The sequence below is a fragment of the Haliotis cracherodii genome, unplaced genomic scaffold, assembly GCF_022045235.1.
Source record: "Haliotis cracherodii isolate W230 unplaced genomic scaffold, xgHalCrac1.p SCAF_1, whole genome shotgun sequence".
Taxonomy (NCBI): Eukaryota; Metazoa; Mollusca; class Gastropoda; order Lepetellida; family Haliotidae; genus Haliotis; species Haliotis cracherodii.
Genome location: NW_027266264.1, coordinates 66,407,489 through 66,551,667, shown reverse-complemented (window position 1 = coordinate 66,551,667; position 144,179 = coordinate 66,407,489). Strand labels below are relative to the sequence as shown.

General features: G+C 41.2%; 5 protein-coding genes and 1 pseudogene across 16 annotated transcripts; 4 read left to right on the top strand and 2 right to left on the bottom strand.

Annotated features, from left to right (window-relative positions):
- Nucleotides 1-10,504: 10,504 nt before the first annotated feature.
- On the top strand, nucleotides 10,505-13,981 carry LOC139467453 (uncharacterized; annotated as a pseudogene).
- Nucleotides 13,982-23,225: 9,244 nt separating this feature from the next.
- On the top strand, nucleotides 23,226-53,845 carry LOC139467463 (purine nucleoside phosphorylase LACC1-like). Of its 3 annotated transcripts, none has more exons than XM_071249017.1 (2): nucleotides 23,226-23,329; nucleotides 52,329-53,845. In XM_071249017.1, exons 1-2 carry the CDS (start codon nucleotides 23,316-23,318, stop codon nucleotides 53,572-53,574), a joined length of 1,260 nt encoding a protein of 419 aa, XP_071105118.1. In that variant the 5' UTR covers nucleotides 23,226-23,315; the 3' UTR covers nucleotides 53,575-53,845. The 3 variants fall into 3 exon arrangements, with proteins under 3 accessions (XP_071105118.1, XP_071105124.1, XP_071105111.1); XM_071249023.1 differs by lacking the exon at nucleotides 23,226-23,329 and adding an exon at nucleotides 29,674-29,792; XM_071249010.1 differs by lacking the exon at nucleotides 23,226-23,329 and adding an exon at nucleotides 45,965-46,043.
- On the bottom strand, nucleotides 37,078-46,257 carry LOC139467484 (purine nucleoside phosphorylase LACC1-like). Of its 2 annotated transcripts, none has more exons than XM_071249031.1 (2): nucleotides 46,061-46,257; nucleotides 37,078-38,387 (listed from the first exon to the last, which is right to left on the bottom strand). In XM_071249031.1, the coding sequence occupies exons 1-2, from the start codon at nucleotides 46,069-46,071 to the stop codon at nucleotides 37,145-37,147; spliced, it is 1,254 nt and encodes a 417-aa protein (XP_071105132.1). In that variant the 5' UTR covers nucleotides 46,072-46,257; the 3' UTR covers nucleotides 37,078-37,144. The 2 variants fall into 2 exon arrangements, with proteins under 2 accessions (XP_071105132.1, XP_071105135.1); XM_071249034.1 differs by lacking the exon at nucleotides 46,061-46,257 and adding an exon at nucleotides 42,321-42,400.
- Nucleotides 53,846-72,592: 18,747 nt separating the features above from the next.
- On the top strand, nucleotides 72,593-94,820 carry LOC139459708 (ras-like protein family member 12). The gene is made up of 5 exons (XM_071241386.1): nucleotides 72,593-73,852; nucleotides 79,492-79,548; nucleotides 83,664-83,737; nucleotides 87,789-87,976; nucleotides 88,918-94,820. The coding sequence occupies exons 1-5, from the start codon at nucleotides 73,762-73,764 to the stop codon at nucleotides 89,219-89,221; spliced, it is 714 nt and encodes a 237-aa protein (XP_071097487.1). The 5' UTR covers nucleotides 72,593-73,761; the 3' UTR covers nucleotides 89,222-94,820.
- A 5,535-nt stretch (nucleotides 94,821-100,355) lies between these two features.
- Nucleotides 100,356-127,643, top strand: LOC139459179 (zinc finger RNA-binding protein-like). Of its 9 annotated transcripts, none has more exons than XM_071241262.1 (24): nucleotides 100,356-100,454; nucleotides 103,588-103,795; nucleotides 104,401-104,488; nucleotides 105,669-105,815; nucleotides 106,089-106,142; nucleotides 107,252-107,436; nucleotides 109,694-109,867; nucleotides 111,601-111,817; nucleotides 112,280-112,384; nucleotides 112,546-112,605; nucleotides 113,097-113,236; nucleotides 113,640-113,785; nucleotides 113,913-114,042; nucleotides 114,672-114,749; nucleotides 115,766-115,839; nucleotides 116,411-116,497; nucleotides 117,188-117,371; nucleotides 118,183-118,327; nucleotides 119,254-119,345; nucleotides 121,481-121,576; nucleotides 123,344-123,455; nucleotides 124,650-124,747; nucleotides 125,192-125,336; nucleotides 126,222-127,643. In XM_071241262.1, the coding sequence occupies exons 2-24, from the start codon at nucleotides 103,592-103,594 to the stop codon at nucleotides 126,284-126,286; spliced, it is 2,826 nt and encodes a 941-aa protein (XP_071097363.1). In that variant the 5' UTR covers nucleotides 100,356-100,454; nucleotides 103,588-103,591; the 3' UTR covers nucleotides 126,287-127,643. The 9 variants fall into 9 exon arrangements, with proteins under 9 accessions (XP_071097363.1, XP_071097279.1, XP_071097197.1 ...); XM_071241178.1 differs by having other exon boundaries at nucleotides 105,630-105,815; nucleotides 107,276-107,436; XM_071241096.1 differs by having other exon boundaries at nucleotides 105,630-105,815; nucleotides 115,772-115,839; nucleotides 116,423-116,497.
- A 4,335-nt stretch (nucleotides 127,644-131,978) lies between these two features.
- LOC139456841 (melanocortin receptor 5-like) lies at nucleotides 131,979-143,134 on the bottom strand. Its single transcript, XM_071238393.1, has 4 exons — nucleotides 142,984-143,134; nucleotides 142,103-142,293; nucleotides 139,187-139,955; nucleotides 131,979-132,190 (listed from the first exon to the last, which is right to left on the bottom strand). The coding sequence occupies exons 1-4, from the start codon at nucleotides 143,132-143,134 to the stop codon at nucleotides 131,979-131,981; spliced, it is 1,323 nt and encodes a 440-aa protein (XP_071094494.1).
- Between the last annotated feature and the right edge of the window lie 1,045 nt (nucleotides 143,135-144,179).

The following is a 144,179-nucleotide window of genomic DNA, read 5'->3' as shown; positions in this document are numbered from 1 at the left end:
TAGACTTGGGTAAGTGGTATTTTTCACCTCATGTGAACTTAAGTAATATGAGAGCGCAAGTTGTTGTGTGTATTGACAGTTGTCTGACTTAAGATGTTACACTGTCACTATCTCCTCTGAAACCACAAAGCCAATGATGCATTGCTTTCTTTGAAATTAGAAAAGAATTCTGATTTGAATAAACATGGCCAGAATAGTAAATGAACTTTGACATGCAGTAATGCTGATAACATACCATACTTTGGTATATTTAAACCTTTTTACCCTACTATGACCACTGACATTATGTAGCTTACAGTGCAGCCATATTGAACATTTCTTGCTCATCGGTTAGTCATCACTGCAAATGTCGTTATTGTAAAAGTTTGTTGATATGGCTTTAAAAAAATACATAAGAATTGGTACTCTGGCAATGACTTTTGAAAATATAGTGCGGCGGTTTTTTTTGTTGGTTTTTTTTGCTTGTTCAAAAGTAGTATGTAACCAAATAAACAGTTGTGTACCATCAACTTGGAAAGAGCCTCCTTGCATAAACAGGAGATGTGCTATATTGAATCTCATTGTTTTTAGTGACTCTGAATGAGTGAGTTGGGTTTAACTTCGCTATTAACAGTATTCCAGTTATATCACGGCGTGTCAGCTTGATGTGGGAGGAAAGTATGAAGTGATGTAGGTCTTAGACGTTTACCACTTTGGTGAAACCCACGAGCACGGGTATGGTGCTGACAAACCTAGAAATATAATCGGGGCGAACTGGGATTCGAACCCAAAACCATAGGTTTCGGGCGTCCCCAAGGGACGCAACTCTGCACAGGGAATTGCGCACCTCAGATGACTGGGCCACCTGTGCCCCCTGCACTGTTATTAAGTATTTGGAATATTTTATTTTTATGAAAATTGAAATAAAAACGAAACATGCTCATGCGGGCAGTGCCTGAAAACCATGATTTCGATTTTCTTTTAGCCTATGAGAGAAGATTTTCTTACTCTGACCTTTGACTATCCATAGAGATAAAATTTGCCCACACCTTTCTGTCTTCTCTTCTGACCTTTGACATTCAAATAGGCTATGGCTGCTATCATTGACAGGCGAATGACTTTCTTATCGCATAATGTCAATATGCAAGTTTGTTTGTTGTGTAGCAACTCATCTTGTAATATTGTGTACACTTTGTAAAAAGCTGATGTATAATAATTTTATGATTCAAATATTCCAGACAAATGCAGGTGAGCTACAGGGCCTAATGGTTCTAACTTGTCTATTCCAGGCATGGTTACATAGAGATAAAACTTGCCCACACCTTTCGGCCTTCTCTTTTGTTCATTCCTTTTGTGAGCCTCTTTTGAAGAATTCAATTTTTTTGATATCTGGTTCAATAATTTCTTCAGACGATTCATCTTTTTCCTGAAATAGAATCACAAAGTCATTCCTAGCAAAAAACCTGTATACAAAATGGTAAATGGAGTTGTCATAGCAGAAACATATGAGTTATGACTACTTCAGATGTTAAAAAATCCTATTGCCCGATGCCCTGTACAAGTGAATTTTGAATTCAGGCAAACTAAATAAGTGGATAATATGTGAATGTATGATGTAATAGAGGTAATGTATTCGATTTTGGGTATTGTTAAAGGTATCCTAAGGGGTAGCAGAATTTCAAACATTTTGGGGTATTGCTGTAAGTTATAACTATTTAGGCTAGTAGAAGTTCTTGGTTATTTAGCATCCAAGCAATTATTAAAGCTATAAAGTGCAGTGTTAGAAATTGGCACTAGTCCTATAGACTATAGTCCTTGCCAAACTGCCCAATAGTTAAGGTATCATTAGGACTAGTAGAAATTGGCCCTTTTGAAGGGTTTTGCTATATGTTATCATTATAAGGACAAGTAGATGAAAACTACTAGTTTCTACCGCTGAAAGTGGCTTGATTTTTTGGTTGGTTTATATCAATAGCCAATAAATTGCCATGGAATAACTTGCAATGTACTTATGAGTTGTTAAACCTGCTTTTGCTGTTAACTCACATGTAATGATGTAGATCACTACTCACTAATAGTTATTCCATAATCTGGAATGAAAATTGGCAATATCCCACAAGCTGGAGTCAGTTTGACTGATGCATCCTGACATCTAATAGAATTTGAACATTTTGAGAAGAGTCCCCATATGTTATCACTAATCAGGCAAGCAAATGGGGTTTCAGAGAATGTTGCATCCCTGCAAAAGTGCACAAAGATATTTTATACCTACTCAGTTTCTCACATGGCGTATGTGTCTACACCAAGACTTGAAATGGGTACTAGGTCATGCAAATTAGGATCTCTTAAATTTACGATCAATTAAAACAATTAAACTGAAATTATAATAAGCATTAAGTGACTGCATTATTAAAACCATAAATTAAAATGATAGGAAACGGAAACAAATGTTCATAAAGTTAAACTTATTTCAAACTATCCATACAAGAAAATGCAAGAAACGCCATTTGAGAGTTATCCCTCCTAGCCACATGGTCTCTCATGACCTCACAGATGAAGCCCTAACCATCAAAGTGAACAAAATATTACAAATTGTACAGTAGTGAACAAATTAACGGCAATAACACCTTGCTCATCTATGTGTGTGCTAAATTGTTCATCATTGACGGTATAGTTCATCATGTCATGATCTGAGAATGATATCGCAAGGAAAGTCGGTCCCCTTATGCAACAACAAGCAATATCGATTGTTTCCATATTTTCCATCTAACTAAGCACATCTATAATCTGTTATATACGTATAGTACGGTAAATAAGAGACCTAGGCCTGTTAGGACTTGTCTAACCGAAATCAGGATGACGGAATCAAATGAATTCTTACATTTCTTCTTCAACTTCTTCAGCATCATCTTCTCGGGTCAATGTAAATGAAACGCATGAAAGAAGAAGTATGCACAGAAGTGTTATCAGTTTCCACATTGAGAACGTTGTTTACTTATGACATGCTGGATAATGGTTTAAGTTTCTTTCATCGTGTTTATCGAATGTTGTCTTTCGCTTCAGTTGTGTTCGACGTCATCAGTTTGGGCGTGACGTCATTATCGTTGCACGTTCTATATACCGCGAAAGAATTACCCAAGAATGTATATTGGTCTCCAAGAGGCGACTATGCGTGTCGTAAGAGGAGACTAACGGGATCTGGTAGTATATGACATATACAATATCTTGCACCAATATTTTATTGCCCGTTTAAAAGTATTTAGATTAGGTGCAGTAAGTATCTTCCATATATTCGCCTCGCCTAGCAGAAGGAACGTGACAGTTAAATGGAGCATGGTTTTCATTGGTTCATATATGTGTTAATATATGTGTGACCTTCATTGGAGTTCACGTGCATATGTAATAAGCTAAATATATGTCTGTGGTTTTCATTGGTTAATGTGAGTGGACCTATCATCAGAGCTCGCTTGCGTTTGTAATCAGCCGAATAGTACGCTACATAATCTCACATATGAGAGCTGAATATGTTGAATTAAGTTTTTGTTCTATACTTTAGGTGTTTATTCCAAGTTACCACCTTGTTATTGTAACCAGATATCAACACCATTATTGGATTCTAAAGTAATGAATTTATTAAAACAATTAGCCTATAGCCTTCACCTTAATCGAACACGGCGGGATAACTGGTTGCAGTTATCGTTCGCGTAGTATCGCTGAAAGCACATGCGTCTCTCTGGCTCAGCTGCAAATCAAATTTCTAGCGTAGCCCCAAGACACTTTGCCTTCTAAAGAGTTGGATTCGTTTTGTTGGATGTTGTTGTATGCTGTTCTTGTTTGTTACTGTAACTTATTTTGCATACTATTATTCTTTTCAGCAACTGTTTTCTGCGTTTTCTCTCTCGTTTCAGGTCAGGACACGTTACATCTACAACGCAGTAATGGCGGTAAGAATTGTACCAGTATTAACTAATATGCAGTGTTAAAGTACAGTTATATGGTTTACTGATATCCTATTCGCATTTCCTCGCAAAGGTTTATGCATTTAACTATGTTCAGACTCATAAGTAATATTATTTCATGTACATTGCGTTACTAGGCAGTCGCGCGTGACAGGTGGCGCCCAAAATTCATGGCGGCTACAAAACTTGTACTATTATTAAAGAACTACATATTTCAGATGTTATTCCAATTTATATGAGGTGTGGGTTCTGATGGAAACACAATTTGCAAACATTTGGTGCGTTTTTTTTTGTCATATCAGGCAAAACTGGGGTTTATCATGAATGTCAAATGTATCATTTTGTTTCATGTCATTAAAATAGGTCATTAGGCCTGTCGATATAGGCTAAAGGCCTCCATTACCCTAAGCTTGTCATACCAAGCGACTTAGTGAACCCGGAAATCCGTAAGGGTGTCATGATACACCTACTTCATGATACAATACTTATTGCCATGTTTGATTCACTATATGATACAAATCGCATTATATAATTTGTGTGAATTCTTCATGTTCCATACCAACCAACAGACAACAAAATGTCGTTGATGTCAAATGGTTTATGTTTGTATGATTGGTTAATTTATTCCTACAGTATCATAGTATAACTGACATTAAATGAAAATATAGGTTGGTGTATCATATTGGTCATATTGTCCTGTAGCAATTTGAAATACATCGGTGAAATGTGACAGCCATAGTGGTCATGGTTAGTTATTTGGTTTATTAGGTATCATCAATACCCCAAGGCATGGGTCTAGTATTGTCAGTCACTGTATTGTCTTGTCCAGACCTAGCTGCAGTAAACGTATCTGTGCTGCTAGTATCTGGTTACTGCAGCTAGTCGAGACCACATTATCTACAGTCCACTGTGCGAATGATAATTATCAAGGCTATTAGTCCTTGTTTTTGGTACCACTTGGAGGGGCAAAGTGTCACATATACCAAACATTACACATTAATGTGTTTAACATGATTTTATGTGATAGCAAAGTTAATTTCACAGCTTGTAACATTTATAGCCACTTTTAGTTAGTGCCCTGCTGCAGCCAGCTAATTACATATTGTGGAACAAATTGCAGGCTAGTAGTAGCCACATGCTATTTTTAGCACAGTCAAGGTGGCAGCAGCATGGGACCAGGTCTCAGCACTGGTTGACAGAGGTCTACTATTTCTTGTCATGCACTGCTACATATGAAATTTCATCAATGAACCAAGGTCTATACAATGTAAGTTACTGTTGCTGTCCAATTATCATGCGTTATTTTTTATTTGAATATTGTTACACTGTAAGAGAAGGTAAAGTATTGTTCAGAAATTGGTCATGTCTAAATATAGTCCAATTAACTTTTCTTTTAATCTGCTCAAAAATGAAATCTAACATACAAATGATCCTCAAAGTTGGGAGTTAGCAGTTAAAAAACATTTACTAGTTATCCAATGTGCAATGCTTCTTGTTGTTTTAATGTATCTATGCAAAGATTTGGCAATTAGATCTGTTGTGACACTGTAAACAAACAACAGAAGATAGTATTTTCTTAAGACTATATTATTATGGCATGAGTACTCTGTTGAATATTACTGTTTTAAAAAAAGAATGTATGTCTATAATGTAATAATATGTGCTGTTCTATTAAGACCAATTAGAGAAACATTTGTTGCAAGTAAGTTGATATTTGTGATCATATTGTTTGGGGAATGGGGGAGTCATTGCATACATGTGGCAGTTGCCCTTGTGACTCATGGGTTGGGGGGTTGGAGAAATTGAGCGTTCATGCTCCCTCAACCGGGCACGTGGAAGCTATGCCCAATTTTTTAATTTTCTTTATTTCTGATGGGTTTATTGTGTAAACAATCTCTAAGGAATCTTTATAGGGAAAATGTCAGTGTAGTCCTCTCAGAGATTTGCTGGTCAGATTATATAATATGCAATAGATGATTATTTATTACGATATATGTTTTGCTGGGCTAGTCTTAAGTTGTATCTTTGAAATAAATTTACTTTTATGTTAACAGGTTTGCACTGGACTTATAAATACCTTTTGGTTGCAGCACCTATCTATGAAGGCAGTGGACCATGGCAGAGAAATCTGATGAAGATGTTTCCATCTTGTCCAAACAGAAGAGCTACAATGAATCCTGCATCATTTGTGAAGAGTCTTCTTCAAATTTAACCTCACTGTCTTCTGTTTCTTTGTGGAAAACACTATTCAGAGCAGCAAAACTTCGAGACTATGCTAATATTTTAAGAATAGCGGAAATAACAGAAGAAGATTAATTTCCATCACTGCTGTACCACCGAAATTGTCGGAGCAGATTTACAAATGAAAGAGATCTGAAACAGTTCCTGTCACCTGAAGCAACAACAAAGTCTATTCTCATGAGAGAGAAACTGAACAGGTCAGGCCATTCTTCAACAACTGTGCATGAGGCAAAATGTGTATTTTGCAGCAAGACCAAGTATAAAAAAGGCACCAACTCTAGGGAGCAGTTAGTAATATCGTCACAACTTAGAACTGATGAAACTCTCAGGAGAATAGCAACACTGAAGTTAGATTCTAAAATCCTTGCAGTTACTAGCAGAGATATTGTTGCAGCTGAGGTACACTACCACAGAAGTTGCTATAGAGATTACACAAGGGATGAAGAGAGGTATCACCATTCAACTCTTGAAGAAGATCAAATTTATGAACATGCTGTATCAATTGCCTTTGAAGAAGTTTGTGAGTACATTAGAACCACAATATTTTCAAACCCATCTGTGCTCAAGATGACAGACCTTGCTAGTAAGTTGAGAAGTCTGCTTGAAAATGCTGGATGCAAGGAAATCAAGGCATCAACAATGAAGCACCTGCATCGTAAACTTAGTTCTGAATTTGGTGACAGCCTTCACATATTTACTGACAACAAAGGCAAGCTTCTTCTTTTACCAAACACCCTATCTATTGAAACCATTGCCAGAGAAAATCAAAAGATGCAAGAAGAGTTGAATATTTGGAGGACAAAGAGTGACACAGAGAAAGTTGTACAGGAAGCTGCAATTCTACTGTGCAAGTGTATAAAGAATATGAAAGACGAATTGCCATGGCCACCACAACCATCAGATTTGAAAAATCCATCCAAGTTTGTTCCTCTTCTTGTAAAAGAGTTTCTGGAAATTCTTCTCACTGGAGATGTGAAACCAGTATTCATGTCGGAGAAAACAAAAATTCTTTCAGACTCCTTTGGTCAAGACCTTGTTTATGCAGTGACTGGTGGTAAAACAATTACACCCAAGCAAATTTTGCTTCTGTTTGCTGTCAAGACTCTCACTGGCAATGTTGAAATTATTCAAATTTTGAACCATTTTGGTCATGCTGTTTCATGCCCAAAATTTGAAGAAATTGAGACTGCAATATGCCTCCAAAAGCTAGCATGGGCTGAAGAAGATGCTGTACCACTACCACAAAACATTCACCCTCATGTTGTTACTTCACATCATATTTATTGGAATATGATGAATAAAACATTCTTCGATTTAGAAGATCGTCAACTTTCGCCAAGTTATATTTATAAAGGCAACATAACTTTGTTGATATCAAAATAGCAATAAGTCATGCGGAGGTCGGGCGAAACGCGCCATGTTTGATTTAAGGACGTCTGCTAGCATCATGACACGGGTTGTTTATTTTTGTATATCGTAAATATTCAACCAAAACGCTTGAAATTAGAATTAGTAAATATTTATAAGTCATTAATTGTTTCCTGCAAATTTTATAACATGACACATCAGATTAACCCAAATATTCGTATTTCTGCAACCGACATGATGACCTCGAAAATTAAGATATTTTTCTGTTTAACGTTTAGATAATAAATTCACTGAAATGGTTCATAGTTTACCATCACGCTGATATATGCCGATTATAAAACCCGAATTTTTACTCAATTAAAATTAATCTATCTGAGATATGATTATTGAAATCAATTTGCACAAATGTTATGATATTAAAAGGTTCCTAGCATGAAATGCAAACCACCTTCAATAACGAAATTCAGGTAAGTTCAAGAAAATTTACAAATTTTTTTTGTGAAAACACCAGGATATATTTATATAGAATTGTGTAGTTTTCTATCGGGAATAAATGTGCAAAATATTTCTTCAATTGGCCCTTGTTTAATGAGTCACCGACTGTTTGAAATCACCCACCCTCTTTAGAGCGCCTTATGCTAAAATTAATCCAGCAGGCAGGGGTAAGAAGTGTGAAAATAATTCAGCAGGCTAAAGGTTAACAAGATGGACATAGAGTCTTCCCGAATCTCAACCACTCAGCATAAGAGGGATTGCATGTTATCTCATGTTGACCTTGACCTTGGACACACTAGTGCATGTAGGTACCATGAATTCAAGTGTGACTTAGTTGTGTTTCAATGAAATTGTGGATGGAGAATCAGTAGACAAAACCTTAATGACAATCAAGATTGCTAACAGATTCTATTTTCTATTATTGGGATTTTGATACCTTGTGGTGGACAAAATCATGCCCAACTTACGAAAAAGGTCTAAAATAATTACATGTTATCATTTCACTACCCAGATGAGCATACATATGGCTATATGATATTAAAGTATCATAAGACATACACATTTATGCTTTAAATGGGTAAAAGGGACAGAAAATCTTTCATTTCCAATGTTTAATATTTGTTACTATTTTTAGACACCCTCAAATGTCAAAGGTCATTTCTATAAATAAGCTGCCGTAAAAACCTTGCTATCATATAATATGACTAATGTATACTAGGCTATACAAAAATGCATATGTCCCTTTGCCCCCCCCCTCCCCCCCACCAAGTGATACCAATTTGCCAAATTATTGTTCTGGGACCAAGAACTATATAGGGACTGGCATAGTTCTTGCTCTCTGGTACATAACGCTAAGTTAGAATCTACTCAAGATCTACATGTAGTTGCACCTGTTGTGAATATGCAACAGAAAATTCACAACAGATATTTAACTCAACTAGTCACTTCTAAAGCTTTCACAAATGAGACCATCCAAATGCTAGAGCAAGATAATTGTGTTTAGATTTCCACAAACCTATCTTCCTGTGCCGTACCTTATTAATTTTCTAAATTTGTTTCAGAGTGGCATTGTCTCTGTTAGCGGACATCCTACGTGTTGACACGGCCAGAGCTTGGTGGACCAAGTACTCTTTCAACTGTTTTGATTGGACCATCTCGAGGTAAAATAACGTTTTTCTTTGTTTATTTGCATCTAACGTAAAAAATTTGGCACAATTATTTCTATATTTTTAACCTGTATTACATTAAAAAAAAAATCCCAAAGTACCTGTAAACAAAAAAAACCCATTCAGATTAACATGTCATTAAGTTATAGTGGCCTTAGACTGCTGTTGTATCTTTTAAATTGTAATGACAACTCAAACTGCTATGGTTGACTAAAAAAATAGTCTTGGTTCTCAGTCACAACCGCATCATGATAAAGTCTGCAGAACATTTCAGGATTTTTTTTTCCATTAAAAAAACATCAGTTAATATTCCGTGTCTGGAACACAAACCTCAGCAGTGAAATATTGCAATACTAGGATAAACCTGATAAAATAGAGTGCAGAGTTACTTCTCTTTACATCATGTTACATGAGCACTGATCTATTGCACATCTCCTGTTTGGATCATGGTGGCAGATTCTGAGGAGTTTGTGTGCTTGTTTTGCCATTTGCAAACTTGGCCAATGCAAATGTGAAATTTGCAGGAAAATCACTGGAGATAATGATTTGATATTTATATATTTACTGTATGCTAGGCATTGTTTTAGATGAGATTAATATTACTGTATGTAATTGTCTCTTAAAAAAATAAGCCTGACATAGCAATCAGCTGTACATCCCACATTTTCTTCCTTATCTATCGGTTATTCACTTTAAAAAATACCCAAAATCATAACTGAGAAGAATTTGTAATACTGTGATAGAAATACATTGTGTCTCTAACTCCTCAGGTTCATTTTAAGGGGTCAGTAGAGTTATTGTAAATAATGGTGAGTTTAGTGCGATCTGCTGATCAGTTCACACCATCTTTCCTAGGCAAGGGAGTTTACTTAAAAAATTACTTTAAAAGTCCAGCTTCCACCCTTGCCAAACTAGGCTGGAAATTCTAAGTTATGTTTTGGCTGGACTACGAGTCTATGCATAGTCCAATCAAAATTGCATTACAAAATCGACATGTGGTTCGTAAACTGCTGTTAAGATTGCTGTTTGGGAGGGACATAGAAGGGACATAACTCTTAAAAGCAAATTCCAGCCTAGTTTGGCAAGGATGGAAACTGGGCTTTTATAGTCCGTTAACTAAAAAAGATGAGTTCAATCACGATTTTGCCGAAATTAATATAAACAATATTTAATGATATCTTCGATTAAGTTAATATAATAGATAACAAACAAACTACTGTCACAAGCCTAATTATAAACATAATGCTGAGTGTTGCGTTGAGACAAAAACATGACATGATTCAATTCTATATACATATGATTATTTTTCAATCTGCAGATCCTGTATTGGAGACTCTAAATAAATGTAACAGAGCCATACTTTTCTCTGCTATGATGGATTCAGACCTTGTTAACAGCGGCATTTTCTCCAAAACTCGTAGACAACTCCCCGAAATGGAAAGAAAAGTCTTAGACCTAGCTGCGGCCACAGATATTGTGCAAGGCATTTTCTACTCCATTGCCTTTACACAGGGAAGTCAGATGTTTGTGTCCTATTTTGAAAGTGGATGCTTCTCTGGAATCATGCCATTCATTTCCAATGTTCTTTAGGAATCGGATTCGGAGGCACTCAACTTTTACCATATAGGTGATGTTGTTAAGTATTAGTAATGTCTGTCCTTTAATACAGTTATCATAGTATGGATTCATACCAATTTCATGAAGTCAGAAAATTATTATTATCTATCTGTATAGCATTTAGCAGTCTGCAACTTTAGCCACTAGTTGGAAGCCCAAGGCTAGTAAAATTCTGTTTGGTCTATTAAACGCAGTTAAGAATAGTCCATATAACAACACTACATTCTACTGAAAATGATCCTAAGAGCCGAGTTCAGACTAGTACCAGTAGTAGTCTTAGCAGTTTTTGGAGACTGATTATGTGTTACTTTACTAGCCTATATAGCATGAGTGGTGCAGCCCTGAATATGAAACATTTATGAATTATGCACTTTATATCTTTTTTGTCCTAAGAATACTCACCCACAAAGACTTGAACAAGAAAGTTCTACAGCAGAAAAGGCAGCACTCTCTCAAAGCAAAAGCCATGTGAAACAGAATGGACATACTGATGGTAATGTATACAGATAAATATATTGTGCTGTAAAAAGTAGCTCAAAATGGGCCATTGTTTGACAGTTTCCTACATGCCATGGTTGGTTATCAACAATCTGAAATTTCAGTTCAAGCATTTTAAATGGCATGTTGACAATCTTTGATATATTGGAAGCATTTTATTGAGCATTGTAATTTGGTACAAATTCTCAATTTGAATTTAATTCTGGTTCCTTTGTCAGCCAGTTTTCCATGTATGAATCAATTTGTATTTTATTGGACATATATGTGCAGTAATGATATAAGTTGTGTGGAAATCTCTGTTACCTTTGTTGCATTTTCTTGTTCACCGAGGAAAACCTTTTTGATCAGTTTATTTTGAGACTACGAGCCCAAACTTGGTTCTTAGCATCATATTCAGTATATTTTAGTGTTATCATATGGCATTACTAGACAAAAAGAGACTTTTACTAGACTCAGGCTGCCCACTAGTGGCTTAATTCTCAGATTGATTGTTCCTAAAATTAACCATATGGCTGCCACTAATCTTAAAGTCCACAGATAATTGAAAATCCTAAAACACAACCTGTTTTTTTTATATCCAAAAGTAGTTAATTGCAACCATTGTCTTTTCGTTTGTTAAATGCTGCATTCACCAATATTACAACTACCAGTTTATAATGGCAGCTGTAAATAATAAACAAAATTGAAATCCTCAGTGGCTGACAAATCTGAAATATATCTACTAGCCACAGGACAAGGCATGTCTACATTCACTTGTGCTGATATTATGTTTATATTTGTCCACAAAAATTCTGAAAACCTTCATTGAAGGAAATAATTGATTTTTCCTCAGTAAATGCATCTGCCACTGAATAAGTACTTGGAGCATATTTGGTTGTCCAAGTATTGAATTCTACATACCACTGCTCGAGTCCTGTAGTCCTTTGCAGTACTGCCCATTAGTTAAGGTATTATACGTACAAGTAGAAATTTACCCTTTTTAAGGGTTCTGCTGTATGTTATCATTATAAGGACAAGTGTACTAAAACTGTTAGTTTCTATTGCTGGTATGGCACTCCAATGTGTCAAGCCCTGAGTAATCTGTGGAGTAGCTGTATTGAACTCAAAGTATGTTGACATTCATCATGTTCATCTCTTATTATGCACATACCACTACCTTAACAGCAGTTGTTATGATTGTATAGCAATAACATTATTGTAATGTTTGATTAGGTTTGTTCAAGGCATCATCATACATCATCAGGTTTTTTCATTGTTTGTAATTTTCATGGGTTTCTTTCAGCCTTGTGTTTCTTTAAGTATAAACATAATAAAGTATAGTTGGCCATGAATATAAGAAGAACAAATTAGACTTTTTAAAAACTTTTGTAGTTAATCAGAGCAATGTTGTTTTGTTTTTCAGGACCCAAGAGACAATGCTACAGCCAGTATTTCAACAGCAGATGGAGTATATGCAAAGTAGTGTTTGATATGTTGTCCATTCTTGCACAGTCTGAAGACCTATCCAACAAGCTTCAGGTATCATCTGTGATTTTCCACTGTGTCAAGAAGAATGCAGATGAAAATCACATATGTGACAGGTATTCTTTATATACAAGTTCCATAGTTACAGTATAAATGTTTTTTTCTTGGCAGTGCCATTATCACTCTCATTTCACAAATGCTAAACTTTGAAAGGCCATCATTGTGCATCCTCCTCCTGTTATGAATGTAACCAAATAGTCAATAAACAAAAGTCAGTGTTTGTTTTTAGCTCACCTGACTGATATTATCAAGTTTCATTTACCACAAAGTTTGCTTATTTACAAACCGTCCCAATCTTGCTCACTCACTACTCCCTTCTTGGGTGAAACTGCACATTGGTGCATCGATGCATCGTGATTTTTTTGTATCAATACAAGACGATATCGACACTTGATAAAATTAATTACTTACTGCTCGTTTGATGACACCCAGCATTTTTGTCAGTCAAATATCGCGAAATGTGTTGTAATTAGGGTTTCAAGTTCACTAATTAAAATAACCGCTGCAAAACATGTCTACAGCTATCTTTACCTTTTTATAGTCTAGAAGTTTCCACATGATTTGACGTAAATATGCACATTGCAATACGTATTGTATCTTGATCTTGCTGTTGTGTTTCACTGTACTCCCTTCACCTATGATAGTAACACTTTTATTTGACTATTTTAACAGGCCTCTACACATATTTGGGCTTCATGACACTGATACACTTTTGCAAGTTCTAAAGGATCACAGAATCCATGGAAACCACGTTGTAGATGACCCTGTGGACTTCAGCAGCTTGAAAAAAAAAATAAAACCCAAAAGTGTTGAAGAAGAGTTCCACATTTTGTCATCAGTATCAAACTATCACTGGGACAATGACCAAAAAGCGAGCTACATGCAGTACTTTTCTACATACAATGAAGACACAAGGAAGTACACTACCTCTTTAAGAAATAAAATCATATTTCACTTCTGAACTGGATGTCAAGCAAAGTATAGACAAAGTGTGAAGATGCTTTCTGCTCAATATGCTCAGGGAACAGTGAAGACTCCACTCACTCATCACAGACTACATCCATGCAGCCTCCACAGAAACGAAGATGAATTGCAAACCATGTGACACCAGACAACTTTGCCCTTTCTCTCAACCTACACGAAGACATAGTCACTTCTAATGATGAATGCATTTCTGGTGACTATTCCTGGAACCACACAAAAAATGACAGCTTCATAACAATTGTAGGTTATTAAAGAAAAGTAAAAATAAAACATCACTGGATTAAAGGATTACATTAAGGTTAAAGTTCATAAATGCGCAAGTTATTGAAATACACAAAACAGAACCTCGTGCAACATTGTCACCATATATTGAATTACATGAGCAGTCTGTGCCTAAAAATGATGGGTCAACTAGTCCGAACAGGATTTTAGTGTTGTCATATTGACTATTATTAATTGGACTTACTACATCGAGCACAATGTTACTGGATTTGCGTTTCGAACTTGGGGGCTTTTCAGGAGGAATTGCTCAAGCAAAACATGTTACAGTGGTGCCTCGTTTATACGGACACAGTTACGAAACAGTTATTTTGTCATTGTCATATATTTATCAAACTCTTACATACTACGAAGACATTGCTCTAACAAATGTTCCTTAGTAAACACAAGAGTATCGTGACAATCACATTTGTTTCATTATTGACAGGTTGTAACATGCTTTGCCAAAACGTGTCCTTTAAAGATCTGAGCGAAGTGTACACGAGTTTCTTCTTAACTTATCTGCTCAGCGGACTCTTTGTTTCCTTTCCTCATTGGCGTAGCGGGGGCACGGATGGCCCAGTCGTCTTAGGCGCCGCCGCGATTCGCTGTGCAGAGTTGCGTCCCTTGGGCACGCCAGAAACCTATGATTGTTTGTTCGAATCCCGGTTCGCCCCGATTATATTTCTCGGTTTGTCAGCACCATACTCGTGCTCGTGGGTTTCACCGAAGTGGTAAACGTCTGAGACCTGCATCACTTCGGGCTTTCCTCCCACATTAAGCTGACACGCCGCGATATAACTTGAATACTGTTAAAAGCGGCGTTAAACCCAACTCACTCTCTCTCATTGGCGTAGCCGTCTGCTGTGTTCAATAATTTCTTTGGTACTTATATAATCTGCAATCATCCTGTAATAGAAACAACGTGTTTCTCTGAAATATTTCACATAAAAAAAAAGCAAAAAAACGTTACCATTCCTTTCTTTGATTCGTGGATATCACATTGTGCCCATGTCGGTAATGTGCATAAAACTTCTCCCAGGACAGAACACGCGCGCTCTACTACAGATCACAGTCGTTCAGCAATAGAACATATGCTGTCCGAAATAGAACATTCGTATTCTGTGGCAGAACGTGCAGACGCGTCCAGTGTTCAATATCAGAACACACAGATTTAGAATGCTCTGTCCATTAAATAGAAGCCCGTCCTTTATTAGCCGCCGAGTGACTAACAACGTGATATGTTGGTGATTAATAATGACCGTTTCCTGCCCTTTGTGTGACTGTAGAATATAGGATTTGGTAAGGTAGTGAGATGCCACTGTGCCAGCATTAAACAAAGCACGCGCCGACCTCTAACAGACGCCCGTTCAACGGATTGCGCGAAATTAATAACAACCAGAGCGTCTAATAGAGGAAATACGGTATTTACAGACCGCCGTCATGCTGGAATATTGCTGAGTGCGGCGTTAAACAACAAAGAAAATAAACAAAATATTTAACCAACATAATATATCAACATAATTACAACATCATACACTCACGTGCTCTGCTGTAAACCCTTATCTCGTTTCATACGGAAGTTATTTATGCGTGTTTGATGTAACTTTGCTTTGGTAATTGCTTTCGTCAAGATAAAAAATTGTGTCTATCTTGCTTTCGTCATTAATGTAATGATTTGTCCCGTGATGTATTATGTACTTATCACCCCATGCAGATTTCCAAGGGTCTCACCCTGATCCTGGCTTTATCCAGTGAGGCCGCTGCACACACTCGTCTTTCAGGCAAAGTCGGTGCTAACTTCCCGCAGAATATTCTCGCTCTGTTGCCAAGGTCATTCGTAATAGATCGTATTCCAAGAGAAAATGTTAGTTTGTGCGGGAACTGGAAAATGGTATGCTACAAATCAGCATCAAGGCTATTAATTGTGCAGTATAAACAATCGATGAAGCATCATCTCCGTGTATTGACTATCTTTCAGGCAAGGAGCATTTGTTTGAGTTTAGTTTTGTTTGTTTTTCAATGACGCACCCCGCAATTTTCCAGCTATTTGGCGGCGGTATGATAGATAGATTGTCTTTATTTCCTCCAGTATTGAAGATACATAAATAAAGATTATATAAGATACATTGTAGATACAGGAATATAGATTAAAACTAAACAAAGTAGTTACATGTCAAACCGAAGGGGTATGAACTAGTGTTGCCACTTGTTAACATAATGAGAGACTAGTAAAATAGATTCGCTCCATATCTAAAGCTCAAGGTCTTTCATGCAATCAGGCAGTCCGGCTAAGAGGAAAGACAGTATACCATCATCATCATTCGACCAAAGGTCATCAAAGGAATTCGCATCTGTGATATCAAAGATATTTTCGAACATTTCATTTCTTTCTTTCATACTAAAAGTACATGACAAAATGTGTTTGACTATGTCATGGGCAACAGTTCCGCAATGACACCCCTATGCAAGGATACTTCCAGACGGGGTGTCTCTAGATTATATACTTATAATATCCAATGCGGTTTTAAACATGCCTGCCACAGCAACCATATCCAGAATATCCTCATTTCTGTATGTATGCTCTTGTGGTATGCGGGGTAGGATATAATAAGTTTGGGGCGTATTTTGACTTTTGTAAAACCTTTTCACAACCCTTTTAGTCAACTTTCACTGCATTTTTTGACATCTCAAGGAATGGGTTCGGCAACGAAACTGAAATATGTGTTTTGATCTCGCAATGGTTTCTCTAAATATGCTCACAGAATTTGGATCCGACCTTAAACATGGCCACCATGACAACCTCATTGAAAATGCCAGTGTTTCCCATTGATCAGTCATTTGTGCAATGCAACGAAACATGCTCAGTATCAATTATGATTAAATTTCATTTAATCATGAGTGGGTGAGTGAGTTGGGTTTAACGCCGCTTTGAACAGTATTCCAGTTATATCACGGCGTGTCAGCTTAATGTGGAAGGAAAGCCCGAAGTGATGCAGGTCTCAGACGTTTACCACTTCGGTAAAACCGACGAGCACGGGTATGGTGCTGACAAACCTAGAAACATAATCGGGGCGATCCGAGATTCGAACCCACAATCATAGGTTTCTGGCGTGCCCAAGGGACGCAACTCACAACAGCGAATCGCGGCGTCTTAGACGACTGGGCCACCCGTGCCACCATTTAATTATGACATTTGATGGACAGTAAATATTTGGCATAGTATAATACTATTTTCGATTTGCGTATCCTGACCCCGACGTAATCTTTGACCACAGTTTACCTCAGTGGATCTCGATTAGCATATCCTCTGAAACCTCTGGACTTACTAAGTTGAAATTTAACCTATGACCTTTGGACTTTTACTTAGTTATTCATTTATGTTAATTGAATGCGGTGTTGATATCAGTTTACAGTTCTGTGAAAACCTGTTTTCCTTTTTTTTTTTGCATATATATGTACTCGTTTACCCTGTCAAATTTAAAGTGGCAGTACCATGAAAAATAGTTATGGAATTGTTAAATAATTATGTAGCCAGATTTACAATACGATAAAAAGTGCGAAAACGTAAAGTTGGCGCTGTTTCGCTAAAGTAAAAGGACGTATTGTGGTCTGTATTTGTCATAACCCAAACCAATCTTAAAGCGCTGACGAGAAGGCGTGGCGTGGCTAAAAGTCAAGTCTCCATTTGGGGAAAAACAACCAGTCATTGAGAACCACATCATCAACAGACTGTCAATGTAAAGCCTTGATTCCAATATCAGGAATGTTCACAGCATGTCAATATCGAGTGTGGCCTCCGGGAGCTCTAATCACGGCCTGACAACGCCAAATGAAGCTTTGAACGAGGTTCCATCCGCCATTTCATCCATAGTTCTCGGTGCTTCAGGACGATCTGAAATTCGTTTCTGCCGGATATCCCAGGCATGCTCGATGGGATTCATGTCTGGTGGATAGTCTGGCCAGTCTAGACTCTCAGTACTTTCTGAAGGTGCTCATTTGGTCACGATGAGGTCATGCATTATCGTCCATTAACAGGAAGTCCTGGCCTTTGGCAGACACACCTCCAAATCTATCGTGGTGTACAACACAACAGTTAGCATTGTTTGAACGCCAGACACATCTCCTCCCATCATGAAAGTCGAGACAAAAGAGACTCGTCCGTGAAAAGTATAGGTCGTAACTCCTTCATTCCCATATTGACAAGTTGTCTACCAAATTCAAGACGGCGATGTCGATGTCGTATGGTCAATAGAGGACACACAGCAAATCTACGGGCGCTTAAACGAGATGTATGAAGTCTTTCCTAATTGTCTGAGAAGAAATGCGCAACCCAGTAATGTTACTGAATTAATGTTGGTTGGTTGGTTTGTTGTTTAAGCCGCACTCAGCAATATTACAGTTATATGACGGCGGTCTGTAAATAATCGAGTCTGGACCAGACAATCCAGCGATGATAACATGAGCATCGATCCACGCAATTGGTATAGATGACATGCATCAACCAAGTCAGCGAGCCTGACCACCCGATCCCGTTAATTGCCATTTACGACAAGCATAGTCGCCTTTTACGGCAAGTATTGGTTGCTGAAGACCTATTCTACCCCGGAATCTTCACGGTTTTACTGAATTAATTATTCAGGGCCCAGTTCCACAAAGCGATCTTAGCATTAAGTCGATCGTAACTCCCTTTCTTTAACACTGACTTATGACAGTCATAGCGCTAAGATCGCTTTGTGGAACGGGGCCCAGGCATTTTGCAGAAGAAAGACGATTTCGCTCAGAAGAAGGGTAATTTGTCGATCCTCTTGGGGCGTAGTTGTTTTTGGTCGTCCTGTTTCAGGTTTTTTCTTCACTGGCCCGGCTGACAGATACCTCTCCCACATTCACACTGTATGGTTGACGTTACATTGACGTCCAACTTCACGTTTTCCCAGACCAGCTTCCAATAAACCTATGGCCATACAAGCTTCTTCATACACGCAAGAGGAGACAAACTGTGCGTTTTTAGATCACAGCACAAAAGCTGTACACCATGAGTTTCATGCTTGGCATGCTCTGTCACACCATGCACGTGCACCATGTGGCGTAACATGCGCGTGTTGAAGGGCCAAAACTATGGATACGTGTTTGAGCTATCATCATGTAACTTTTTATTTATGCCTTTACTTAGTTGTCCTTAACTTTTGTTGTTGAGTATATAATACTGGTATGGAATCCTTGTACATGTATGTTACGAGTATGGCTATCGAGGGGTGTCAAGTGTTACCTTGATTTAACGTGAATTTAACGTTAGTATATAATTTTAACATCTTAAGATATTTTCCTTTTCAGTTTTCGGGGCGCGGGTTCCACACACCCCCACCCGGTGTTATAAAGAGTTGGTTGGTTTTGATGGTTTCTTGTTTTACGCCGCACTCAGCAATATTCCAGCTATACGACGGCGATCTTTAAATAATCGAGTCTGGACCAGATAATCCAGTGATTGACATCATGAGCATCGATCCAAGCAATTAGGATACGATGACATGCATCAACCAAGTCAGCGACCCTGACCACCCGATCCCGTTAGTCGCCTCCTACCACAAGCATAGTCGCCTTTTACTACAAGCATTGGTTGCTGAAGACCCCTTCTAGCCCGGATCTTCACGGGTTATAAAGAGAGATCTTTGTAGCCAATTAGTGCTAAATAACCAGAACGGTGTTTTTCTCACCTATACAGTCACTCATTTCACAACAACGTGTAACTGCAGGAAATAATTGCATAATGTATGTCAGTAGCCAGTCCAGGCGTCATAAAACACTCAGCCATGTGTTTAGTGTAACGTAACATGTTAGCAAGTGACCTGGATTCACAGAGTGTATGACATTTCGCTTCATCTTTGTAGTGCTATTCAAGACTACATGGGCGGTCGGGTAGCCTAGTGGTTAAGGCGTTCGCTCGTCACGCCGAAGACCCGGGGTCGATTTCCGACATTGGTACAATGCTGCTGGAATACTGCTAAAAGCGGCGTAAAACCATACTCACTCACTCAAGACTAAAACGGGATATTGTGATTTGGAGAAAATAAACTAAACCAACTACCCAATCTGTGTTCTGCAACCACTTGTGATCCATGCTTCCAAGATGGGGGTCATCCTGGTTATTTTCGTCAGTATTGTCGGTCACAGGTAGGGATTCACTTCTTCCGAAATCACCAATTCATCTTCAGAGAAACATGATTACTCGAAAACTATTGCCACTCTCATTGTCGGACATGTCGGCAAGTTGTGATCAGCATACCACAAAAAAAAAGAACGAAAAAAGTACGATCCGTTCTTCATTATTGTATACACAGATCAGCAAATATATAAAACACAGAAAAGTCTCACAACAATAAAATAATTTATGAAAGTACCGAAACGAGAACAATACACACAACTGAAGTAATAGTATGTTCCACACATTGTTTCCTCACCGAATAGTTTACTGAATTTGTGATGTGAATGACCCTTGTCACATTTCCTTAGTTGAAATATTGAGGAGCATACTTCAAGCATGTAATCCCATTTATATGAAGGAAAGTACGGTGTACAAATTATGTGGATAGGAGAATGTCTGAGAGTTAAAAAGGGTGAAGAAAAGGTTTGCAGACGACCGTGAATGGAGACTGACCTATCAGAGTGCGAGCGGAGGGGTGGGGTTGTGCTATCGGCCAGCCTTTGAAATTGATAGACGGGCCAAAAGTGCAAATAAACCTTACATACGCGCCGCTTTCAATTTTTTAATACATTATTTGCATTGACGATGTTACGATCTATCCAAATCTGCAAAGTTGTATATACCCATGAGATGTGCACTTCCAGATATTCCAGAAAAAACAGGTGAGCTACAGATCATTGTGGCTGTATCATTTGTTTAGGTGGTTTGCTGAAAGACCATTCTACAATTTCATTTAGACCATTGTGACAATGTATCGAGCTGCTTGTGTGATGTCCTGTTATGCTTCCGCCTGATTATATACACGAGTTGACGAATTTACATAACGGACACAGCACCACCATATTGTCCTCGCTTACTGAAAGGTAGCACGTATCCTACGACGGTGAGGTACAGACATGAAGACGTTTAACCACAAACAGTGCTGATACGGTGAAAGGCATGTAGTTCCAGGTGTGGCGTAAATGGCCTGTGTAATCTGAGTTAAGATGTGTAAAAGCAAGGTGTTCGTATTTCTTGTACGGTTGGTTGGTTTGTTGTTTAACGCCGCACTCAGCAATATTCCAGGTATATGACGGTGGGCTGTACAAAAATCGAGTCTCAACCAGTTCAGCGAGCCTGACCACCCGATCCCGTCCACCTTGGGGAATTAAGGAATTCAGAGTGCGTGAGTGATTTGGTCTTTTTACGCCGCTTTTATCAGTTTTCCCATTGACATCACGGCGTATCAGCTTAATGTGTGTGTGTGTGTGTCGGTGAAAGAGAGAGAGAGAGGTAATGCAAGTCTCAGACGTTTGTCCCTTTGGTGAAACCCACGAGCACGGTATGGTGCCTACAAACCTAGAAACGTAATCAGAATTCCAACCGACTATCATAGGTATCTGGCGTGTTCAGCGACCTGCAACGTCTTACAAGACTGAAGAAATTCAGACCAATAGTCAACACGATATTAGGGAGGGCAGCTGTTGCTTGGTTTGTGGAGGTGTACTGTGTCGGTCATTTGGTGACATTTCTGACATCCCACTTTATTGATAAAGTCGATATCGGCCCAGAGTTACACATATTTTCTTTCAGCGAAATATTTGCTATTGACAAGTAGATATTTTTATCATGTCGGACACTCTTAATGTCAACCGACAAAACACAGACAGCGTGAAGAATAAGGGATTCGAACTCTTGACTCGCAGATCCTGGCATTTAGGTTGCGAAACTCACACCCTTGAGCCATTCGCGCCCCTCGATTCGACAAACTATTTTTAAAAAGTCACACACAATAGAAACTGCGCAATATAAAGACCCTTATAACCCATATGTCTTCATTTACATACACAGAAGCCCTGCGAAAGGTTGTTTGTGATAAAGAAAATGTATAACCTACTCTCCAAGACTGGTACGAACACCTCGGGTGTGCCAGAAACCTTTGAACGTTTGTTCGAATCCAGGTTCGCCCTGATTATGTTTCTAGGTTTATCAGCACTATAGCCGTGATCATGTATTTCAACATCTAAGACCTGTGTCGCCTTGGGCTTTCCTCCCACATCGTCAGTCCGGAGAGCCGCCTCATACCTACAGACGTTAAAAGATGGTACTTGTTGTTACCCTGACTGGCGCTCGGCGTTAAGGGGCTAAACAAGGGCTGGTCGGCTCGGAGTCAGTATACTGTGTCTGAGTGGGGTATTCATGTTAAACTGCGGCATGGTATCTCAGTGGGCTAGCACTATAAAACTGGCATTAGTCCGGACTAGTACAAGCACACACACACACACACACACACACACACACACCATGCAGGTCGCTATATACGTGCAATAATCTTGAACGCGACGTTAAACCCCATTTCACCTCACCTCCACCCATATCAAGTTGACACGCCCTGATATGAGTATTACTGAAATACTGCCCAAAGTGACGTGAAACCAAACTCTCTCACTCACACGGGTCTAACAAAATCAATTCACTTGGGGCAAGTTTTTCATAACTTCGAGTGGGTTTTTCCATTCTCTTTCCACCGTCATTTTGCACTGACGTCAAGTTCACCCCGCATTTTCTTAGATATATCATATACACCCACCCCAGTTACATTGCATATCTAAACAATCCTATATTACACCCAAAGAAATAGACAAACGAGTGGACGGATACTAAAAGAAGCTTATATCTTTCTCCCACAAGCGTTATTGACCCATTGATATTTCCTATCTTGCCCACATTGACGTCAGATCCAGCCAGGAAATCTCCCACTAAATCCATACCTTTCACCCCTATCCTCAAATGAACCCATCGAGTAACATTTAGAAGTAGCGACTGACTTTCACATTGTCCTGTTTGCAATGCAGTCAGACGGGGGTGCTAGTTAGGGTGCGATATGAGAACATGTTTTACGCCAGTATTACCGTTAGTGTGATATCCTTGCGTTCAACCCTGGCCTATATCTCCACGGATTGGAGCGAGCGGCGTACATTATAGACACGCTATACATTCCCATGTAGCCCAGTCGCTTCCAGAGCACCACCAAGGCTTTTCACAATGCCGCCTATCAGGTAGGCCGATAAATCGTTATGACTGAGTTATTATCGTTGAACATTATCACCGACTCTTAATAAAGCATGTAAATGGTGATTAATTATTAAAGTGTTTCGAAATTAATATTTCATATAATCTGTAAGGCAAGGAATTAATATCTAAATAACAGGAACTAAACAGGGGGGTTATAATGATAGGTCATCTAGATCTCAATGCATTTAAGATCTACACTCATGATTTATGTATTGACTAACATCGTTATACAATATGTGTATATGTTATATCAGCATTTATATCCCTGTTGTATGTTGAGATATAACAGTGTGACGTAAGTATGCGCATGCTGTCGTAAATTCAGACATCTTGATTAACCGAAATATCATTCATAATCTGTTGTCATGGTTACCTGGGTTAGTACACCCCTAATGAACAGTATCACGTGTCCTGATGCCATGTGTTCCCAGTGAATTAATATGTGTGCCTATATCTACCAGTGATAATGCTATAATCATGTGTGATGTACATGCGAACGTTTATGTGAGCTAAGAGTAATTTGATGTAGAACTTGGAGGACATATGTTTTTCGGTAGCTCAGCCTCGTTCCTCTGTGGATACGTAGTTGTTCCATATGTCTGACACAGGAAGTGTTCTATTATTACGTTGATCCGATGCTATTCATCTCGTTGCGTTAATAACAAATCAATGGTATTTTACCTACCACTTATGTATTGTCTGTTGAATGAGTGAGTGAGTTTGATGGTCGTTTGTTGCTTCTAACAGTGTAAGTATTTCACTCGAACCACTGCTTAAGTAGGAGAAAAGCCCATAGTGATTAAGGTCGTTAGATTATATGACATGTTAGTGAAACAAAAGATGACGATGGTGCTTGCAGACCATGGAGGGACCACACTCTGGGCGAAAGTGCGGTTCGAACCTATAATCCTTGCACGGCTAAGGGGCTCAACTCTGTTTCTGTTCGCCATACAAGATTAATTTGCCATACACCAAGTGTTTGTTTGCTTCTTTGTTATTTTAAGTCGTAGTCCCAATATTCCAGCTAAATATTCGTGTATGGATCTGTCTAGTCTCTCTTCCAGGCCCAAGAGAATAAAATTGAAAGAGGAGTCCAACTCAAGTCTAGATTGATTTGGCAAGTCTAGATTGCCTCAGCTCCTGAAAATAAGGATCGTCCTGGGCTCAATTTGGATTTTTATCTTCTTTTTCTTATACATATATATATTTAAACACGATCTTCATTTTAGTCCGTTCTCACAAGCATATGGTGACAGGCATGATCAACCTAAGACCTTTTGAATGAATCACGTCATTTAACACACAACGTTCTCGTTAAACTGAAACTCCATTATTACCTGAGAATATAAGGATTAGAACTGGTCTTCTGCAACCCATGCTTGTCGTAAGAGACCACTAACGGGATCGGGTGGTCAGGATTGCTGACTTGGTTGATGCTTGTCATGGTATCCCAATTGCGTAGATGGATGTTAATCACTGGATTGTCTGGTCCAGACTCGATTATTTACAGACCGCCGTCATATAGCTGTACTATTGCTGAAGGCGTCGTTAAACAACACACAAAACATTATCATGCTATATCGTTCAGCGGTGGTAACCTTATGTACATCATGATAATGTAATGTAAAACATTATACACCGGTACGCGGGTAGATACAATGGATAAAGCGCATATCTGGTTCCCTCGACGTGACATTGCTGGAATATTACTAAAAGCGGCGTAAACCCATACTCACTCACACACTGATATATTTAAGAAAACGCAACCTTAAGGCTAAAAACTTGTCTTATACTTACATGGCGGCACTTGCGATGTAAGACGCGCGGTATTCCACGGAGTTGCTAGTAACGGGGAGTAGACATTGTACATTATTATTAGGGCTTATACAGGCAGGTGGTATTGTCTTACAATGGGCCGCAGTCGACACAGTACTAGAGTCTGTAATTGAGAACTGTGGCGCTCTGTGCTATACTTAGGCCGTCCATCCGACAGCGATCAGATAATGAAATCACACGACGGCAATATATAAACAAGTCCTCAGCGTCTAAACAATCAGCCCCCGGCTGGGCCACATGACTTGTTTGTCTTCTGTATGGGTCAATAAATAAGATGGTTGATATGGTCAGAAAACCTCCCTTTTTTATCACGATTTGTGACAGGTAGGTACTAATTGACTTCTGTCAAGGATTCTTTCCGGGGCGTTCCTTGGCGATTCCGTCCCTTGGGCGAGTCAGGATTCAGTGATAATTGTCTAGAATTTCAAAGTATCCCTTGTTTCTCAGCACCATCGCTGCATCGCGTCTGGTTTTCCTCTGACATTAAGTGTGGTCAGAGACCATGTATGGTCTCTGGTGTGGTGAAATGGGGTTTAACGTGACGGTCGCATTCATGGTTATAGCGACGTGCGTGCACGTGTGTGTGTATTTCTGCTTGTACTTATTCGGACTAATGTCGTCGGTTTTATAGTGCTTGTCCACTGAGATGCCATGGCGCAGTTTAACATGGATACCCACTCATACACAGTACACCGACTCCGAGCCGACTAGTCCTTTTCTTATCCCCCTAATGCCGAGGGCCAGACAGGGCCAGGCAGGGTAACAACAAGTACAATCTTTTAGAGTCTTTCGGTATGATGCGGCTGAGAAAAAAACCACTGGCCTTCGAATTCATCTCGTTATTCACTCTCACAATAAGTTGACACAACGTGATATTATAGAAATACTACCGAGAAGGCTCTGTCCATTTAGAATATGCATTCAAAGTGTTAAATACAAACACTACATATTTTAATAGACGTTTCAGCTCGTTTAGTTTGTTTGTTGAAAATAGTTTTTGTAAATGAGAACACGTTTGACCAAGTTAAATATCTGCTAGGTATAAGTGCAAGTCTTTTGTTGTCAAAAGCTTGACATCGAAATATATAAAGGAATTCATCTGCTATTGCTGGGGAGTTACAGAGTGAACATAGACGTTGTTCTCTGGGTACATTATTCCAGCGGCCAGCCTCGACTGGTAAATTGTGGTTATTAGTGCAATTTAGGTAGATTGGGTAGTTTTCAGATAATGGCATTTATTTAAGATGTTTATGAACTCGACAATATTGAACTTCTCCAGGATTGTAGGAAATAATCGGTTATTAGTGCGAAATTTTAAGAGCGGGTAACAAACAGATTTAGGTAGATAGGGGTAGTTTTCAGATAATGGCATTTATTTAAGATGTTTATGAACTCGACAATATTGAACTTCTCCAGGATTGTAGGAAATGATCGGTTATTAGTGCGAAATTTTAAGAGCGGGTAATAAACAGATTTAGGTAGATAGGGGTAGTTTTCAGATAATGGCATTTATTTAAGATGTTTATGAACTCGACAATATTGAACTTCTCCAGGATTGTAGGAAATGATCGGTTATTAGTGCGAAATTATAAGAGCGGGTAATAAACAGATTTAGGTAGATAGGGGTAGTTTTCAGATAATGGCATTTATTTAAGATATTTATGAACTCGACAATATTGAACTTCTCCAGGATTGTAGAAAATGATCGGTCAATATTCTTTCCACAGACAAGACTAGCCACTTAATGTTGAAATTACATGCATGTTATATACTTGGGTCGATATATTAGAGTCTAAAACTTATTTTTTTGAGATCGTATAAGATGGGTATGCCAAAAACCTATAATTCACTTAGCTACTCTAATATTAATATTAGAAATTGAAACGCCATTAGCCGATAATACGTTGATTGCGCATTGTTATCTAACTCTATGGGTTTTTTTAAAGAACGTGGACATCATGAACATAGTTGTCACGTGTGCCGTCTCAGCTGACCAATGAAACATAACACCTAAAGTCCTAAACCACCTAAACCGGAAAATACACACAGTAATCATTATTTCTGCACATAAAACAATGTCTATCAGAACGGAAAATACGATTTAAATGGTAAATCATCATGTTTAATGATAATTTATTTGAATTTCACATTAACAGCTTTGGTCAAGTTTGTTATCACCTGTTAGTTTACAAGAATTCTCTGAAAAGATACTATGTTGTTGTTTGTAGTTACGGTGTTGCCGATAGCTTCAACCTTTCAAGTCGTACATGCATAAATCAACCACAAAACACATGTTCAGTTTGGCTGCATGCATATACGGCTTCTCATTCTTCGAACCTCCCATAGGTGTCGCTTCGCGCAGCGCAACGAGTATAGCGTCGAACACAAGTCGAATCAGTCAATAATAAGTCGATTTTGAATCCTCGAAGAAAATAAGCATCCATATTTCAAGGTTTTCAAACTTGGAGTGTCGTTTCGCTTTTAACTCAACTCATCCACTCCCTAACTCACTCACTCGAAGTTATCAATCAAACCTCGTAATCTTTCTTAGAACAAAACCCTTCCAATCTGTACACTTCTCAGTATATGAATCTTGTATGTCTACCCCCTAAGACCATGGACCAGGTAATGTGCTTGCACTGCGTGTCAATAAACAGATAAACAAATGTCAAGAAGCTAGAATAAACAAGCCCGGGGAAACATGACTGATACCCTCATGCGGTGATGTTTGTTTTGCGTGTTGTTTAACGCCGCACTCAGCAATATTCCAGCCATATGACGGCGGTCTGTAAAAAAATCGAGTCTGGGCCAGACAATCCAGTGAGTAAGATCATGACCATCGATCCACGCAACTGGGATACAAAGACATGAATCAACCAAGTCAGCGAGCCTGACCACCCGATCCCGTTAGTCGCCTATTACGACAAGCATAGTTGCCTTTTACGACAAGCAGTGATGTACATCCTTGTACATCCTATATACAGGTAAGATGCTGGTCTCCCGGTCGTGTTCCGTTATAAAAGCAGAGTAAATGATTTTTATATGTTTGTATAACACGATACTCGATATTATTTGAGACCTGGCACCTATTGATCCACAGTGCACCCCTTTCTGCTTTAGCTGCATCTGAATAGACAATTACACACACTAAGTTCCATAATAACATATTGAATACAAGATAAAAGTACTTGTTCGCTTAACATAACTATCAGTGATATTATGCAGAAGGAAGGAGGAAGGAAATTATCTAATAATCTATCTAATAATTATGAATGAACAGCAATCAAATGAGGAAAACAAACTTGGTAAATCGTGATATTAAAAACACGTTCGTATAACTTGGATAATATGAGTGGTCTCTGATTTATCATTAAGAGAAATGAGCATTTCGTTGGAGTCGATAGATAATGGGATGAGCTTTCAGTGGTAACCACGTGTGTCTGTGTTGGTGGGTACGTGGGTGTAACACTATCTGAGGTCGCCTGCTATCGAAAAAGTGTTGGTTGAGTTCTCCTGTGGCGTCAGGTGTTTACCAGTAGTGGCTATCGCAAGAGACAATGGCCACAAAAATGTGCAGCCAGGCCCTTTCTGTATAAGGAACAGCCCGACCCCGCCCAATACCGATATGCCGTTGGTTGCTGTACTTGTATCATATAAGAGGGGAGGTGTGTGGGGGGCGGGGGTGGGGGTGCATTGTTTCGCTGTGATGTCCAGATCAAGACGATGTCTCTCAATAGTACTGTACCCCCTCTGTATACCCCATTCCCAAGACCAGGACCCCTCACTTGGTAAATCCTGACCCCTAGGAAACCTATTTCACTACCCTACCCTCTCACGACCAGTGAAGATCCGGGGTAGAGTAGATCTCCAGCAACCCATGCTTGCCGTAAAAGGCGACAATGCTTCCCGTAAGGGATCGGGTGGTCAGGCTCGCTGACTTGGTTGATTCATGTCATCGTATCCCAATTACGTGGATCGAGGCTCATTACATCAATCATTGGATTGTCTGGTCCAGACTCGATTATTGACAGGCCGCCATCATATAGATGGCATGTTTCTGAGGGCGGCGTTAAACAAAAAAACAAACAAACAAACAAACAATACTTAGAAATTTGGTAAACACCGAACCCACAGAAGCCTATCTCCCTGTACTATACCCTACCGCTTCGCTTGCTATATGCCCCGACCCCTGGGACATTTATCCTCCTATGTATCCCCCTAACCTGGAACATCCTGACCCCTGGGGCGCTTATCCATTTAGCCCACTCCCGCACCTAGTACATGCCCACCCTCTACTTTCATCCCTTAATACATCGTAACATGTAATCAAGCTCCTAGTACCTGCTATCACTCCAACCACGACTGCCCTGCTCCCCGTGAGTGGTAATCGCGATCCCGCGTAGCAGGGGGTGACCACTATCTGAGCGGGGATGCCCGGCATCTGAGACGCTGTCGGTGCTATCAGTCGCCCTCATCCCCTCGACAAGTCAGCATCCATCTGCCATCCTCTGCCACAGGAACGCGGGAACAAAAAGCGCGTGCGCGTCTACATCAAACGCTTCCCCACGACACAGGATTACCGTTGTGGACGTTGTAGACAACAAGAATGAGGTGAGCGAACGTGCCGCCAGTGTGAACCATATCCATCCTATACACCTACCCCCAGGTTACTGTCTCCTTACCCCCCTTCCAGCTGTGTCGCTACCAGCTCGACCATCTCTCGCGCTGTCATGTTTCTTACGCATATCCTAACCTTGAACTCTTCCTGGTCCGAACCCCTAACATCCAAATGGTCCCCTAAACCAACAGCGTGTATACATATTTGATATACCCAAGTCGTTAGAACTATTTCAGCGTACTTTACAAGTCATCACAATTTATTGTCGATGGTTATGTAACCCGACACCATGTCGTATAGTGTCTAAGCAATCGCATCACTCAAAGTGCTATAACTGATGCTATTTTTAGAACTGCTTGTCAGCAACTGTATGCATTTGATACATGTATGTGGTATAATTACCGCTATGACACACGCGGAGGTGATTATCTGTGTACTTGTACAAGTAGAAACGGCAAATGAATGAATATTGTTTAACGCCACAGTCAGTGATAATACAAGTATATCAGAAGGTGAGGTGAAGCGAAATGGGGTTTAACGTCGCGTCCAAGATTATTGCACTTATACAGCAACATGTGTGTGTGTGTGTGTGTGTGTGTGTGTGTGTGTGTGTGTGTGATACCATGCCGCAGTTTAACATGAATACCCCACTCTCCGCGTGGACGCTCTACCACTAGACCACGGAGGCAGTATAGTGTATCAGAAGTGTTAGCGAAGGTCCATGTTATCGGGTAGCACCCACTCATTACGTCATATGTGCTGCTCAGCCGACCGTGGTCTCTTGCGGCAGTTGTATACATGATTTCAGTGCTTGATATACAAGTACATGATTCAATGCTTGATAAAGTAGTACATGATTCAGTGCTTGATTTACTAGAATATGATTCAGTGCTTGATTTACTAGTACACGATTCAGTGCTTGATTTACTAGGATATCATTCAGTGCTTGATTTACTAGTACTTGATTCAGTGCTTGGTATACTAGTACATGATTCAGTGCTTGATTTACTAGTACATGAATCAGTGCTCGATATACTAGGGCATGATTAAGTGCTTGATTTACTAGTACATGATTCTGTGCTTGATGTGCTAGTACATGATACAGTGCTTGATATACTACTACATGATTAAGTGCTCGATCAACAAGTACATGATTCAGAGTTTGATATACTAGGACATGATTCAGTGCTTGATTTACTAGTGTATGATTCAGTGCTTGATATACCAGTACATGATTCAGTGCTTAATATACCAGTACATGATTCAGTGATTGATATACCAGTACATGATTCAGTGCTTGATTTACTAGTACTTGATTCAGTGCTTGATTTACTAGGATATCATTCAGTGCTTGATTTACTAGTACATGATTCAGTGCTTGATATATCAGTACATGATTCAGTGCTTGATTTACTAGGACATCATTCAGTGCTTGATATACTAGTACTTGATTCAGTGCTTGATTTACTAGCATATGATTCAGTGCTTGATTTACTAGTACACGATTCAGTGCTTGATTTACTAGGATATCATTCAGTGCTTGATTTACTAGTACTTGATTCAGTGCTTGGTATACTAGTACATGATTCAGTGCTTGATTTACTAGGACATCATTCAGTGCTTACTATACAGGTACATGATTCAGTACTTGATTTACTAGTACATGATTCGGTAGTAGTGCTGATTCGGTGCTCGATATAATAGTGAGTGAGTGCGTGAGTATGGTGGTACACCGGTTTGAGCAATATTCCAGTACGAGTCAGTGCTTGATATACCAGTAGGTGATTCAGTGCTTGATATACCAGTAGGTGATTCAGTGCTTGATATACCAGTAGGTGATTCAGTGCTTGATTTACTAGTACATAATTCAGTAATTGGTACACTAGTTCATGATTCAAAACCCTTTCCATAAGTATAAGAAATCAGAAGAGTCGATTGTACGATTTCGACTTTATCATCAGCATGTGTTGTATCATTATCAATAGTGATGATACCAGGTGTTCGCCGAAAGTTGAGCATACCCTGGCCACCGGTGGCACCCGTCTCAAACACATGCAAAGGCAAGTCAAGTGTTCACTTGAAAAAACAACATCCCAAAACAACGGGAACATATGCTAGAAGACAAACTCGGGACTGATGCGTCAAATTTGGAAATGTATTCCACATGTCTGTCACAAATGGTTTTGAAAGTTTTACTGGGGCCTTGAACGGTGTAAACCCACCAAAGGCTGGAGCTGCAGGAGAGAGTGTTGACTATTGGAAAGTTAAAGTCATTTAGTCTTGTGTAGAGTTTTTCGTCACTTTGAATCTTTATGCACTGATCTAAATATAAAACAGATGAGGCGGTTTCACTTATATCTAGCTCAGTCGGGCAAGACAGCGGAAGGGATTTGACTTTTATTGAACGGTATCGATCATCGATATACCTGAAGCTTAAGTTAAACTTCTTGGTCGCATTCCCTTGTTTTGATTTTGCCAATCCGAGCAGAAATTCTAAAGTTCAATCACATGCTACTGTTTCCCTGATCGATTTCCTGACTAACATGACACACATTAATCTCGCTCTGACTATAAGGCTCCATTTGCAACAGGTGTTTTGTTACCGTCGTCGTTTTGAGGACCGCATCTAAATCCGTCATGCAATTTATATATTGACACATAGGTAACAATGATATCGAGAACAACAAGAACAGCATTTATGAGGTAAAACTATATTTATTACGAAAAACATAGCCTAAACGCTGAGAGTTCTAAATTCAAAGTGAACACAGACACTGTAATTGTATGCAACACGGCGCGACCGTTCCTGTCAAAAACAGCTCAAGGCATTGTGTTGATACGTGCGTAAAGTGTTGAATGTCGTCATCACAATCAGCAATCTTTCAACTGTACCAGTCTCTCCCTGAGTCCTGAACTCACAAAACATAAAGAAGGATAAAAAAATGGACCCATTCGACACCTTAGCTACGTTCCGGAAGTGACGTCACCAGCTCAGTGTCAGCTACGTCTTGGCACAAGATATCTCTCGCTCATCAAAGTAATTTAATTGGACAGGTATTTTTTTTAGCGTTGTGCCATTTCAATCGGACTAAAGCGAATGGGTTCAGGGTATTTATCATAACAGAATGATAACATAATACACTGTATACTTTATGATATGGTTCAAGCTATGACCTCTAAGAAAACAAAATTTGCTTGACATAATATCTTTATATCATCTATTTTCTGTTTGAGACATTGTAACTTTAAGGAGAACAATTTCGAAGACTAAAATAACATTATTATTTCTCATAGCAAATTCTGTATCACATAAGATTTTAGATTTTATTGTTTCATCTTCTATGTGTTTTTCGACGGACTTAAAGATAATTTATTTATTTCCGCCTAAAAAGAAATATATAAAAAAGGTGAAATGTTTTCTACAGTAAAAAAAACTTGTTATGGCACGGGCATCTACTGCTCTTACGTATGCCAGTCACGTTGCGGAAGTGAAGGCGATATCAGATAAGGACTTTTGTCGCTTGTTATTGTCAGGAGCATGGTAATCACCGCAATTGCTATATAAATGTAGCCATTGAGTTAGAACTGGGAAACACCCAAATACAAGCTCAAGTGTATTTACAAGGTTAACGCTGCATAGTGATACGAAAACTGTATGCATAATGATCTGTATAGGGGTCTGTGGCACGTGGCACTTTAGCGGACAACTGAAATCCATCAGTATTATCATATATAGTTATACACGATCATAAAAGCAGTATTCGTATATAACTTCCTGGGTTAAATCACTAAATATTGGCAAATATCTCATTCGCCGTTGGATATTGAAAGCAGATCACATGTCTATGTTGTTAGGAACGTTCGTTAAAAAGCGCTATAGAACGGCAAGTATTAAGGATGTAAGGATATTAAGTTTAGTATAATGATTATAACATTTCAATATAAATGACATCCTAGTCAACACATCCTTGGGGGTGGGGTGGGGTGGGGTGGGTCGGGGTGGGTCGGGGTGGGTCGGGGTGGCCCAGTCAAAGTCGTCTAAGGCGCCGCGATTCGCTGTGCAGAGTTTTGCGTCCCTTGGGCACGCCAGAAACCTATGATTGTGGGTTCGAGTCCCGGTTCGCCCCGATTATGTTTCTAGGTTTGTCATCACCATACCCGTGCTCGTGGGTTTCACCGAAGTGGTAAACGTCTGAGACCTGCATCACTTCGAGCTTTCCTCCCATATTAAGCTGACACGCCGTGATATATCTGTAATACTGTTAAAAGCGGCGTTAAACCCAACTCACTCATTCACTCACTATACTTCTGATATTTCTATTTACACGTTAAGTTGTTTGCTTGAACGTCCAATGTTCAGTATTTGTTTAGCAGTTACAGCTTTGGAATTGAACCCAACACGTTTCATGTTGATCCAGTCAACGTTCAACATAAACCAGTATTTTAACATGGCAGAGGCTGACGAACTCATAACTTGGTGGAAAAGAACTGACTTTATAATGACACCTGAGTACAGATATTCCCGTTCCCAGCGATACATCAAACTGATTACATATAATTTGTATCTTAACGAGCAGAGTGACTTCATATCTCTGTATCACTGCCAAGATGGTGTAGCAGTACCGTCTTTCCTCTAATAAAAGCCCAGGCCATTATGACCTTCGTATATTTTTAAACCCAGCCCATATTAGAGCCCTGTTCGTTAGAGGTCCGTCCCTTATTCAACGTACTTACGCTTATTTCATAACCTTACCCTATACCAACCCTTAATGCGACCGTATCTGAATAGAGAACATACGTAAATAGTGGAAATGGGTAATTTCGCTTACATATGTTGATGGCGGAGAAAACAGTTTGGGAATATACAAATTCAAGAGCAAAGGAGACCTTTGTAGGCTAGATATCATCAAGTGTAAAGCTTCTGTGTATACAAACATGCATGCACCAACACAACGTTTTAATACTACAAAGACTGGAACTGTTATTAAATGTACAAGTCACTGATTATTTGTCAATAAAATCTGACTACTATATGTCACCAGACACCTGCTGATGAATGCTGTTATTGGAATCAATCACAACTCTGACGCTTATTTCACTTGACGTAGTAGCACCATAGACCCCGTGTTATAACCAAAGCACGCATGACACACTCGACGTATTAATTTCATAGACCCCATGTTATAATCAAAGCACGCATGACACACTCGACGTATTGATTTCATAGACCCCCATGCTATAACCAAAGCACGCATGACACACTCAACGGATTAATTTCATAGACCCCATGTTATAACCAAAGCACGAATGACAAAATCGACGTATTAATTTCAAAGACCCCATGTTATAACCAAAGCACGCATGACACACTCGGCGTATTAATTTCATAGACCCCATAATTTAACCAAAGCGCGCATGACACACTCGACGTATTAGTTTCATAGACCCCATGCTATAACCAAAGCACGCATGACACACTCGACGTATTAATTTCATAGACCCCATAATTTAACCAAAGCACGCATGACACACTCGACGTATTAATTTCATAGACCCCATGCTATAACCAAAGCACGCATGACACACTCGACGTATTAATTTCATAGACCCCATAATTTAACCAAAGCACGCATGACACACTCGACGTATAAATTTCATAGACCCCATGTTATGACCATCGGATACTCGACGTACACGTAACATAGTTCCCCATGATATAACCACGCACGGCACACATGGCAGAGACACGTTTCATCATTCAACTCCACAGTTGTATTAATATGTAATCATAAACCCCTTTGCCTTTTGCAAAAGTAAGCATTAACCTACGTCTGTATGTTTTAGGTGGCAACTGCAGCTTACTAGGGTAATGCTGTTCAAAATATGTCAGAACATATCATGGTTTACCTGAGGAATACTGTAGCCCGAATTAAGGTGTTTAATTTGAATGACACCGCCACTTAATCATCACGAGATACGACGCACCATTCGCGAGGGGGGGATAACTCCCGATAAAATATATGAACTTGAGATAGGATTCGGAGTGACAAGCCCAGGATAGCACTATAACGTCAAATGAAACAAGCCGAGACGAGCGTAATCAACTAGGATAAAATCACAAGGATAATGTTAAAATTTGATCATAAATGAGGTAAAGTAGAAGAACAAACATGAATTATCAAAGCACTGAGAGTAATCACACTAAGTCACAACCACCACAGTTAATCAGCAGTAGACAACAAACCGTTGACCTAATGTAGGTCATGTATCTCTGCAGGGACCTGTCCGTTGAATACAATGCTATATGTTCCTGCACAAACCGACAGACCAACGTAATATAATACATCATCAGTTACACAATGAGAAGGGTCCCTGCAGAGACAATAGATTTAACACTGGCACAGAGATATGCAGTGCCATACATAAAGCCTACCAGACTTAGGGAACCATATGCTGGGATGCATGGGGGGTGGGGGTGTGAACGAAAATATATTATGTCTACACTAAATATATCGTAACCCCATTGATCACCTGTTATATCATATCTTGGTGTGGAGACCCATAGAACAACGTCTATCTGCAGGCGCATAGGTGTATCATACCCTGGTTCCGGCGAAAACCGTGAGCCAATGTACACAGGCACACTTAATGTATTACATCCTGCAGAGACCCGTAGACCAAACGTAGTGTTATACGTTCCAGCAGAGACCCGTAGACCAAACGTAGTGTTATACGTTCCAGCAGAGACCCGTAGACCAAACGGAATGCTATACGTTCCTGCATAAACACATAGATCAAACGGAATGTCATAGGTCCTGCAGAGACCCATAGACCAAACGGAATGCTATACGTTCTTGCAGAAACACATAGATCAAACGGAATGTCATAGGTCCTGCAGAGACCCATAGATCAAACGGAATGCTAAACGTTCTTGCAGAAAGACATAGATCAAACGGAATGTCATAGGTCCTGCAGAGACCCATAGATCAAACGGAATGCTAAACGTTCTTGCAGAAACACATAGATCAAACGGAATGCTATATGTTCCTGCAGAAACACATAGATGAAACGGAATGTCATAGGTCCTGCAGAAACACATAGACCAAACGGAATGCTATACGTTCCTGCAGAAACACATAGATCAAACGGAATGCTATATGTTCCTGCAGAGACCCATAGACCTAACGGAATGCTATACGTTCCTGCAGAAACACATAGACCAAACGGAATGTCATATGTTCCTGCAGAGACCCATAGACCAAACGGAATGCTATACGTTCCTGCAGAGACCTATAGACCAAACGGAATGTCATATCTTGCAGAGGACGCAACAATGGCTATCACTTTATCTAATGTTCACAAAGCCAACTTGGTTCCCAAACGGGAAATTGTCTCTCTGGTAAGAAAAGAACCTGTCGGGGTCGCAGGCTGTGCAGGTGGCTCGGGTCGTGTCTATATTGTTTGGTTTGATGCCAATCCTTTCCAAGAGGAGTGTGTTGGTAGTCACGAGACCTGCGTGTACCCGAGTACCTTCACCATTCACCCTGAAATCCACAGTGGTTTGGTCAATAGCCAGGAACTCTTCTACTGCAGGATCCATGCTGTCAAACGAGAAGCAGTCCGCGCATAACGTCGGTCCCATGGTAACCAAAATATCCTCCACATTACTTCCGAACTCTTCTACAAGAGCGTTCACTGTCTGAACGACCACCCGTTTCAGTGTACCCATATACCCAGCGTGTGCTGCGCCGCACACGCGTTTGACTGGATCCACAAAGAGAAGAGGGGTGCAGTCAGCTCCTGCCGCGGCCACCGTCAAACCAGGCTTGTCGGTGACAATGGCGTCGTACTTCTCTGGCTCTTCCTTCCCAACCACCCACACCTTGTTCCCGTGGTCAGTCCGCGTAATGAGGAACTGTTCCGGATCGAACAGGGCAGTTTTGGCCAAGCGTCGTAGATTCTCCGTCACGGTCAGACGTGAATCGCGTTTGCGCGTCGTGTACAGCAAGTTCAGGGACGCCAGGCTCGGTATGCTGGTGATCCCGCCAGAGCGTGTGGAATAACCATGGTTAAATTTGGGACTTGGTATGAGAGTTGTTCTCAATACATTTATCTCTCCTATTGACGGCAGGGTTATGAGCATGTTCCGGAGGTCAGGTAACGCCGACTTCGAGTCCACCAAGGCCGTGACGTCACACGGCGTTGTTTCAATCCGCCATGTGTGAACTGGCGTGAACATGGCTCCGCACACGGTCTTCCAATACTCTTCACAGGGTTCGCAACACAAGACGCACACGTTAACTACATCTGCATTGTCCAGGTTTCTCTTGGCGTCGTAGAAGCAGTTGACGCGACCTTCACCTACAACATTGGACGTTGTCATGTTGGCGCCGGTCAGGCCGTTTCCTGGCACGACCGGCGTCTCCGTCGACGTCAGAAAGTATACGTATACGTGACTACTCACATTCTCAATTACGCGTAGGTGCTTCGCCATTTTGCTGATGACGTCAACATTGTCTTCAACGCCATGAATGTCGACCAGGACAGCTGAAGGTGCTGCGACCTCCATGTCGATTACGGGGACCTGTCTGAAAGGAGAAACGAAATATATATGAGGACTGAACATACAAGCACATAAAAACACTTGATACTGAGTAGATACCCAAACATTAATTCGTCGCATCTCAACAGGCCGTGGTTTCGCTCCGCGCGATATATAGAGGAAATATAAGAGGCGACATCGTTGAGAGAATGCATCGGTTCACTTAAAAAAATAATAATATAACCATGCTTTGCGTGAAATATTGTTACTATAACAATTAAGATAATATTTTATTCGTATGTTCGTCTAGATTTTTCAGCCTGAATGAGCAGAGAGGTAAAGTATTGGTTGGATGACCTGATTCAAACTGGCTTGGGATGCCAATTGACCCGATCCTAGTCCCCCTTTAAAGATGACGCGAAACAATGTAACATTCATGTTTACTCATCCATCATGGATGCTGGTTGTGAGGACGATGGTGATGCTCGCTGTTGTTGCGTCCTACTAGTATCAGAAAGATTCTGATCCGTTAAGTTGGAAGGTTTTATGAACCCGACGTATCCATCCATCAATCCATATATATATATATATATATATATATATATATATATATATATATATATATATATATATATATATATATATATATATATACATATATATATATATATCTGACACGTCCAAATCCAACTACACACGTAGGTGTATACATTTATGTTCCGCCTTTTTTTCCGACTGACCGTTGGCCCTCTGAACAGAATATACTCGGTCTAAGTGCAATGGTGGGAGCTCCAACATGAACAGGATGACACGTACGCCATGTCTGTTAGGGTGACTTCGTTGCATCTGAACTATTACAATATTTGAAAAGCAATACTCTGAACTTCATACAGGAAACAACGTACATTTGGATTATCTTGTTAAAAGACATTTCTGCCAACGAAAGGGCTGAAGTAATTTATTTCCCCATGTGAAACTGTACGAGATGAAATCAATAATGCTGACAATTACATGTTGAGTGAAAAAACAGGGCTATGTTCCACTGGAGACATAACTAAATAACGTTAGAACATCTGTAGTATGTTTTTCGTCTCCATGCATATCTTCATGTGAAGCCGCCGGGAAAAAAATACGCATTAAAATTAAAACGCCTTTGGTTCAGAATACATATTTTAACTTGTCCATTGTTTAAGATATATGCAACAATTATTCAAATTGAGATCATCAATGTGTTTACCGCTTGGCCGTTGAGTGTTTTAAAAGCGGAAAGAGCGGAGATTTCAAAAAAGGAAAGGAGACCTCGCTAGTTCGGGCCTCGTTAATTGTAATTGCAACTTTCCGGATAGTTACCTTTGGGGGCGTCTTAGAATACCTTAAACGAGATAGTACAACGTACCTATGAATTGTTAATCTGGAAATTTGTTAACCAGGACTATTTCATTTGGAGCGATTACTTCCGGATTGACGGGGTTTGGTAGTACAAGCCTAGAACCCCAGTATAATACACGTGGTCGGGCTAGTTACCGTGACCCAGTGTGGGTAACAAAGTAGTGTTTGTCTGCATATCACTGGATGAGTAACGCCACCGCGTAAAATGCATGTTGTTGTCAGTCCTGTCGTGAGCAAGTTTTTAATTCTGAACAGGAAGATATGGAAACTAGGGTGAGAAAACACCAATGTACTGTGCGCGTCAAGCAATTTTCGTCGTGAACGGAAAGCGACGAAATAAAGGTCGGCAACGAGAGGAGACATTTGGTGAGAGGTAGTATTACTGACCGAAGGAGAGAATGCATGTCTGTGCGTGAGGAAGCATAATACACGGGTTGATATATTGGGGCTGTTAACGTGTTACAAATCGAAGTATACATTAAAAAACAACAAATTGTTTACTAAAGTTTCAATGTGATACTTCTCCATGTTATTGTGAAAAGGATGTTAAACATTAGGTATTTATGTAAACTACTTGCCGAAAAGGGGTTCAGAACCAAAAGCCATCCAAGAAGGTTTGAGTACAACACTAGGGCATGATTCCCCTTCCTGTGTCACCGTAAAAGGATGTTTAAGCGAGACCCTTGAAGATGACCCCCGTCCTGGAAGGGCTGTCCAGAGAATGCACGATATTGTGACAGCCGACCAGCGAATGACGGAGCGTCATATTGCTAGTTCAGTAGACATGTCACAGGAGAGAGTACCTTCCATTATGGCAGAAACATTGTCACTGACGAAAGTATCCGCTCGTTGGGTTCTATAGCTTCTGACATCGTATAAAAAACGCACAAGGCACAATATGTCTCGTGATAATCTTGCTCTGTTTGAAGCTGATCCAGAAAGGTTCTTGAAACGATTTGTGAATATGGATGAAATCTGGATTCCCCACTTCCAACCTGAGTCCAACAACAATTTGCAAGAACTTGATCACTGCATGTTCCTCAAGTAAATTTGTCCATTTTTCAAAGGACACATAACCCTTTATATCTTACTATGTTTCTGTGGATACGAATCTATAACTTCACGCGGGGCACGACGCTCTCCTAACTATACGAGAGTCTCTGTGGGCTACAAGCCACTCAACCGGAGCGTGTCAATACGTCCACATACTGTCACACATACATTCCCCGAATCAGAGCTTGTCAATGTTTCAATTATCATCGGGGGCACGGGTGGCCCAGTCGTCTAAGGCGCCGCGATTCGCTGTTCAGAATTGCGTCCCTTGGCACGCCAGAAATCCCGGTTCATCCCGATTATTTTTCTAGGTTTGTCAGCACCATACCCGTGCTCGTGGGTTTCACTGAAGTGGTAAACGTCTAAGACCTGCATCACTTCGAGCGTTCCTCCCTCACTCACTCATTCAATTATCATCAATGATGTGTGTGTATAGTCGAGACATAACTTTGTCGTCTCAATAACAGCACAACCAGTAACACAATGTATGATATAATGTCATTCCCATGTCGCCAGCTGTTTCTTATTTCCTTTACTTCTTTACCGAAAGAATGTTAACAATTCGCTATTATTCATAAAATGACTCAAATGGTCACGAAGTGGATTTTAAGTAGGACATAATTCAATTTAATGATCCAGTCTGGTTTCACAAATGAGTCATGCTGTTACGAAAATTAATGTCTATGTGGATGGATTGAATTGTATTACGTACGACGGTCGTAGTAGATCCTTGGGACCTTAGAAGAGCAATGGGACCTTCGATTTCCCCGATAATATACTTATATCCTACTTCTGCGGGCTTCTCTTCCTCTCTCTCTCTCTCTCTCACACACACACACACACACTCTCTCTTTCACACACACACACACACACTCTCTCTCACACACACACACACACACACTCTCTCTCTCTCTTTCACACACACACATACACACACTCTCTCTCTCTCACACACACACACTCTCTCTCTCTCACACACACACACACTCTCTCTCTCTCACACACACACACACACACTCTCTCTCTCTCACACACACACACACACACACTCTCTCTCTCTCACACACACACTCTCTCTCTCTCTCACACACACACACACATTCTCTCTCTCACACACACACACTCTCTCTCTCTCTCTCTCTCTCTCTCTCTCACACACACACACACACAGAGTGACATTAGCTTATATATCGCTGAGTTTGCTCCCAATTTCAAAACCAAACCCACAAATACTGCAGCTATTATCACTGTCGATTTCTATGGAAGCGTATTAGTCCCATAGTCTAAAACAGTATCTTCTTATTTCATCCACGTAGATACTACGTTGTGGCAGTAATACACTGCCATAGATTTCTGATCAAGTACATTTATTCAAAATCGTACTAATATTGACACTCTGCTGGTTTCGAAGTGCACCCCGATGTGAGATTTAAAGAAAATATATTACGATATTTGACAACAAATCTAATCACTTATCGCGGTTCATGATTTGGACGTGTTTATGATCTGATTACAATATATTTAGTAAAATGCCTACCTATCACAACTGCCAACGACGATATGAAGACAGCCCTGTCCTTTAGCCTGTGCTGGTCGGGGTAAACTGACGTACTCCAATGGGGGCGTTACCCGAGTCTTTATCATACCAGCTGTTTGTGGTGACCCGGAAGTGATCAATGGCCACGTGTGATACAGGTCAAGGCCCAGCACTAGGTGCAGGTGCAAACAAACCCTCAGCAGTATGTGGGTTTGTTTGCACCTGCGATACCTTTACAATTACAGGGTGGTGATTCGTGATTAAAGAAGAAATAGTCCCCAATCCTCTTTCGGCGAGACAATAACTGAATAGTAGAACCCTATTTAATTCGCTTTTCAGGTGTAATCAGGAAGTAGTAACTGTCTCCATACGACATATTACGAGTGCGTCCCGACCGCCTTATTGTTGTACACCCTGGACTTTAACGAATGCCAGGTGAAAGGTAACCCCGTTTTAGAGTAAGTTATTAAATTATTTTCCAGCTTGAAGTAATCAGGTGCATAAAACACATAACGTCATGCAAATCCCATTGTTGTAGTGTTAGAAACATGATGGATCATGTAAGGTTTTACAATATCTCAATAACAATGTATTATTAGATAGCTTCCTCAGTATCCTTGGTATGATTGCAGAAATTAGCGTTGATGAACGCGTGCCTTGGCTATATCATTTTTAGGCATTGTTGATGGGTGAGGTGAGGTGAGGGTGAGTGAGTGAGTTGGGGTTAACGCCGCTTTGAGCAGTATCCCAGTAATATCACGGCGTTTCAGCTTAAAGCTCGAGTAATGCGGGTCTCACGTGTTTGCCACTTCGGTGAAATCCACAAGCACGGGTATGGTGCTGACAAACCTAGAACCATAATCGGGGAGAACCGGGATTCGAACCCACAATCATAGGTTTCAAGCGTACCCAAGGGACGCAACTCTACTCAGCGAATTGCGGCGCCTTACACGACTGGGCCAGAGACAGGATATCTGAAATAATACATGCGCCAATAGTGACGTAATGAGTAATGGTGTCTCTATTATTGTAAACCAGTGTTACATTCTTGTGTCTCTCATATATTAAGAAACTCGTGCACAACCCAGTCCGCGTTCATATGCTGTAGACTTCACTGGCTGAAAACAAAACAGTCTTCATGATTTCGCTCACATATTCCTGTCATTCCATGCTATGAATCACTTCCGGGTCCCCTCAAGCGGCTGGTACAATGACGCATTCTCGTTACTTTATTCGCCTCAAGTAAGGTTATCATTTCATTTCAACACAGCTTCAACAAAACAGAAAACTTCCTGATTTCAACATCAAATCTGTTTAGAGGTAGCGGCTCGCAGGTGCACGTATCTAATCAGTAGTAAAATGCGCAGGAACAGCGAAGAGGGCTTTCCTACGGCGCACATGAAGCAGTTGTTTGTTTAGGAGTGACACCTTTCGTCTGAAACGTCTTAATGTCTCATTTTCCAGGAAACACAACTTTACACTTATATATGACCTTTGTTCACCTCTGTAAATGATGATGTACAAAGAAGATCAGTGAACATGACAAACGTACAACATCTGCAAACATGACACTTATTAACGAATATAATTAAATAAGTATTTTTAACGATGCTTATATTGCGAAGGCTAATAATAAATGTTATAGAGAATATGAATATGTCATGCGGATATTTGAATGTGTATTTCAACGTAAATAGTCATAGACCTCGTTTTGTATTTGATTATCTAAAGTCATAGGACGAATGTGGGTGACATTATACTTGTTCGGCAAAGGGAATGACGCATGCGGGTATGGCAAACACGTGACACGGCTGTAGACAGGGCCTCGTGATCAGTACGTGACGGTGTAAAGGAACGAATTATAGCGTGACAAGAGTGTTGACCGTCCTAACGTCTCTGCAAACAGCCAATTCAGAATTGGTCTTTCGCAACACTTGGCGGTTATAGGGACACTTCTTACATGAAAACGAGTTGTGGGTTTAAGCCCTACAGAAAAGTTAGTCAGTAACATATTAAAGTGTGAAGCAAGCCCTTAGCTACGCGGGTCTTAGAGGGTTGAGGTTTCGCTGAAGCCAACGATAGGGTATGGTGTTGGTGGAATCTTGGATTCGAACTCACGAGATGCGGAACTTTGAGCTGACGGACATAATTCTAAACAAGCGAGTTGCGTCGTCTTTGGAAGCGGGTTACTAGTACTACTACTACTACTACTACTACTACTACTACTACTACTACTACGGATGATGACGGCGACGACGACGATGATGATAGTTAGTGAGTGAGTGGGGTTTTACGCAGCTTTTAGCAATACTCCAGCAATATCACGGCGGGGGACACCAAAAATGGGCTTCACACATTGTACCCATGTCGGGTATCGAACCCGGGTTTTCGGCGTGACGAGCGAACGCTTTAACCACTAGGCTACCCGACCGCCCCGACGATGATGATAACATCAATAATGAAGACGATAACTGTGATGATGATGATGATGATGATGATGATAACGCCACTGTATGTGCCTAGAAAAGGGGCTACAGTAGTATGAACTGTATCAACGGAGACGAGCAATGAACAAGTAGTCCTTCCTGTTGCTACAGTAGCAAGGAGCACAGGACGAGGAGATGTCACCATCCGGACGCTGATTATTTATGGGGGGCATTCGTTTACTACCAGGTCCTCGACCCGAACATAAGCGACCCCCCATGTAATAATCATTTCATGGAGAGGGTTGTGGGGTTGGGTTTGAGGACTGGGAATTTTGTTACAAAAAGGTTATGTTTTATTTTCATTGAAAAGGAGACGAATAATTTCATTTATTTTCAAAACACATTTTGTTCAGGACTTCCTGCACGTGAAGCGAACAATGTATTTATTACGGTAAAACCTGATAACAATGTCGATTTGTCCCGGGGCTGAATATTGATTACCTGCAACGTGTCACGTACCCGACAATCGCAGTGAATCGCATACACCCTCCCTTGAAGAATACGAGATTACCTTTTGAAATGGAGATATATGTCTCTCTTGCAATTGTCAACTAATTTGTCCAACCTTTTGGTGCACATGACTCACCGTCTCAAAGTTTTAGGCTATTTTTACACGAAGAAGACAACCGGTTTTCAAGTTAATCTTGACAGTAATAAAAATGGGACCGACAGCAGGGAATAAAATGTGAGGGACATGTCAATGGTATCACTTTCGTGATCTAAAAATACCACAATTTAACACTATTCCCTGCGCTTCTTGCAATATGTGTGATATTTTATAATGTCTACACAGATACAAAGTTACGATATCAATTGAATAACATGTATTGGGGAACCAGTTTGCATCAGTTTAATTTAAATATGAGGGTTGTATGATTATCTAATTGAGTGATAAGTATTACAGTTCCAAAGTCTGAATTTAAGAAATATGTTATTACTAAGTCACATTAAGTTTATAAGAATATAAATTTAGAAGAACAAATACAAACCTAATCCCTAAAACACCCCACATTTACACCTACGTTTAAACTATTTGAACCCAAGTCATCCCCGATACAGCCGAAAGGGGCGAAGGGTTTAAACCCATGCAGCTTGTCACGCGCTCAATAATTCATGTCACGTGATAAGCTTGGGGATTCCCCTTCGATCGCTGTCGCCATCTTCGAAGTGTTATCTTGCACACATTGTTCAGTATGTCTGACGAAGAAAAAGAAGACTATGAAAGCGAGCTGGCTAGGTAAATATTGTACTTACTCGGCAACCATGAGTCTTGCGTATACTACACTAGTCCTTTAGAAACTGTTACTGTGTTGACAGCGACAAAGCTGATAACTTCCGGGTTCCGAAATCTCGTCGCTGGGAAACGAAATAAGAAACTGTGTTAGACACCCATCTTGTAAATATGTCAACCAGTGTTCTTCTCTTATCATGTCGATGTGTCTTCCGCCACCCGCCCCACCTGAGCACAAGGACCCACCCACGACTGTTCCGCTCACACAGACTAAGTGACGCATTTCCTTCGTGGGCTGATTGGGTCAATGACTGCACTCGGGCAGAAGCATACAACATGAAACTGAATATCCAATGCAACTCTTTGTATAGCCCTTTATGACTGTGTCGCTAGTTGCGTGCTCCCTTCACGATGTGTCGACTGACTAGCCCATGTATCGTTAGTGTTATTCATCTTTGAACATCGTGCTGTTTATGTATAAGGATGCCATTTACTACAGGATTTGAATTACTTATTTGACGTCATTTGGTTAGGGTTGTTTGTTTGTTTGTTTGTTTGTTGTTTAACGCCGCACTCAGCAATATTACAGCTATATGACGGCGGTCTGTAAAATAATCGAATTTGGACCAGACAATCCAGTGATTAACATCATGAACATCGATCCACGCAATTGGAATCGATGACATGTATCAACCAAGTCAGCGAGTCTGACCACCCGATCCCGTTAGTCGCCTTTTACGACAAGCATAGTCGCCTTTTACGGCAAGTATGGGTTGCTGAAGGCCTATTCTACCCCGGAATCTTCACGGGTCCATTTGGTTAGGAGAAAATGAGTGTTTGCATGCCACGAATTTTGTATACTACTAGACTTAGTAAAGAACCACCCGACTCTTTCACATTGCTATATGTGATAAAAGATTAACTACGGTAATATGAAAGAATCAAGTGATCCTTAACCTTTTTAAGTAGTACACGAGTAATGTGTCAGGGAATTCGAATCACAGCAACACGTCGTGGCCAGTATATAAAAATATATACCCATATATATGTATACTTATATATAGGTTTCGAATCACAGGAACTCGTTATTGGTCAGTAAATAAAAATATATTCCTATATATGTAAGTATATATAAGTATGTTTATCGAGTAATCGTTTGTTCGAGAGTGCCAATATTTGACAATAGGACCTATACGGGTTCCGCCTGATTATTTTTTTTTACAGCACCTTAAACAATATATCGGGTGAATTGAGTTTGAGTTAAAGAGTGAAGTGTGTGTATAGTAGACTCTCCCCTACCATCGTCAAGGGTGGCCCAGTCGTCTAAGGCGCCGCGATTGGGCACGCCTTAAACCTATGATTGTGGGTTCGAATCTCAGTTCGACCCGATTATGTTTCTAGGTTTGTCAGCACCATACCCGTGCTCGATGGTTTCACTGAAGTAGTAAACGTCTGAAACCTGCATCTCTTCGGGCCTTCCTCCCACATAAAGCTGACACGCCGCGATATAACTGGATAACTTTTAAAAGCGGCGTTAAACCCAACTCATGCACTCACTATCATCGTCAATATACACGTACGTGTGTACAGATCATCAAGTATTTACGCCCATTTTTTCACGAAGTGTATCCATTTTTATCTTACGACATAATTCAACGCAGCTCGATATTGTTAATGATTCATTACCAACCGATTTGACCACACATGGGTGGTATGACGACACTTGACCACCGGAGACGGCCCTCTGGGAAACCTGCGATATCCATTGCACGTCTACTTCAGTTCTCGGCTGGTCTCGAAACCCTGGTAGAAGGATATATTTATATTTTATTGCCGTAAACATTTCGAATTAACGACTCTCACCATACAGCTGATGTGCACCCAAAGACACGACCTGAATTCCCGAGGAAGTATCAACATAGTGCGCGAACAGACTCGATATCAAACAGAACATTGTATCCTAAAGATTAGGAGAAGCACACATAAATCACTCGGGCCTAATATCGCCTGATAAGTTCAAAAAAGAATTTCCACTTTTAACCGAGACAGATCATAAGGATAGGACCAATGAAAATAACCCTAAAAAAATAACGTCATCACGTGAGTAATATTTATATATACAATATCATATATTTAGTCACCTGAAACTTTGTTAAAACTTTTCATCGATAACTTTCATTGTTATTTTTGAGTTGCGATAAAGTTCATATATACACCTGGAAAATAATTACACGCCCCCTTACCATATATTTCCATATAAAATGGATTTATTTGTGTTTCATAAAATCGACTCTTAAATTAATTTCTAATGAAACACATATGTGGTTTGTACTAAAATGACACACTCATATTAAAATGCTGAGACCGAAATGTGTATATATGTTGTAACTATTCCATGACTACCCCTTTCAATTCTAGAAGGATAAATAATATTCAGGATATTTGGCGAATGTTCAACTCGTACAGGATATTCTACTGAACCTTTAATGAAGTGATGATCCCACCTCGTGAGGATGACAGAGGAAATATGTCCACGAGTCGGAAGGACGTCTTCCGTAGGGGGTATATATGGATTTCACATTTCCCTGTACGTTTTGAACATTAGCCAAATATCCTGAATATTTTGAGACAATGATAATCACTAACTGCAAGTCATTGACCAATCTACCATGACATTTAGATTGGAAAGGTACAAGGTTTTCCTACTAAGTGCAGACACCTCTCATATTTCCTTTCTGTCATTGAGGTCGCTGATGGAATATATTGTCAGATCCGAGTGTTTCCTTGTTCCTGGGTATGTTTGTGTGTTTGTGTGTTTGTTGTTTAACGCCGCACTGACGATGATCTGTAAATATTCGAGTCTGGACCAGACAATACAGCGAATGACAGCGTGAGCATCGATCTACGGAATTGGGATACGATGACATACATCAGCCACGTCAGCGAGCCTGACCACCCACATCTTACGACAAGCATAGTCGCCTTTTACGGCTGACCTATTCTAATCCGGATCTTCATGGGTTTCCTTGTTCCTTCGTAGCAGTGTCGTTACTACCACCACTACCACCACCACTACTAATACTACTACTACTACTACTACTACCACCACCTACAATTATAGCTCTGCTTTCGCTGTATTGTAATTTGGAACACGGGTTACCTTGTGTACTCGTTAGCTATACAGAGTTCCGTCCCTTGTGCATTACAGGAATCGTTGATTGTGGATTTAAATTTTAGGTTTCTTGTTCTGTCAGCACAATATCCATCTATTGAGTACAATATGATAATAAAAGATTTGATTTTAATGAGATTGGCTCTTTATTCAATACAGAGGGGCAAAATAAAGTTGATTTTATCATATGTTTCATTTTCAAATAAATATTTATGTTGGTAATATTATATAAAACATGAATTTTTCTGGCACTCTGCACTCAAATAATACTTCTGGTTTTATTTTTTAATCTAATTTGATTTAAAACTTTTTAAAAAGTGGGTAGCGGGGGTGGGTTCACTCGTCACGCCGACGACCCGGGTTCGGTTCCTCCCCTGGGAACAATGTATGGTCGACAACCCCATCCACACAAATAGTGTTAAGGGGTATACGAGTTCAAAATGAGTTGTTTTCGATTTACCTCCCTTTCCCCAAGTCACGGATGTATGTACATTTAGAAATACTATTATATGTGATTTTACAACGCTTTCGGCTCTTAGACAACACTGATCATCTTGGTTTGTTTGTTTGTTGATTAACGCCGGACTCAGCAATGTTCCAGCTACATGATGTCTGAAGACAAACAAGTCTGGACCAGACATTCCAGTGATTGACATCATGAGCAATTATATATTATCTATAATCTATGCAATTAGGATACAATGACATTCACCAACCAAGTCAGCGAACCTGGCCACCCGATCCTATCAGTTGCCTAATATGACAAGCATGGGTTGGTGAAGACCAATTCTAACCCGGATGTTCACGGGAGGGGATCATCTTTGTGAACCCAAGGGATGGGCTCTATGTTGACTATAACTGTAAGTGAGGAGTGACTGTTGTCTTAAGACAAACACGGAGTACTTGGGGCGTATCCCGCAGCGTAATCCCTACATACATTACATATGTGGGTCTTGCGGACAATAGCATGGGGGTTATACTCCATACTCCCACTGAATTGCATGGCGTCATTATAGATGTAACGACTTGATCAAATGTCTTTGAATCAGAATATGAATGGACATTACCTTAATCTGACCAAAACGTCCCCAGCACTGTAACGATGAATCGGTGGGTTTCGATAGTGAAAGCGAACATCCTTAATGAGTGAGTGAGTATGGTTTTACGCCGCTTTTAGCAATATTCCAACAATATCCCGGCGGGGGACACCAGAAATTGGCTCATCCTTAATGAGAACTTCATGAACTCCATATATGGTTTAAAGTGTGTGGTTGTTGTGTAAATATTCCAGATATATGGCTTCGGCTTGTAAATAATCTGGACCAGACAGTCTTGTGATATTATGAGCAACGATCCACGCCGTTGGTGTGCGTTGACAACACGCCATTTACCATATCACCGAGCCTCTCAACCTTATCCAGTAAGTGAGTGAGTATGGTTTTACGCCGCTTTTAGCAATATTCCAGCGGGGGACACCAGGAATGGGCTTTCCACATTGTATACATGTCGGGAATCGAACACGGGTCTTCGGCGTAACGAGCGAACGCTTCAACCCGCAGCTACCCGACCGACCCCGATCCATTAAGTCGCCTGTTACAACCAGCATAGGTTTCTGGGTACATATTAACCCGGTATTAACACGGGTTCCCAATTTAGTCGCCTCATCGGACAAGTAGTAAGATGGGGACACATCCGTACCCCGGGTCCTCTCGGGTATAGACAGTGTTTACAATCTTCATAGACAATATCTTCTTATATCTGCAACTCGCTTTCCTTGAACTACGGATAATTCGATGTTTAATATACTTAGCGATAAAGTGCAATATCTACCTCAGAATGTGAAAAAGATATATCATTCGAGTAAAATACTATTTTATGCCGGAACTACTTTCAGTCTACCCCAATGACACTGCGATTTCAGAGGAAGATCATGAAAATCATGTTACAAAATACTACATGGAATATCAAATGTTTATCTCATCAGTTCACCTGCTGCGCCACTCGTGAATACATGAAATTTCAGATCACTCGATAAAATAAACATGTTACTAGAGACAAATATCTCTATGTTTTCGATGGCTCCAACTTGGTTACTTCCAGTAACCAACGTGTCCTTGTGTCCAGCTATGTCATTACAGATTGTGTCTCTATTTAGAAGGGATTTCGTAACTCATAAACCTGTGAAATTTTATGAAATGGTTTGTAGTGTATGCCAATATATGTGGGGTATAGGTGACAATCGATGGTTTATACAAAGTGCTGCTTTATCCCAAATCGAGGCTTACATAAATGTGCTTTTTTAGAGTCACTGGGTTCATTCGCCTGATGAAGGAGGAAGCTTATACTCCGTCGCAGTGGTGACTCAGCATAACACCACTGCCACAGGCTAATTTGCATATCACGTGACCGGACTTTTCTCTTGTTTGTAAACAAACGCGCTTTTTCAGAAATCAGTATAGAACGGACTAATGCAAGTATTTGGGGGCGCTTTACATATTGTTTTGCATATCTATATAGATATGCTACTACAACTGTGACAGTGAGTTGCATGACTATATATATTTATGCATCAAAGTGACCGTGTCGCTAGCTCTCCGTTGGGCTTCGATGACAGCACGTGGACCCGTACAACCAATGTAAACATAGGATAACTACGCAAAAACAAGTAGATTTTTACGTATTTGCATACTTTTTCAATAAAATTTAACCATTCTTTGACATTTGTTTATGAAAATGTGTAGACTTGTCAAACATGAAACGGATGAAAAGCATATGCAATATCTTGAAAGGATTGTGAAAGATGTGACGAATCGTCACATGGCGCTGGCCTGTGGCAGAGGTACTATGCTAGCTGGCTGCCGGCCGCATGGAACTCTGGGTAGGAGAGTGGGAGAAAGCATATACTCCGAAACGGTGTGTTCCTCATAATAAAGAAGTTGACATCCATAAATTCTCCTTCTTAATATGTGTATCACTTCTAAATGCCTTTCAAAGACTTGTCACTGGGTTATATATCTGGTAGATATAACAATGGTGTGTGCAGAAAGCGACTTTAGGTATGTCAGCCGTTGGGTTCCGCTCGACAGCTTCCTTTAATATGTTGTTGTTTTTTGTTGTAGAATGTTGAGCCAGGAGGAGGAGAGTCCTGGAAATAAGCCCATGGTCTATTTCGCGGACCTCTACCACAAAGACCACCCAAAGGAGCGCATCATCGAGCGCCTGACAGAGGTCATCACCAGAAACACCAAAGTCCAGCAACACCATGTCCTGCTGCTCTCCCCTTCTGCCAACGAGCTCAATAAAGTTTCTCAGAAAACAAACATCCAAGATGGCAACGGTATTACTTATCATCGAATCGTCACCGAAAACAAGATCCAGGCATTCTATGAAGGAAAAGAGTTCCTGGATGCCAACACTTTGAACCGAATGGCAATGGTCTGCTCTTGTGAACAGAGCGGCTTCTGGAAGCAGTTGGGCGAAATGTTCTTCACCAAGGCATATCAGATGTTTTTCGCTGTGGTCGGGACGGGAAAGATGGAGCTGACTGCGTCCTATGGTCTAGAATGTGAGATAGAGGCTTTTCTTCAAACGTTACCTTCCATTGGTGACATCCAGATTTTGAAGTCTCCTCTCATCCCGGACGCCATCTTTAACCACGGATTCACCACCAGAAATGGCGGTATCTCCTCCACTCCCGCCCTCCGCTCGCTCAATCTCGCCTTTGCCTCTCGCAAACGGGACTCCATGTTGGTAATCAACGAGAACCGTCGTCGTCTGGCGGAAGCGGCTGGCTTCAACAGCAAGAACATGCAGTTTCCCAAGGTCGAGCACGGCAACCGAGTATGGAGTATCGGCCAGGATGTACCTGCAGGATTTGACGCCATTGTGACTCGCTCAGCAGGGATCACTATTGCAGCTCCAGGGGCGGACTGCGTGACCATTTTGTTTGCGGACCCAGTGCGACGCGTCTGTGGGGCTACCCATGCTGGATGGCGAGGAACGCTGAAGGGCATCACAGTCGCCACTATCCAAGCCATGGTGAGAGATTTCGGGTGTGACGTCGGCAACATTGTCGTGGCTATTGGCCCGTGTCTTTCTGCAAGCAATTTACAATTCACTCCAGAAGACGCGAAAGGTTTTGCGGACATTGACCCTTCTCTTGTTCTATGGAAAGAAGGAGATCAGAAGGTGTATGTTGACCTTCTGTCAGCCAATAAGATACTTCTTCAGAGAGTTGGAGTAAGGATAGAGAACATTGACACAAGTGCCCATAGATGCACGTACGACAACCCAGGCGAGTTCTACTCATACAGAAGGGATAAGTTCCCTTTCGGTAACCAGATTGCGTACATCAATATCAGATAGAGTTGTCTCCCTTGTCAACATGAGTTATCTCCCGTGTGACAGGCCGACAAGAAACCTCAGTGGACCACCTATAGATAATGTATTCCCAAAGACTATCCCACACGGGAACTTACCGGAAACAGGATTCCATGAACAATGTGAAGTGTGTTATAGGTTTTGAAATGATTGAATATTCATACCATGTACAGAAACACCTTATTACATGTTGTTGACTTAGATGATGGGATGTATTACAAGTGCAACACTGAAAAATGCATAATCGCCTTCTGTCAAGAACGCAGTATTGCGACGCTACCTGGACATGGGAAACTGTGAATTAATTTCTTATGAATTTACATCACTTCACATGTGTCAATATGATGTGAGCCACAACAAAAGCATGTAACTAACATGACTACTTTCAGTATACTGCTGAAAACATTAAAGGATCACCCGATTACGTCATATTACTTTAGGTAATCTGTCGTGCCATATCATACACACTATAGTAATAGAAAATAATCGGGTGACCCTTAACTTTGTTAGAAACCAGAGAGAAAACGGTTTACAGTTGATTAATCAGACTTAGGTTTTACCTTTTCGTGAAAACATCTGGGATTTAACCTATCTTTAAATTACGTTATCCCCGTTTTATAAACAGATATTTATTAACTTGCTTGAGATATAGATATAATTTATTTATCCCTTTTGATTTGGAAACGGTAATTATCTTTTTACTTTGCATATTATTCTCTCCTATTTTGTTTGATTATATTGTTTTGATGGATTTTGTGACTTTTAGGGCGTGAAATGAGTGTTATACAACCAGTTTGCAAATAAAATATTTGTTTTCATAAGCAAATGTTGGTGAAGCCTTTTTTGTTTGATTTTGAACGCCAACGATTCCAGTTATTTTGATAAAATATCCTGAGTAGCGGCGGTGTACCAAATGTAAACGTGCAGACATCTTCAAGTAAGTACAGTTCTAAAGCAAAAGCATCACTTTCTATCGGATACCTATTTCACGGCTTATCCGACTGGAGTAATCCACAGCGAAGTTACCTGATCGTCATGCGACCTGAAACAGGATATTTGGATATTCCTGCCATATACACACGGCGGTTTAGACCGTTTCCCATTTATTGCAGTACATTACATTGCTTTGTTCAACAAACGAAATATAAAATATAAAGGTGAGGCACCCGAATTTTTTTACAAAAGTATTGTGTTTCCCGAGTTGTTTTAATTGCAGTCAGAACATCCTGATCAGAGATGCTAGATAAGTCTTTATATTTCGTGTCTAAGTGTGTTTAACATACCTCATTATATTAATACGGGGCGGTCGGGTAGCCTAGTGGTTAAAGTGTTCGCTCGTCACGCCGAAGACCCGGGTTCGATTCCCGACATGGTGTCCCCCGCCCTGATATTGCTGGAATATTGCTAAAAGCGGCATAAAATCAAACTCACTCACTCATTATATTAATACTATGTGACTTCCCGATGTATACTGAGGAGCAAAAGAAACTATATAATGCCTATCAGTTTATTTTATCATAATTTGTGTTTGATTTGCAGTATCCTAAATTTGCGATTTTATATAAACTAATGTCCAAAAGAAACGATACCACGTGTTTGAAATGACATTACAACAAAACAACTAAACGATACAAATATTGCAAATTGGTATATAACTTGTGAGTAATGTTTTCACAGTATGTGTACAAAAATTCATTGTAATCAATCCTTTACAATCATGAGGACAGACATGTAAAGACGCGGGGGGTCCAAAATGAAAATTTCATTTGAACACAGTTCATGAGTCAAGTGTGGAAAATGTCACAACACAGGTCTGAAAGTCACGTTAGTACCGGGTATGTCCACCGTGAGCGTCAATACACGCTAGTACACGTCTACGGGCTGATGACGTCTGATGACTTGGGAGGAAGCATTGTTCCAATTCCTGGAGGTTAACTGGAGGCACAGGGCGATTCCTGACTTTGCGGCCGAGAATGTCCTACATGTGTTCCATTGGGTTCATGTCCGGTGTACATGCCGGCCATGGTATAACGTGAATGTTGGCGTTTGCTAGGAAGTTCTGGGTCAGCCTTGCCGTGTGAGGCCTCACATTATTGTGCTGGAAAATGATACCATTAGGCTGTTGTTGGATGAATGGCACCGCAACTGGTTGTAAGATGTCATCACGATAACGCTGCGCATTCAGGTTTCCTCGAATAACGACGTTTTGACGTCACCGCCGATTCCAACCCAAACCATTAAACCTCCGCCTCCATATGGCCTGACTTGATGGATGCAGTTCGGTGCCAAACGTTCACCTACTCTTCGGTACACACGCTGCCGGCCGTCGTTCCTAAAGATGCAAAATCTGCTTTCGCAGATCAGAAAACATGACACGTGCCCAGTTCCACCGTTGCCACCGTCAAAGTCGCCTGGCCCATATCCGTCTGTTGAGTCGGTGTTAAGGTGTCAGGAACGCTCCGCGGTAGGGGCTACGTGCTCGGATACGATGTACACGGTTTGTCGACTTATCACGTGTCCCAGTGTCGTCCGTGTCGTTAACGTCGCCGTTACGAAGCGGTTCCGAAGGTGAAGTACCCGGATGTGGCGGTCTTCAATAGGCGTGGTCACCCGAGGTCTCCCGGTTCTCGGCCGGTCTGCTGTCCGACCTGTTTGACGCAATCGCTGCTTTAACCTGGTGACGGTTATGCGCGCGCATCCTAACCTTCTGTCGACGTCGCGGTGCGTAGCTCCCTTTTGGAGCATACTACGGCTCTCTCTCTCTCTCAATCGCTGTCAAACGTGGCATTTCTTTTGTGTGCTTTTTGTTGCTGTGATCCCAACGTGTCGGGTCAGCAGTTTTATACAGAAGATATGCACGTGCATTTCGTGTTACGGGACGGAACGTCATTTGGGGAAATTGCACGCTTTTTTCTCAATTGATCAAATGTTTCCGGTTTCATCGACCGAGTACGTTTGGTTTGGAACGTAGGATACGCAAAAGTACCTTTTCAGACGAAAATTAACTCTTCAAAATAAGACATTTAGAAAAATGTGTGGTATCGTTTCTTTTGGACATTAGTTAATAAATATAAACTGTAGTGGCTCTTAGTCAGTCAGTGTATGGATACTTCTACATGTTTTTTTGTTTTAAAATGTATTTTGATTTAAAACTTTAGATAGCACAAACACATTTCACATCATACACAACTACTGATAGGTATCTTACAAAACGTATCTTTGAAAATTAATACATTTACATTTTTCGGCAAGAAGGTACAACATTTCTAACATGGTATGGGTCATGTGGTTGCAAATTTATTTTTTACCCAAGACTAAACTGAACCAATATTATTTTTACACAAGATTACCCAGATTGCACTTTACAAACTGATGCAGGAATGAATGATGGTTAAACAGACATAATCAAATTAAACTTCCGTACTTTCAATTTATGATTAGATAAACTACAAACTCAGTATACAGTAAAACTACGGTTACAACGAACTAAAAGGGGCCACTAATTTTAGTTCGTTATAACCGCAGTTCCTTATAGGTACATATACAGCCGATTTTCAGCAAATGGAGGGGACACCAAAAACAGTTCGTTATATCCGTCAGTTCGGTATAAGCGTGTTCGTTATAAACGTAGTTTACTGTACTTTCTTTTGCCCGTCAGTGTACATACAACCAGCAGTGTTAGTGCGTGACTTTCAGGATGATTCAACCATCAGGCAGTGGTTTCAGGTTTAACTTTCAGTACATTTTGACAAAGATAATTACTTGATTAAGACTCTACATTACATGGACAAATGTGATGGCAGAAGATTTACACAACTCCCGCCACTCACTTTCATTTATAAATACACACACTGACATACATACCTCGCAAGAGTACCTGGACAATTTATAATTATACACTGGATTTGTCTTACATAGGCCGAAAGTATTTACAACTAAATTCGATTGCTTGGATTGCATTTAATATTGTTAAGCCAGACTTTATATTGAAATTTCACAGATGATAAGCCCTAAAATTCAGGTCAGTAGCTCGAAAAATATATCTTGAAACAAATTCAGTTGAATATATTTTTTCGATTTCCTCGAAAAGTAGGTAGGAAAAATATAGTAACTGGGGGCGGGAGGTTTTTAGATAAAATTTCAACAGGTTTTTATCATAATATTTTAAATAATCTATTTATAGTAAAACCTACTGTAAACGATTTTGTATATATTAACATTTGCCTTATTTCTAGTCGGCGGAATAAAACTGACACAGCTTTTCATTTATTTTTTTCGTGATTCATAAACCAAGTTTTAAAAAGTCTTTCCTTCCTGTGTGCTCTATGCTGATCTCCTATTTATCGCCATACAAACTGTATGAATGAGACATGTATATTGGGCAGTTGATGATTCGCATTCTCACACTGTCAGTCACAATCACAAACTTTCCACAAAGGTAAATCTTTTATCTTCCTTATATCAGAGACCATATAATGGATAATCTATAATATGGTCTCTGCTTATATGGACATTTTATCACGTCATGTTACAGCCCGGTGTTTTTATTTGTACTATCTCTGAAACAGAAACAGGACAGCACGTGCTTGATACTTCCAGGCGCTTTCAAATCAGTAACTGTTTAACTTGCCTAGACATATGCAGTTCATCCCGAAGCTTCTCTTTGCGAACATGAGGCTGGTTTATGAGGAAAAGAATATTTGTCCTGTACGAGTTATCTCCCTTTCGATTATTTGGTTCAGAGCGTCTTTTTTCCTACCTGCAACGTGCATACACCTGCCGTATTTAAATAGAAATAAATCGGGGAAAATAATTGATTAATTGTGAAGTAATTAAATAATATTTAAATTTACAGTAAGTACGGGAACTGTATTCCAATAATATATAATGATAATGTAAATATAAGGGTTTCCACGGCAACAGTATAACTGTACATCTCCGTTCACTTCTAAAATATTGGGGGCGGTCGGGTAGCCTAGTGAAGACCCGAGTTCGATTCCCGACATGGGTACAATGTGTGAAGCCCATTCCTGGTGCCCCCCGCCGTGATATTGCTGGAATAATGCTGAAAGCTGTCTAGAACCTAGTCATTCGCAAACATTGTTTGCTTTTTTTATACAGGAAATTGCTTTCTGTGAGAATGATGTATTACAGTGTTCGATTATTAACCACTCTTAACTACGGATTTGTCAGTAAAGGTTTTATATCTGCCATACTTAAAAATAACGTTCATACGTTTGAAACAACAAATACTAAATTGCACATATGCACATTATATTTTATGCTCATTATACAACCTAAGAATGTGAATTATGTTTTGTCTGTTGTTAAATGCCGCTTTCAGGAATATTCGAGCAATATATAGTCAATAAACAACTGAGTCTGGACCAGACAATCCACTGACTGACATCGTGAGCATCGATCTATGCAATTGGGATACCATGACATCTATCAACCAAGTCAGCTGGCCTTGCACTCCGATCCTGTTAGTCGCCTCTCAGGACAAAGCATGGATTGTCGAGGACCAGTTGTATTAAAACTGTAAAGTTGAATCAGTTCGCTTAGCAGAGGTACCACTATACACGACTAACCCACACAACAACACAAGACCTGAGTGACTAAACAGTCAGTTTATTAGACAGCCACAGAATCAATATATAATCAGTCAACAATAGAATGTTAACAATCAATTATTAGAGAAGATTTACAATCAGTTATAGAGGTACATATATGTGAAGAACATTACATGAACATGATATTGAATCATTACACAAGATATATACATGTACACCATTAGTCACGATACATATTCCAAGGTACACACATAATACAACAGTTTATATACATATGACTGAATATAGTATAACCGACACACTCCAACTGATACATTACCCAATTGGGCATTCACACAAGATACATTCAGCTCAGCTACAATACATATTCCAGAAGGTAAACAACGTAATGCAGTTAACATAATTGGCATAACCCATACACATAAGTAGTACATGGGAATATCTAAGATATACACTCAAGTATGACATATTCAGTTACCTGCAGGTATTGCCAAGGGTAAAAGCATATCGTTAAGAATTAACACAGTACAAGATAGCGAGGTTTCATACCTGAGTGAATAAACTGTCAGTTTATAAGACAGCCACAGAATGATTTGTGACTGTCTGTCGTCCGTATTTATACCTATTCTAGCTACTACAGATAATATCATTAACTGATTACAGTTGTTATTGCGAACTTTAGTGGCGCTATCTGGACAGAATTATATAATTTTGTTTGACCGAGGCATTGATGATAAAGGTATTTCGGTGTGAAGTTCAGTAAAGCTAATAGTTTACCAGTTCCTAGCATGCCACGAATGTATACGTGGTACGTGTGATTTGATAAGGGTGGATGATTACGCTATTAACGTCTTATATTTGTTTGTCTAACTCTATCAGACCAGAACCAAGAGAGATGCGGGTCCTGTCCGATAGGCGTTATCGGATTGACCCTTGGCAGTCTAAAGACAATGGAACGAGGTCGTTAGTTGTAATATTCCCTTATTTCACAATCTCCAATTCTTAATATGTGGCATTTAACGTGATAAAATATTTGTCAAACTTTGTTCATTTTCCCCATGTTAATAGTTGTAACCCGAATCTTCAGGGGTTCGATGTGAGTTATATGTGGCATACACACGAATAACAGCGGTGACGTCGTGTCTCGTGGAAGATTGGCTTGAACTAATTTGCTCAGCTTATAATTATCTGCATTAGCTTCTGATTATTGTTTATCGAACACAATTTTCCTGTTAATGAAATCCAAATTAATGTTTAACACAGATAATTAGCTGATGGACGTTGCTCGTGAAGCTATGTATAAACATATGCTCACGGTGCCAACAGTTTGTGAACAAGCCATGGGACGAAGCTTCTATGGTATTTCGGTTTAGTATCAATAATTTCACATCTGCAGTTGATAACGACTTGACGCAATATGTGACACAACAATGTGCACTAAATCACCTTACGAAGCATTATAATTGCAGTCATCCTTATCTAACTGGAACTTAATAATATGCTACATGTACCTGCCTGTACACAACGTTATGTGATATACTGAACAAAATGGCTCTCGACAGTTCATTACATATGGTTTGTGTTTGGTAATTTGGTATTTACTATCCCGATAACGGTTGAAATTTGAGAGCCTACTGAATCTATTTGCTAATTCAGTTTTGGCATAAAAGTAAATGAGGGACGAAGACAGGTACATGAGATAACACAGAATAGTGTGTTTGACACGTGACGATAGGCATCAGTTGTCATGCTGCTGTTGTTGTTGTCCTAACCTGTGCCATGTGACAACACCTGTGCTTTTAGATTAACCAATCGGCATTGCGGGTGCAACAGGTGTGTTTCATGGTAAGCTATTCTGTTTTATAAATGTAACATTTAGCGGTGTGTAATTAACGATAAACCATCTCAAAATTTAAAAACAGAATAGCTTTACCTCCATTCTACTTGACCTTAACGCGGTTTTGTAAAGCGGACTCCTTTTCCTGCGAACGTATTCGACAGTGATGCGGTCAGAAGTGGTTATCGATCAATAACCCTTTCAAAATGAGTAAAATTAACAATAAAATTAGATCATCTGTAAATGTCTTGGTAGAATATTCGTTTATTGGCATTTGTCTGTTGGATAAAAGTATTTTTCACACAGTGCATTAAGTTACAAGTGACAGGCAATCTAACTGAGCAAGGTGTTACAAACACAATCAACATCGATATTCAGCAAAGTATCGCTTACATGCCTTGTGTATCATCCGATATTGATCAGGTGTATGTGATGGAGACCTATTTTCAACAGAAGCGAAGTCAGTGTTGGTCTTGCTTCTATATCTCACAATATCTAGCAAGAGACATTTCATGGTCATATTTACCAGTGTTCAAAATAAGGGAATCCTGGGCTTTTTGTAGATTTGAATCAAGGAACAATTTGCAGCACACCCGACTGAAACTTGCAATTGACTTCGAACAGAAGCGGTGTCAGCAACATCAGGAGATGCTGGTACTACATAGTTGGTGTAGATGCTGTTAGATGAAGGGTCGAAGTTCTAACATAATAATATATTCATTGTGGAGCAATGCAGATTTTCACATATGGTTGCCTAGGAAACCAAACCAAAAAGGAGTGGTTGTTGTAGGATACTTCGGCTAACGTTGCACCATCCCTGGCAACTGTATAGGAAATGTTATTTATGGTCATAACTCGGTCATTTGTGTTCAAAATGTAATGACGTTTCACATGCTTTTACACCTTGCATTTGTTCAAGACTTTCGAATCCGACTTTCAATTTGGTCGCGGCGGCAGCCATATAGATGAGGCTTTTTATGACCATTACTCGGCCATGTGTGCATAAAATTGCATGAAATTGGTATGTGTTGGGGGATTCAACACATTTTGGCCGTCTCTGTGGACATTTAAAACTGCTGACTGCACACGATGCTGATCGTGGTCACCATATTGAAATAAACAAAATCAAATACACACACACACGCGGACAGACACGCACACACACGCACGCGCGCACGCACACACACATGCACGCACGCACGCACGCACACACACACACACTCACACACGCGCGCGCGCGCGCGCCCACACACGCGCACACACACACACCGTTGGTGTGCCATCAAAGCTATGTGATGATCAGTTATCCTATATCCTATTCAGACATTCGTCCATATCTTTTTCATGTCCTCACAACATATTTACAGTCATTCTGTCATCATTTAAAATTTGATTTCTTTGTTAAAACATACACATGTGTCGTCGCAAGTACATCTTGAAACAAATGGCAAAGTTGGCAAAGTTTTACAATTAAACTCAAGGAAGGAACAACCGCCTTCAGGGTGTTTTCCAAACAGGCGTTGTGTTTTCTTACATATGCCTACAAAGGAAAACACTAAAAAACGTAGATTAGGGCAATCATGTTTCTTATTTTTAACATGCCTCTGCCAGGTTCTAACCTTGGCCGACAAATTGGGAGAAACTTTTGTTCAAAGTTCTAATGTCTTTTAACACTGCGTTAAATGCAACAGTGTAAATAATGCAGAGAGCAGCATCCCTGTGTTCCTGACAGAGGGCAGCATCCCTGTGTTCCTGACAGGGGGCAGCATCCCTGTGTTCCTGACAGGGGACAGCATCCCTGTGTTCCTGACAGGGGGCAGCATCCCTGTGTTCCTGACTGGGGGCAGCATCACTGTGTTTCTGACAGAGGGCAGCGTCACTGTGTTCCTGACAGGGGGCAGCATCCCTGTGTTCCTGGCAGGGGGCAGCATCCCTGTGTTCCTGACAGGGGGCAGCATTCCTGTATTCCTGACAGGGGGCAGCATCACTGTGTTCCTGACAGGGGGCAGCATCCCTGTGTTCCTGACAGGGGGCAGCATCCCTGTGTTCCTGACAGGGGGCAGCATCCCTGTGTTCCTGACAGAGGGCAGCATCACTGTGTTCCTGATAGGGGGCAGCATCCCTGTGTTCCTGGCAGGGGGCAGCATCCCTGTGTTCCTGACAGGGGGCAGCATCCCTGTGTTCCTGACAGAGGTCAGCATCCCTCTGTTCCAGCTGCGATCTGCCACCACAGTCCATTACAGGCCACACTCAGTACACAGACAGGTTTGTGTTCTACTTTCCTAAGTGAGACAGGAGGCATTTCATTTTAGATGTGTATTATTGTTGGGGCTAAAAGAGTTATCGAGAATCATGTCCTCATGCAGTGTACACAAAGTAGCAACTCGAAAAAACCCATGAAATGAGTGTGTTTTTGTAATATTATCACAAAGACAAAATTGTGTTGCCTGTACCAGGGGAAATCAACGTTGGGCTCCATCGAGCTTAATGTAAACAACTCGTTTGAATGTCTTCTCCCAAGACAAAGATGCTTTCTACATTTTCATAATCTAGAGCTGTCAACTTGCACTATCATGTTAAAATTATTAAATGATACATTTTTAATTTTGGCAAGCGTCTTTTCACATGTTAAGGAAAAGTTAGGTATTGTTCCCTCAAATCATAGACAGTTTTTACTCTTTTAATCTTGAGGAAGATCATCTTAAAGCACAAAGATAAATATGTCACGTATTTGCTGAACCAATTTGGGAATGGTCTCTCAAAAGAATGTTTGTTTTTCGCTATTTTGTAATCTGAAGGAAGATAAACTTCGGCACCACCAAGTTACAGCGTGTCACATACTTACGGAATTAAATTTTGAATGTCTCCCCAGAAGGGGAGATTTATTTCCTTTTATGAATCTGAAGGGAGATCAACTTACAGCACCATCAAGTTCTGTGCTGGTTTCTTATTTGGCGACCTTTTTTTGTAATATTCTCTCAAACGAAGGATTGGTGTTTATCTTCTCTTAGTCTTGAGGGAGATTAACTTAAGGCACCAAGTTAAAATATGTCCGGTATTAAAAGGCGTTCTGGTATCTAATCTTGGGAACTAATTTGTTGTCTAAGAGAATGATTGGTTTTTGTCTTTTCATAATCTGATCGGAGATCAACTTAGGACGCCCCTCAGTTAAATAGGTCACTTATTTGGATATTTGATTGGAATTGTTCTCTCAGACAATTGTTTTTGTCCCTTCATTGTGTCAAGGGGGATTAGCGTCTTATTACGCAACCACAAAAAGTAAAAATGTCACCTGTTTGATGAAGTAATTTGGAAATGTTCTCTCAAAAGAAAGATTGCTTACTGCTAATCTGAAGAAAGATCAACGTATTCACAACCAAGTTAAAATTTGTCACAACTCGAAAAGGATGATTGTATTGTCCTTTTTAAAGGGATATCATCTCATGGTACGACCAAATTCAAACTTTCACTCCTTAGGCGAAATAATTTGGAAAAGGTCTCTCAAAGGAAATATTATTTTTACCTACTTTTTAAATCTGAGGGGAGGTCGACATAAGCGTACATCAAGTTCAGAATTCTAAATACGTGTATGTTCTGGTTGGCCATTTCCACAGTGTGCTATCAAGCGGCGACCATTGCCATTATACTTAACTTTTGTCCATAGGCAGACAACACCATCCATTGAGGTAAGGTGTAAGGACGGACATCCTCACTCAGTCCATGTTTATGATTGGTAACCATGGAAATAAAATCCTGATTATTCAAACTAAGTCAGTCGTTGCATTATCTACTGGAGAGGTGCACGATATAGGAACAATGAAAGATTACTCATAGAAGGGAATAAGGGAGTAGCTTTGTGCAACTGTGCCGGAGATTTGCGTCAATATTATTGTGTCTGTTATGCAGAATGAGATGTTTGGGTGATACCCGGTTGTGTCGGTGTCACTCATTCGACTGCTTTTGTCAGTGATTTCTTATGGTTATGGAACGGCTTTCTTCGCTTTCAGTTACTTCTACTTCTGAAGACTTCCCTACTATTCCTTTCCAGCAGTTTGTTTGACAAAGTGGGTCATTGTCATTAGCGTTGTCATTAAAATGTTTTCAACGTTATTTTCATCAGGAAAACGTTTCAGGCATGGCGAGGGAGTGAGCATGGTTTTACGCCGCTTTTAGCAATATCCCAGCAATATCACGGCGGGGGACACCAGAAATGGGCTTCACATATTGTATCCATGTGGGGAATAGAACCCGGGTCTTCGGCGTGACGAGCGAACGCTTCAACTACCAGGCTACCCCACCGCACTCCAGGCATGGTGGTCTCACGGATGTGCAGTTTTTTTTATCTTCATGAAAAACAGTTTTGAAACTGCATAATGTCTATTTAGATCTGAATAATGTCTATTCAGATCATAACAGAACCCGTGGCAATAAGCAGAATTCCGCGGGAGAAGTGAACAGCTGGTTAGATTAAGTGTATGGAGCTCTCCACACATATCGGTCAAATTGTTATCTCCTTCCATGATCTCTTGGGTGTTTTACTCCTTCATTTTCGAATTTCTTGAATATCCTGTTTAACAAAAAACACAAAAAAACATTTAGGTTAGGCTGTAATTATTTTACAAATTCAGTTATTATTATCAGTGTTAATTTTGTGTGTGATTATCTGTTTTGACATTGACTGCTCCGTTGCATAGCGAAAATACTGGTTAACATATGGCACGTTTCTTCATACAAGTCACATTTGATCATTGGACCAGGATTTTCATGCAATTCACTTAATAATTCATGTTTACTTTATGGTAGGTTCGAAAAGATTAGCATTACAGATATTACCTCAAAAAGGTTTATTCAGTTTTGCGATGAATTTGCTTCATGCTTCTTTCTCTCCTTTTTTCCTTCGTCACTCCATCCTGTTTAAATAAATCTGGCACTATCTCGTGACAGCGGCATCACTTCCGGTGGTGAGATGAGACTCCCACCTGATGTGCGCAAAAAGAGCATACGGAGGCTCATGTACCTCATCACTGTAAACAATGCTAGCCTCCCCCTCTGAAGCCTGTCTCAGCTTCTTACCTTCACCCCCTCCCGCCTTTCTTCCACCCCCTCCTCAACCCTTCACTTCCCTAAAGCATCCAGGTGTTTAACTGTTCTTTGAATCTGGCATCTCCGCTGGCTTGCGACCAGCTCCCTCAAAGAACAGTATAAATGGTTTGATGCAAATCCTCGATGAGGGCTCATAAACAAGAGTTAATTACCCCTATCATGATTTCGTATCGTAAAGCTGGCGTTTCTCTAAACCATACTTCTAACGCTGCTTTTGCATAGATGAAATGGGTAGAATTTACACACATAATAGTAACGTGTTCCTTCGTAGCTTCTTCTCGACAAAAGGTGTTTCCGACATTAACTGAGGATGAGCATGTTATAAACCCGCGTGTTTAAGCCTGTGTTTCCACTTTCAGAAGTACTTACGGTTATGGCTCTGTCAAAGATACAAACCCATATGTCATTGGCACCAAGTGTCTCATAAATAAACGACCGATCTCTCATTCTAATGACAGAAGTCTAGTTCCAGCAGACAATCTGTCCTTGTGGTAAGTGAGTACTTACACCAAAGAACCCAATTATAGAAACATTAAGGGAAGACCTGTATTTTAACTTTAAGGAAAATGTATTAGGAAAAAAACATAGATACGTTATTTGTTTTAACAGAACGTTAAACACTAAAAGAAATAAGTTATCATATTTTATACCATCACCATGATATGATCATAATGTGTGTGTTTTCTGTAAACATTAATATTGACACATAACAGCATGCATGTGGATTTTAAGGCACAAATGAACTAGAAAATTGAAGCCACGATCCCAAAATGTTAAAAAAGCGACATTCCCAAGTTTGAGTTCGTTACCCGCCAATGTTAAGATTATCGTGTGGGCGGACAGTAAAGCACACTTGAAGTATTTTAACGGAGGCGCCTGTTTCGTGAACATGCCGCTAAATGCAGGACTGCTTTCAGAATGTTGTCTTTAAATACGACAAGAAAGCGCTGCCTCTCACACAAGAGGGTCAGTGGCAAGTGATGGATTTGCAAAGAATGTTCCTGGGGGAGATAAAATGTGCATGTAATACAAAACATGTACGTATAAAAATTGAAATGAACTAAATGGCGCCTATCCTATTGGAAGTGTGCCTGGAGTGGTCTGGCGCATGTTAATGTTTTCAAAGACAATTTCGATCTGAATATTGACTAATGTATAGTGCCAATTTGGGAAGGAAGGCTTTAAACAGAATATGTGCACGGCATGAATATTACCATGAACTGAATGTTTAAATATGTTAAACATTAGAGAACATTAGCTTTACGATTATGGAGCTTGTTTCGGCGTTATGTAACTGACTTGTTTTTGTTTGTAGGATGCTGTATTTAGTTCCTTGCTATTCTGCCCTTCTCTCATTTCGGAGGGATGGTTTTAATTATAAAACCTGCATCAGCAAAGAGTATCCCATGAGCCTTTTTACTTAGCGTGTCATTTCAAGCGATGCAAATGGTTCTTGCAGAATACTGCATAATACTCAACCGAAATTTTGATTATGTAAAACAATAAACACACATACACGCACGAACCCCACAACCCCACCCCCAACACACTACCCCCCAAAAAAATCCTTTCTGTCGACATTAGGTAAAAAACTATATTCATACAGTATACTAGGATCGAAAGGACATCGTTATCGTTTTGCATCTATAATACATTCAAGATAACAAACTGAATATTTAGAAATGTATACATATATATTTATGTTGTTTATACATTTTCCCGCATCTCGGGCTAACGCTTTGTAGATCAGGGCCCACTTGCACAAAGCGATCTTAGCGCTAAGACTATCGTAAGCCTATGTTACAGTATGGGAGTTACGATCATCTTAGCGCTGAAATCGCTTTGTGCAAGTGGGCCCAGGACCCTGGTATACTTAGTGACTAATGTGTTCTCTTGTCACGTATATGTATCCGATTGTGATACCCCTACTGCTCGAAGTTCTAAATCTTATTCTCTTACTCTGTACACTGTCATCCCTTGAGTTGCAGCAATGCCTAGACGATGGAGATATGGGCTTAAGTTGGGGAGGAGAAAGAGACAGGTACTGGAAAGTCGTGATGTGTATAATTCATATAAGTATCGTTCACAGGTGTTAAATCCGTTGTTAATGGCAACATAATCTCATAAAGGTTTTAAGAAAAAATGTTGGATCTGAAATAAAGATCAGCTAAAGGTCTTCCAAGTGCAAATACATTTGGTAGTCCCTCCCCGACTTAGATGTGAAGCCTGTACTGTGTGTACTAGTTTATCCCTGACAGCTACTCATGGAAGACATATTTCCCCCTATTTATCACCCACTCCCCACCACACCGTCATAAGCACAAATACTCGTCATGTCCTCTTACTTCCACCTATAGCCCTCATCTCAACACACACCTCGTCACCCAGTGGCAACCCAACATGCATACGGTGCCCGCTTCACAATACCCCGCCTCGATAATACCAACAAGGTGATAATATTATGTAACCATTTATAGTGCACAAGCTATCTATCCTCATAGAAGATTCATTCATTCATATTCTTGATTTATTACCTTTTCGTCACCTATATTTTCTGTTTCCCTGCCCACACTCCATCCCAGACCCTTCCCTGCCTCCTTCCCTCCAATACTCACCCAGTCTATCTCCCCACCCCCCATACTGACCCAGTCTATCTCCCCCCATACTCACCTAGTCCATCTCCCCCCATACTCACCCAGTCCATCTCCCCCCATACTCACCCAGTCCATCACCAACCCCCATACTCACCCAGTCCATCTCCCCCATACTCACCCAGTCTATCTCCCCACCCCCCATTCTCACCCAGTATATCTCCCCCCATACTAACCCAGTCCATCTCCCTCCCATACTCACCCAGTCCACCTCTCTCCTATACTCACCCAGTACATCTCCCCGATACTCACCCAGTGCATCTCCTCCCATACTCACCCAGTCCATCTCCCCCATACTCACCCATTCCATCTCCCTCCCATACCCACCCAGTCCATCTCCCCCCATACTCACCCAGTCCATCTCCTCCCATACTAACCCAGTCCATCTCCCTCCCATACTCACCCAGTCCATCTCTCTCCCATACTCACCCAGTCCATCTCCTCCCATACTCACCCAGTCCATCTCCCCCATACTCACCCAGTCCATCTCCCTCCCATACCCACCCAGTCTATCTCCCCCCATACTCACCTAGTCCATCTCCCCCCATACTCACCCAGTCCATCTCCCCCCATACTCACCCAGTCCATCACCAACCCCCATACTCACCCAGTCCATCTCCCCCATACTCACCCAGTCTATCTCCCCACCCCCCATTCTCACCCAGTATATCTCCCCCCATACTAACCCAGTCCATCTCCCTCCCATACTCACCCAGTCCACCTCTCTCCTATACTCACCCAGTACATCTCCCCGATACTCACCCAGTGCATCTCCTCCCATACTCACCCAGTCCATCTCCCCCATACTCACCCATTCCATCTCCCTCCCATACCCACCCAGTCCATCTCCCCCCATACTCACCCAGTCCATCTCCTCCCATACTAACCCAGTCCATCTCCCTCCCATACTCACCCAGTCCATCTCTCCCATACTCACCCAGTCCATCTCCTCCCATACTCACCCAGTCCATCTCCCCCATACTCACCCAGTCCATCTCCCTCCCATACCCACCCAGTCTATCTCCCCCCATACTCACCCAGTCTATCTCCCCCCATTCTCACCCAGTCTATCTCCCACCATACTGACCCAGTCTATCTCCTCCATAATCACCCAATCCATCTCCCCCCATACCCACCCAGTCTATCTCCCCCCATACTCACCCAGTCCATCTCCTCCCATACTCACCCAGTCCATCCCCGCCCCCCATACTCACCCAGTACATCTCCCCCCCCCCACATACTCACCCAGTCCATCTCCCTCCCATTCCCACCCAGTCCATCTCCCCCATATTCACCCAGTCCATCTCCCTCCATACTCACCCAGTACATCTCCCCCCTACTCACCCAGCCCATCTCCTCCCATACTCACCCAGTCCATCTCCCCCATTCCCACCCAGTCCATCTCCCCCCATACTCACCCAGTCTATCTCCTCCATACTCACCCAGTCTATCTCCCCCATACTCACCCAGTCCATCTTCCTCCATACTCACCCAGTCTATCTCCCCCCATACTCACCCAGTCTATCTCCCCCATACTCACCCAGTCTATCTCCCACCATACTCACCCAGTCTATCTCCCCCATACTCACCCAGTCTATCTCCTCCATACTCACCCAGTCCATCTTCCTCCATACACACCCAGTCTATCTCCCCCCCATACTCACCCAGTCCATCTTCCTCCATATCCAACCAGTCCATCTCCTCCATACTCACCCAGTCTATCTCCTCCATACTCACCCAGTCTATCTCCTCCATACTCACCCAGTCTATCTCCTCCATACTCACCCAGTCCATCTTCCTCCATACACACCCAGTCTATCTCCCCCATACTCACCCAGTCTATCTCCCACCATACTCACCCAGTCTATCTCCCCCCATACTCACCCAGTCTATCTCCTCCATACTCACCCAGTCTATCTCCTCCATACTCACCCAGTCCATCTTCCTCCATACTCACCCAGTCTATCTCCCCCTATACTCACCCAGTCCATCTTCCTCCATATCCAACCAGTCCATCTCCTCCCATACGCACCCTGTCCATCTTCCTCCATACTCACCTAGTCTATCTCCTCCATACTCACCCAGTCTATCTCCCTCCAATTCCCACCTAGTCCATCTCCCTCCCATACTCACCCAATCTATCTCCTCCATACTCACCCAGTCTATCTCCCTCCATTCCCACCCAGTCTATCTCCCCCCATACCCAGTCTATCTCCTCCATACTCACCCATTCCATCTTCACCCCATAATAACCCAGTCCATCTCCCTCCCATACTCACCCAGTCCATCTCCCTCCCATACTCACCCAGTCTATCTCCCTCCATACTCACCCTGTCCATCTTCCCCCCATAATAACCCAGTCCATCTCCCCCCATACCCACCCAGTCCATCTCCCCCCATACTCACCCAGTCTATCTCCCCCCATACTCACCCAGTCTATCTCCCCCCATAATAACCCAGTCCATCTCCCTCCCATACTCACCCAGTCCATCTCCCTCCCATACTCACCCAGTCTATCTCCCTCCATACTCACCCTGTCCATCTTCCCCCCATAATAACCCAGTCCATCTCCCCCCATACCCACCCAGTCCATCTCCCCCCATACCCACCCAGTCCATCTCCCCCCATACTCACCCAGTCTATCTTCCTCCAATTCTCACCTAGTCCATCTCCCCCCATACTCACCTAGTCCATCTCCCCCATACCCACCCAGTCTATCTCCCCCCATACTCACCCAGTCTATCTCCCCCATACCCACCAAGTCTATCTTCCTCCCATTCTCACCTAGTCCATCTTCCCCCCATACTCACCCAGTCCATCTCCCCCCATACCCACCCAGTCTATCTCCCCCCATACTCACCCAGTCTATCTCCCCCATACCCACCCAGTCTATCTTTCTCCCATTCTCACCTAGTCCATCTTCCCCCCATACTCACCCAGTCCATCTACCCCCATACCCACCCAGTCCATCTCCCCCCATACTCACCCAGTCTATCTTCCTCCCATTCTCACCTAGTCCATCTCCCCCCATACTCACCTAGTCCATCTCCCCCATACCCACCCAGTCTATCTTCCTCCCATTCTCACCTAATCCATCTCCCCCCATACCCACCCCGTCTATCTTCCTCCCATTCTCACCTAGTCCATCTTCCTCCATACTCACCCAGTCCATCTCCCCCCATACTCACCCAGTCTATCTTCCTGCCATACCCACCCAGTCCATCTTCCTCCCATTCTCACCTAGTCCGTCTTCCTCCATGCACATCCAGTCCAAATCCATCCAATACCTACCCAGTCCATCTCCATCAAATATTCATCCTTTCCACAATACACCCCCACCCACCCTGCCCAATCTCAATGCACATCCAGTCCAAATCCATCCAATACCTACCCAGTCCATCTCCATCAAATATTCATCCTTTCCACAATACAGCCCCACCCACCCTGCCCAATCTCAATCCAATACACACTATACCCTATGGAGCACAGTACATGGAAGCACACTGCCATCCCTAGACCACGCAATCCTACCCGCTGCCCTCACCCAAATCATCCCTTCCCTTCCCTCCCTCGGGGGCAATTCTCCCCGAAAGCTGCCACCCCTACTCATCCTATTCCCCACCCTCGTTGAACGCAATCTTATCCCCTAGAGCTGTATGTCTTGATTTACATCGTAAACTGATGATACGAAGACGGCCGGGGTTATGATAACTGTTGGGGTTGAGTAAAGCCGCGGCATCTACTGGCGCTGAGGGGTGAAGAGACTCCGCTCCCATCCCCACAGTATCCTGAAATAGCACCAACACATGTGCGGGTCGGGCCTATCTCTTCCTTCGCAGTCGGGGTCCGTGAACGCGTAGGCTTGCCAGTCAGACACCGTCTTCCTCAGGCGCTTGAGGAACTGTGAATGATAGAGGCTGGCTGTATGTGCTGGAATTGGAGAATGCACAATGGGTATGAACCTACAGAAGTTTCGTAACTTCTTCTCAACGAAGGAAGTTTGGTGCTAGCACAAACTCACTCCAGAATGGGAGGATAACATCAGTGGAAGATCATTTGAGAGAAGGGTTTATAGACTTGGCGAGTGATCGGCGTCAAGGTGGTGGTGAACAGTTGAACGCTGGATCGGAAAGCCAGAGACCATCACAATCAAACTGTGGATGTAAACATAGCATGGTGGTTTCTTGGCATGGAGACGCACTGTAGTGAAACACTTTTATAACGAGGTTGTTATACACAGGTAGGCATATCGTGAATTGAGTTGTTGTTATAACGAGGTAACACAAGTTGAACTTGTGCCTTGGAATACCAAGTTTACGGACTATTTTGCTTCGTTCGGCCCCTGCTGGACTTACATAATACTTCAGAGTGGAAAGCAGCTGTATGGGGGAGATAGCGTGGAGGACACAGTGATAGCGTTCACTATAACAGAATCATGGCCGCGAGTTGAAGAAATTCGGATTTGAAAAGTAAACTAGTGCAGTTTTACCACATAAACATTCCCAAGCGGAAGAACCGTGACGCCATATATTCTTGGAAATTTCACCCAGGGGTACATTTTCTGTGTGAGGAAGTGTACTGAGCGAGTTCTGGGAAATTTTGGATTTAATTAAGCCTGTTTTGTTGGAACCAACATCTAGAAGCTATGGTCATCAACCGGTCAGAGTTCAGCTTGTGAATATTTTAATCAGCGCCAGTCTCAAGATAGCAGATAAACTATCCTTTGCCTCAACCTCATTTGAAGATTATCAATGGTAGTTTGAATCATACATATGAAACTAATTGGTACTGTGTTATCTACAAGCGCACGAAGCATGTAAATAATATCTAAGATCAGTTTGATATCAGTGTACATCATCACCTGTGACTTTTAGTTCAGATCATAAAAAAATGTGTTATGATTAGACGTCAGGGACGTCATTTGTGAACAAAAAAACATTTCTGTATTCTGTACGTCCCGAGCCATGTGGAAACCCTTCCCAACATTGTCAACAGGTGTTTAATCAAAATGTCGGGAAGAGGAAAGGTGTTTCATCGCAACGGTGGAGCACCGGAATACAACATCGCCCTGGTTGGATCTTTGGGGGTGGGGAAGTCAGGTGAGTGCACGTGCTGGGCTGTGACGTCACGTGTGACATCGGCCATGATTCCGTGTTGAGGTGTTACATGCCCTTGTCTCACGCATCCTCTCTCAGTGATCCCAGAGAGTTGCGGTGTACCATGTACCACATGTTGTTTGCTGCATACTATCTGTTTTTGTAATCTGTGAAGCCGGGCGCTAGGCTGGGGTATAACATACACCGAAACCTGTTGGATATTGGCAGGTGATACATTCAGCACGAGGAGGCAGGGATCGCGGAACATGTATAAACAAGAAAAACAATAATCGCATTATCACCCAGTGGTGGGATATGTTGATATATGTATCACGTATTGTAGCTGCACATCATCGTACACGTTGTAGCTTGTCATAATCGTACACTTTATAGCTTTACATAGTTACATGTTATAGCTTTACTCTTTACATAGTCAACGCGCTGTAGGTTGTCATAATCGTAAACTTTATAACTTTACATAATCTTACATGTTGTAACTTTACATAGTCCACATGTTGTAGCTTGTCAGAAATCGTAAATTTTATAGCTTTACATAATTTTACATGTTCTAGCCTTACACAGTCTCCATGTTGTAGCTTCACATAGTCTACACGTTGTAGCTTTACACAGTTTATACATTGTAGCTTTACATAGTCTACATGTTGTAGCTTCACATAGTCTACACGTTGTATCTTTACATAGTCTACACGTTGTGGCTTTACATAGTCTACACATTGTAGCTTTGCATAGTCTACACGTTGTAGTTTTATATAGTCTACACGTTGTAGCTTTACATAGTCTACACATTGTAGCTTTGCAAAGTCTACACGTTGTAGCTTTACAGAGTCTACACATTGTAGCTTTACATAGTCCACACGCTGTAGCTTGTTATAATCGTAAACTGTATAGCTTTACATAATCTTACACATTGTATCTTTACATAGTCTACACGTTGTAGTTTTACATAGTCTACACGTTGTAGCTTTACATAGTCTACACGTTGTAGCTTTACATAGTCTACTTGTTGTAGTTTTACATATTCTATACATTGTGTCTTTACACAGTTTATACATTGTAGCTTTACATAGTCTACACGTTGTAGCTTTACATAGTCTACATGTTGTAGCTTTACATAGTCTACACGTTGAAGCTTTGCATAGTCTACACGTTGTAGTTTTATATAGTCTACACATTGAAGCTTTACACAGTTTACACATTGTAGCTTTGCATAGTCTACACGTTGTAGCTTTACAGAATCTACACATTGTAGCTTTGCGTAGTCCACACGCTGTAGCTTATTATAATCGTAAACTTTAAAGCTTTACATAATCTTACACATTGTATCTTTACATAGTCTACACATTGTAGCTTTGCATAGTCTACACGTTGTAGTTTTATATAGTCTACACGTTGTAGCTTTGCATAGTCTACACGTTGTAGTTTTATATAGTCCACACGCTGTAGCTTATTATAATCGTAAACTGTATAGCTTTACATAATCTTACACATTGTATCTTTACATTGTCTACACGTTGTAGTTTTACATAGTCTACACGTTGTAGCTTTATATAGTCTACATGTTGTAGTTTTACATATTCTATACATTGTGTCTTTACACAGTTTATACATTGTAGCTTTACATAGTCTACACGTTGTAGCTTTACATAGTCTACATGTTGTAGCTTTACATAGTCTACACGTTGAAGCTTTGCATAGTCTACACGTTGTAGTTTTATATAGTCCACACGCTGTAGCTTATTATAATCGTAAACTTTAAAGCTTTACATAATCTTACACATTGTATCTTTACATAGTCTACACATTGTAGCTTTGCATAGTCTACACGTTGTAGTTTTATATAGTCTACACGTTGTAGCTTTACATAGTCTACACATTGAAGCTTTGCAAAGTCTACACGTTGTAGCTTTACATATTCTATACATTGTGTCTTTACACAGTTTATACATTGTAGCTTTACATAGTCTACACGTTGTAGCTTTACATAGTCTACACGTTGTAGCTTTACAGAATCTACACATTGTAGCTTTACATAGTCCACACGCTGTAGCTTATTATAATAGTAAACTTTAAAGCTTTACATAATCTTACACATTGTATCTTTACATTGTCTACACGTTGTAGCTTTACATAGTCTACACAATGTAGCTTTACATAGTCTACGTATTTTCACCTTACATACATTGCAGCCGCTCGCTGTGGCTACACATAATCATACACAATGTAGGATAAATAATTGAAATTTGTGAATTATTTTTGGGAAATTGTCAAAAGTAATTTCGGGACTTTTCTAAACTTCAAACATTACGTGAAGAAGATCACGTGTACTCCTAAAACATGCCCTTGAACATGTATGCATTAGATTAAGTTAAGACCTAGATATACACCTTATCAACGGTAGCGTCCTATACTATCAGAGGGGTTACACTGTTCCAGTGAGGGTGGGGAGGTGTCACTAAATATATTTTAACCCAAGATGTATGTAGTGCGTGTGCGTGTGTGCGTGCGTGCGTGCGTGCGTGCGCGTGCATGCGTGCGTCCGTCCGTGCGTCCGTCCGTGCGTCCATGTGTGTGTGTGTGTGTGTGCGTGCGTGTGTGTGTATGTGTGTGTGTGTGTGCGCGTGTGAGTGATTTAACGCTGCTGTTTCATTTGAAGTGGCAGTGATAGCACTCGTTGGTGTTTGCGTCGTGGGTGATCAGGTTGTCATTGGTGCTGCCATTACTCCCATCACGGCAGCCTGTACGTACTTGTGTCTGGTCCCATCTTCGCGAGGCAAGAGCGTTAACTGACTACACAATTCCACTTTCCATCCTTGCCGAACTTGGCTGGAATTCCGGAGTTACATGATGGCTGGACTGCATAGTGACTTAGTCTAATCAAAATTGCGTGACGAACTAGACATCCGATTGGCAAACAGCACGGATTTCAACGTGCAGATTTCTGTCGACTGCGGGATTTGCAAATCATTAGCACCGCCAGCTGTATGTCGACAGATATTTTGCAAAGTCTTTTCATGTTTTTAGTCAAAGTGCTCAAGTCATCTGATGCACTTCGTGTGGTTAGACCCGTTTTATATAGATCTTGATTATCGATAAAATCGTCATTCCAGTGCACCGCCATTTTGTTGGAAGCAAATGCAAGAGATACGAGAGGTGGAATCTGATTGGTCAATTGGGGGCACATAGAATGGCATAATTCGTAATAGCCACTGGTAGCTTCTCATCGAGCCTGTAAATTCCAGGCAAATTCTGCGAGGAAACTGGATTTGCCTCGGAAGATGGTCTGGATAAGCAAGAAATTGGTAGCATGAGCACTGATACACACTGTTGTGGTACTCGAACACACAGTCAGACGGTGCCCAGTCAGGTTGCACATAGTAATACCTCACGGTCACTATTTAGTCAGTTCGAGGCATGGGCATGTAGAATCTAGACTAGGTATTTCGGGCTTAATACGTATACCCCACATCACAGAAAACATGATCTCATGCATGTTATTTATTAGCGTGTGACAATCCTTGAAAATACCCTGACTTTGTCATTACTTTTATACAATTTGAGATGTTGGTAGATATAGGCATCTTTTTGGTTTGATTGAAAACCAACAATTTGTTTTACAAAAGTAAAGTAATAAGGGGTTATTTAACTTGATATGATATATACTGTCAGGCAAAAGAAAGTATACACTCATGTTTGATGGTGACTAAAAATGAAACAAACAAGAATTGGTTATTTGATGGTGATGTATTTAATGCGGGTATTATAGTTATGTTTTGGACCTCAGGTTTGCAGTGTTTCGGTGACTGTTTTTGACGTTTTTAATCATTTGGTCGAATCCATATGAAATTTAGTCAAGTGAAAACTTACTTTTGCCCTGTAGGTTAGGTCAAAACGTATTTGAGTCTTAACGTTTTGTGTATGCAATTAGTTTGGTTATTTAAGTTTTGCTGTCGGAACTTTTCGGAGATTTATTAGAAAGAAATAACATTGCCTGTATTTCTTCTCGACAAAAAACCCTTGTTTGTACCGCATCAGGGTGAAATGAATACAGGACTGGATGAAAGCAAGGAATCTTAATGTAGTGTGGTTGCCAAATGTGTATTCTGTAGCTCCTGGTAGGTAAAACAATTTGCATGTGTCGAAAGAATTAAGAGAAATATAATTTGTCAAGAACAAAAAACCCAGGCCTGCACCCAAAAATATCATGGTCGACCCTTCATGAGCATAAGCCCGATTCGATAATGGTATTAGACATTATGCTCTCTATTATCGTTGATATGACGAGTTATCCCTCTGGCAGTTAGACCCCGTTAGTCCAACAGGTCACTTACCTTCAGACATCGTCAGAATTAACAAATACACGGAATAACGAGTCCTCGGTATTTATTGAGTACTGTCGTTTAAATAATATAAAACAAATCACATTCTCCATATACATTTTAGTAGCATGATCGCAGTAAATTGGTTTTTACAACAATAAATGGGAATGTCTGTTCGAATTCGGCAAAATCAAGCATGCGAAGTTAACAAAGAACTTTAACTTAAGCTTCAGGTATGTCGATGATCTGAAATCGATCAGCAATGGTCAACTAACCATAATGATTTACCCACCTGAACAAGTGATGAAAGAGACAAATGAAACCGTCTCATCTGTTTCATTTTAAGATCTGTGCAATAAGTTTCAGAGTGCAAACAACAAATGGCCATAATACTGTATGTCTCACATTTCACAACGTTGGAGATACGATCAAGCATACTCTTTTTACGAAGTTTTCAAAGAGCGTCATACGAAATCGCCCAATGAAATCGGTTTCGGTAGATAATTGAAACTGGTTATTCTCTGGCATTGACGTGCCAACAAAAAATCGCCATAAGACTGTATGTCTTACATTTCACAACGTTGGAGATACGATCAAGCATACTCCTTATACGAAGTTTTCAAAGAGCGTCATACGACTCTTGATCAAAAGTTGCTTGAACAGGGTTAATAGGGGTTAATAAAGCCAGAATCGTACAATCGTCGAAAATTTGACGCATCAGTGACAACACTTGTGGCTGATGTAATTCCCTTTTTCGACTTGTGCCGTATGTTCCCGTGTTTCAGATGAACAACTGACTTCCATTTGCATGTGTTTTTGATGGGTGCCACCGTCGGGGCAGGATACGCTCACCTTCTTGCGAACACCTAGTATCAACCTATTTGATAATGATTCATAAACACATGCTTATGATAGAGTCTCAATCGTACAATGGACTCTGCTTTTAGTGGAGATTTCTTACTTTCACCGCTGTTTTTGCCTTTTAAGCCCAATGAAATCGGTTTCGGTAGATAATTGAAACTGGTTATTCTCTGGCATTGACGTTTAATATTATGGTTATGGCAATGGTTTTTGTCACTTTTATTTTTTAACGAAATTGTTGACTGATAATGCAAAGTTTGGTTCCTGCAGACATTATAAACATATATCCCTGGGTTTCCATACGAACGGAGCCTTGATAAATGGGGTTTCAACATGTGTTCAATTAAATAAATGAAGAAAAAAATAAAATTATACTTTTTTGCTTTTGAAACGTACAGATACACTTTATGCTTATTCATATTGGAAATGCTGATTTGTTTTTAGCGCTCACCGTCAAGTACATAACAAAGCGGTTCATCATGGAGTATGATCCTGACCTTGGTGAGTAACACTATAGCCAATATACAAACGTAACTGAATTGTGAAGATTCCGGGGTAGAATAGGTCTTCAGCAACCCATGCTTACCGTAAAAGGTGACTATGGTTGTCGTAAAAGGCGACACACGGGATCGGGTGGTCAGGCTCGCTGACTTGGTTGATGCATGTCATTGATCCCAATTGCATGGATCGATGCTCATGATATTAATCACTGGAATGTCTGGTCCAGACTCAATTATTTACAGACCGCCGTCATATAGCTGGAATATTGCTTAGTGCGGCGTTAAACAACAAACTACAAGCTACTACTGAGTTGTAACTGTGTAGACAATTGTAAGTTTAGATACATTCATGGCACGTCATACACCACATGCTATTTAGCAGATAATCACATGTTGAAAGTAGTATTAATATATATCAATGCACGTACGTAGCATATACAGTATAAAACCAACAGAGAGCAGCAAACGACGGGTCTACGTGTATAATTCACACGTCCATGAGTGTTGCCCTGTAATATTAGTCACTGACATATGCAGCACCATCACTCAGGGATGTTCCAGTTATTTGAAACATTATGTTTATAGTACGTTTCATTCTTTATGCTATGACAAGTATATTTGTCATGTGAATGACTTGTTGAAAATGTGAAAATGAAAACGAGTATGCCAGACCTATCACTCATGAATGGTGTGTGCAACAGCAGAACCACCACTTGACCGGGACTGTTGCAATATGTGTATCAGTTATCATAGCATACTACTATCCTGTACATAAACACCCATTCTATAACACATTGTTATAACGTACCATTCAATACCATCGTTATCACCTACCATTCTATAACACATTGTTATAATGTACCATTCTATACATCTGTGTATCAAAATACCTTTCTGTAATCCTGAGCATAACCTAATAGTTCTATAGCACGTCATTATGTAGCATGTTATAACCCGTTGTTATAACGCTCCATTCTATACACATTTGTATCAGTTACCAGATTACCTTTTTATAATCCTGTGCATGACCTACCATTCTATAGCACGTCATTATGTACCATGTTATAACACGTTTTTATAACGCTCCATTCTATACACATTTGTATCAGTTACCAGATTACCTTTTTTATAATCCTGTGCATGACCTACCATTCTATAGCACGTCATTATGTACCATGTTATAACACGTTGTTATAACGCTCCATTCTATACACAATTGTATCAGTTACCAGATTACCTTTTTATAATCCTGTGCATGACCTACCATTCTATAGCACGTCATTATGTACCATGTTATAACACGTTGTTATAACGCTCCATTCTATACACAATTGTATCAGTTACCAGATTACCTTTTTTATAATCCTGTGCATGACCTACCATTCTATAGCACGCCAATATGTACCATTTTATAACACCTTGTTATAACACCCCATTCTATACACATTTGTATCAATAACCAGATTACCTTTTTTATAATCCTGTGCATGACCTACCATTCTATAGCACGCCAATATGTACCATTTTATAACACCGTGTTATAACACCCCATTCTATACACATTTGTATCAATAACCAGATTACCTTTTTTATAATCCTGTGCATGACCTACCATTCTATAGCACGCCAATATGTACCATTTTATAACACCTTGTTATAACACCCCATTCTATACACATTTGTATCAATAACCAGATTACCTTTCTATGATCCTGTGCATGACCTACCATTCTATAGCACGCCAATATGTACCATTTTATAACACCTTGTTATAACACCCCATTCTATACACATTTGTATCAATAACCAGATTACCTTTTTATAATCCTGTGCATGACCTACCATTCTATAGCACGCCAATATGTACCATTTTATAACACCTTGTTATAACACCCCATTCTATACACATTTGTATCAATAACCAGATTACCTTTCTATGATCCTGTGCATGACCTACCATTCTATAGCACGCCAATATGTACCATTTTATAACACCTTGTTATAACACCCCATTCTATACACATTTGTATCAATAACCAGATTACCTTTCTATGATCCTGTGCATGACCTACCATTCTATAGCACGCCAATATGTACCATTTTATAACACCTTGTTATAACACCCCATTCTATACACATTTGTATCAATAACCAGATTACCTTTCTATGATCCTGTGCATAACCTACCATTCTATGTGTGTATACATTGGGTAACACATGTTTATAATGTACCATTCCATAACACATGTTTATAATGTACTATTCCTTAACACGTATATACCGTACTATTCTATAACACCTGTGTGTAACGTATCGTACTATGACACGAAGGCATAACCTACCATTCTACAAGACACGCGTATAACATGACACATGGCATTACCTGCCATTCTATAACACATGTATAACATGTATCCGTTATCATAATATCTTTCTACAATCCTGTGCATAACCTATTTTTGTAACCTACCATTCTATACACGTGTGTATAACGTATCATTCTATAGCATATAGGCATAACGTACCATTCTATAGCACATAGACATAACGTACCATTCTTTTACACATGTGTATAACGTACCATTCTATTGCATTTAGGCATAACGTACCATTCTATAGCACATAGACATAACCTACCATTCTTTTACACATGTGTATAACGTACCATTCTATAGCATTTAGGCATAACGTACCATTCCAAAGCGCACGTGTATAACGTACTATTCTATAGCACATAGACATTACGTACCATTCTTTTACACATGAGTGTAACGTACCATTCTATAGCACATAGGCAAAACATACTATTCTATAGCACATCTGTATAACGTACCATTCTATAGCATGTAGGCATAAGGTACCATTCTATTGCACGTTGGCAAAACGTACCATTCTATAGCACATCTGTATAACGTACCATGCTATAGCATATAGGCATAACGTACCATTCTATTGCACGTAGGCAAAACGTACCATTTTATAGCACATCTGTATAACGTATCATTCTATAGCATATAGGCATAACGTACCAGTCTATTGCACGTAGGCAAAACGTACCATTCTATAGCACATCTGTATAACGTACCATTCCATAGCATTTAGGCATAACGTTTCATTCTATAGCACATAGACATAACGTACCATTCTATTAAACATGTGTATAACGTACCAGTCTATTAAACATCAGTTTAACGTACCATTCTATAGCATATAGGCATAACGTACCATTCTATAGCGCATAGGAAAAACGTACCTTTCTATTAAACATGTTTATAACGTACCATTCTATGACATTTAGGCATAACGTACTATCTATAGCGCATAGGAAAAACGTACCATTCTATTAAACATGTGTATAACGTACCATTCTATAATATTTAGGCATAACGTACCATTCTATAGCCTATAGGCATAACGTACTATTCTATAACACATGTTTATCACGTACCATTCTATAGCCTTCAGGCATAACTTGCCATTCTATAACACATATGTATTGCGAACCATTCTATAGCGCATGTGTATAACGTAACATTCTATAGCACATAGGCATAACGTACCATATGTTATATTATATAACACATGTGTATAACGTACACGTTACTACAGGACGCACGTGTGTTTCTTTAACCTGCATGTCCACTATGTATTTGTGAGCTCTCGGCGTCAGATGTCTGGTCAGCGCCAATGTTAATGTCTGGTCAGCGCCAATGTTAATGTCTGGTCAGCGTCAATGTTAATGTCTGGTCAGCGTCAATGTTAATGCCTGGTCAGCGTGAGTGTTAATACCTGGTCAGCGTGAGTGTTAATGTCTGTTCAGCGTCAGTGTTAATGTCTGTTCAGCGCCAATGTTAATGTCTGGTCAGCGCCAATGTTAATGTCTGGTCAGCGTCAATGTTAATGTCTGTTCAGCGTCAGTGTTAATGTCTGGTCAGCGTCAATGTTAATGTCTGGTCAGCGTCAATGTTAATGTCTGGTCAGCGTCAATGTTAATGTCTGGTCAGCGTCAATGTTAATGTCTGGTCAGCGCCAGTGTTAATGTCTGGTCAGCGTCAATGTTAATGTCTGGTCAGCGTCAATGTTAATGTCTGGTCATGCTTCCATGTATGTTTACAGAGGGGACGTACACGAAGCACGAGGACTGGGACGGCCAGGAGCTACTCGTCAATATCATGGATACCTGTGATAAGGTAACACACCTTGTGTGCTCTGATGAAAGTAAATATATCAGTATTTGCAAACTAACGAGTGGCAGACAATGACATGTCATTAAAGGGTTTTAGTTCCTTGTGAGCTGAGATATAACGAGCCACGTGACGTAAATCCACCATTTCTTCAGTGAACAGTTCACTTAATCATTTGAGGAAGTGCCACATCACCATTACTTGTTGCCAATGGACACCAACCCACGTGGTGCCACGGGACCCACATCCGGTTCTGGCATGACGCGATCCCAGTGCCACCGGACCATATTTGGTCCCGAGTAAGCGGCCACTTTAGACAATTAGTATTTAAACGGGGAATATGCTCTGGTAGTTTTAGCAAGTTTGATTCAAATTATTCAAAATCATAATTTCTGTCCGATATGATAGCATGATTCATGTGAATCTAACAGTTAGAGATGAACCTAACTGACACCACTGGAACCATTTTGGAAATGGGCACGAGACCGCGAAACGCTGCCCCTTCATCAGGCAAAGGGATCCAGATAATGTCTTGAGCCATTGAGTATATGTATATTTATGATATCATTCACATTGGGTATTTAGTAGCTTTCTTTTGGTATTGTAAGTATACTCTACTACCTTGGATCTATCTTTTGGGTATTTTTAAACTAATGAGTAGACATTTTTTAAAAATAATTCTGCTTGAAATACTTTGTTCAGATTACTTTTAATTTTCTCTTTCTAATTGCAATAAGCGAGTTGTAGCAGTTTTGTGCATTATTCGGTACAGTAGTGTGTATGTATAGGTGATGCAAGCAGTCGATCAGTACATAAGGTTGGGTAAAGATATTCGGGAACGCAAGCTGAAAAGGCAACATAGGGTAGTTGAAGAATGCAAAGTGCCTGTTAAAAATAACGTGTCAGAGTAACGCATGCTAAGTAATACCATGACGTCTCGGTGTCGTTTATGTCAGTTTGGTATATGGCAGTGCAGCAAGCTCAATTTACTACAGATAAGGACCAAATGCCATGCAGAGCCAACATATCACACCATGTACTGAAAATAGTATAACTTGCATAAGAGCGTGCTGTTGTACGTACGTAAAGCGTGTCTTGTACGTAGATGGCGGGACCACCTGTTGTCTGCATTGAGGGGTGCTGTTATTCATACAAACAGAGTAGTCATCGTAACTGCAGTACAAATTTCCAAAACACATACATATGTAGTTCAAGCACTTGTTGTTTTGGAAGTAGCCCAGATGAATATTTTACCTTTGCAGCTCGAAATAGCATTCAGGTCACGGTGCACCTTACACACATTGTAGAGCAACACCACCATAGCATTTACCCTAACATTTCCACAGATTTGAACTAGATAAACGACAAAGGATACAGTTTGTGACACCGCTGCATTGTCTTGTAGAGTTCCTCCATACGGGTTCATTAACAAGGTGCTGTTTGAACTGTTGGTGGCTAGGATAGGGTGAGTTTGTGTCTAGGATAGGGTGAGATTGTGTCTAGGATAGAACGAGTTTGTGTTTAGGATAGGGTGAGACTGTATCTAGGATAGAACGAGTTTGTGTCTAGGACAGGGCGAGTTTGTGTCAAGGATAGGGTGAGATTGTGTCTAGGATAGGGCGAGTTTGTGTCTAGGATAGGGTGAGATTGTGTCTAGGATAACGAGTTTGTGTCTAGGACAGGGCGAGTTTGTGTCTAGGTTGAGGCGAGTTTGTTTCTTTTGGTTGAAGCTCACCTGAACTGAACGATCCTGTGGCCTCATTTCCCTTCCCGTTGTCTGTCCGTCATAAACATTTACTGTTAATTTTTGGAGTGAGTGAATTGTGAAACAGTATTCCAGTTTATCACGGAGTGTCGGCTTAATGTGGGAGGAAAACCCGAAGTGATGATGGTCTCAGACGTTTACCGCTTTGGTGAAATCCGCCAGCATGGGTATTGTGCTGACAAACCTAGAGATACTTTTACGACATCCCCATTATCCATTATGTCTTTTGATGCTTAAATCTTGTATAAATAATCCCAGCAATGGCGACTGTAATATTTGCCCAAAGAACTTAAATTCGATTTTAAACATGGCCGCAAAGTCAGCCATATTGGATTTGCAATATTTGCCCATTAGGCAACCATTTTTGCATGTATCGTTATGAAATATGTTATGCATTCAGCATTTATTAAGCGATACAACATGTGGTTTTTATTTTAGTGTATTTCTATTTAATTTTTTTATCTTATATATGCTCTCTCTTCAAATCCCGTGTGACCACCTCCGTGGTCTAGTCCCACCCTGTGTACTTCTTGTTACCATGTCTGGCGGTCGGCATTAAGGGGCTAAAACAAGGCATGGTCGGCTCGGAGTCGGGGTATTCATATTTCATAGATCACATTAAACCCCATTTCACCTCATCTCAAATCCCATGTTAGTACAGCAATGGTGTCTCTCGAAGATGCTCAGAATTTAATACTGTCGCCAGTGCAGCCATATGGAAAGAGTCATTTCACCAATTATTGGGAGATCACTGCAGATATCATTATGAAAGAGTCGCACTATTTTCTTGTCCCAGCGCTTCTGTTACCCATTTTACATATTTCTGTTTACAATTCAGAAAATCAGGTGAGCTAAAGAGTCTTGTGGCGCTTTTTGTCTTTTGTATGAACCCATTTTCAACGACGTTTCTCGTTAATTAGAGAAAGGGTTACAAACTGTTTGCGTTCACTTGACGACCTAGATTGTAGATGAGATACACAGCACAGTTGGATACCCGCCATTTTGGTTGTCTAAAGCCTTCATGCGTGGTTACTCGTGGGTGTATGAGAATCTCAGACCTGTATCCTTCTAGTGTATCCTAGGGGGATACTGATATGCAGTAGGAATATAGACACTGGCAAACTGTCATGAAAATCATCATAATCATACGCTACATTCAGGGCATGTTTGGCTTCGCTGCTTGAATGAAGTCAACCTCTTTCAGTGAGATGTTTGTGTATGCATGCTGGAATAGTTTGCATGTAAGGCACATATTTGACTGAGGCAAGTGAAGAGAAGATATTTTGGTGCTTTTTTGGCCGAGATGTTGTTTGATTCAAGGTTGAGATAGCTTAGTGGTTACAACCTTGGCCATCACGCAGATATATCAGGTTCTATTCTGCACGTTGAGGAATATATGGCTTTTTACAATATTTATGGGTGTATCAAGCCCCTGTATACCGAGATGTTGCTGAAACTGCGTAAAATCATACTCGCCCATTGTGTTCGGGTGGTTATGGATGTTGTAAGTCAGGTAGATGCACTAAATGGGCGTTTTATGAATTTGTAAAATGTGAAAACCTGTGATTGTGTCATGATATTGTTTGGCGGTGCGGTTTGACGTGATACTAATTCGACACAAGTTCGACACAAGTTCAAATCTACTTCGACGCTACGTTTATCGTTACTTCTACACGATAAATGTTGCAAATGTGGCGCGTCTGGTGGGATGCTTATTTCGACATGAACGACGGGGCACGGGTGGACCAGTCGTCTAAGGCGCCGCGATTCGCTGTGCAGAGTTGAGTCCCTTAGGCACGCCAGAAACCCATGATTGTGGGTTCGAATCCAGGTTCGCCTCGATTCTGTTTCTAGGTTTGTAAGCACCAAACCCATGCTCGTGGGTTTCACCGAAGTGGTAAACGTCTGAGACCTGCATCACCTCGGGCTTTCCTCCCACATCAAGCTGACACGCCGTGATATGACTTGAATACTGTTAAAAGCGGCGTTAAACCAGACTGACTCACACTCGACATGAACATATCATCAGGATTTGATGAGGTTCCTTCAGTATGTCCATGTTATATATAGGCTTAGTATGTAACAGTGCAGTGCAGACCCGTCGAGATCTCCAAGCAACCCATCCTTGCAAGAAGCGAGTAACGGGATCGGGTGGTCAGGCTCGGTGACTTGGTTTTCCTGCAGTACAACCATCGCTGTTACGTGAATTGCTTAGGCTGGTGACGTATTGGTATCACACTCCATGAAACATGACATACGCCCTGCCTCATCCATATCTCTTATTCCCGCCAGGACGACAGCGAGGCAATGCGCTATCTGAAGTGGGCAGACGGCTTCCTGGTGGTGTACAGCATCACCAGCAGGCAGAGTTTCGACAAGGCCCGGGAGTATCTGGACCTGGTCACTCAACACCTGAAGAACACGTCCAGAGAGTGTCCGGTCGCGCTGGTCGGCAACAAGATTGATCTGGAGAGATACAGGTAGGCTGCTACTGGTTGTAAACAGATCTACGCCAAGCGACCCACTCTTTGGTCAGTCCCGCCATTCCCGAACCCTCTGACGTACATTAAGGACCTACATTTATGGTGAGAGACAGGTTTTTATCGCAACATTATTCAGTACATCCACCATGTCGATCCAACACTTTTTAGCAGTCTGCTTTAAGGTCGGGAAAAAAGGCTTGTGGTTATTTTAAACCGCATAAACCTTCTATAGGATGAGGTCCCGCTTTGAAAAGGTCATGATTAGTCAGAGGTCAAGGTCATCTTCAGGTTTATCTCCTTTTTTAAGATACTTAACTACTTATCATAATCTACCTGTTGAAATAGGCATGGGGCTCTAAGAGAACTTAGAACTTGTACACTATGCTGGTTGGTTGGTTTGTTGTTTAACGTCGCACTAAGCAATATTCCAGCTATATGACGGCGGTCTGTAAATAATCGAGTCTGGACATTCCAGTGATTAATATCATGAGCATCGATCCACGCAATTGGGATCGATGACATGCATCAGCCAAGTCAGGGAGCCTGACCACCCGATCCCGTTAGTCGCCTCTAACGACAAATATTGGCGTTTCTATTCTTGAACAGATTACTCCTTAATGCAGTCTCATGAACAGTTAAACAAGAAAAAAAAAAGAAAAAGAAAAAAAAAGCCTATGGTTAGACACTTCGTCTCTGTAAATATATAATTTTGTTGGAAAGAAACAACTACTTTTAAATTGAAATGAACCCTACTGAGATGGAAGATTCAGAATATGTGGAAAATCTAGACTTGCTTCATAAGGGGAAAAGCATTACAGTGAGGACTGGGCGGGGGGGGGGGGGGGATAATATGGTTTGTATGCCACGCTTAGATAGTCTTGCACCCAAACGTACAGCTCAAGGTTTCGTCTTAAATAAAATACCATTTTTCATTTCAGACAGATCAGCAAGGCAGAAGGGTCTGGGTTGGCCGCAGAAGTGGACTGTTCGTTCTTCGAGACGACGGCAGCCGAGGAGTTCGAGCACGTGGAGGGCGTGTTTCAGCGCGTGCTGCAGGACATTCACCAGGAAAAGTACGGTCATGTGTTACAGCCACTCGTTATATCGGAGGACAACGCAGCGTTCTTTGCTTCTGCCCGCAGACCTAAGTCCCCCAGGGGGACGTCTGACCGTAAGGAGGAAAAGAACACAGCCAAGAAAACCCCCACAACATTCAACAAACTGTTTAAGATATTTAATTGACGAAGTTCATGGTGATGATACTACAAGCACTAGGTCATTAGATGCAGAAAGCCAGTCTATGTACATACATGCCGTATGTGTGTTCCTGAGATGTGAATAGTTCATCAGCGTTCTCGCATATGACGTCACGAGATTCTGCATGCAATTCCAGATCACGACTGGTTACCTTTAACGGAATCGGTGCCTATGGTGGCGCACTATTTACGCTGGCTTTTGTCATATGTCTCATCAGTGGTCAGTGAAGTCAAAACACGTCATAAGGTGAAAACACAATGGCTGTGAATAGTCTAATCGATAACCCTACAAATGGAATCGTACTATTATGTTTGCTCATCATTTTGGGAAAGTGTGGGTACGTCAGCTTTCTCCCAAAGGCGCAATGTTCTGTGAAATCATTTGCAAGCAACCATGACGAGACATGATTGTCTGATGTGAAACATTGGTATCATGACACATAAGCATCTAAATATGTCGAATTAGACCCGTACACATCGAGGATGAAACGACCTTGGTAAATTATGTATATTCTCAAGGAACGAGTTTTCGGACCTCTGTCAGTTCAGCGTTCTTGCGTTCACTCGTAATCTTAATACGTGCATTTTGAAATATTATTGATATACATGTATCTTCATGCCCAGTGGCACGAAATAACCTTAGCTCTGCAGTCTCTGAAGTAAAACTATATGTTGTTAAATTCTCGTTTATATGCAGCAGAAAGGACTAGAGACAATTTTAACTTACTTGATATTTAAACTTTTTAAGTTTTGTTTCAGTGTCTATATGGCAGACTAGAATAAGATACGCGTTGGTTGTAGCACCGAGATCGCTTTGTGAACGGGTCCATGGGTTCGTTGCATAAATCAGCATCGCAAGCGTCTGTGGTTGGTGTTCACACGTCACACACAAACATCTTGGCCCCGTTCCACAAAGCGATCGTTACGCTAATGTGATCGTAACTCGTACTTTAACATTGGCTTACGACAGTCGTAGCGCTAAGGTGATCGTAACTCCCATACTTTGACATTGGCTTACGACAATCGTAGCGCTAAGGTGATCGTAACTGTCATACTTTAACATTGGCTTACGACAATCGTAGCGCTAAGGTGATCGTAACTGTCATACTTTAACATTGGCTTACGACAATCGTAGCGCTAAGGTGGTCGTAACTCCCATACTTTGACATTGGCTTACAACAGTCGTAGCGCTACGTTCGCTTTGTGGGGCGGGGCCCAGGTTCAAGCCTGCGGATGTGGGAATTAATGTCAATGGATCAGGGTGTACCCTCCGAATCGTAACTAGTGTGCTGCCTACCTTGCGTTAACTCCACTCACTACCGCACCGATGAGCATGATCACATTCATCTAATGCAAACCACCATCCTTCCACATCAACTTCAACATCATCTCAGTGTGACGGTATTGACCTGGGTCCCGTTCCACAAAGTGATCTTAGCGTTAAGATGATCGTAACTCCCGCGCATTAACATGGACTTACGATGATCGTAGAACTAAAATCGCTTTGGCCAATAAGGCCATGGGACCCGTCTCGCAAAACGATCGTGGCGCCACAACTTTCTTAACTCCTATAGTTAAAGCTTCACGCAATACACTTCCGATGGTCTTGTGTAATTCACAAACTGCGTCGCGCTTGCTTTTATTTTCATTTTGAAGTGTTTTATTTACTTTGAGACCGAGGTACAAGATGCCACATACCTTTCTCGCTGTGAAGGGGTACAAATATATCACAAGGTGTCAGAGTAACAGACTCTGGAACTCGTTCTCTAACTTGTTACGCGAAATAGGATTACTAATTATGGTGCTTAAACCAAAACCAGGCTTTACCGCGCGAAACTATTTGCGTGGCAACGGAGTTCAAAACAAAAAATCCATCACTGCTTCAATTCCTATGTCCTTTGTCTACATGAGACGATAATATACACGTTTACATGAAGGCTATGTTACATGGACCATATCACATTGTAAAATATATATCACAGAGATCATGTTATATTATGTAATTTATTATGTTCATATTTTATGACGTCGTTGTACAGGCATCATCATCCGTAGGGATATATATGCGTGGGTCGTATTGTGGCATACACTGCACGTACTGTTAGTGTGGATTGCCTACATGTATTGGGTGACCGGCTCATTCTAACCATACACCCGTCTTAACGCATACTTTCCGAAACTATAGTGTAAAACAAACAATGTGTCATCCATAACGCATCTCCATTGAGTCTGGTCATGTTTGGGGGCACGGGTGTCCCAGTCGTCGAAGACGCCGCGATTCGCTATGCAGAGTTGCGTCCCTTGGGCCTATGATTGTAGATTCGAATCCCGGTTCGCCTCGATTATGTTTCTAGGTTTGTCAGCACCATACCCGTGCTCGTGGGTTTCACCGAAGTGGTAAACGTCTGAGACCCGCATCACTTCGGGCTTTCCTCCCACATTAAGCTGACACGCCGTGATATGACTTGAATACTGTTAAAAGCGGCGTTAAACACAACTCACTCACTGGTCATGTTCGTTTCTGGTGCACATGGGAATCATCCTTATCAATACATGTTATCATACGTCTTTGTCTAATTAATCGACCTTGCTGTTTCGACTTAATATCACATACGCTTTTATGAGCTTAAGCCTTCGGTGTAGCTATCGGGGGTGGGAGTGGGGATGGGGGTACAGGTGTTATTCTTGTAGTTTTTTTATTTATTTATTTGTGTGTTCGTTGTTCAGTTCCGCAGTCAGCAATATTCCGGCTATTTCACAGCGGCCTGGATATTATCGAGTCTAGACCAGACAAACCAGTGAATGAAAGAATGAACAACGTCCGAAGGCGTCGTGCACGTTGACATTCAATAAACCAAGTATCGAGCCTGACCACCCAATCCATTTCCTGCCTATTACGGCAACTATAGGTTTTCCCGGAATCACTGCGGTAATTCGACAGGGGCGGTCGGGTAGCCTAGTGGTTAAAGCGTTCGCCCGTCACACCGAAGATCCGGGTTCGATTCCCGACATGGGTACAATGAGCGAAGCCCATTTCTGGTGTCCCCCGCCGTGATATTCCTGGAATATTGCTAAAAGCGGCGTAAAACCATACTCACGCTGATATCCTCGCCGTAATATTGCTCGAATATTGTGAAAAGGGCGTACTCACTAACTCAGGGGCAGTCGTAAAGATTCAACTTCTTGTACGTGACTGTTCTCAACCGGGGTCAGGTCTTCACGGCCATGACTCCCCACCGTGGTATCGCATCGTGCTTTCCACTTTGAAGTAGGTCACTGTGAACGTCTGGGCGTTTACTGCAATCATGCTTTCATGGCTGTTTAATACTGTTTATCACTCCAAAACATCCTATCCTATTTTGCCTGCAGTTATTCAAACATTGTACCGTATCATCGAGAGAAAAGGGGTGGTAATCATTATGTATAGTTCATCAAGGTCACATGTTCATTACAGCACAACGTGCTTACTCATTTGGTATACACCGTTTTATGTGCTACGTTCTATGATGAGTCACCGTGCTTTCCGTGTATTGAGTTTAGTGGCATGATGTATATTATCACCTGTTTTTGTTGTCGTTATTAATTAATGTAAACAAATTAAATGCACATAGATACAACAGCTGTTTAGTTTAATGAGCCCAGTTGGTGGCAGGCTACAGTATAGAGCTTATACAGCGGCGCGACGTTCGCTCTCCTGTTAACGTTGTTTGTTTACAGATAATCAACCATTTTGACCCAATTTGGTGTAGCATGACCCTGATGGCGCATGCCTTGGGTGGTTGGGTAGCTAAGTGGTTAAAGCGTTGGCTCGTCACGCCGAAGACCCGGGTTCAATTCTCAAATGAGTCGAATGGGTGAAGCCCATTTCTGGTATATCCGCCCTGGTATGGCACGAATATCCCTAACGGCGGCGTAAAACTCACTTCAATCACACACTGAGAGCAAAGCAGGTATCCTGGATCCCTGGATACGATGCGCTTGCACTTCATCAGCCTGGTTCCCTGGGTAGGCTGCGCTTGCGCTACACCAACCTGGTTCCCTGGGTAGGCTGCGCTTGCGCTACGCCAACCTGGATCCCTCGGAAGGCCTGTGAAGGCTTGTGAAGGCAAGGCTTGTGGTTAACGCGTTGGTGCTTATTAGCTTACTTACAAACAGAAACAGATTGCTGTGATTGCCAGCTGATAACACATAGATCGCGATAATGACTTTATACTTTATCATTTAGAGCTCTCCTCCTACATCAAGCTGACACGTCGTGATAGAACTGGAATACTGTTCAAAACGGCGTTAAATCCAACTCACTCACTTAATCACAAAAACGAAAAACATATTTCTTGTCATGATATTTCCATTGCACATTTTAAGCCTTTACAGGTAGGTGTATCGAAGGATAACCGTTAAGACATTGTTTAAACATTGTTTGTTTAAGATAGGCACATACATGACTAGAAGATTTAAGTTAAGATTTCAAGCTTCGGATATAACGAGAGCAACATGACCTATAACATAGCTTCGGTATATCCGGAATTTCTATCCACGTGTTCATTATGCCACGATTACAGGCAAAGGCCATGCTTCGGTATAGACGATATTTGAAGTCAGTTCCTCGTTTCATCCGGAGTTGATAGCCTATGTGCATTGTCAACACAACTCGACTCAAAATATGCATGTATGTATTCCCACACGGAACCATGCTGGGCGGAGCGCTAAGACCGGAAGTACATATTAGTGGATTGTGAAACTAAATTGGACTAAATTAACAGCCCAAGCTATAAAGAACCAACTACTTCCATAGCTGTTTTGAAAACACAATCTGAAAATTCGCCATCAAGTATAAAAACACGTTACAGGTGTAACAGATTATGTATATTATGTGGCATAGACATTTGTTCAAGAATCGCATGGTTGTCCAGAGAGGCACAGGTCAGGCTCTATCAGCGCTCTTCTGCAAATTTTCATTGACATAAATTTCATAAACATTATCAGATCGGAAGTAACCCTGATTCCAATATGAAACAAATCAGGGTATGTCTTTCCTTCGTTTCAAACATTAATATTTTTGGTAGCATTTTTTTTTTTTTTGCATGTTTAAGGTAATGTGGGGAATATTAATTTTGTTATGATGTAATGGAGACTGCGGTATCCCCTTGCCAGATGTGTAGTGTGTCGGCCTCTTTCATACGTCATGAAGAATGCCATGTTGTCGGTGTGATAGATGATATGCTGTCGGCGAACTGATTGTATCCATAAAAATTTCGTTCACAAACAAAGAATACGAAGGTGAATTATGACTGAGCCAGACATAATTACCACAATATCTTAAAGGTCAGAAAAACTTAACAATCATACATCGAAAAAAAATCCATACAAAACACCGTTCTCCATGAGACAACTACTTGGTTTTTTTCTTGGCCTTGTGTTTTTTGTACTAACTTTATTACATGCTACTTTACGCTGTGGAGTGTATTATGTACTTTTTTATTATTCACATTTCAGTTTAGTTTTGTAGCAAGCATAAACTGTTTACGTTGCGACTACTTATGTACTTGTGGAGATGTACATATACAGAAGAATAAACTTGTCACATGGGATTCGTAGCGTTTTTTGTTTTTGCTGTGATTAATGACGCAGTGTAGAGTTGTGTCCCTTGGTCAGCCAGGATTATGTGCTCGAATACCAGATTCGCTCTGATTATGGTTCTTGGCTTGTCAGCATCATGTATAATCGGCTTCGCCAACGTGGTAAACGATTGTGACCTGTTTTACTTCGGGCTTTTTTCGATACCCATCTGATATGGCGTTCAGTCACTCTTTATAAATCCCTTTTGTGAGAGCTGAACTTAGGAGCTGCTCGCAGGACGGGCTGCAGAGCTTTTGTTACCAACTCGTCCCATTCCGGGACAAGGATTGTAGGTTACGGAAACATGCGAGTGGTGACGAATGGCTGCTGAGTAGTGGATAGGGTCTTGGGGATTCAGGGCTAGAATATGTCGCCATTATAACAGCTAGGCAACTTAATGTGGTCAGGATCAGTGACTTGGTTGTGTGCCATCGTATACCGACGGGGTAGGTCGTTGCTGATAATGTCAATCACTTGATTGTCTGGTCCAGGTTATATAAATGCCGCTGTCATACAGCTGGAATATCTCAGTGCGACGTTAAACAACAAACAAACAAACAACAAGTTCAAAGTAGACAACCAGATCTGGATGCGTGGGAGTGGAGCAGGCCCGGCGAATTCTACAAGGTCACGGGGCGGTCCGGTTGTCCTGTGGTTAAAAAGTTCGTTCGTCACGCCGGAGACCCGGGTTCGATTCCCGACATCGATACAATGTGCGAAGTCTATATCTTGTGTCCCCCGCCCCCGCCGTGATATTGCTGCATATTGCTTAAAGCGGCGTACAACCTCACTCACTCACTCTTGGCCAGACGTGTCGCACTTGATCATCAGTCTTCCATTTTGACCAACCGATCCCTATATTTGTTACGAACCATCAGTTTTTGTTCAGTCTGACACATATGGTGGCATGGTGGTTGGTTGGATGGGTGAGTAAGTGCTGAGCTCCGCCTCAGCATCCCGCAGTTATTTGCGGCAAGACTATAGTTGTATATTTTAATTGATAAGATTGGAAAATATCATTAGAAAGGGCCAGGCAAGCCTGTGTGATAGCATAAACACAATGCCAAACAATCACACACTGAGAGCAAGGCTGGTGGTCAACCTGGTTCCTTTGGTAGGCTGCGCTTGCGCTACGCCAACCTGGTTCCCTGGTAAGGCCTGGGAAGGGAACCGGGCAAGGATTTTGGTTAACGCGTTGGTGCTTATTAGCTTACTTAGGGGAGACCAGGGCAAAGTGCACCCTCTAACACATTCGTGTAAATGTTGTGGTTCTAAACAAAGATGTAATTAAACTCACAGCACAACTGCAACATCCTTTCAGTTGACACCATTATGGTACATGTTATTAAAATCAACCACAGCTGTATTAAGTTACATCTATGTAAATGTGCTTTGACAAACACTGGCCACTTTGCCCTGTATGTTGGGCCAAAATGACCAGTGCTTGGCCACTGTACCCAACTTTCACAAATAACAGCTCGACGTTAACTGTTAAATTCAGTCTGTTCACAAGAATGCAAAGAAGGTAACTCGAAAACTAAATAATAACTGTAACATGGGTTTTGCAAAGCAACACTTTCCTATCAAAGTGCCCACAATAACTCACTCAATCAACTGCTCCTGGTCATATTCAAATATAACTAGTTCTTAGTTTAAACAAAACACTACTCATGAAAACACAAACTGGGAAAGACAACATTTGTCTTAACTTGTTCTTCAGAATTACGGTTCAGAAAGATATATGTACTTCAACGACAGAGATCGCAAATATTCTTCTCATTTCCACACTCTGCATGGAACCATTGTCTACGCTTAATGCACTGAAGCCAGTCCTCGGTAGGTGGCTCTGTGTACAACTCGTTGCAGTACAAACAGTGCCATACCTCCGACTCATCAGCAACTTTCTTGTTTGCCTTACTGCTGGTTTTCTTTGATCTCTTCTGTCCTTTCTCCTCCATCATTTTCTTGAAAGGTGATGATGTAACTACGGTAGAAGAGTCAGATGTTCTCTTTCGGCTCCGTATCTTGCGTTTCACTGGCAGTGGTGAAAGTGCTTCAATCTGTCTTCTTACATCTTGTGGGGCGGTCGGGTAGCCTAGTGGTTAAAGCGTTCGCTTGTCACGCCGAAGACCCGGGTTCGATTCCCGACATGGGTACAATGTGTGAAGCCCATTTCTGGTGTCCCCCGCCGTGATATTGCTGGAATATTGCTAAAAGCGGCGTAAAACCATACTCACTCACTCACTCTTACATCTTGTTGGGGTTCGCCTGAAGGACCTGCAGTCAGTTCTGTAAGAATTGATGCTTGTAACCCTGGTTTATCTGGCGGCAATACAGCATCGGATGTTCCAGGCCCTGAATCTGGCTTGTCTGGTGGCAATACGGCATCGGATGTTCAAGGCCCTGAATCTGGTTTATCTGGTGGCAATACGGCATCAGATGTTCCAGGCCCTGAATCTGGCTTGTCTGGTGGCAATACGGCATCGGATGTTCCAGGCCCTGAATCTGGTTTATCTGGTGGCAATACGGCATCGGATGTTCCAGGCTCTGAATCTGGCTTGTCTGGTGGCAATACTGCATCGGATGTTTAAGGCCCTGAATCTGGCTTGTCTGGTGGCAATACAGCATCGTATGTTCCAGGCCCAGAATCTTGCTTGTCTGGTGGCAATACGGCATCGGATGTTCCAGGCTCTGAATCTGGCTTGTCTGGTGGCAGTACTGCATCGGATGCTCAAGGCCCTGAATCTGGCTTGTCTGGTGGCAATACTGCATCGGATGCTCAAGGCTCTGAATCTGGCTTGTCTGGTGGCAGTACTGCATCGGATGCTCAAGGCCCTGAATCTGGCTTGTCTGGTGGCAATACTGCATCGGATGTTTAAGGCCCTGAATCTGGCTTGTCTGGTGGCAATGCGGCATCGGATGTTGAAGGCTCTGAATCTGGCTTGTCTGGTGGAAATATGGCATCTGATGTTGCCCTAGGTCCTGACCCAGGATTGTCTCGAGGCAAGGCTGTTTGGGCAAGTTGTGTTTCAGTCTCGGGTTCATCCGTCACAGCGGAGCCTGCAAAATCGTCATCAGTGAAAACATTCGGGTTAAAGGGCCATATCCCAGTGCAGGTAAAGCCATTGGTTGCTTTCAGCATGGTTGCCGTCACCGTGAAGGCAGCGCCGAACAATTGTGCCATGTTAAAGAATGCAACTCTACTGCCTGGGTTCATTAGCATCCACTTGTCAGCTTCTTTGTTGTAGTTAGCCTTGAGAGGCCCAAAAAATGTCCTGTCTAGGGGTTGCAGCTTGTGAGTGGAATGTGGAGGTAACACAGTAATGACAATTCCATGATCACGTGCATAATTGACAGCCTCTAGAGTTTTGTGACTACTGTGTCCATCCAGAATGAGCAAGCATTTTCGGTCTTGAGATGGCTTTGCATGCTGAACAAAATGCTCAAGCCAACAGAGGAACAGATCATGGTTAATCCATCCATTATCACTTGCCTTTCCAATAGACCCTGATGGTGCTCCCTTCATCAAAGCAGGCGACATTCTCTTTCGGGGGAATATAAGCATAGGAGGTATGTAGGTGCCAGATGAATTCATGCAACAGATCGCAGTCACAGTTCTTCCTCTTTCACCACTCGTGACCTTTCCCACTTATTTTTCGCCCCGTTTTGCCAAAATGTTCCGTGGACGATGGACATTGGTAATACCACTTTCGTCCATATTCCAGATTGAATCTGGCTGAAATGAATGCTTCTCCAAGCCCTTCAACCAATATTTCCCTGCCTTCCGTGTTGCTTTGTTAAAAGGGTGGTCAAGGCCATTTTGTTGCTTTTGTTTGTCCAACTTCTCTTTTTGTAATTTGATATATAATGATTCCCACGCTGACAAATTTGTCCAGACCATCTACCAACATCCTGAAAGACAAACAAAATCAATCAGATCATATGGGGCAAACCGCCCCCCCCCCCCCCCCCCCCCCCCGGGCTCCCTTTACCCCAATGACAGAATCACTGGATAATTAAATAACACGTAATTACTGGGTCTCGAACTGTCGCATGTTAACTCCCAAAAGATAATTGTTGCCAACATGTTTTGCAAATGCACAAATGTTTTGGATATCATGTTACGTTTTCTCACAATAAACGCATTAAAATATGTACATTCCTTACAGCAAAATCACATTTTTTCGTGTTTTTAGAAACGTACCTTCACTGCTCGTACATATGGCGTCAGCGTGGATTTGGGCGCTTCTTAACGTCTGCTCCCATTGGATGATCACTTAAAATCACGCCATCTGACGGCTGATAAGGGGCTGTAACGCTTTCTCGCTTTGCCCCGAAAGCGCTCTGCCCTGGTTTCCCCAACAAACAGAAACAGATTGCTGTGATTTCCAGCTGATAACACATAGATCGCGATAATGACTTTATACGGTTACCACACTTGACCACAAAAACGACGTCTAAGACCTGCATCATTTAGAGCCCTCCTCCTACATCAAGCTGACACGCCGTGATAGAACTGGAATACTGTTCAAAACGCCGTTAAATCCAACGCACTCACTCAATCACAAAAACGAAAAACATATTTCTTGTCATGGTATTTCCATTGCACATTTTAAGCCTTTACAGGTAGGTGTATCAAAGGATTACCGTTAAGACATTGTTTAAACATTGTTTGTTTAATATAGGCACATATATGACTAGAAGTTTTAAGTTAAGATTTCAAGCTTCGGACATGTTGCAATTTTCACAATGGGAACGTGGGGCGGGAGTGGGTGTTAATTTTTAATTTTTTATAACCTGTTTTGTCATACCTGGACGTGGGACGTTGCTCATACCATCAACACTGGTTGTATTTAGCTCCGAATAGTAAACAGCCGTGCGGGAATTTGTTGCTGAATGTGGCTAAAATAACATACAATAGCTCGTTCATCAACTCACGTTTCTCACATGGAAGCTGTCGATAAGCTACGAATCTCAGTAATATCTTGTTTGTTCTTTTATTCTGGAGACGCGTTTATATATCTCTGTCTTTAACCGAAAAACACAGTTATAGTCTGAAAGAAATTTAGATTACAGTTTAGATTGACATTTCTATCCTGCTGGTAGAAAAGACCTTATCTAACCTCGTGCCAAGTGAAACTGCTAATTTGAGAACCTGAAGTCTTTTGCATTAAATATTGATAACATGTATGTCAGATGCAGGCAATGGCTTTGTTGTCGAGGCCAACATTTAACATTCAGTAAAATTGTGAATGACACGCATGTATTTCATCCCCTGAAATGGTTATTAAATGTAATGAAATTTTAACTTTAGAACGAATCTATCGTTGTTTCTGACATCATATTTATAAATATTAAATGAATTCGCGTTTTTATTCTCATCTTGTCGTGTGGTATTTGCGCATTGCAATCTCTTTACAGAGACGAAGGAGTCGCCATTGGGCATGTTATCAATAGCCACGCGAGAAAGCGAGTACGCAACAAAATCACGTGACCTTTGCACACGGCTCTCTCTCTCTAACATTTTTGTTGAAACGTGTGCTGATGAAACTCGACGGATAATAACACTGATAAACAAAGGATTTCAACAATCCCTAGGGGTACGTATAGTTAAAGTGTAGTTTATGCAATATGTAAATGTTTATGCATATTTTCGATTGACTACATGATGTGGTAGCTGTGATTGAGTACGTATCACATAGTAGAGTCGATCGACGTGCATTATGAAACCCGAGTAACATGTGCTTCATGCTCCTCAATCGTGTATTCCGAGTAGTATTTCGATTTGTGAATTGAAAAGAAGCTGCTAGGAAATTATACTGCAAATTGTCGTGCATGCAAGTAGGGTTTGTTTTGATTGGAATTCGTAACCACGCTGCCAAAGAAAATGGCGGATGCACGCCGGATAAAATGGCATGTCACGTGACTTGGTGCGTGCTTTGTTGTTATTGCAGGCCTGTGTTGATTGGTAATGTTATGAACCTGTGTTCAGCAGAGGTCATTGCCCTGATTTCCTGCACAAATTTAAGTCAGTATCATACTTAAAATAAGGTAGAATGAGTAATTAGCACATCATATGCATTATAGTTTGCATCTATGTTAACTTCATTTCTCTTCTCATCATCAGCCAATATTGTCTCGAACACAAATAAGTCTCATGGTTTGGAAACAATTGGTGATATCGTCTGTGGTTATTTGGATGCGTTTCTCTTTACAGAATATTGTGGCAAGATTGTTTTTGGATCATGTTGATGTAGTATTGGGATTTGGTAAAAATACTGTATCATTGTTTGAAGAAAGCAATTGGTGGATCAATTCATGCAAATTTAGAGCATGCTTTCTCTGTATTTGTATTCTTAAAATCATGTAATAGTTAGGTCTTCAACGGGTTGAAACCTTTTCTGTATCCATCATATTACTATTACTTTTTAATTTTAATGCATTTTTTCCTCTGTTATATGTCCCACTGAAATGTGCCTTTGTTATATTGAATGTGAAAACTAAGGTAACCCTTGAGCCAAAGGATTGAACGGTTATGCATACATATATAACTTTTGGAGGGGGAATACGCATGGATTATCCTCGAAATTTTAACCTATGAGAGAAAATCTCCCCTGGTCCAAAAGCAATGAGATTTCTTTGGCGCGTGATGAGATTTTTTCTAATTTTCAGAGATATTTCATCTTCACACAGTGGGGAAACTGTATTTGATTTTTGGTACTTGTGACTTGTTGCAAGTAAAATTACCAGATTATATAGATATATCCTTGGATATCCTATTTTCCAACATTAATTATTCCTCTGTGAATACATGTATTTAAAAATATTAACATTGGTATTAACAAAAAATTACATTCAACTTATATTTCTTATATATACTTGAGGAGAAATTACGCTAATATTTATGTATTTCTGTTCATTTTCGACTTCATGGAGAATTATTCACGCGGACCATTATAGATCGTTTAGGAGGCATGTTTACCACCATCAGCTGTTCATTTCGGAGACAACAATCTGCAGTCATCAAAGTTTGACAAAGTGTGTTTAGATCGTAATTCAGTATGTTGAATGACATGAAATAGCAAATTATTTACATTCCATTGCTTTCGATGAATTTCGCCGTCTTATTTCCGTCTGAAATGTGTACCATATCAGAGGCCGGGTCTCTGACCGTATCAAATGAAATCTTATCAATATGGACTTTTCAATTAACTAGAAGTGACAGTTCATTATACAATGACCATTGCTCAAGGTTCACCCCCGGAAGTTGAAAAGACTGTTGACATTCACAATGTTTAAGAGATACATTTGAATGATTAAGTCACAGTTTTCTATTTTTATGGACAAATTTGGAAACAAACGTATCAGACCAGATTCTAAAAACTCTAAATCCAACTTGCTGTTTGGCCACTAGAAATAGTTCAAAATTTGTAATTCACGCAAGGTGGCCATTCTTGCACGAGGGTACATTCATGAAAACTCTTCCACCGGTGCCGCCACCGGCTAGGCGAATCTCATCTAAAAAACGATAATTTCTGATCTGAATTTTGTAGATTATTATGGAGAAAGAGTTGTATGTATATTCATTTAGTTTTTGTTTTGCTGTCATTCCAGAAACGAAATTTGCTTGTGTTTTGAAACTTTACCTGTGTCTGCCTTTTTTCTCTTGTATTCTGAACGGACGCACATACATGTAGATCAACGTCTTTGATTTCTGCTAGGATTTAAGTCTTAAAAAATATGTTCAATGACATTGGATTTGTAAATCAGGGAATAAGATTTCCGTGCGCTACCAAAGTGTTTAGTAATTAATCGCCCTTATGTTGAAATTTATAGATTTTGTCGGTCCCAGCTTCCTTAGTACAAATACTGTAGGACAAGACATCAAGTAGTACCAGGGTTAGAAATTAACACTATCCTGCTAGCCAGGGGCAGGTACTAATGCCTGCGGGCTAATACAAATTCCCCCATTACTTCAACATTACAAGGGCATTTTGTCTTTGCACGGGCTAGTACAGCTTTTCAGTTTAGTAGTTCTAACACAGGATGCCCTTTAATTTCGAACATTGGTATACATGATACACATTTACCGTTTTGGGCTTCAAGTTCATTGTTCCCCAATGATATTAAAAGGTAATATTTGTCAAATATTGTGAAGTAGGAACATGCTGAATATTTTCTACACATATTCATGATGTAGTATTCAATATATCCTTGGCATGTGTTAAATACCATCTCATGTGCTATGTATAATCTATTAAATATGCTGTGCTTCTGTAGGTTATTGATGTTGGTATATTTTATAAAAATGTTTAATCATGGTAATATATCTTGGAACATGTTGAAGTGTTTATTGCCGCATTAGACGTAATAAGCCCCCACAGCGATATTTGCTAATATATTGGCTAGCGAACAATCTCAATTAGCACCACCTCCGATTGATCATTGTACAATAGACTTATTCGCGTAAAATACGCACTCATGTGTTATGTGCACCCTTAATTAAATGCTGGAAAAATATATCTGTCATATTTTAACATTTCAGGCTGTCAGCATAAACCACAAAAATTATCTTTCAACTCTGTGTTTTTCTTCACCAAAATAATATTCTAATAAGAGCCCCCTATTTCTAATTTTCAGAGCGCCCTGGGCGTTTATTACGTCGAATACGGTATGTTGAAAAATATTCTACATAGCTTTTATTCATATGTGGGTTTTCTCCTATTCTTCCAGAAGGATGGCTCATTTTGTCTACCCTGTAGCTAATGCAGCCCAGCCGGCCACTGCTTATCCCACAGCTCAAACTGCATATGTGGCAGCAGCACCACAGGCCGCCTACGCTACTGCGGCTCCCCGAGCAGCACAGGCCTACGAGAGCTACCAAGCAGCTCATGCAGCACCTCAGTATGCCTACACGACACGCACACAAGTAGCAGTCACGGTAAGTATAGCAAATAACATTGTTGAGACTATTGTGAGAGTTCAGAGTTATGATAGGGTTACCAGTAACCTATGCTTCTTGTGAGAGGCAACTAGATGGAGCATTTGATAAACCAAACCAACATTAAAACCACACAAACAAGGTTTAAGAGATTAAGAAATCTCCTAAATTTTAAACTTTTAACATTAGGGTTATATTTGCAGAAATTAAATTGAGCATTGTTGAGTATTCGTGGTCTTCTCCTATAACATTTCAACCTAGGGATCAACTAAGTCTTTAACTTGTGACAAGAAAGCCTGTGAATTTCCTGCTTAATTCAAAAACTTGTTGTGTATGATGTGTATTCAGATGTGTTTTGTGTATATTGTTTTATGCCTGGGTCATTAATAATCCAGCTTACAGTGGGAGGCACGTGCATAAATGTATTGTTGATTGTCTAGGTTTGGTCTTGCAGCATGCCACAGTACAGCTGGAATATTCAGATGCTTAGTGTAGAACAATATTGTCCTTTGGCAAATGTGGCATTGTCACAGTAACATCTTCGTCGATCAAAAGTATGTAGAAATAGGTACAGATAGTTATGTTTGAACAATTGTTTGTTGTAGCCTGCAGTGACGTATGATCAAACTAAAGCGTACTACCAACCGGCGCAAGCTACTGCATACACAGCAGCAGAAACACACTATCAAGCAGGTATTGTACCATGTAATGTCTGATAAGTAATTCCTCCGAGTAGTTGTGTAACAATACAGCAGCAATCAGTATCTTTGGGATGCAAGGTTGTACCCTTATCAATGAAGACATCTTGTCAGACTCTCATCATTTTGCCATGGTGGATAACATGGTCAGTTGGTATTGTATGGGTACTTGCATGTAGCTTTGTGACGAAATCATTTGTTTGTTATCCATCATTTGAAGTGACTTGTTAGCAAGAAACAAGATCATTATGATTTCTCAAAGAAAATCTTATACGGTAGGATGATGCTATAGAGCATGAAGAATTGGTTAAAATTTTCAGAGCAGTGTTGTGGCAGAAATAGCTGCCAGACAGCTAAATTTCAGTCAGGGTAAAATGTTCTGAAATGTCCCAGGCCTGACTGGCTCCTGACATTTTACCGATTATATCTTTATGCACACCTAGTTGAGCAAAGTAAAAGGTTCTCCCATTTCAGTAGATCTATATGACATTCCAATATCAAATTGATATCAATCAAGGTTGCAAGATAGGCGTTGCCCCCTTCATAACTTGTGACTCATGATTTGCAATTTGGGTTTACTTTATTAATACCTTCAGAGAATCAAATTTCTGGAAAATTAAACTGTTGCATATTTAAGCCAGTAAAATTTGAAACTAACTAGTAACTTAAAGGGCAAGCTAGCCCACCTGACAGTAATATTTTAAGACTTTTACCCACTGGACAGAAGTGATGCATTTGATGGAAATACTGATTGTATCAAAAGTTGAGTCTTGTGTGGAATATGGTAATGTAGGTCCTACTGAGTCTTGTGTTGAATACAGGGTTAGAAACTAACAGTTTTTGTCCACTAGTCCTTATAATGATAACATATAGCAAAACCTTTAAAATGGGCCAATTTCTACTAGTCCTTAGGATACCTTTACTATTGGGCAGTTTGGTAAGGACTATAGGACTAGTGCCAATTTCTAACGCTGGAATATGGTAAAGTAGGTCCTACTGAAAGTTGTCTGTTTGTTACACCTCTACTGCATGCCATTCAGTTCCATGTTCAGTGTTGTGTGTACAGTCCATCAGCATGAGCAGTAAAGTTTTCATCAGTAATAAACAATAACACACAAGAGTGGTTCCCTCCAAAGCCAAACCGGCCTACAGTACGAGTTCCTCCTACAACACAGCTCAAAGACAACTTGCCCAACCCAAGGCACAGCCTGCAGTACAGGTGACGACAACAGCCTATGTGTACCCAGCCACAACATCGCCCGCAGTGACAACATACACCCAGGCAAGCTATGCGCCAACCACAACGCAGTCCTCATTTTCAGGTATGTGTACCTTTAAATCAACTACAAAACCATGTGTCGTAATCATCAAGAAACAATATATCTTCGTATTATTAAGTAATAAGGTTAGCATTGTCAGCCAAATCATGTATCTTTTGTCCTTATGTCCATTTTTATTAAAACATTTGTTGTTATTTCTGTCTCTTCAGTTTTTGTTTTATAATGTATACAGAACTAAGAGAGAATGCAATTTCTATCGAAGGCTGAGACTTTCCATGCTGTGATTTAATCCTTTTGGCAAATTTTTGTATTCAGGGATTAATGGTAACAGCAGCGCACAAACTTGGAACAAGTACAGTATCTCTCCAGGCAAGTGTTTTCAGGAAAGTACTTGCCTGGTTGGGCAAATGCTATATCCTTGAGTAAATGATAATTCCACACCATATTTGTTTCATTGATGTCTTAAATTGATGGAAAGATCCTGTTATGTTTGACATGTGTTAGCACATGGGACTATGGGAGCGGTGCTACTTTACACTTGTCAGAGGGGTACACAAAGTATGTGATCTAGACTACCAGTTGTTGGACTTTCATTTTTTGTGGAAGCCTCGCTGGCTGAGTGGTTAGTTTGCTGACTTTGTGTGCTGGCGATTAGGTGCCTCACTCTGAGAGTGTGGGTTCGAATCCTGGATGGAACTCAACCCCGAAAAGTACTAGAATTTGTACTTTACTAAGAAAGTGTTATCCCAAATATAACGTTTGTTACATGTGTTATCACATTCTCATTTCATTCACATGTGTTCATGAGTGTGGTTAGCTAGAATATACTTAAATGCTTGAATAAATGTATGAAAGGGCCAGTCAGAATTTTTTTAATGTGTTTAATACTGCAGTAGAATCACATTTGTTGAATTATGTTTGAGGTATTTCTGTATTAGGTATTAAAATGTATATTGTTTCTAGTAGTCGCAATAGTAGGTATTTTTTATTTGTAGAAATATGTGTATGATTGAACCTGTCGATTGGTCATAAGAAGTTAGTACCTAAAAGTAATAATATGACTGATACAAGTGATAGCTGAAAATGGTTTCCTTGACCCAGACAATAGCAAACAGATGTTAAGATCACATATATAGCTGTAAATGCAGATGGTCCAACTTTAACCTGTTTGCAGGAATTAAATAGGATCATCTGTGTAGGGAACTAATGCTTGTACTACTGGCTTTGTGGGGTGACAGACATGCTCTGGACCAGTATTGTATATGTTGATAATTTTTAGTTCAGAAATGTATATATTAGACCACTTCCTTGACACATTTTGTGTATGTTTGATAATGTTAAGGTCAGAAATGCCAATTCATTGATAAGACTTTGTTTTATTACCATTGTCAGATAATTTGTACCACCCAGAGAGGTAGTTGACCTTTATTTGGCGTAGAGCGTAAGTATTTGTTGAGTTATGGTGATATTGACTGCAGGCTATGATGCTGCTCTGTACACAGCGGCCACCTCGTACTACCAGCAGCAGCAAGCAGTGAAGACGGCTGGGACCTGGGCGGTCAAGAAACCTGGTGTGCCATTCAAACCCCGGCCAAAGGGGCCTCCCAAACAACCTCAGCTTCACTACTGTGATGTCTGCAAAATCAGCTGTGCTGGACCCCAGGTAGTAGTGGATCCACTTTCCTTGGGTCAAATGGCCAATGTGTGCTATTAGTTTTGAAAAAATTACATGATTTGATTTCAAATTTCTGATTTTTGTTTGAACATACTTTATGCTTGGCTCAACTGAGCAGTGTTGGATGGCCTCGGTCTTGGCTGTGTGTCACAACCTCTTTAAGTGACAAATAAAGCTGGGGGCAGGAAGATTTTGTAAATGGATAGTTTGTTCAGAAATATGCCCCAAATGAATAGTTTGGCAGTAGTGGAAAAAGAATAGTTTGTTTTGTGAAAAATACCCAAGCATCACAAATTTGGTTGATAGTGAAAATGAAAAGATTGTTTCATGGTGCTCAGTAAATAGATATATGGTTGGATATGGCTGGGGGAAAATACAAATCAAATGGATGCTCCCTGAGGTTTTCACCCTTGAACAGTAAAAGTGATAAGACATGTCATCCAGCAGGGCATGCTGGGTTTGGATGCAATTCCAATGGTTATGAGAATCAGGAAGTCAGCCATCCTATTGATGGAGATCAAATGCTCTATAGATATGCTTATTAAATATCCCTTTGAAATTTGCCTGATCTATGGTATAAGTTTGCAGAGGAGGCAACATATTACACAGACCTTGCAAATATTTTCAAAATTACTAAGCAGTTTCTGATTATTCTGATATGATGAATTATGTGTTCTTTTCTCTGCCAATTGTTCACTCAAGTGAAATCCCATAGGTCACAATTAGCATCATTGATTGATAAACATTAGTGAAGTTATTAGGAAAGTATTATTTGATGCAGCGTAATTCCTTCCTTATGTGCATCACTCTGGTTTGAAATCCTAAAACTATCAAGTGTATTTTTCCAACTGAATGTTACATCAGAATAGGCCCCAGTGTTACATGATTGTTATTGTAAAGGCTGACTGATAAGGTGGACACACATGTTACATGGATGATTTCATTGGGGGTGTCTTTTCTCCCTGTGTTATGGGTGTTTGTCAGGCACAGTCATCTATTTTCTAATCTCATTAAATTCAGTTCTTAATTCTTGCTACTGCAAAAACAAAATTTGATAACATCCCATTACAGGTCATGTACATGTCGACCTTTCGCGAACTTTGACCGACTAATGAAATGACTAACATGAAGTTAACATTAGCCAATCAGAAAGCAGTTGTCTCTAGCTATACCATGTATACAGCACCAGTTTTGAACTGGTGACTAACCTTTGAAAAATATGTCCACATAATCTTCTGGAATGTCTAATAGATGGCCTAAATTGTATGGCAGTACTTCCCACGGGCAATGCAAATTCTCTTCCATTCAAATGTTTATCCCACTGAAAGGTTGTTTGAATGTGACACGTAATAGGATGTCCTCAGATCTTTGTTTAGCAGTAGCGAGAACCAAGATCTGATTTGATTGAGAATCTAATGAGATTGTTTATTTACTGGCAACAGTGATGTAACAAAGCTTACCAGGGCTTTGACAAAAACAAAGCATACAATGTGATCAATACATGTGAGAAATAATTGACCCAATACAATGAGTATCACAATATTTGACACAAACAACAAGTATTCATGGCTGTCTTACATAACTCCAAACCACCCATTTCTTCTTCTGTACTGCCGTTAGATCATGCAGTTATCCATGTAACTATTTGTTCCCTTATCTATTCATGAATGCAGTAATAAAAGAAAACTTATAAATGGATGGAGTTCAAATAGTGCAAAAACCGATGACAAAACAACTACTAAATAAATATCTGTTGCCATTGTCATTATGTGCATTTGGACACATTATGTTTTGTCCTTTGATGCAGTTCAAACAATTGCTTCCGCCGGGAGAGGGGAAGGTTCGTGGTTTGATCCCCGGCCAAAAGACATTAAAATATGGTATTTGTTGTTACCCTGTCTGGCGCTCCGCATTTAGGGGCTAAAACAAAGGACTGGTCGGCTCGGAGTCAGTATCCTGTGTCTGAGTGGGGTATTCATGTTAAACTGCGGCATGGTATCTCAGTGAGCTAGCACTATAAATTGGCATCAGTCCGGACTAGTACAAGCAGCCACTCACATACACACGTGCATGCACGTCGCTATATAAGTGCAATAATCTTGGACGTGACGTTAAACCCAATTTCACCTCACCTCACCTCAAACAATTGCTAAATAAATATTTGCTTGTGTAAAATTGTCCTGCGTACTGATGCATCAGTGCCCTGGTCCATGTTGTTCCTGTACTCCAGTGTGTTTGTTGTCAGACATACCGGGAGCATCTGGAGGGTCAGAAGCACAAGAAGAAGGAGCAGGCCATGAAGGGTGGGGCGGCCCCTGCTGCTAGAGGTCACAACCAGTTGAGGTGCGAGCTGTGCGATGTTACCTGTACGGGAACCGACGCATATGCGGCTCACATCAGAGGAGCGAAGCATCAAAAGGTAGGCTATGGAACTACTGCTCTATGGTCATCATCTGTCTGTCTGTCCATCCATATTTCATTTCTGGAGCATAACTTGAAAACCGTAAAAGAATTTCCTTCCAAAATTGCTTCATGTATTGACCAGGGCCTGAAGTGGAGCCTTGTGCCATTTAGGAATGTTTCAATTTTCCCTGTTTCCGTTGAACAAGTTAATACAAGTTAAGACTCAGCTGATTTGGAGGTAGGTGTCGTTTCAGTGTAGAACTAGAAAACTATTCAACATCTTTCATCCAAACTTGGTAAATGTATTAATCGGGCTCAAGTGTCTTTTGCTATTTAGGAATTTAAAAAACAACTTTTTTTTCTTGTTTCCATGGCAACAAGTTGGACTTTGGCGCTGTTTGTAGTGGTGTTTTTGTCCGAACTATATCTCTAAAACTAATAGGTACTCATTTTTCGAAACTGTACACACACAAAGACCAGGTTGTCAACTGGTGCCTTTTGCTGTTTAGGGATTTTTAGAATTTATATTTTTTCCGTTTCCATGGACTTTGAATTTGACTCTGTCATAGTGGTGTGTATCTCAAATACATATACAGAGTTCTGAATCCAAATCCCATGGTATTGTTTTGATAGCACAATAACTACTCTTGTACACACTATGCAGACAGACCGATTAGATAGAAATTCTCTCATTAAGTTGGACTATAACAGTCAGATGATTTGTTCTTTCGAATTTGTTGGGGCCAGGGGGGATTTGTTGTCATCTGATGACTCTTTTTTAATTAATAAGGGACGTCAGGTTGTAGTTGACATGAGTGTGAAAGGAAAGGGTGAGCTGTATTATCAGTATGTTGTTAATTTAGGTTCATTCTTTCTGCAATACGTTTCACAATAATAGCCCAAGATGGCTGCCAATTTTTTTAATAAGTAAACAGTGGTGTCCAAGCATCTTGTTTTGTCCTATATGTGAACTTAAATTCATACATTGATGTTACAGATTGCTTCTGAATTCAAAATTTAGAATTATACAATTTATAATGAAACATATCACAATATGGCCTTGTGGATTGCAAAATCTTGTGATACACTTTAAACCTCCAATAACAAAGTTGATGGGTGCTTGTTTTATCCGTTACATTAAAGTTAGAGATAGAGGGTGTCCCTGGACTCAATTGCTGTAGGACCCGTCAGCAAGATCTACATACCTACACTCATGCTAGTGGCCTACCATCTTCCCATGGCAAGAGTGTTAACTGACTATAAAAGTCCAGTTTCCACCCTTGCCGAACTTGGCTGGTATTATGGAGTTACATTTTGGCTGGACTAATCAAGGTTCTCACGTGATTTGATGAATTTCGCGATGTAAGACTCATTTTATCACAATATAGATCTTGATTATCGATCAGATTGTCCTGACTGGGCGCCAACATTTTGTGTGAAGCAAACGCGTGTGATGCGAGAGGTGAAATCTGATTGGTCCATAGCAGAGGCTAAGAAGGTTCATAACTGGTAATAGCCACTGGTGGCGCTACGATTGAGCTCAGTAAATCCAGCCTAGTTTGGCAAGGGTGGAAACTGGACTGTTAAAGATGGTCGCCTACTTGTTTAATAGCAATTGGTATTTATAAGAGTGAAACAATAAAATATTGTTTCCACTGATGACTAAAATGAGTTGTTCATAGTTTCAATATGAGGAAGTGTTTATCAGCAACAAGAGAACATCTACATACCTACTCATGTGGTCTACAGGTGCTGAAGCTGCACACAAAGCTGGGCAAGCCCATTCCCTCGACTGATCCTGTGATAGTGTCCAACTCCCCAGCCACCACCACGACAGCCAAGTCCACGGGCAGCGCAGCCACTGTCACGTCCGCAGGGGGCAAGGCAATCATTGGGAAGACTGTGGCAACAGCAGCACAGCAACCAGCAAAAAAAGTGCTTGCAGCGCCCAAAATTACATTTGTTGGTGAGTTGGGGATGTGTTTTCCACCAGATGAGCTGATATCATATGTTGCATGGAAGTTAGTTCCTTTGGGCAGTTCGCCCCGATTATGTTTCTAGGTTTCTCAGCACCATACCCGTGCTCGTGGGTTTCACCGAAGTGGTAAACGTCTGCGACCTGCATCACTTCGGGCTTTCCTCCCACATTAAGCTGACACGCCGTGATTTAACTTGTATACTGTTAAAAGAGGCGTTAAACCAAACTCACTCACTCCAAAAGGTGTTGAATCCAACCCTATCTCATGCATAATGGTTGGACTATAATTGTTGGAACTATCTGTCTTTAGAATTGTTTGTTATGGAGGTTTGAGCATAGGTCAACCTTGAAATAAAAAATTTGCACATGGAAAGCGACAACTGTAATGTAACCTACCAGTCCCATGTTTCATTAGATGTGGAAATGCATGACTGACTCTTGACTTTTAAGGAGGCACACAGCTGAAGACAACAGGCGCTAAGGCAGAGGAAGTCAAGGTAGAGAGCATCAAGGTGGACCAGATGCCAGCCTCGTCCTCTGTAGCAGATTCTGACGGTGAGCCAATTTCTAACGCTGAATATATAAAGAACTTGAATTAAACTCTTCAGTTCCCCAGCTTTTCTAATATTAATAATGTGTGGTTGATATGCCGTTTGGTGTGTGATATATATGTTGTGCAAAATCGTAATGTTTGGTTCTTGATTTGGTTATTTCAGAGCTGGATGCAGATGGGGATAAGTTGAACATTCTTGGAGAGAAAGATGTAGCTCCAGTTGGTGAGTATTAGTGAATAGTGTGTGAAACTAAACAGAGCAGTGTCCCTTGGGTGGCAGGATCGTCCGGTTGTAGGCTCGAGTTCAATGTTCCACCAGATTGTGATCACCAAGGGGTGCACAAATATGGCCTGGGTTTTCTTACCACATTTTACTGACACCATTTTTTGAAGGTTGCATCAAGCTTAGTGGCTGAAACATTGCTGATTTATCTCACTCACTGATGATGTTGCTATTGCTCAATGGCTGTAACATTGCTGATGTCACTGATGTTGATGTCACCCGATACTGATGTTGATGCCACTGTTGTTGATGTCACTGTTGTTGATGTCACTGTCGTTGATCTCGCTCAGTGGCTGAAACATTGCTTACACTCATTGTTGTTGACGTCACTGATGTTGTCACTGTTGCTCAGTGGCTGAAACATCTCTGATGTCATTCACTCTTGTTGCTGCTTTTATTGTTTTTCTAATCCAGCAACACTTCTATTACAGGTCATGAATACATTGAGGAAATGAAGAATGACCAGGGTAAAGTTATCAGTTTCAACTGCAAGCTCTGCGAGTGTAAGTTCAACGACCCCAACGCCAAGGAGATGCATCTAAAGGGTAGAAGACATCGACTACAGTATAAGGTAGGCTGATTTCATTAAGTACAAAATTAGCTGTTAAAACAGGAGCTCCACAGCCTTGATTAGTTTAGCTTTAGCTTGTGAGACTGTTATTATACCCCAGACCTTTTAGGTCTTATATAGTTATACCTAGGTTCCGTCTGAAAACTTTGTCCGCGCGATTTCTCTTAAACTATTCAGTGGATTCATATTAAACTTAGTACATATAATCTGTGTGTGCCATATGGAGGGGCGCAGTCAAAAGATTTTTTTTTTAATATATATTAATTTTCCATTTCTTATGAAGTTTTCAAACCCTAACCCTATCCATTATTTAATTTCAAACTACTGACACACTAGGTGGGTCGGGGGTATTAGTGTGTTTTTTGAAGACGTATGTTTGCTGATGAAGTGTGTTGTGTTCCAGAAAAAGGTTGACCCCAACCTGCAGGTGGAAGTTAAGCCCAGTATCCGAGCACGCAAAGTTCAGGAGGAGAAACTGAGGAGGCAAGCTCAGAAGGAGGAGTTCTGGCGACGCAGAGAACAGGAGGAACGGTGGAGGGAAGAGATGAGGTAAAAAACACATCGGTAACACCATGTGATATGGCCAAGATTTTGTTGACAGCAGTGTAATACATCCAACCAACAACCCTTTAGTAGAATTAAGATTTTTATAGCAAGTATTACCTTTTTTACCTAGGATGGAAGAGGAGATGTACTGGGAGCATCAACGCCGCTACGAGATGATGGAGTATTATGAATGGCAGCGGCATCAGGGACCCCCAGGAATGATGCCGCCACGCCCATTCATGGGAGGGCCTGGACCAATGGTGAGATATCAAGTTTTATTTAGCTGTCTTTTTTCTTTCTGATTTCTTGTGCACTTTCAAATGTAATTACCTCCCCATTTTGGTCAAAAAGCAACCAAAGTAATAATGTCTATTGCTTCTTTTGGGACAAACGGTTGGTCTGGGACAATGTTTCACCCATTCCCTGTGCTATAATGAGAGAATTATGAAAGATTGTGCACGTTGTGATGGGAGCTTGCTTCGTAAAAGTTGCACGCTGCTCACTTCCGTATAAACTCTGGCAAGTGAAACACATGGATGAATGTTCATATAAAATAATCCATGTTGAGGTAATTCTATGAGACTCTTTCATGTTAGAGACTGTGCTCCTAACTGATTCTTGTGGGTGATAATTCTTGCATCGTTATTGAAAAAGATGTGGCACTGCCACACTCTAAAAGGAATAATGTACATCCTCAAAGCTTTGAAACTTGTGAATTGCTCTTTATGTCAATCAGTGGATTGTTGGTCCAGACTTAAGTGGACATTTTTAGTCCACATTTTTAGTCCACTAGTTATTATGATGATAATATATAGCGGGAAAAAAGGGTTATAGATCAGTTTTTACATGTTCTATGAGTTTGTTATGACTTTGTTCATTTCGATTGCAGCACATGAGGAAGCCAGATACAGCTGATGATCGCCATGTGATGTCCAAACATACTGCCATATACCCAACGGAAGCAGAGGTAGGCTTAGGTTGCCATAGTGATGGTTAGAGCATGGCCGTTGACAATTGTTATTGGGGCTGTAAAGGTACACTTTGTAGCAAGCTATAAAATACTGACCTTTAGTTTGACAGTAACATCAAGACTGGGTAAAGCATGTCAAGTAGCAGTATTCCATACAAAGGCATGATTAGGAACTCAGTTATGACTAATTTATTGACTTAAGGTATTTAGTCCTAAATTGACTTTGGACCTGTTGCATATACTGTCAGAAAATAAAAGTTGCCATATATTTTCATACCATATACATGACATATGCACTGATACTTCAATATTAGCTATATATTCCAAATCAGTATTTTTAGAGTGAGCTCACTTTCACAAACTAATTATCATCATTATTTTAAAAGTTAAGAACTACCTTGCTCTTATGTTATTTGTATTTTATTATGAATGACCGATGTAGTGGATAGTGTCTGCCTGTAGAACATAAGGGTTGGGGTTCTTACCAAAAGACGTTAAAAAACTGGTCAGCTCAGAGGCAGTATGATGCGCCGGAGTGGAGTATCCACATTAAAACTGTGGCATGGCATCTCAGTGGGCTAGCACAACAAAACTGGTATATGTTCAGACTAGTGCAAGCAGCCACACACAGCCTGCATGCACATTTCACTTTAAGTGCAATATCTTGAATGTAATATCTAACCCAGTTTCACCTCACCTCCGTTTGCATCCATTCAAGGTTTCTTGTGTGATCTGTCAGACTAGCAAATGTCTCACCAACATTTTCTTGATTAACTAAAGTAATGTAATGTATGTGTTGTGAAGCTGACCTACCTGGTCACTGTCATCATCTGACACACCAATGCTGTATCTCACAACACAACCACTGACTATGCTAATATCAATTATTAGGTAAGAAAAGGTAAAGTTTTTCTGACAGACGCACTAGAAGTCTATAAATTATGTAATGCTCAAATTTGTTTGTATTTAAAATTAAATGGGAATGTGTGATTTTTTTTGTAATTTTGTTCCAGCTTCAGGCAGTACAGCTAATCGTGTCTTCTTGTGAAAGAGCGCTGAAGCAGGTCTCAGACTTCCTTGCCGACAGGTAAATTTATGCAATGTTTTTATTAGAATTGGTCCCTAGCAATCTATGCTGGTCATATGAGGAGGCAAGGAGGATGGGTGGTCAGGCACTTTGACTTGGCTGCTTTTGTTTCCTCGTACTTGGACAATGTGGGACATTGCTCATAACGTCAGTCACAGGATTATCTGGTGTTGATTTGATTGTTTGCAGGGGGCACAGGTGGCCCAGTCGTCAGCCGCTATTCGCTGTTCAGAGTTGCGTCCCTTGGGCATGCTAGAAACCTATGATTGTGGGTTCGAATCCCGGTTCGCCTCAATTGTTTCTAGGTTTGTCAGTACCATACCTGTGCTTGCGGGTTTTCACCAAAGTGATAAACGTCTGAGACCTGCATCACTTCCAGCTTTCCTCCCACATATAGCTGACACGCCGTGATATAACTGGAATACTGTTAATAGCGGCGTTAAACCCAACTCACTCACTCACTGATTGTTTGCAGACCTCTATCATATAGCTTAAGTACTTCTGAGTGAAGCATTAAACAGTTACTAGAACTGAATTACATAAGGAAGACAGTGAGGTATATGAGACCTAGTCTGTGTTGCAGTGATGCGCCGAAAGATGCCGAAACCGAGAAAAAGGAAAAGAAAGAAGTAAAGAAGGAGACTGAAGCTAAGGAAGGGTAAATGGCAACATTGAATTTGTATCTCTACATATGGTATCAAAGATCGTGTAATTGTCAGCGTCAAGCCCATGTCTGTTGGGCCAGGATCTGCAGTTACTCTCCAATTTTCGTCCTTGGTTATTCAGCAGCCACACATTCTCTTGGGTTTAACATGGCTGACATGCAGGGATATAATATAACCGAAGTACTGTTCAAATTAGCGTTATGCACCTCACTCTGTTACTCCTCTCGGCATTTTGGATGAGAATAGGATCTCAGCAATCTGTATAGCTCAAAATAGGCCACTTAATGGATCAGATGACTCAGTGACTTGGTTTAATGTGTGACATTGTACCCATGTTGCTAATAATATCAATCACTAGATTGCCTGGTCCAGACTATTATTATTTTCAAGCTGCAGTGGGCGGTCGGGTAGCCTAGTGGTTAAAGTGTTCGCTCGTCACGCCGAAGACCCGGGTTCGAATCCCGACATGGGTACAATGTGTGAAGCCCATTTCTGGTGTCCCCCGCCGTGATATTGCTGGAATATTGCTAAAAGCGGCGTAAAACCAAACTCACTCACTCACTCACTCACTTCAAGCTGCAGTCGTATACTTGGAATATTGTTGATTGTGACAATAAGCAGAGAAAACAAATATGTTTCTTCATTTCATGTTGAATGTTGAGGATTGTATGATTTCCTTGCAGTGAGAAGAAGAAGGACGATGACACTTCCCCGCGGGTCTTGAAGGGTGTGATGCGTGTTGGGGTCCTGGCCAAGGGGCTGTTGCTCCACGGAGATCTCAATGTCCATCTAGTCGTACTGTGTTCCGAGAAACCCACACGCACACTACTGGAGAGAGTGGCTGACGGACTGCCCAAGCAGTTAGCTGTAGGTTGCACTTCACATGGAAGTAGTGTTATGGTGATAGGAAGCAAACTAATATAAGGGTAACGCTATTTTTCAGGGCATTATCATTTGTCAAAGCCTGAGGTCTTCCATTAACTGCCTGACGAAGGAGGGCAGTTGTAAAGACCCAGGGCTTTCTGCAAATGACAATGCCCTGAAAAAATAGCATTACCGTTATAGCTAAAATGGAATGGAAGATGGAATTTGTTATCAAATATAAAGAAACAACAACATCGGTTTTGAAACATATACTGCAAACTACACGAATGTCACTGACCCACTTTTACAAATCACAGGAGGTTAGTCTCGTGACTACCTCTTTAACATTGGATATATGTAGCATGATACTATTCAATTTATTGCTCAGCTGGCCATAAGGACTGATAGGTAGATGTCTGGCTTCGCCTTAAATCAGTTTACTGTGACTTGAAACTTGAAGCTTTAAATACTGGATTACTAAATGTAAAAGAGTTACTACGATATTTGTGTAACAGAAATAAGGCAGGTTTTAAAGAGTAAGACATGGCCATTAGTTAGCTGGCCATAACACTTGGGAAACTTGAATAGACTCTATGTTTTGTCCTCAAACCTATTTACTTTATCATACATGTGTTTGAGTCAGGATTAGTATAAATTATATTTTTACTCTAAAAAAATACATATTTTGGAGATACTATTTCAAAACGAGCTGGTTATCAATCAATTCAAACTTGTAGTGCCTTCTCCTATTTGGAAACTCCTGTCAGATTTTATGGGTAAATAAGATGTAAAACAATGCCTTTTGTTTTTGCAGACTGTAACTGATGAGAAGTTTGAAGTGAAGCGGTGTGTGGAAGAAGCTGCCATCATCGTGAGCAACACCAAGGAACCTCCTACAACATGCACTGTGACGTTGACGTCGCCGGTGATGAGGGAAGCTGCTTCAACAGAGGGTGGAGGTAAAACGTCCAAGCTCAACTTCCTCGGGGGTTGGGGCAGGGTGATAGGGGCATGATGAAATCCGAAGGTTCAAATTGATATTTGGTATTACTTTCTCAACTTGATTTGAAAGAAAGTTTATCAAGACTAAAGTTGTAGAGTGGTCATGTAACCAGTTGTTTAAAAGTCCACTAACAACCCTTCAATTGTTAAATTTCAATTTTCAAACATGATCATTCTACAAAACCCCAAAACATTCAAATCAAATAGAAATCTGCATAATGGCATTTGATGTAAGACAAGATCTTCTTAAGGAGACTTTGAAGAAATTAATACTAAAATAACTCCTCTTATTGATACATTATTCTGTTACATGCCATTGGATGTTCTGATTTGATTTGACATTAATACAGTTTGTTTGTTGCCATGTGATGCAAACAAAGCTTCTAGATACCCACAGGTTGAGAGAGGAAAATGGAAAAGGAGCGCTGGAAGGATTTTTGACCATGATGAGGGGGCCGTTGGAAATTGGCCACTCTTGCACACACCTTTATCTACTTTCACACCCATCATTTACATATCCGCTGCTTTCTTTACACTTCTTTTAATATATTCTGTTTGTTTTGATGTCTTTAAAAGTTCGAAATAGTTTTATTTTGTATATTTCTGTTCAAAAATTTATTGATTTTCATGTCCTTAAAGTTTAGTGCCACAAAGCATTATTTCAAACTCCAAACAGTTATTTTCATTTTTTTCTTTTCCCAATACTGGCTTTAGTTTGTTTTGCTTTCTCTTAGAACATAATCTTTTATCGGCTTAGCACATGCTTTCCTTTGCCTGATACGCCAACCCTTCTCCGTCTGTTGCCATTCCGCCCTGGTTCCCCATCCATGGTCAAACACCCGTTCCGAGAGGCTACCCTGAAATCTACAACATTGTGTTATAGAGACTCTAAGCGTCAAAGACCCTCCGGATGTGCTGGACAGGCACAAATGCCTGGATGCCCTAGCTGCACTTCGACATGCTAAATGGTTCCAGGTTCGAGTTACTTTTATTTATTACTTTGCAGCCTTATGTTAGCTTTCAGTATATCATTGACAGAAAAAAAGTGGAAAAATTCCAGCAGTTTGTCACAAATTGATCGCGTGGGTTGGGCATGGGTTGGTGTGTTATTTGTGGCTTACAGCATTGGTTGGGCATTGATGGATGGAAGGAAAGGAGGCTGGTGTATGATAGGGACCTGGCTCAGTCAGCTTCACGAGTTGTCCCCCTTATATGGAATTCATAGGATCTGCCCCTAGCACCACACAATATCAACAATAAACAGTTGAAGAGTGGCTGGGGAAAAAGTAATTTCAGAGTTGCGTATTAAAATGCATTTAGAAGCATTTTGTTAATTAAAGAGTTCTCATGAGGAAATGATCATGTCTGCCTTTGATGATTGTGATTTCTTAGCACACGAAATTGGGCAGTTCTTAGATTCCAAATAGCATGTATTTACAATTATCATATGGGAAATTGCGAGTATTACAGGTTGAGCTTTGTTGAACTTCACGCTTTGAACATAATGATATAGTAGTGTATATTATTCTGAAATCTTGAACTACAAATGTAGAATTCTTTATGATTTTATGCCAGGTCAAACTGACTGCTGCATGTAGGTCCGGGTAGGTCATGGGATAATCCTTATAAAAGATTGTAGCTCATACTTAAATATATACAGTTTTCAAGGCTATGATTGTTTAGCTGAAGTTCTGAGCCAGATTCCTTGATGCCATTTGGCCTACATTTCAGGGCAGATGTAGATATTTATATGACTTGAGTGACTGTTGGATAACAGAATGCAAGAGGCAATCAAAAACACCTGCTCCCTACCTACTTAAATTAAGTGCCAAACCATAGGGAAAGGCTTTCTTATGTCTTTACATTGTGATTATGTTACTTGTTTTGGAAATTGCGTGGATTTTTTGGACAGTGAGAGAACCGTTAGTTGAGTGGATTTGAGAGACATGAGTTGTGTGGAGTGAGATGTGAGTTGGTTGTGATTGTATGAGTGCTGTGGATGCTCTGACGTACGCGAGTTGTGTGGGGCTGCTAGTTGCTGTAGTGGAGTAGTATACTACTGCCTTGAAATGTAAAAGTGTAAGTAGTGGTAGAGCATAGAACGGGATCCTCACATTACTACCTGGTCATCTTTGAGCTAACACTATTTGTTACCTGTGTATTTCGAAACGTAAACAGTATTTTTATGCATGTGAGTGCACAAATTTGTAGCTATTGACATGTCATTGTGAATTCTTTTTGTTGATGTGTCTACACTTGCACAACTACATTGGATGGGGTCTGTCCCTCTTAACGCTTAGCAAGAAACAAAAAGCATTAACTGTGATACTGTTGATGATAAGAAATGACACTGATGGAGATGTTATATCTGTCTATTGATACAGAAATACTTTGATGGTGACAATACCAGAAGTGGAAGATGTTTATGACTAGGGTTTGAATTTTTTTTGCTGAGTAAAAATTGTCAAATATTGTTCATTGCCCTTGAGAAAAAGGTGCTAGTCTATTCAAATGGGTTAGGAAGGTTGAGTGGTCAGTATGTGCTCAAAGATAACCAGGATTGTCTTGGTTTCATCCATCTCTGCGTCATCTGTCCGTACTGTCTGTTGGACATGGGCTGAACAATACATGCATCTCCTTCGCGGCTCAGTGTACATGAGGCTGGAAAGTGTGGACGCCGGAGTCGGTCGGGTTTTCTTGTCTGTCCACCCGTCCGTACGTCTAAGGTGTCACGTCGTCCATTTGTCTCACAGCTGTCACATGGCCTATAGTGACGTACTGTTCCAACCAGCACGCATATTGTTTGCCCCGTTTATAACTCAGAGATTAGGCAGCTGTAATATTGCGTATGCTCTTGTATCCTTGTGACATTAACATAGAGACAAATGGTTGGCCTAAACATGCTGTTGAAAAATTCAAGAATCTGGCAAAGTTGCTTTTTTTTGTTTGATTTGTAACCATTGATCGCATGGTGAAAGTGATAAAGCTTAAGTTTGAAGGTAGCTAGACTGAATGAGTAACTATCTTCACGGTCAGATTCTTGAATTAATTGATTCATGTGACAGTATTTGTATGTCTAATCTTGCTGCTTTGCCATCCGTCTCATTTAGGCTAGAGCTAATGGACTCCAGTCTTGTGTGGTGGTGATTCGAATACTACGGGACTTATGCCAGAGAGTCCCCACATGGACCCCGCTCAGTGAATGGGTAGGTGGATGGTCACTGGAATGACCAACTATACTAATCAAAACTTGTTTCTCTTTAGTGAGGCCTAAAATGAAATTACCTTGTGAGGATTACATGACAGAAGAGACAGACAATAGTTTGTTATTGTCTGTCCTCTGTACGTAAATAAAAACAACAACTTTTTACAAATAAACATTTGTAATATGTATAGAACCATTCAGTAGAATTAGCATCAGGTTATACTCATGAAACCAGCATGAAACAACCAAATGTGAATGAAATTCAAGGTTATTTTAAGGCATTGTGTTAAGAATTCCTTCTTCAATTCCTGTCATAAATGTTATTCATGTTGGTTATCTAATACTGTCTACTGTCCACTATAGATGCTTACTGCTAGATCCTTGGGGACCAGTTCAAAAGTTTGATGTCGGATAAAAGTTTTAAATCCTTAAGTTTACAGGTGTGAGTTTTCCATCGGCCAAAATCATCTTACCTGGTTTCTCAATGTTTATAAAGTAACTCATCTTCCTGAGGCAAGGAAGTTAACTGACTAAAAGTCCAGTTCCGTCCTTGCCGCACTAGGCTGGAAATTCTGGGCTCGATCGTAGCGCCACCAGTGGCTATTATGACTTATGTCTATGTCCCTCCTATTGACCAATCAGATTCCACCTCTCAAATCACTCGCATTTGCTTCAAACAAAATTGCAGCCCAGTGAAGACGGTCTGATATATTATGTTTGTCATTGTGTTTTGAGTATTACAAGGAATTCAACATCTTCTGAAGTCAGGCTGTTTTTTCTGCATCTCTCAAAACTTGATGAATTAAGTTTTTCATCCTGCATTGAACGATCCCTTCAAAACAATACTATCACAACAATATTGAAAGAATTGTTAGGAGAGACTAGAGACTGCCTCTATCAATACCACCAAACTTTCTTTAACATGTCTTTCAACTTAAAAATATCTGATATAAGAGAATGAGAAAGCAGTGTTAGATATTATCTCATTCACCATTCCTCACTCACAATGAGAAACAAGATTCCGGGGTAGAATAGGTTTTCAGCAACCCATACTTGCTGTAAAAGGCGACTATGCTTTTCGTAAAAGGCAACTAACAGGATTGGGTGATCAGGCTCGCCGACTTGGTTGATGCATGTCATCGATCCCAATTGCGTAGATCAATGTTCATGATGTCAATCACTGGATTGTCTGGTACAGACTCAATTATTTAACAGACCGCCGTCATATAGATGGAATATTGCTGAGTGCGGCGTTAAACAACAAACAAAAAAACTATGAGAAACTGTTGCATGTCTGACATTAAACTATGTTCTTGTTCATAGTCTTGACGAGACTGATGACAGAAAGGCTAATGAAGGACATTGCAAGTTTTTAATTTATTGACATAAAAGGACATTATTTGTTTAATAAAATATAATTACCTGATATTTCCATGTTCTTCCTTATGGCATGAAGACGGAATTCTTAACACAATGCCTTTCTGTGTGTTTATAGTGCACAGCATATGCAGATAACGGGTGTAATGACTTTCTTTGTTTTCAATTCAACCTTCATTATTTTAACAGTTGCCTCATGATTGTGGTGTAGAACAGGTTACCATGCTTGTATTGACAACCAACTGAAATGTGGATCTGGTGGTTACAATGTGTGACCTAGTTGACTCCCGTTGCACCTTCATGGTGGCGGCTGAAGGCCCGGCCAGACATGATCATTTACAGGCCGCAGTGGAACAGCTTTGTCATTGTATTTCTCCTGTTTTCCTATCAGGCCATGGAGCTGCTGGTAGAGAAGTGTGTAGGCAGTGGGGGTATACAAATGAGTCCCGGAGATGCTCTGCGCCGGGTCTTTGAATGTATTTCATCAGGAATCCTGCTGCCAGGTGAGGAAAAGATCTGTACCATTTACCTGCACCAGGTGCATGTTGACATTAAAATAACGTTGCACTCTTGTCCCATAAATCTATCAAAGATGAAACAGGTGCATAAACTGAATAAGTACATCTGAGACGACTGTATCATAAGTTTACATAAAAATTGCTGTTAAATGAAATAGGATGAGCACTTGATCTTGAAGTACCCACAGCTTTATAACGTCAAGCCCAAGAAAGGATGGCAAATTACATAATACACAGAGATTAATGATGTGATATGGTACATAAAGCTTGGAGGTATTCACTGTCTTTAAAGATCGTTGTTGTGTGGAAAAGTAAGGGATAGTCGGACACAAATTTGAATTTTTTTAACGCGAATTTGTTGTAGAAATCTGTTAGGTTGCACTTTCCAATAATAGGTTGCACTGATGCATGTTTTTTATGGCTAAATGGAGTCCTGCTATCCGTTGGCTGCTTGGGAAGCCTGTCAGTGTGAAGGGCTGCATTCACCGAGTTGCATGTCATCATCCACCATGATCCATTGACAGTGGGTCCAAACACCGATTCTCCCTGATAGAATAATGGTGGTCCTTGATCTGTCCGCACTATAGCTGCTCTTATGGGTTATGCCAATATTGGAAGCATCCGACTCACTTTGGGCTTTCATTCATGGATATTCCACGTAAGAATAGGACCCCCGGCAACCTAGGGAGGCGACCAATTGGTGGTCAGGCTCGTCGACTTGGTTGATAGCGGATCATTATATCCCGACAATGTGAATTGAAGCTAGCATTATCGAGTACTTGATTGCCTGGTCAAGACATAGTTATTTACTGGCCATCATTGTATAGCTGGAATGTTGTGGTGTCGTTAAACAACAACCAAACAATACTTTGGTACTTCTTCCCACATTGAGCTGGGTTATGACTACGAAGTGGTGTCTCGATTTCCTTATTCTGAGATTCCCTTATTATATAGTTGAACACTGTGGGGATTACAGGTTAGAATGGGTCTCCAGCTGTGAGACCTCATGGATTGGGTGGTCATGCTCTGATGGCATGACGGCAGAGACCGATGCGTGGACCATTACTCACAATATCTCGTCCAGGTTCAATTGTGCAGGCTGCCATGGTATGGATGGAATATTTCTGAGTGGCATTAAACGACAAAGAAACAAGCTCTGATCATATTCATTTGTTGTAGGAGGCCCTGGACTGTATGACCCTTGTGAGAAGGAAGCATTTGATGCTGCTCAGTCGCTGACCAATCAACAGAGAGAGGAAATCACAGCCTCAGCTCAGGTGTGTACTACCTAGGGAGCACATTGCTGAAACTGGGATGCCAAAAATAGCCAGGCTACTTTATTGGACTAGTCACTACCCTTTGTTTGAGAATATCTGAGTTAAGTTTGTAAGATGGTTAACTATCTTTTCTTAGCGCACAAGGCCCATTCGTATACAATGAAGTTGAAATATGTCACAAGTTTAGCCTTGAAAGTAATGTCTTTTAAGTAAAGCCTGTTGTCACTTATTGTCCAGATTGCAGCTTTAATTCATTCAGACTTACCATGTTACTTAACTTTCAACAATGGCCAATTGGACTGCATACGAATCATCAATGCACTTTGAGATATGTCTTGCAGATTATGATTTTGACAAAGGAAGTGAACAACAAGTTCTCTGCCAGCAGGGCAGGCACAAGGATATAAGTACCTGGTCCATAATGAAGTCTTTATGTTGTTGCAGCATGCCCTCAGGCTGATCGCATTCCGTCAAATCCATAAAGTCCTGGGCATGGACCCTCTTCCTCCACCACGGTTTCAGAGACAGAAGTTCAACCCTCGCAAGAGACGGCGAACCAGCTCAGCTGGAGGGGAGGGGGATGGTGAAGGTGGGTGTCAGGAATCAGTATGTGTGATGCTACAAACCCAATGTTTTATTTCTTGTTTCACAATTCTCCGTGGTCGAGTTGAAAGATCGTCTGTCTGGTGAGGGGAAGGTCAGTGGTTCAATCCCCGGCCATGTAATACCAAAAAAACATTAAAAAATGGTGCTGTTGTAACCCTGCCTGACGTTCATGTTTGAAGGGCTAAAACAAGGACTGGTCGTCTCAGAGTCTGTATACTGTGTCTGAGTGGGGTATTCATGTTAAACTGCGGCATGGTATCTCAGGAAGCTAGCACTATCCAACGTGCAACCACAAATGCACTTCGCTGTTTAAGTGAAACAGTCTTGAACGCGACATTAAAACCCATTTTACCTCCCCGCTTGTTTAATAGATTCTAGGGCAAATTACCACGGAGCAAGGTGGGAAGGATTTAAAAAAATTATTCAACTTATATTTTCAGTGTAGAATAATTTTTTTAACCTTCAAACTAATATCAGTATGGTCTGATTGTTCCGTAAGTCCTTAGTCTACAGATAGTGTCCAGTTTTGTATGAAGTCCTTAGTCTACAGATAATGCCCTGTTTTGTATGAAGTCCTTAGTCAACAGATAATGTCCTGTTTTGTATGAAGTCCTTAGTCTGCAGATAATGTCCTGTTTTGTATGAAGTCCTCAGTCTACAGATAATGTCCTGTTTTGTATGAAGTCCTTAGTCTACAGATAATGCCCTGTTTTGTATGAAGTCCAAAGTCTACAGATAATGCCCTGTTTTGTGTGAAGTCCTCAGTCTACAGATAATGCCCTGTTTTGTATGATGTCCTCAGTCTACAGATAATGCCCTGTTTTGTATGAAGTCCTTAGTCTACAGATAATGTCCTGTTCCTTTACAGCAGGTGAGAAGAAGGATAAGAAGGATGGTGATGAGGGAGCTTCTATGGACACTGCGGACAATTGATGGTGTTGTGTAGACTAGCATGGTTGTTATAGAGGAGATAATACACAGTTACGTCACTTGGACTGTCGGCGGCACTGGATGCAAGTGTATGGATGGCATGACATTGATTCTTATCCTTGACCATCTGTCTGTATCTTCTGGTAATTTGGCACTAATAGCTACGACGATAGCCTAGGTTTGTTGTGCTGTATGACAATACCATAGGCCTGTTGTGCTGTATTACAAAGAACTAATTGATGTGTCGGGCTTCTGTAAGGCTGGGTCAAGACCAGGGAAGCCTTACCTGTAGCCTGCCTGCACAGGTGGGAAGATCCGATTCCTTATTACCTGTTGAGTCTTGGTATCATGAGCTAATCACTAATAACTTTCCATTTTTGTGTATAATTGATCATGAAATTCATTTTTATCACACGACATTAATGTTGTGGTTAATGTTCCATTTTTATGTTGTTTTCATTTCGTTTAGTAATTTTAGTGGGATGAAAAAAATGACAACAATGTCCAACATTTTAACATTTTTCATTGATTTCAATATTTTCCTATCATTTGTTAAAAAAATAAAATTATCAAGTCTCAGACCTTGCCACAAGTTTGAAATGTATTCTGTATGCCTAACAAGGCTCAACTTTATTGTGTAGTATTTTGATAAGACCTATTTTTGGAGAAAATTACCATGTCACAGAATTTGTTGTTACTCGATAAAAGATCTAGCTGAACGCAGAATCTTTGACGGACTGCATTTATGTCAGTGTATATGCTGTGGAGATATGTATTGTCTGTCATTGCTACTTTGTGTATACTTAGCTGTCGGCGTCAGGTTGCGTTTACTTCCTGGTTCACATTGCCACCTTGAAACGAACTTCCGTTTGAACATTGTGTACATTGAGCTTCATGTGTTCATTATTTATGATAGAATTACTTAAGTTTCAGGGTTTATGCTTCTGTGTAAACATGTATTTATAGATCATCTATCTGCATGGACATATTTTCATAATCTCTGTATTAAGATGTATCATAAAGATAACTTCAAAATGTCTCGTCTTCGACGTGGAAGACCTAGAGCAGTTTTCCTTTCTGATTACGTTAACTGTTGATGTATGCTCTTGTTTTCAATCTTTGTAATTATCCTTTGGGAAGTATTTGTTTGCAGTATGCATGATGCTGACAATGGTGGCCAGCATAGCAGTCTGAGAGCTTACTGGTTTGAATGTAAGGCTTACAGCTGTGTAGTGCCTGACTCAGCAGTACAAAACTACAGTTCAAATTGAGCAACCACCTTGTGTGTTTGTGCTGTTGCGGTCTGTACATGTGGAAAATGTTGATGTGCTTTTATCCAAGTAAACTCATGAGCACTTCACTTCCTTGTTTGTATTTTTTGGCTTTGTGCCATTTCAAGTTGGAAGAAGGAGCCACCTGATGTACCTTGAATCATTTTATAGAAGGACGGTCGGGTAGCCCAGTGGTTAAAGCGTTCGCTCGTCACGCCGAAGACGCGGGTTCGATTCCCGACATGGGTACAATGTGTGAAGCCCATTTCTGGTGTCCCCCGCCATGATATTGCTGGAATATTGCTAAAAGCGGCGTAAAACCATACTCACTCAGTCATTTTATAGGAAATCATAGTAAATATTGACACTTTGCCAGGCAGTCTGTGAATTAAGTCATTAGTCTGTATCTCAATTATAGTAAGATTTTATTTGGTCTTATAGGTTTGTTATAAATAGTTCATATATACTGAACAACAAAAGAAACATCACCATGGATAGATATATGAGAAACCTTATTCCTCCAAACACTAAACATACTTTGAGACACATTAAAAAGATGAAACTTGGCAAATCTTATCAAGGTTGAAATTAAAGTGTCAAATGTTTTTAAGTGAAACACAACACTAGTTTTTCTAAGAAAAGTATGTTTACAGTGTTCGGACAATATATCTATCCATGGTGATGTTTCTTTTGCGGTTCAGTATATAAACGATGTTCCCAAAGACGAAAGTGAACTTTTGAAACTTGGAATAGAAGCAACTCTTTGCTACTTTTATTTCTGTGTTGCGATATAGGATTCGCCTCCACTATATATATTTAATATATATAGCGGGGAGCTGTGTTTATGTTTGAGAAAGTACATGGCATGAAAACCTGCGACAATGGCAAGCACATGGGCGACCTCTGTTTTTTGTGAAGTTTGGTGTTGGTGCAACCTTGGTTGTTAAGGTTGACTTAAGTGGGACCTGAAAGAAGAAAAGCCGAATACTATCCTCGGTGATCCTCTCAGCGATAAGAGTTAAAGTGCCTTTGTGCCACAAAAGCGTGACTGCAACCTACACATCCTTCAAGCTTCCTTTCATCAACCGGCCGTGGAGATCAGGGGTAGAATAGGTCTTCAGCAACCCATGCTTGTTGTTTAAGGTGACTATGCTTGTCGTAAAAGGCGACTAACGGGATCGGGTGGTCAGGCTCGCTGACTTCGTTGATGCATGATCCCAGTTGGGTGGCTCAATACTCATGTTGTCAATCTGGTCCAAATTCGATTACTTACATTGCTTATAGCTGGAATATTTGCTGAGTGGGGCGTTAAACAACAAACAAACATTCATCATCCGACGCCTGGTTCACTTGGCAATGAGCCAATTTGGTAACATTTACAGTGATTCCATCTCTTCGAACATATTTTTTTGTCATTTCATAATTCATATATATATATATATGTGTATGCGAAGCGGATTGGGTAGCCAAATCTTAACCCGTCAGTTACCACTATTAACATATACTCCAGTGCGTGCTACGACCTACGATCTACGGTCTTATTTCAAGAGAATTCAAGACTACTGGTTTATGTTTTTTTAAGCAGAAACCTCATTTTAATCAATGCCTATAATATTAAATAGTTTGGAAATTTGCGTAACATCTTTTAGATGTATGTTCTACTAGGTTGAATGTTATTATCCTATTTTCGTTAATCAGTGAAAATCGAAAAAAACACATTTGATATTAAATCCATGTAAATATTGTAGAGTTACATGTCGATTCCCAATTTGAAACAATATGTAAACCCAGAAATCTGTACGTAAATGAACCTAGTGTGGAACAAACAAGCAAACAAACAAATGGTATACAATTAAGTTTTATTACAGAATTAACTAGGTTTACAAATCAACAACAACTTAATGCATAGCCATTACAATGGCAGTACTCAGTAGAGATGTCGTCAATGATAATAGTATATTCACCAAGCTTCCGAGATGGGTCTAGGCAGGGAATCAGGGGTGGTGCGCGATCTTCACACGAAAGCTGGTCTTGATGGAATGAAATGTGTAAGAGACGAAATGTGTGAGGTTCGTAAACACGCTCTTATATACAGGCTAACTTGCTACTGGAAATTCCTACAGTGCCCTCGCCTGTCGAGCGGCACTAGAACATTACAGAATATTCCATATCAGTCCATGGTATACCGGAAGTTTACACACCACACTAGCATCTATAATATGATAACTTCCTGACGACTGCTTAATTAAATAGTACTACATTCCTGACAACTAATCACTGTCCAAATACAATGCAATGAGCCTCAACCCAATCTCAACAGAAAAAACGTAACACAGTTACAATCATGTTCACCAGTAAAATGCTCTACCATAAAACAGAAGGAATTTATGATACGAAGCTTTTAAAATGAAATCTGCTTCATTAAGGAAATGATATTTTCCATGTCTTTGCTGTAAAATTTAAGCTTTTCTAGATCAGGTCCATCGTTTGTTCTCATTAAATTCATAGTGAGTGAGTTGGGTTTAACGCCGCTTTTATGTGGGAGGAAAGCCCGAAGTGATGCAGGTCTCAGACGTTTACCACTTCAGTGAAACCCACGAGCACGGGTATGGTGCTGACAAACCTAGAAACATAATCGGGGCGAACCGGGATTCGAACCCGCAATCATAGGTTTCTGGCGTGCCCAAGGAACGCAACTCTGCGCAGCGCCTTAGACGAGTGGGCCACCCGTGCCCCCAATTAAATTCATAAATAACAAACTATTTGGATCTAAACCTGTTGAGAAAGCTTTTCCTTCTTCGTAGACTTGCAATCTAGCATCCCTTTCCAGTTGCCCGAAACTGCATGTCAGAAGAGATACGTATTTGTTTATAATTAAAGTGACCTTAGAACTGATTCAAACCTGTGTTTTATGTTTTATGACTTGAAATGGGTAAATGGTAAGAATCTATTTAAATTTTTTTTACAATATGACTTCATGGTGATGGTTTGTTGTTTACAACACGTTCTTTCTTCTTAGGTCCTTTTCCACCAGGTGTTTAATTGTCGGTATCCGGGTTAAGCATGCTCTCAGTAGTCGAATATTGTTAAATATTTAGTGTAGATCGTCAAGCCTTGAATTCGTATGTTGCAACAAGGAACCTTTTTCTTCCTCCTATATCAGGTAATATCTTTTTTTATTCTAGCTAGCTCCAACTTTATTTGAAGTAATTTACAGTGAAATAGGGCATACATGTTTTTACGTTAATGCTCCTGTATGAATTGATAAATCATCCTTTTTGTAACCACTATTTAATTACCTAAAGGGCAAGCTATTTCAACACAGATACTTTGGAGGTTTTAAAACTGTAGGGCATACTTAATCACATATGCTTGACTAAAAATAAATTTGAGAAACGGAAATAGCATAAAACAGACTATAGAAAACGACTGGGGAAAATGCCCCCCCTCCCCCCCCCCCCCAAACGAAAATTCCGCCACTATTGGGATTCCTCTTACTGGGGTTAAAAGTGGTTCCCGGCGTTTAACGCAATTTCAACGTTGATGACGATCGGACCGACGCACAGTCTGCCTGCTTCTGTCTCGGGTTTGTTAATACGTTACCTCTTTTTTTCATCCATTTGATTGACGTGTCCACAACTTATGTCACCTCGGTAACAACACTGAAGATGATTTCAGTAGCTCTCTCAGGGGATTAATCCATGACAGGGCCGAGGGCAGCTGGTGTTTTATTACTCAAACAGGATGTCACGCTAGTTACGGACTGTTAATTGTTATTTTAAATTTTCGTTTTCACAACAATGTATGCAATGATGTTATTTTTGTAGGATTAACAAAAATAGCAGAAACAGTATATGTATAATACACAAAGGCGGTAAAAATATCAGCCAATGAAAACAGCTTTAGGTATGCGCCCTAAAGTTGATTACGGAGCATTCAGCGCTTTCACTTGGATATTTAAGTATCTCTTCGAATATTATCCAGTTTAAATTTAAATTGATTAAATGTACCTCGGAAAATTGATACTCTCAACAAAATCATTTTTGTTACTTTACTTGCCCTTTAGGAAAAACTCCCCTTCTCTCCAGAATTCAGTGTATTTATTTCAGCTTAGTTCGAACACAAATGATTATATCGTGCAAAATGCGTGGAACTTACGTGACCATCATGCATAGATTGTCACCATGTGTGGATATTGGCACACCACAACACACGTGATTTGATTGATTGCATTGTCCGCGTATCCTAATTCAGGTGATCGATGCTCATGGTGTCAATTACTGGACTGTCTGGTCCAGACGCGATTATTTACAGACCGCCGTGATACAACTGAAATATGCTGAGTGCGCTGTAAAACAACATACAAAACAACATAACTCGCAGACGCACATGAAGGGTGTATGTGGTAGGCCGGGCTGGTGCTCCTATGCCGTGTGTTCAGAACCACCACTTGCAGCACGCCTACAGCAGAGGGCAAGGAACCTCTTCCTGACCTGCGGTAGTTTGAAGGCATATATGACTGGGTTGATGACGGAGTTGCAGTACGTCATGACGCTGGTGTAGATGACGTAGTTGTTGGCAGAAGTTGGTGTCATCATGGCAGACTCGCCAGACATGTAGATAGTTACGACCAATGCTGCAAGAAAGGCAGAAGTTTATTTACAGAACAGAATATCCACTTGACGCGTTTCTCCAGATACTTCTGTTCCCAAAGGTGTCCCCGCTGAAACAATGATGAAATATTGCTAAAAGAGGCGTAAATTCATGCTCACCGTTGATAAGGGGGCACGGATGGACCAGTTGTCTGACGCGCCGCGATTCGCTGTGCAGAGTTGCGTCTCTTGGTCACGCCAGAAACCTATGATTGTGGGTTCGAATCCCGGTTCGCCCCGATTATGTTTCTAGGTTTGTCAGCACCATACCCGTGCTCGTGGGTTCCACCGAAGTGGTTAACGTCTGAGACCTGCATCACTTTGGGCTTACCTCCCACATTTAGCTGACACGCCGCGATATAAAAACGGCGTTAAACCATACTCACTCACGCACTCACCCACCGTAAATATATGACGTCAACGTCAGAGACCAATCAGTCTCGACAGATTCCACTAGGATTAGAATTAAAAATAGTGGTGACAATTAAATGAATGGATCACTGAAACTATTCCAGCAATATCACGACGGGGGACACCAGAAATGGACTTCACACATAGTGGGATATAGAACCCGGGCCTTCGGCATGACGAGCGAACGCTTTAACCACTAAGCTACCCCACCGCCCATGAAAATCAGTGATGACACCAGGTGTTCGCGAAAAGAGTAAGCACGCACTGCTTTACCCGTAGCACCCACTACTCTCACGATCTGCGTCCACTCGCGTTCGGGGCGGTCGGGTAGCCTAGTGGTTAAAGCGTTCGCTCGTCACACCGAAGACCCGGGTTCGATTCCCGACATGGGTACAATGTGTGAAGCCCATTTCTGGTGTCCCCCGCCGTGATATTGCTGGAATATTGCTAAAAGCGGCGTAAAACCAAACTCACTCACTCACTCACTCACACTACTCGCGTTCATGCATGTCTTATATTCCAGTTAAACAGTTTCGCCGTGCAGAGTCGCGTCCCTTAGCCGTGGCTGGATCTGCTGGTCGTGGGTTTGAATCCCAGATTCGCCCTGATTATCATCTGTGGTTTGAGAGCACCATATCCTTGCTTTCAGGTTTCAGACCAACGACTTGCTTTACAATGGACTTTAATTTTACATTCAGCTGGTATATAGTCTATAAAGTGGCATCAGGCCCAACTCACTACTATGTTCAAAACGGAGGATAGATATCGGTGACTTTGAGAACAGTCAGACCTGGCCTCAGCTAATAGTGTTATTCCCATGGGATGGAAACTTCTCTCCAATGCATTGATCACTGCAAAGCCAAAGCTTAAAATCTAACATTTGCATAGAGACCATGCTATTTGTACAAATTTCCAAAACAGCCAATTTGCTTCTGTTTGTAATACGATATGAGTGTGATGCTTTTATTGATCACCAATTCATACATCAGATTGGTTATGACAAACATCAATATTGCAAACATGCAGGCTTAATGGAAAATATAGGTGCTGTTATTGTACTGCTAATGATTAAAAGCATATCCTCCTGAACGATTAAGCATGAAGCGGATCTGTCTGTCACACTCATTACATAAAGCACGTTATGTTATGTCCCCAGCCCTGTCTATCCTGTTCCGGCTTTTGCATGGCATCAATATTCGCACAGTAACAACGCTCGGGATGTTGTTCTTATGCACAATAGGGGTGCACGGGTGGCCCAGTCGTCTAAGGCGCCGCGATTCGCTGTGCAGAGTTGCGTCCCATGGACACGCCAGAAACCTATGATTGTTGGTTCGAATCCCGGTTCGCCCCGATTATGTTTCTAGGTTTGTCAGCGCCATACCCGTGCTCGTGGGTTTCACCGAAGTGGTAAACGTCTGAGACCCGCATCACTTCGGGCTTTCCTCCCACATTAAGCTGACACGCCGCGATTTAACTGGAATACTGTTAAAAGCGGCGTTAAACCCAACTCACTCACTCACTTATGCACAATACATTGTAATGTTTGTTCCGAGAAATATGAACCTTTCAACACACCATGGCTATAATAATAAAACCTCAACGCCAGAAAATATCCGAAGACACAGGTTCCTTTGGGCGCAAAAGGCAAAGCAGTGCAGAAAAATATGTCAGTGGGCCACTGAAAAATCAATGACATCAAGCGTTCCCGAAAGGCTAAGAATGTCATACCCTACCGGTAGCACCCGATATTCTCACAATGTGCATCAGAAAGTATGTGTTTATCGCCTGAGGCAGCAACTGTCCTGCCATGCGACGACGGCATGTAAACGTACCATGGATCACTGACAATCAGTGTCGCCTGAGGCCGCAACACTCCTGCCATGCGACAACGGCCTGTAAACATACCATGGATCACTGACAATAAGTGTCGCCTGAGGCCGCAACACTCCTGACATGCGACGACGGCATGTAAACATACCATGGATCACTGACAATCAGTGTCGCCTGAGGCCGCAACACTCCTGACATGCGACGACGGCCTGTAAACATACCATGGATCACTGACAATCAGTGTCGCCTGAGGCCGCAACACTCCTGACATGCGACGACGGCATGTAAACATACCATGGATCACTGACAATCAGTGTCGCCTGAGGCCGCAACACTACTGACAAGCGACGGCGTCATGTAAACATACCATGGATCACTGACAATCAGTGTCGCCTGAGGCCGCAACACTCCTGACATGCGACGGCGGCATGTAAACGTACCATGGATCACTGACAATCAGTGTCGCCTGAGGCCGCAACACTCCTGACATGCGACGACGGCATGTAAACGTACCATGGATCACTGGCAATCAGTGTCGCCTGAGGCCGCAACACTCCTGACATGCGACGGCGGCATGTAAACATACCATGGATCACTGACAATCAGTGTCGCCTGAGGCCGCAACACTCCTGACATGCGACGACGTCATGTAAACATACCATGGATCACAGACAATCAGTGTCGCCTGAGGCCGCAACACTCCTGACATGCGACGACGGCATGTAAACATACCATGGATCACTGACAATCAGTGTCGCCTGAGGCCGCAACACTCCTGACATGCGACGACGGCATGTAAACATACCATGGATCACTGACAATCAGTGTCGCCTGAGGCCGCAACACTCCTGACATGCGACGACGGCCTGTAAACATACCATGGATCACTGACAATCAGTGTCGCCTGAGGCCGCAACACTCCTGACATGCGACGACGGCATGTGAACGTACCATGGATCAATGATATTCAGTGTCGCCTGAGGCCGCAACACTCCTGACATGCGACGACGGCATGTAAACGTACCATGGATCACTGACAATCAGTGTTGCCTGAGGCCGCAACATTCCTGACATGCGACGACGTCATGTAAACATACCATGGATCACTGACAATCAGTGTCGCCTGAGGCCGCAACACTCCTGACATGCGACGGCGACATGTAAACATACCATGGATCACTGACAATCAGTGTCGCCTGAGGCCGCAACACTCCTGACATGCGACGACGGCATGTAAACATACCATGGATCACTGACAATCAGTGTCGCCTGAGGCCGCAACACTCCTGACATGCGACGACGGCCTGTAAACATACCATGGATCACTGACAATCAGTGTCGCCTGAGGCCGCAACACTCCTGACATGCGACGACGGCATGTGAACGTACCATGGATCAATGATATTCAGTGTCGCCTGAGGCCGCAACACTCCTGACATGCGACGACGGCATGTAAACGTACCATGGATCACTGACAATCAGTGTTGCCTGAGGCCGCAACACTCCTGACATGCGACGACGGCATGTGAACGTACCATGGATCAATGATATTCAGTGTCGCCTGAGGCCGCAACACTCCTGACATGCGACGACGGCATGTAAACGTACCATGGATCACTGACAATCAGTGTTGCCTGAGGCCGCAACACTCCTGACATGCGACGACGTCATGTAAACATACCATGGATCACTGACAATCAGTGTCGCCTGAGGCCGCAACACTCCTGACATGCGACGACGGCCTGTAAACATACCATGGATCACTGACAATCAGTGTCGCCTGAGGCCGCAACACTACTGACATGCGACGACGGCCTGTAAACGTACCATGGATCACTGACAATCAGTGTCGCCTGAGGCCGCAACACTCCTGACATGCGACGACGGCATGTGAACGTACCATGGATCACTGACAATCAGTGTTGCCTGAGGCCGCAACACTCCTGACATGCGACGACGGCATGTAAACGTACCATGGATCACTGACAATCAGTGTTGCCTGAGGCCGCAACACTCCTGACATGCGACGACGTCATGTAAACATACCATGGATCACTGACAATCAGTGTCGCCTGAGGCCGCAACACTCCTGACATGCGACGGCGACATGTAAACATACCATGGATCACTGACAATCAGTGTCGCCTGAGGCCGCAACACTCCTGCCATGCGACGACGGCATGTAAACATACCATGGATCACTGACAATCAGTGTCGCCTGAGGCCGCAACACTACTGACAAGCGACGACGGCCTGTAAACATACCATGGATCACTGACAATCAGTGTCGCCTGAGGCCGCAACACTCCTGACATGCGACGGCGGCATGTAAACATACCATGGATCACTGGCAATCAGTGTCGCCTGAGGCCGCAACACTCCTGACATGCGACGACGGCATGTAAACGTACCATGGATCACTGACAATCAGTGTCGCCTGAGGCCGCAACACTACTGACAAGCGACGACGGCCTGTAAACATACCATGGATCACTGACAATCAGTGTCGCCTGAGGCCGCAACACTACTGACAAGCGACGACGTCATGTAAACATACCATGGATCACTGACAATCAGTGTCGCCTGAGGCCGCAACACTCCTGACATGCGACGACGGCATGTAAACGTACCATGGATCACTGACAATCAGTGTCGCCTGAGGCCGCAACACTCCTGACATGCGACGACGGCATGTAAACATACCATGGATCACTGACAATCAGTGATGACACCATGTGTGTATGACATGCTTAGCCTTTCACCAACACTCATATCCAGTGGTCCATTCACCACTGTGCTGCCATTTGCGCCAAATGTAATCTGTTTCGGCAGATAATCGAGGCCGATTTTTTTGTTTTCTGGCGTTGACGTTCTATATTAAAGAGGGTTGAAACCTTGCGTGAACAGGATAATGACAACAAGTCTTCTTTCCATTGTGTTCGCGTCACATCATGGAGGACGTTCAACTTCGACTACTGTAGGTGAAGTTGCCACGTTATGAAGACCTTTTCTCAAAAACCGAAAAAACCCTTTTCTTTTTAGCGAAAAGCAAACCTGCTAAAACCTTACATGGGTCATTGACACGGTGAGGAGGTTTGATTTATCTAAAGACATTGATATTGAAAATATAGTTAGTGACAACAAACTATTCCAAATCAAATTCATATATCAAGGGTGGACTTCTCAGAGGACAAACGGTCAAGACAAATGAACCATTGCGAAGGGGATATTTGTTATTATTTCTGTCAGTACTGTACAGTAGTCTATCATCAATTTAAGCAGGGCAGAGAATGAATAGGTTGGTAGAAAGTACACTCGACGTTTGAATGTCATCTTCCCGGAGCAAGAGAGTTAACTGACTTTAAAAGTCCAGTTTCCACCCATGCCGAACTTGGCTGTAATTACTGGGCTCGATCGTAGCGCCACAAGTGGCTATTACCAGTTATGTCCCTTCTAAGCCTCTCCTATTGACCAATCAGATTCCACCTCTCGTATCACTTGCGTTTACTTCACCCAAAATGTTGGCGCCACATGCACAAAGCGATCTTAGTGCTAAGACTATTGTAAGCCTATGTTAAAGTATGGGCGTTATGATCATCTTAGCGCTAAGATCGCTTTGTGCAAGTGGGCCCTGATCGATAATCAAGATCTATATTGTGATAAAACGGGTCTTATATCGCGAAATGCATCAAATCACGTGAGCACCTTGATTAAAAACATGAAGAGATTTGGAAAATATCTGCTGACATCGAGTTAGCGGTGCACATGCTTTGCAAATCCTGCAATCGACCGATATCTGCACACGACAGTTTACGAACCGGATTTCGATTTCGATGCGCGATTTTGATTGGACTCTGCATAGACTCGTTAGTCCAGCCAAAATGTAACTCCATAATATCAGCCTAGTTCGGCAAGGGTGGAAACTGGGAATTTTATAGTTAGTTAACTCACTTGCCTCGGGAAGATGTTTGAATGCGGGACCTCATTACACTTTTATAAACATTTTCCGAAACTGCAATTTGTACCTGGTGCTGCCTTGTCAGGTCCTGATCTAAGTTCCGTATTTTTCCCTTGTGTTCAGAACATCACAGGCTTTAGTCATACTTGGTTTTGAGCGCGTATTTATACACCTAGTTAGCTACGTGTTGAGGTGGAGACAACCTTTGTATGAGGTTGTTGTGTAACCTTAACACACTTGCTACAAATCAACATAGGCACATTTCTTGAACTCCTAGCACTATCATTCACCTTTCATGGTACAGCGGGGGACCTCAAGGGCCTTAAGCTCTTGGAATCCATGTCGAATACGCATCTGAAATTTTGGCATGATTGAACAGCAATTCATCGATAAGGCTAATAATAAGAGTATACCGATTGTAAATTAAAACATATCCTTTAAAGACATTCGAATTAGAAAACTGATATCAAATATTGGCATCAACAATTAGTTGTTGGTATTTAAAGCTATTCAGTATGTAACCAGGCGAGCCACAACGACGAGGCGTGTTTTTGTATTAGAGCCTTTAAATGAACATAACATCGAGTGTTCTTGAATTGGAAACTAATAACGTCACTTCAGCACTTAGTTGTGGGATATTTAAAAACAAATTGTTCGCAGGTCCTGCTTGATATCCTCGGTTGTAATAAACATTTAATCGCTCGACTCTCACCCTGCATAAAAAAAATGCGCGTTTTGAAAGAGTAACTGACTCACTCACTGTGGGCAAAAGTCAACTTACCCAGTGGTAGAATTGTGACTAGGTAGGCGCCAATCAGAAACATCACAGTCTTGGCAAACTTCAGGCTCTTCCTAGTCTCGCTCTTGCTGTTTACTTCTGTGGCAGCTATGGCCCTCGTATGTCTCCGGGCAACGAGATATATCCGGGTGTACATCGTAACGATGACACCAACAGGGATGTAAAACGTCACTAACCCAAAAATTATGAACTCGTTGGAGAGGACTGTAAATAGTGAACACGGAGGCTCTGAAGGTTTGGGTACTTTCCTCCAACCGTAGACAGGAAGGAGGCCGAGGTTGACTGAGAAGACCCAGATAGCAGCCGACATGATGGACACGGTCTTCCTGGTGATGACATCCTGGTAGCGGTAAGGATAGACAATCTGCACGAACCTGTCCAATGTTAGTAGGGCAAGGTGGTACACGGAACCACACAAAAAGATAAAGGTCCCACCAAGCCGAATGAGACACTCGGCAGAGTTCATGAAGAAAGCAATATGGTGGACAACGTTGTGAATGACCAACAGCCCCGTCAGCATGTCGGTGACGGCAAGGTGGCACATCACCAGATCTGTGGCCTCCAGACTCGTCCTCTTCACCAAGGTATCCAGGACAAAGGCGTTCGAGGACAGAGCAAGAATTCCTATTACCAAAATAACGCCGTTCACCGCCAACGACGTCGCTGTTACGCCATGACCATTCAACGTCGTGAATAGTATTAACGCTGCACTGCTAACAGTGTTGTTGGCCATATTACCATTCGCTTCCGTCTTAATCAGAGTCAGAAGCAATTGTGAAGCTCTCACATCGTCCTCATATGGTGTTTAGTTTGAATTTGCCATGTTAATTAGCCGACACAAACAGGAGAGAGTATATCTGTAAATAATCTGAGACTCAATACAAACACGAACAAGCTCGCATACATTTCCTCATTTGTGGATAATCGAATAACGCTCTGAAACCCTTTGTTTGGTCAATGTATACGTATGATTTATGGCATCTTCTGTGTGACGGCGAGCTTTGTTTTGGAAGGGTTGGACAGGTGCTTTGTAACTGTAGTCTTCAATTCTTAATACCAGGCCAATTTCCAATGCAATACATCAATGTTTATGTGGATGTTAACATAGTCGACCACTCCACAATATCCTGTTCTCCTGATCGTTCATCAACAGAGGGACACGAACAGAGAATCGTATTCCACACCACAACGGATATGACAATGTAGAGCAAAGCACAAAGCTGTTTTCACCAGCACTGGCACTTAACGCATGTCTTCCTTTGAATACCGAATGTCACTGCTAATGGTATTGAAGGTATATTTGACCTCTAGCGGCACTGGCGGATGTGTCGTCCAAGCCGAATCACTTTGAGCAGAGTTGTGTTCTTCAAGTGCCAGTATCGTCTGGCCGTAGACTGGAGTCAAATGTTTGCAATGATTGTTTCTTGGTCTGCAAGCACCATACCCGTGCAAAGAAAGATACGACTAACGGGAACGGGTGGTCAGACTCGCTGACTTGGTTCATGCATGTTATCGTATCCCAATTGTGTAGATCGATGCTCACGATGTCAATCACTGGATAGTCGGGTCCAGACTCGATTATTAACAGATCGCTGTTATATAGCTGAACTATTGATGAGTGCGGCGTTAAACAACAAACAAACAAGGAATGTTAGTCCATATCAGTTTTGTTTTATCCACATTAACTCATAAAACAAAACAAAAATACACGATAAAAACTTTCCAAAGTGTTTAAAACCGCACAGAAGCATTTAAGTCATGTAAGCGTTATATCATCAGCGAATCGAGCCAATACATATTTCTCATTTCCTTGATTAATTCCCTTTATTTTATTATTAATACACACCATAATACCTAAAACTTGTACACAAAATAAGAAGATGTAAGGGAGCTATAGCTATCCTCGCTCTGTTATGTAATATTATGAGGCCAACCCATTGACGTAACATCCTCGAATCCATGTCATTGTAAAGAGTTTCGAACCATTGTAGTTGTATAATTTTGTCTATCCACGGAATCGAAAGCTTTCTCAAAATCAGTTAAAAGTAGAAAGCCGGGAATCTGAAACGTTTCAGTATGTTCCAAGACATAGTAGTCTACTAACTTCTCCAAAATACCTACCAACAAGAAAACCTTGTTGATTTTCACTTACACCAGGTTGTTGTACAAAGGCATTGAAAACTGTTCTTGTCACGTCACATACAGCCACAAGGTTGGGTATCTCGAGTGACCGCCCCGGGCAGCAATCACGGCTCTGCATCTCCTCGGCACTAACTGGATAAGTGTACGAATTCTGGCCTGCGGAATTCTGCGCCATTCTGCTTGTAACGCTTGACCATTTGTGGAAGTGTCTACGGCGTGTTCTGACGCTGACGTTCACGTCGATCGAGTTCCTTCCAGCGGTGTTCAACTGGGTTGAGATCTGGAGATCTTGACGGCCAGGGCAAGACGTTGATGTTGGCATTATAAAGGTAGCCTAGCGTGACACGAGCTGTGTGCGGTGGAGCGTTGTCCTGTTAAAACAGCTCCCTCTGGTGGACAATGATTGGAAGAAGGTGAAGTTGAAGAATTTGATTCATGTAGCGATTTGCTGTCAATTTCCCCTGAACCACAACCAAGTCAGATCTTGTGGTGTAGGATATGACCCATCACACCATGACACTACCGCCACCGAATTTGTCGAATTCACGTACACAATGTGCGGCAAAACGCTTATTTCGATGACGATAAACACGTTGGATTCCATCTCCCCGGTGAAGAAAAAAAAATCGTGATTCATCGCTAAACCACACTCATCTCCAGTTTCTCAAATTCGCTGTCGATGGATTTTTGTTGCAAAACAGGGACGATAACTGGTCTTCTGGGTCGGATTCCAGCCTCGCGATGATGGTTCCTGACAGTCTGGTCCGATATCCTCCTCAAACCAGAGATGCGTCTTGCAGTCTCCGTCGCTGTGGCATTGCGATGACGTAGGTCGAACGTACCATGTAGCATCCTGTGCAGGGGTGGTAACTCTTGGTCGGCCTGTTCTCGGACGGTCTGCAGTGGAATTGAACTGTGTGTATCGGTCGCAAAGGCGGCAAATGGTGCTGTGGTGGACGTTGAAGTGGCTTGCAACAGAAGACTGCGATACCCTTCTTTGGATACGTCTTATGGCGATGTTCCGATGAAGAGCGCTGAGTCTCGGCATTTTCGAACTTGAAAAATGTTGACAATTGAATGACAAATTATTGGCTTGTGCTTGCCTTTTTATAGCCAATGCCACGTGTTACGAATGTCATAACTTGCAAGTGCGTTTTTCTTTACTATTTTCCTCAATGACATTTTTCAACAAGTGTGAAAACAATGCCGTTTAAAACGTTTTGACGCACTATTTGTCGAATATCAGGCCACCAACATTTTCCAATAACATATATCCAATTAATTTTTTTTAAGATACCGGATATCGTGCAAAATGCGTGGATCGCACGTGATCATCATGCATAGATCGTATCCATGTGTTCAGATATTGACACACCACAACACACGTAACTTGATTGATTGCATTTCCTCGTATCCCAATTAAGGTGATCGGTGCTCAGGTGATCGATGCCCTGGACTGTCTGGTTCAGACGCGATTATTTACAGACCGCCGTGATACAGCTGAAATATTGCTGAGTGCGCTGTTAAACAACATACAAAACAACATAACTCGCAGACGCACATGAAGGGTGTATGTGGTAGGCCGGGCTGGTGCTCCTATGCCGTGTGTTCAGAACCACCACTTGCAGCAAGCCTACAGCAGAGGGCAAGGAACCTCTTCCTGACCGGTGGTAGTTTGAAGGCATATATGACGGGGTTGATGACGGAGTTGCAGTACGTCATGACGCTGGTGTAGATGACGTAATTGTTGGCAGAAGTTGGTGTCATCATGGCTGACCCGCCAGACATGTAGATAGTTGCGACCAATGCTGCAAGAAAGGCAGCAGTATATATAAACTACAAGTAGGTTTGGGATATTCGAAAACAACAACTGGTTACAGAAATACAAAGAGGTATCGAGTGATGGTAATGGATGGATAAGAACATGACGCACTGGGCGTAACATGACAATTGCCCAAACATTCTGGCGATGTATTGTAAGGGTGCAAACAATCAAGCAAGATGACAGGGGTGTGTAGTAAAAGAATGAACCCTTTATCAGTCATGGGTCATACGCCCACTCCTCTAGCAGCGCCCAGCCCAGTTTGGCTGACGTAGGAGGGTGGCATTTGACGTCGGCGTACAGGTCTTCTGTTCATGTCCCAGACGAAACGTTGACCAGCATGGCGCGCAAACTGTACAACTATTGGCGCCAGTATGCTGTTGGTAGTACTGTCCAGTGACCCTACCATGGACAATATGTAGTGCCGTTCTTGCAGTCATAGTGATCCCGCCCAATATAATTACAGACCCACCCCCAAATCTGTCACGTTGCTTAACACTGACGTTCGCATGACGTCCGTTTGGACGCTTCCAGACACGCCCTCACCTATATCGAGAAAGTCCAGAGTGAAAACATCGGCGATTCCCCTATTTTCTACGCTCTAAACACCACTAGTGACTGACCAGAATGTGTCGATTTATTAACGCTGGTACACTGGATGAGGATAAAATAAACTCTCGGCAGGTATAGAACTGTCTTAGATTTATCTTAGATGTACGACATTCTTACGATATCCTAGGGCTACGATAGTTTCGAATATTGGCTATGGCAGTCTACGCCTTCCCTACGATAATTTTACGATAATTTTAGGGCTAAGATCGTTTCGAAAATCTGGGCCCTGGTCCGAAACTTGAACTCAAGTGGCCTGAAGCAAGTGAAAAGCGATTTGATTGGCTGTTTGAGCTCGATTTCTTGAAGTCTGGTTCTGATTAATTGATTCTTGACTTTTGTTGTCGAGGGCGCACTGTGAGGGGTCGACCATTATCATTTTGTGTCTGCAGAAACCTCATC

Bases quoted from the DNA above. Each gene is read 5' to 3' on its own strand.
- LOC139456841 (XM_071238393.1), bottom strand. From the start codon at position 143,134: ATGTCTGGCGGGTCAGCCATGATGACACCAACTTCTGCCAACAATTAC. The intron at 142,294-142,983 runs GTAGGCTTGCTG...CGTCCACCACAG, and splicing joins GAGGTTCCTTGCCCTCTGCT to CACCATTTGCCGCCTTTGCG. The intron at 132,191-139,186 runs GTAAGTTGACTT...CCTTTCTTGCAG, and splicing joins AGTCACAATTCTACCACTGG to CATTGGTCGTAACTATCTAC.
- LOC139459179 (XM_071240667.1), top strand. From the start codon at position 103,592: ATGGCTCATTTTGTCTACCCTGTAGCTAATGCAGCCCAGCCGGCCACT. The intron at 113,786-113,912 runs GTAAAAAACACA...TTTTTTACCTAG, and splicing joins CGGTGGAGGGAAGAGATGAG to GATGGAAGAGGAGATGTACT. The intron at 114,750-115,765 runs GTAGGCTTAGGT...ATTTTGTTCCAG, and splicing joins TATACCCAACGGAAGCAGAG to CTTCAGGCAGTACAGCTAAT.
- LOC139467463 (XM_071249010.1), top strand. From the start codon at position 46,000: ATGTCTGACGAAGAAAAAGAAGACTATGAAAGCGAGCTGGCTAG. The intron at 46,044-52,328 runs GTAAATATTGTA...TTTTTGTTGTAG, and splicing joins TATGAAAGCGAGCTGGCTAG to AATGTTGAGCCAGGAGGAGG.
- LOC139459708 (XM_071241386.1), top strand. From the start codon at position 73,762: ATGTCGGGAAGAGGAAAGGTGTTTCATCGCAACGGTGGAGCACCGGAA. The intron at 79,549-83,663 runs GTGAGTAACACT...GTATGTTTACAG, and splicing joins GGAGTATGATCCTGACCTTG to AGGGGACGTACACGAAGCAC. The intron at 87,977-88,917 runs GTAGGCTGCTAC...TTTTCATTTCAG, and splicing joins ATTGATCTGGAGAGATACAG to ACAGATCAGCAAGGCAGAAG.